Raw genomic sequence first — 111,062 nt, forward strand, 5'->3', positions numbered from 1 at the left:
GCAGCTAGATAATTAAACATGTAATTAAAGTAAAGGACTTATATCACTCTTAAACGTTTCCACAACTGGAGATTGAAGAGCTACACCAATAAACATATATTTTATTGACCCAGGTCTGCTTTCAGGATAAAGGAACAGGTTTATTTATGTAGTAATGGAGAACAGCTAAATATTCATGTGGTATGTTCATAGCACGTTGAGTATGTACATATCCTCATTAAAATCAGATCTTAGTTCTAGGTTGGGAAAATGAACAGTTCCATTTTTCAAAATATTTTGAGCATATTGTTGTTAACAGGCTACAAGCAGTTTGCTGTGATACCTTATTTAGGGGTTCAAGGTGAAAATTCATGGATGTCAACTCCTTTATTATGAGACACGCGACGTTTCGGAATATATTCTTACCCCTTCATCGGGAGATCAAGAAGTATGTTCTTGCTTCTTCATCATAGATATAGAAGATGTCATCCATTCATTTCACCGCCCCGGGATGATCCGGGCAAGAATTAGTCTTCAGCAACCTGTGCTTGTGTCGTAAGAGGCGACTTATGGGATCAGGTGGTTAGGCTCGCTAACTTGGTTGACACATGCCATCGTATCCCATTTGCTTAGATCGATGCTCATGCTGTTGATCACTGGATTGTCTGGTCCAGACTCGATTAGTTACAGACTGCCGCCATATTGCTGGAATATTGCGGACTGCGACGTTAAACAACATATAACAACCAAAGCAAACATTTTCACCTTTTATGTGTATCACTTCTAAATACTGTTCAGAGACTTTGTTTCGGAGTTGTAGGAAAGAGGGTGTTGTCATTTAGTTTTTACGAGTAATTTAGTTAGTGAGTTAATGTACGACAAAGGGGTTTTATTGCCATTTGTTTCGGTATCTCAAAAAAGATGATATAAAACATGTTGTGCTCACCACATTAAAAACTGATATCTGCACGACGATTGTGTGAACTCGCCCTTTCTATAAAGCCTACATATTATTTACTTTTTGGAATTATTTACACAAATCGACTTTACAAAACGTGAAAGTACTGCAACACGATAATTTACTTATTGGATGAAATGTTTTCAACAACAAAAAAACGATTGCCAAACAGAAGTTTATAAATGCACCCTTGTGTGAGAAAGTGCATTCTCAAAATTATACGTTTTTCTTCTGTTGATAAACGGAATAAATTCCCCTATTTGTTTGTAACATCAGTAACATATATTTTGATTTTTTTGTTTGAAACTTTCACCCCTTCAATATTAGAAATAAAGATTCTGTGGCCTTTTGATTAGCGTCTTTCAGCTGGTGACGTTTATGAAGTCGCTTCAATGATCTGATACTAACAATACATCGTAGGACACCATTCTTCTGTAAAGAAGTATGGCAACAGCAGGTGCTTGTCAGTATCACATGACCGTCTTCACATGACTTTACAAAGTGTTTACTCGCTACATAATGGGATGATCTGGATTAGAAAGCAGTGAAGATTACCGACAAGCGTTGCATCAAGTTTGAACGTAAGTGATCTGATAGATGTCATAACTCCAAACATGGCTCAGTTTGTTGACAAGCGATAACAATTTGAATAAGACCAGTCATGACAGAAAGTTGCTTGTTAAAACCGGCATGATCATGATGAATTACTAATCAGAAGGGTAAGGAAATCTTAAGTACTCATAGCTGTGAGCAGGATTTCAGATTGGTTAATTTTCTGGGACACTGACTGATTGCCATCTGAAATATCCCGTTGATTATGTTTTTCAATTATCATGAATTATGGTACATATGCACACTAACCCGTTATCGCTATGTAGGTAAAACATAGACCATAGATCTAAACACATATACAGTGGAAGCCCTCTAAACCGGCATTCGGGAAGGGGGGGGACCGGCAAAAATACCGGTATAGAGGGCCGTACCGGTTAAGAGAACGTTTCCCTTTTCATCCTGAGAATGATCTTCCGTGTGCCGCTTTGAACTGTTTGATGTATCCTATACCGAGATCCGATCGGTCGTTTTGTCCCTTCCGAAGCCCGAAGAGGAAGTACCACATATCGCAAGCTCGATACACCGCGAATCCGAGGTGGTATAGACAAGCCCCAGACGGCGATTAACTCCCTACATATCCGAAGACTTAGGAGGCCCTGCTGCAGAAGTGTAAGCCCCATGTTGCTTTCCTCCGAACCGAGAGAAACAAATCCTGGAGCAATCGGGACACACCTTCTAATGAACGCTACCAGATCCCCAAACAGTTTCTCCAACTCTATTTGCTGTGCTTTTTCACCCAGTAGAAGCCGGCAAAATAGTCGATTTCGCCTACATCTACCCACCCCACCAATTTCACCCTCGGCGGCAACTCCTCGAATCATTCTCGATGATGACTGCGATCCGGTCCCAAGGAAAGGCACAACCAATGCACCGACTGTCTCGCGCCACTCTATCGAACTGCCTGCTCTCTTTGGACCCGACAACTCTACGCGCAAGTCGCGGCGCCATCGCGACCGCGTCGACAGCAAGAAATGTGTTCTCTGGGAAAAGAAAGCGATAGACTACACACCCCAGGAGCGACTCCCACCTCGAGGTTCCCGAAGAGATCGTGGTCGACAGCTGTTTCAAGAAATATAGAGAACCTGTACGACAACGCCTGTGCTTTCTGGAGCATACGGTATGCACTCCTCGCCAGCAAATTGGTGGACCGTTGTCCGTGCAAGGAGAAAGAGTCTTGTATCTTCCGGCAGCTATCGGGGAAGCAGAGGTACCACAGGGACGGGCACAATATTTGGCATACCCCATTGCCCAACTATGGCGGACCCAAGGATATGGAAGTAGCACCCTCCATGCAGCGAACACGAAAAGCCGCGAACGAAGCGTCCCAGAAGGAGTCTACATGTGCAAAAGTTTGCTGTAGCGAGATACAAAGGGAAGAACCGGCTGTTGTTGCTACTCGATCCCCGACTGGGGAAACGATTCCAGTCCACGGCTACAAGATACTGAAACGATTCGGGCCGCCGGTGGAATAGAACGCCACGGTTGGTGCGGGAACCGCTTCTGTGCACGCCGCAAAATATGCTACCGCCTATATCGGAAAAAGAAAGACGATAGAGAAGTAGAATTGCTGCTTCCTGACCTTGGGCGAGAATAGGTTCTATGGGTCCTGCACCACAGGGCTAGGGAGAGTAGACCCTCCAACAGCTCGCCTAGTATTTTTGCAGATGCAGTCGCGGGCTGGGGGTTGCAAAGGCGAATGGAGTCGCATTAACTTGTTCAGGCCCGTTTTCAGATTCCAACTGCTTTTGTGGAAATCGTGGTGCGGAAAGTATACCCTACTACATTACTTTTTTCCCCCAAAACGCTGCATACCACTCTCTACTCCATATGGAAGGGATCCCCACGTTTGGTCTTGGGTGTTTCTACCTTCTCTGCCGGTGTGTGGAGGGGGTGCACGAAGGAGGAAACTGGTTTGCTGTGCTTCCAGGTCTTGTACACAACCTTCCAGAGAAAACAGCGGCTAGCTTAAAAGGTAGGTCCACCTTTGGGCTGTTTCTAGCATCTGCCGCACCTTCTGGATATCCAGACGGGTCTCTTCTTGTTCCTCCTCGACGTTTTTCTATTTCATCTTCCTCGCCGTCCTTGTCCAGCATCGACAAGATGTCGACCAACAAATTCGTGGTTTGCTCCACACGAGCCGGGCAACGCATTTGTGGTTTGCTCCACACGGTTTCTACATCGCTGCTGTTTGCTCCACATCGAGCCTCTAGCCTCCCCAAGCGGTCGTGAGAAGTCCTGGACGGTGGGCTTAGTCGGCTCTGCAGCAGGCAATATGCTGCTGGTAGACGGCTCGCTGGGGCAAGATGGCGCAGGCAATAAGCTGCTGGTAGACGCTGCGCTTAGCGCAGCAGGCAATGCGCCTGTGCTGGGGCCAACGCTTCCTCTCCAGTGGTGTCGCTAGACGGTTCCGCGGCTGTGCTAGCGGGCAATACCATCGCGGTTGGTCGGAGGCTCTACAGCAGGCTCTCGCCATATGTCGTAGAGTCTTGTGGACCCAATACCGGCGCTTTTGACCTCGCTATGCTGGGAGCACCCTCGGCGGGAGCGTATTTCTTGGATCTTTTCCGAAGACAAATCTCTTCTTGGTGGCATGGTTGGTTTTTCCTGGGAATATATACCCATACTTCCTACTTGTCTATATGGGAATCCCAATCCTTCCCAGGAATCCCAATCCACCCCAGGAACTCCCAACCTCCCCAGGAAACCTGATCCTAGCAATGCTTAGCAAATGCTTAGCAAATACTTAGCAATGCTTAGCAATGCTTAGCAAATACTTAGCAATGCTTAGAAATGCTTAGCAAATGCTTGGCAAAACAAGCAAACCTCTAGGTTCTGTCTAGTGTGCCCAGTTTGTCTTAGTGTGCCCTAGTTTGCCTAGTCTGCACCTAGTGTGCCCTAGTTTCCCATATAGACAATTTTTTTTTTTTTGCTAATGTAGATATATAGCACAAACCAAATGCCTCCCAAAAGACAACTATCGCAAGACCAGGTGGAGGAGATTCGCAAGATGCGTGAAAAGTCCCAGCACAAGAAACTAGACAACGATTCGCATCGGGTTCCAATCGACCACGCGAAAATATAGAATACTGCCACGGAACCGTCTAGCGACACCACTGGAGAGGAAGCGTTGGCCCCCAGCACAGACGATTGCCTGCTGCCGCTTAGCGCTAACGCCTACCAGCAGCTTATTGCCCGCGGCCATCTTGCCCCCCAGCGAAGCCGCCTACCAGCAGCATATTGCCTGCTGCAGAGCCGACCGCTACCACCGTCCCAGGACTTCTACGACTTTGCTTGGGAGGCTAGAGGCTCGTGTGGAGCAAACAGCAGCCGATGTCGGCTCGTGGTGGAGCAAAACCACAAATGCGCGGCGGCTCGTGGAGCAAACCACTTAATTTGTTGGTCGACATCTTGTCGATGCTGGACAAGGACGACCATGAGGAAGAGGAAATAGAAAACGCCGAGGAGGAACAAGAAGAGACCCGGGCCTGGATATCCAGAAGGTGCGGCAGATGCTAGAAACAGCCCAAAGGTGGACTCTACCTTTAAGCTAGCCGCTGTTTTTCTCTGAAGGTTGTGTACAAGACCTGGAAGCACAGCAAACCAGTTTCCTCCTTCGCGGCACCCCTCCACACACCGCAGAGAAGGTAGAAACACCCAAGACCAAACGCGGGGGATCCCTTCCATATGGAGTAGAGAGTGGTATGCAGCGTTTTGGGGAAAAAATATTGTAGTAATAGGGTATACTTTCCGCATCACGATTTCCACGAAAAAGCAGTTGGAATAATGCAAAACGGGCCTAGACAAGTGTAATGCGACTCCATTCGCCTTTGCAACCCCCAGCCCGCGACTGCATCTGCAAAAAATACTAGGCGAAGCTGTTGGAGGGTCTACTCTCCTAGCCCTGTGGTGCAGGACCCATAGAACCTATTCTCACCTAAGGTCAGGAAGCAGCAATTCTACTTCTATCGTCTTTCTTTTCCGATAGGCGAGTAGCATATTTTGCCGAAGCTGCACAGAAACGGTTCCCCGCACCAACCGTAGGCGTGCTATTCCACCGGGCGCCCGAATCGCTTTCGATCTTGTAGCCAGACTGGAATCGTTCCCCAGTCGGGGATCGAGTAGCAACAACAGCCGGTTCTTCCCTTTGTATCTCGCTACAGCAAACTTTTGCACATGTAGACTCCTTCTGGGACGCTTCGGCTTTCGGGTGTTCGCTGCATGGAGGGGGTGCTACTTCCATATCCTTGGGTCCGCCATAGTTGGGCAATGGGGTATGCCAACATTGCCCCGCCCCTGTGGTACCTCTGCTTCCCCGATAGCTGCCGGAAGATACAAGACTCTTTCTCCTTGCACGGACAACGGTCCACCAATTTGCTGGCGCAGGAGTGCATACCGTGATGCTCCAGAAAGCACAGGCGCTTGTCGCACAGGTTCTCTATATTTGCTTGAAACAGCTGTCGACCACGCATCTCTTCGAACCCTCGAGTGGGAGTCGCCCTGGGGTGTGTAGTCTATCGCTTTCTCCCAGAGAACACATTTCTTGCTGTCGACGCAGTGGTCGATGGCGCCGCGACTTGCACGCTGAGTTGTCGGGTCCAAAGAGAGCAGGCAGTTCCGATAGAGTGGCGGTGACAGTCGGTGCATTGGTTGTGCCTTTCCTTGGGACCCGGATCGCAGTCATCGCCGAATGATTCGAGTTTGTTCACCGAGGGTCGAAATTGGTGGGTGGGTAGATGTAGACGAATCGACTATTTTGCCGGCTTCTACTAGTGGGCTTAAAGCACAGCAAATAGAGTTGGAGAAACTGTTTGGGGATCTGGTAGCTGCCAGAGAAGGTGTGTCCCGATTGCTCCAGGATTTGTTTCTCTCGGTCGGAAAGCAACATGGGGCTTACACTTCTGCAGCAGGGCCCTCAAGTCTTCGGATATGTCGGAGTTGTCGCTGTCTGGGGCTTGTCTATACCACCGGATTCGCGCGTATCGAGCTTGCGATATGTGGTACTTCCTCTTCGCCTCCTCGAAGGGACAAACGACCGATCGGGATCTCGGTATAGGCTTCACAGAGCTTGGTTCCTGGCATATTTCTATATCCATGCACCCACATAGCTCTAACTGGGAGTGCACTGCACTGGAAGCAGCCGAAAGTGGTCTTGTCGAAGGGATTGGGCAAACACTCATTTTCACCTAGGCTGGTAGTAGAATTAGCCCATATGGAAGCTTCTGAGCAAGGTGTACCTATACAGGTTTTTCTTATCATTCCCCTACTACTATCGTGTCTTCCATCGTGCCAGACAACCATCTGTTGCCTCAAACTCGTTGACATTTAATTCTGGAGCAAACTGAATAGCTTTCTCTTTCAAAATAGGGCCAGAAATGGGCATGCTTTTACTGAGGGCAGTCAAAAACCAATCATGCGTCAGTGTTAATTTTGTGAAATTTATTGTTTTCATTCCGGAATAGACTGACGCCAGATTAGAGGGCGTGTAAGTGATCATAAATTATCTAACTTATGCCTAATGTCCTGGTGACATTTTCCTCCAGCAAAATCAGTGTTAGAGCTAAATGAAGCCACAATTATCCAGATCCAAATATTTCACTTGGGATAAAATCACTTTACATTGTTTTGAGTCAGGTTTGAGTTGATGCTATTAACTTGTGTCCCATCCCCAAGCAAAAAGCCATCTCATATACAAACTGATAAAGCCTGAGAGCTTTGTGATATCTTCCCAAACTTAAGTCAGTCATTATATAAAACTTACAGTTACACACCAACTGAAATGTACGTCTAGTACACACAGATGTATGGAGTGGATGCAGAAAATACATGTAGATATTATGTCTCAAGGGATGCACAATATTATTCTTTGCACAAAATTCTTGCCAAGAAATATTACACACTCCAGTAAGTAAAATTCATCAAATCTTACTTTACAGTTCCATACACTGTTTCATTACTTAACACGACCCTCACATTTCCTGTAAGCATGGTAGACCGCCTCAGTGGTGTAGTGGTTAGAGCGTCCGCCCGACGTTAAACCCATTTTCACCTCACCTCACTAGTAAACATGGTAAAGATTCTTGAATTGAGTAATTATGGGTCCTGAGGTTTCTAGGTCAAGCTAAAACCCTGCATCAGAATAAAAAAAATCATGATAAATGACATATAATGATATGAATTTTCTGTTATTAGGAAACCATGAACGCCATCATTTCATTGTGCCATTTCTGTGAACTTCATGGACCCAGAATCTTGTTCTGCACTCAACCCTTTCGGCCTCAAGAACCTCGAAATGAGCTGGATGCCGAGGACTCTGAATCATCATATCCTCGCAGAGTTAAGTCCCCTTCTCTGAGTGCTGACTCACACAACGTGACTCCCTCGCTGCCCAGCATGAAGAATGACATGTGTGAGGTAAGATTTGTGCAAGGATGATCACCTGACTTAAACATACAGATTTTGTTTTCAGTTTCATTCAAACCAAATCTTTTACTCTGATACTGTACCACTGTGCGTGAAGATCTTTGACACCTCCACAGAAGGTCGCCTCTGATGAACTCTACATAAACTTTTACAGCCCAGTGTAAATTTATTATGAATCTCTTGAGGAAGGTTGATGTAAGCTTTCTAAAGCTTTCTAAAATCTTTTACAGAAAAACTTTCAGAGAACACAAATGTTCATTCAGTATTACTCCCTCTTCAAAACAGATGCCAGGATGTATGAAATATGCTGTATGATGGGGCAGCTTCTTTTATTTTCTTTCCAAATGCCTGTTTAAGTTTTGGTCTTAAGTAACACATGCTTGTCATAAGAGTCGACTAACAAGATCGGGTGGTCAAGCTCTCTGACTTGATTAACACATGTCATCGTATCCCAAATGCGTAGAACGATGCTCATGGTGTTGATCACTGGATTGTCTGGTCCAGACTCAATTATTTACAGACCGCCTGCCATATACCGGTAGCTGGAATATTGCTGAGTGCAGTTTGCACAACAAACCAACTAACCAACCCTTTTCAATTTATACATCTGTGCATAAAATAAGTACCACCATGTATTTTTACCAATTAATTTTGTCTGAAATGAAATTCTAAACTCTTTCTCCAAAAATAACCTTTATAATTTGATGGAGCAGGCATTTAACATTTCAAAAACGAAAACATCATTGAAATTAACACGTAATTTAATTAGGATAAATGCCTATATTTAAAACAGGTGTTTTTCTGTCCTAAAACAAGTTACCTTATTTTGAAAAGTGAAATTGAAATTGTTGTGTGGCCTATAAATTCGTTATTTATTGAGAATGGATGAAAGTTTGTAAACTAAGATTTCGGAAAAGTCAAACTAAAAGAAAGAAAAATTTAAAATGCAGGAAAAGTTTCTTTACAAACAAAACAAACAGATTTTAGCTGTAATTATCATTATCTGGCAAGGAGAAGTGTTTATTCATTACAATAAACTCAAAATCATAAAAAATTTGTTCCAAAATCTTATTAATGTGGCCTTTTTCAGTTTTTGTCAATTAGCAATCTGAATTGTTGGAAAAAGGTCTGAATCTTTTATATTCGGGTTCTTCCTGATTATGCATAATTAAAGCTTACTTGATGTGTAAATGTCATCTTGGTACATTACAGAATTGTTATTTTTAGTCAAAACTTAATTTAATTGTTTAGTCTGAGCAGGAGAGGAATGGTTATTTTGGGTAAAAATTCAGTCCCATCACATTTTCATCAACATATTCTTTCATAAAGAATAAAAAAGGTTATGGTATTTGTAAAACTTTCAGTGCATAAAGCTTCTTTAATTACAGATTGATTAAATTGATGGCTATACCCTAACTTTTCTGTAGCATCACATCTTATTTTCAAAATAGGGTGATGCTTCATTAATGCACGGGTGTATTCCAGGGTATATGACATATGCTGTACAATGGGGCAGTTTCTTTTATTTTCATTCCAAATGACCATTTAAGTTTTTGAGATCTGTTGAATTCATTTCTTGCACGATATATCTGGGTATAAGTTTTGTTGTAACAGAAACAATGTTTGCTCAGGAAATAGGCCTGACTAAAATCTAATTTATTGTGCCTTTACTTGATTATCCTTAAAGTGTTTATTACGTTAAATATGTCAAGTTTACAGACTTATTTCCACTGATGCATTAATTACTGACTGTAGCTCCACAACAGCCCATGGGTCATCATAAAATGTGAAATCAAGCTCCAGGCACTGATATCTTGATTTTGTGAGTGAGTGAATTTAGTTTTACGCGGCACTCAGCAATATTCCTGCTATATGGCGGCGGTCTGTAAATAATCGAGTCTGGACCAGACAATCCAGTGATCAACAACATGAGCATCGATCTGCGCAATTGGGAACCGATGACATGTGTCAACCAAGTCAGCGAGCCTGACCACCCGATCCCGTTAGTCGCCTCTTCTTACGACAAGCATGGGTTACTCAAGGCCAATATTCTAACCTGGACCTTCACGGGTTCTTGAATTTGTATATTTGAACACAGTATTCCAAGCATGTGGAGTGTTCACATCTGAAAATAACATTTTAGAAACTTTCTTTGGTGGCAGCAAACAGACCCAACAGATAGCACAAAGACAACATGTTGTGATGTTAACATTAATTTGCATATTTTATCTGATTCTTTGACTTGTTGTAGGGCTGCTACTCAGTTCAACCTGGGTATGTGAGCAATGACGAGGAAGCCCATGTGAGCTACGTCAGCACGCAACATCCTTACCACCCACAGGTGTTCAGCCGCATCCGACAAGCTTGTATCAGGAGTCTCAGCTGTGAGGTACAGAAATATTAGTAACCATGGTAACTTAAGTATCACATGTTGTAGAAATAGATTGTTGTTAGAAGGTATTGACTGTGTATTGAATTGAATGAATGTACACTAACTTGGATTCTATTGCAATTTGGCATACAAGATATTTTCAGAAGAACAGGGTTTTTTTGCTGTTAAAAGTGCTCTTCAAGTATTGGAAAGAGTTTGCGCCAAAATCTTCTTGATTTGTCTGATAATGATGTTTTATCTGTCAGGATTCTAAATTGCTCATGAGGTTCAAAGTTTGGAGGTGAGGTGAAATTGGGTTTTACGTCGTGCTTGAGAATATTTTGCTCATATGACGACATGCATGCGTGTGTATGTGTATATGCGGCTGCTTGTACTAGCCCAGACTGAAGCTGGTTTTATAGTGCTAGCCCACTGAGATACCATGCCGCAGTGAAGCATGAATACCCCACTCAGACACATTATACAGACTCCGAGCCAACCAGTCCTTGTTGTACCCATTAATGCTGAGCGTCAGGCAGGGACCAACAAGTACCATATTTTAACGTCTTTGGGTATGACGCGGTCGGGGATCGAACCTGCGACCTTCCGCTCTCCAGGCGGACGCTCTAACCACTACACCACGGAGGCGGTCTCAAAGATTTGAATGTCTATGACCTTTGTCACTTCAAGCTCTCCTTAACATTAACACGGGTCAGAATCAGGGCGGTGGGGTAGCCCGGTGGTTAAAGCTTTCACTCATCACGCCGAAGACCTGGGTTCGATTCCCCACATGGGTCCCCTGCCCTGATATTGCTGGAATATTTGTAAAAGCTGTGTTAAACTGTACTCACTCACTCACTCCAGATCAGAATCCTGGGTGAACCTAAATACATTTTCTGTTTTGTGCTAAAAACAAATTGTACTGTGCGGCGGAAAGATTTTACTTTGTGTATTTAGAACATGTTATTTCAGATCTTCCAGTCTTTCAGCGTAACTAGGGGCGATGGGGTAGCCTAGTGGTTAAAGCGTTGGCTCGTCACGTCGAAGACCCGGGTTCGAATCCCCTCATTGGTACAATGTGTGAAGCCCATTTCTGGTGTGCCCTGCCGTGTTGTTGCTGGAATATTGCTAAAAGCGGCGTAAAAGCAAACTCAGTCAGTCAACTTATGACTGATTCTTAACTCAATCTTAATTATTACAGGTGTGTCCTGGAAGAGAAGGACCCATATTCTTTGGCGATGAACAGTATGGCTATGTTTTGAGCTACACATTCTACGTGGAGGACTCCCAGGCTCGGGGGCTTCAGCGTTCATACAGCATCGTCATTGTTATGATGGACAAGATCTATTTGTTGAATTCGTGGCCTTTCCTAGTGCCTCATTTAAAAACACTGAAAGAAAACCTTCAAGCCAGAGCACACAAAGTGTACACGGAGGAGCAAACAAAATGTCCGCAGACGACGCGGACTGAACCCGTCCATCAACCCCGCAAACTTTATCCAACAAAGGGGTGGTAACAAGCCTGCCCGGTCGTTGGTTGAACTTACAGGTCACAAGAACGTGTTTAAAGTGTTGCATTTCTCATTTATATGGATCCTGAAAGCGTGTGGGAATCGGATGACAGAGACTTTGCTGGAGGGACCCCCCCACGGAGGATTCCATCATCGACATGGAGAAACAGGAGGGTGAGACATTGTGAGAGGGTCTTGGACCCATGAATGTCTTGGTTAGAAATGGTCTTCAGCAACCCATAGCCGCCATATAGCTGGAATATTGCTGAGTGTGGCGTAAAACTCAATTCACTCACTCAGCAACCCATGCCTGTCAGAAGTGGCAACTAACAGGATCGGGGGGTCAGGCTCGCTGACTTGGTTTATGCATGTCATTGTATGAGAAATTGTATAGATCGATGCTCATGATGTCAATCACAGGTTTGTCTGGTCCAGACTCGATTATTTACAGACCGCTATCATATAGCTGGAATATTGCTGTGTGTGGCATTAGACAACAAAATAAACAAATCTTGGGATCAAATTGAATAGATATCGGTGAGGTTAGTTGTCACATGAGCCATATTCTTGTTTGAAATTTTGGAAAAATGGGTGATTGGTCTGCTTCTGTAATTGCTTGTAAACCTTAGACACTCAGGTGGCCCATAATTCACTATGCAGAGTTATTCCCCTTAGACATGTCGTGATAGTGGAGGCCTGATCCCAAGCTCACCTTGATTATGATCACTGGTTTGTCATACCTGTGTTTCACTGTAGTGGTAAATATTAATGCTGTTACCATTCACTTGTGCATTTGCTGAATAGAGCCATATACCTTCATGGATTCAATTTATTAGCGATCACTGGAATCAAACATTCTTGAATTTTTTAAAAAGGAGTGTTTTTTCTTGAATTTGGGTGTAAATTTTTAAAATGGAATATATTCAATCCAGGCAGGATAATAGTTAACACTCTTATATATTTATTTTACACTGGGATCACTGGTTATTGTCGTGATGAATTAGTATTATTCAGCATGGTCAAAACATGTCAAGGAATCTATTTTGTTAGTGTTTCACTGAATTTTATGACTTGTTATTGTATTCATTACCAAATATTTGGATTTGTTGGATCCCTTGTAGATAGTTATGTAAGGTTTTAGGGTGACCTTGCTCCTCAAAAGGCCTATATGCGCCCAAGGAGCCCTTGTAAATATTTGTTAGAGTTGTGTCCCTTTGCAGTGTCAAAACAATTTCTTTTATAGTACATCTCAGTCAGCTTATGATAATCCTCATAACAGTAATTCTCATATATTAAAAGTGGAAGTGGGATAGCCTAGTCATGCAGAAGTCCCGGGATCAATTCCCCACATGGGTACAATGTGTGAAGCCCATTTCTGGTGTCCCCTGCCATGATGTTGCTGGAATATTGGTAAAAGTGGCATAAAACTTAACTCATGTATTCACTCTCATATATTACTTGCAAGAATTACTGTGATAATTAAATCTGTACATACAATGGGTCGGGATAGGGTTGTATGTCTGAGAAACTTCTCACATAGGATATCAGGACAGCCAATACTGTTTTCCAGAGACGGAGGAAGGTTTTATCAAGCTGTATTCACGGAAGATCAGCGATAATCAGGCTGAGCAGGTGGCGTCGGAGGACGAAGGCTGCATCGACAGCGATACAGAGCAGGAGTACATGAGCAAGGCACCGTTCATTAAAGACTTGAGACTGTTCCGCAAGGTGAGGAGATCAGTGCTTTGATCATTTAAACATCAGACACAAACCCTATATATGATCCGTGAAGATCCAGGTTAGAATTGGCCTTCAGCAACCCATGCTTGTCGTATCGGGTGCTTAGGCTCGTTAGCTTGGTATCCCATTTGCTCATGCTGTTGATCACTGGATTGTCTGATCCAGACTCAATTATTTACAGACTGCTGCCATATAGCTGGAATATTTTTGAGTGCTGTGTAAACAACAAACCAATGCAAAGGGTAATTTTGCTTGTTGGGACAATGAAATTATATCGAGATATCCGAAATATCGAGACATCCGTATCAAGTTAAAAGAGCTTTAATAATGATAAATTATGAAGGATTTTCCTGGGACCGAGATGTTATATCGAGACAACCGAAATATCGAGTTCTCAGTTCGACACAATGGTGCCCGACTGTATATGGTGACAATCAGCATCATAGTACTATATAAAGGACCTTACTGGTAGTGACCATATCTCATATATATGCTACATTTACATTGCAAATCCCTATAGTAACACCTGACATGAGAAGCCTGTGGCCTGATATTTGTTACTTCTTGACCATGTCTTTACACACAGATATTGCAAACATTCTTCCTAAAAACCATTCAGGAATCAGCATCTGTACATATTCATCTTTGGTTTGGTTTTCTAGAATATCCAAATGCTCTAATATGCTTAAATTTTTCTGTTGGTCAAAAAGTTTCTTATATTTCTTTCTTTTCATTTTTGAGTAATTTTTTTAACTTCTAGGCGCTTGGAAACAGCAAGTTCCACACCCTGGCCCACCATGTGCTTATCGGAAACCAGGTGATTATCAGTGGGGCCGAGAAGTCACAGGTCAAGGCCATTCTGGCTGCTCTGAAGGTAGGTTACCATAGTGATGAAAACTAATCATTTACAAATACTCACATCTCATTAAAATCAGATCTTTTATTCAAAAAATATCCCCAAAATATTGTGTTGCACAACTTCTTTTGTTCAGTATATATCAAATAAATAAACAAGCACTCACTGACTCACTCTCTCACTCACTCCAGATGCTGCTGCCAAAGGGCTGTTGTCGGGCCATCACATACAGCAACACATACGAGGAGTCTTGGCGCTGCAACTTCCTCGGCCTGGCACTCAATGTCCCTCTCCCAAACCACACCATGTCCACGGAAATGTTCATCCTTGTGGAGGTCCTGAAAGGAGAGGGAGAAGAAGCTCCCGGCAGCTCACTGGAGTCAGACAAGTCACTCACAGACAACTGTTTCAGCAGTTTTAATTACCGCCTCAGCAGCCCTGTCCAGCTCCCCGAGAAAGGTGAGTTTGGCACACATTTTAGTTTGTGTTTATCGCATAGTATATTGCTCTCACCTACCTTTCTTCTTCACAATCGTTTGTGCACATTTTAGGAAGATTAAAATCCTAAAACAGTTTTACTTTCAAGGAGCCCAGGTGGCCCAATATCAATAATGCTGCAATTCACTCTGCAGAGTTGCATCCCTTGGGAATGCCTATGATTTTGGGTTCAAATCCTGGTTCCCCCGATTATGTTTCTAGGTTTGTCAGTACCATGCCAGTGTTTGTTGGTTTCACCAAGGAGTATATGTCTATAACACATTGTGCTTTCCTCCCAAAGCAAGCTTAAACTCAATGACATAGCTGGAATACTGTTGAAAGTGGTGTTGTCACTCACTTACTTTACAGGCATTCTCAAGTGAATAAGGGAAAGATCATATGGTAGTTAGACCATAGTCGGGCATTATTGTATGATTTTATTGGATGGCAATGATGATCTGGATGATTCACTGACACAGGCTATGGCAAAGAATCAAAATGTTCATATTTCTGACGTATATAATTAAAGTTGTGTCACTTCATAGTATCCTGTTGTGTACAGTGTTATGAAACATCCATGGCACATCATTGCTTGTCAAAAGAGGTGACAAAGATGAATCTGAACATGATTAGTGACTTGTTTGATGGCATATTGTCATATTCCAATCAATGTTGTTGGTTGCTCATAATATCAGTCACTGGTTTGTCTTGCAAACACTCAGTTATATACAGACTGGCATCACGTGGCTGAAATATTGCTGACTGTGCACAATACAAGAAAGAACCAGCCCTGAGTACATCAGTAACCTTGTCCTCCTGTGCCTGCAGCCCCCACTGTGCTGCAGAAGATGGAGATGGCCCTGAGGAACGAGAACCTGAGTGAGGAGGTGGTGGAGCAGTGCTTCATCTGCATCAAGGAGGAGTGGATGAAGTCAGTACACAGTCTATAGATGGGCATAGAGTCTATACTTAACCATAGAGTTCTTATATATCGGTAGCCATAGAGTCCTTATATAGCCATAGAGTATATAATTAGCCATAGAGTCCTTATATAACCATAGAGTATATAATTAGCCATAGAGTCCTTATATAACCATAGAGTATATAATTAGCCATAGAGTCCTTATATAACCATAGAGTATATAATTAGCCATAGAGTCCTTATATAACCATAGAGTATATAATTAGCCATAGAGTCCTTATATAGCCATAGAGTATATAATTAGCCATAGAGTCCTTATATAGCCATAGAGTCCATACATAGCCATAGAGTGCTTATGTAGCCATAAAGTCCATACATAGCCATAGAGTCCACACATAGCCATAGAGTGCTTATGTAGCCATAGAGTCCATACATAGCCAGAGAGTGCTTATGTAGCCATAGAGTCCACACACAGCCATAGAGTGCTTATGTAGCCATAGAGTCCTGGCCATACATAGCCATAGAGTGCTTATGTAGCCATAGAGTCCATACATAGCCAGAGAGTGCTTATGTAGCCATAGAGTCCATACATAGCCATAGAGTGCTTATGTAGCCATAGAGTCCATACATAGCCATAGAGTGCTTGTGTAGCCATAGAGTCCATACATAGCCATAGAGTGCTTATGTAGCCATAGAGTCCATACATAGCCATAGAGTGCTTGTGTAGCCATAGAGTCCATACATAGCCATAGAGTGCTTATGTAGCCATCCTGTCCATACATAGCCATAGAGTGCTTATGTAGCCATAGAGTCCACATAGCCATTCCATGCCATAGAGTGTTATCTAGCCATAGACTCCATACATAGCCATAGAGAGTGCTTATGTAGCCATAGAGTCCATACATAGCCATAGAGTGCACATAGCCATAGAGTCCACACATAGCCATAGAGATCTTAGAGTCCATAGAGTCATACATAGCCATAGAGTCCACATAGCCATAGAGTGCTTATGTAGCCATAGAGTCCACACATAGCCATAGAGTGCTTATGTAGCCATAGAGTCCACACATAGCCATAGAGTGCTTATGTAGCCATAGACACATAGCCATAGAGTCCACACATAGCCATAGAGTCCACACATAGCCATAGAGTCCACACATAGCCATAGAGTCCACACATAGCCATAGAGTCCACACATAGCCATAGAGTCCACATGTAGCCATAGAGTCCACACATAGCCATAGTCCATACATAACCATAGAGTCCACACACATAGCCATAGCCAGTCCTTACATAGCCATAGAGTCCATACATAGCCATAGAGTGCACACATAGCCATAGAGTCCATACATAGCCATAGAGTCCACACATAGCCATAGAGTCCACACATAGCCATAGAGTCCACACACATAGAGTCCATACATAGCCATAGTCCACACATAGCCATAGAGTCCACACATAGCCATAGAGTCCATACATAGCCATAGAGTCCACACATAGCCATAGAGTCCACACATAGCCATAGAGTCCACACATAGCCATAGAGTCCACACATAGCCATAGAGTCCACACATAGCCATAGAGTCCACACATAGCCATAGAGTCCACACATAGCCATAGAGTCCACACATAGCCATAGAGTCCACACATAGCCATAGAGTGCTTATGAGTCCACATATGGGAGTCCACACATAGCCATAGAGTCCACACATAGCCATAGAGTCCACACATAGCCATAGAGTCCATACATAGCCATAGAGTCCACTTAACATAGCCATAGAGTCCACACATAGCCATAGAGTCCACACATAGCCATAACCATAGTCCACACATAGCCATAGAGTCCATATGTCATAGCCATAGAGTCCATACATAGCCATAGAGTGCTTGTGTAGCCATCCTGTCCACACATAGCCATAGAGTCCATACATAGCCATAGAGTCCACACATAGCCATAGAGTCCACACATAGCCATAGAGTCCACACATAGCCATAGAGTCCACACATAGCCATAGAGTCCACACATAGCCATAGAGTCCACACATAACCATAGAGTCCATACATAACCATATAGAGTCCACATATATGCCATAGCCATGCTAGCCATAGAGTCCACACATAGCCATAGAGTCCTTATGTAGCCATAGAGTCCACACATAACATATAGCCATAGAGTCCACACATAGCCATAGAGTCCACACATAGCCATAGAGTCCACATGTAGCCATAGAGTCCATACATAGTCCATACATAGCCATGAAGTCTACACATAGAGTCCTTATCCACACATAGCCATAGAGTCCACACATCCATACATAGCCATAGAGTGCTTATGTAGCCATAGAGTCCACACATAGCCATAGAGTCCACACATAGCCATAGAGTCCACACATAGCCATAGTCCACACATAGCCACCATAGAGTCCATAGAGTCCACACATAGCCATAGAGTCCACACATAGAGTCCATACATAGCCATAGAGTGCCACACATGTAGCCATAGAGTCCACACATAGCCATAGAGTCCACACATAACCATAGAGTCCATAATGGAGTCCACAGAGTCCACACATAGCCATAGAGTCCAGTCCACACATAACCATAGAGTCCACACATAGCCATAGAGTCCACATATAGTCCACCATAGAGTCCACACATAGAGTCCATAGAGTCCACACATAGCCATAGAGTCCACACATAACCATATAGAGTCCACACATGTAGCCATAGAGTCCACACATAGCCATAGAGTCCACACCATAGAGTCCACACATAGCCATAGAGTCCATACATAGCCATAGTCCACACATAGCCATAGAGTACACATAGCCATAGAGTCCACACATAGAGTCCACACATAGCCATAGAGTCCACACATAACCATAGAGTCCACACATAGCCATAGAGTCCACACATAGCCATAGAGTCCACACATAGCCATAGAGTCCACACATAACCATAGAGTCCACACATAGCCATAGAGTCCACACATAGCCATAGAGTCCACACATAGCCATAGAGTCCACACATAGCCATAGAGTCCACACATAGCCATAGAGTCCACACATAGCCATAGAGTCCACACATAGCCATAGAGTCCACACATAGCCATAGAGTCCACACATAGCCATAGAGTCCACACATAGCCATAGAGTCCACACATAGCCATAGAGTCCACACATAGCCATAGAGTCCACACATAGCCATAGAGTCCACATAGCCATAGAGTCCACACATAGTCAGTCCACACATAGTCCACCATAGCCATAGAGTCCACACATAACCATAGAGTCCATAGCCATAGAGTCCACATAGCCATAGAGTCCACACATAGCCATAGAGTCCACACATAGCCATAGAGTCCACACATAGCCATAGAGTCCACACATAGCCATAGAGTCCACACATAGCCATAGAGTCCACACATAGCCATAGAGTCCACACATAGCCATAGAGTCCACACATAGCCATAGAGTCCATAGCACATAGCCATAGAGAGTCCACACATAGCCATAGTCCACACATAGCCATAGAGTCCACACATAGCCATAGAGTCCACACATAGCCATAGAGTCCACACATAGCCATAGTCCACACATAACCATAGAGTCCACACATAGCCATAGAGTCCACACATAACCATAGAGTCCACACATAGCCATAGAGTCCACACATATAGCCATAGAGTGCTTATGTAGCCATAGAGTCAATATGTAACCATAGAATCCACACATATTGTCCATAGTTAGCCATATAAATATCAGTAGAGTTTATAGATAGCCATACAGTCCATACTTAGCTGTATAATCTATACAAAGCCAGAAATATATGCATAGCCATGTGTCACACTTGTGTGTAGAGCCATACATGTTGCATGTGTTAATGGCAAGGGGACACAAGCATTCCTACATGTAATTTTCCAGTTTTCCATATGATCATTTCATTCTTATCTCCCCTTTCAGCAAGGTCAAGGTGCTGTTCAAGTTCACTAAAGCAGGAGGCAGTCGGTCGAAGGAAGACACCGAGAAATTGTTTAAAGTGGTTAACGCACAGGAGGAAGACAAGCAACTGCTCAAGTTCTGGATGACAGGCCTCAGTGTACAGTATCGGACCCACATTCTAGCATCTTCCAAGAATCAACACTGAAAGTGGTACACAGTTGTTCCTACCAAAGAGGCCTCAGTGTACAGTATCGGACCCACATTCTAGCATCCTCCAAGAATCAACACTGAAAGTGGTACACAATCGTTCCTACCAAAGAGGCCTCAGTGTACAGTATCGGACCCACATTCTAGCATCCTCCAAGAGTCAACACTGAAAGTGGTACACAGTCGTTCCTACCAAAGAGGCCTCAGTGTACAGTATTTGACCCACATTCTAGCATCCTCCAAGAGTCAACACTGAAAGTGGTACACAGTCGTTCCTACCAAAGAGGCCTCAGTGTACAGTATTTGACCCACATTCTAGCATCCTCAAGAGTCAACACTGAAAGTGGTACACAGTCGTTCCTACCAAAGATGCCTCAGTGTCCAGTATCGGATCCACATTCTAGCATCCTCCAAGAGTCAACACTGAAAGTGGTACACAGTCGTTCCTACCAAAGAGGCCTCAGTGTACAGTATCGGACCCACATTCTAGCATCCTCCAAGAGTCAACACTGAAAGTGGTACACAGTCATTCCTACCAAAGAGGCCTCAGTGTACAGTATCGGACCCACATTCTAGCATCCTCCAAGAGTCAACACTGAAAGTGGTACACAGTCGTTCCTACCAAAGAGGCCTCAGTGTACAGTATTTGACCCACATTCTAGCATCCTCCAAGAGTCAACACTGAAAGTGGTACACAGTCGTTCCTACCAAAGAGGCCTCAGTGTACAGTATTTGACCCACATTCTAGCATCCTCCAAGAGTCAACACTGAAAGTGGTACACAGTCGTTCCTACCAAAGAGGCCTCAGTGTACAGTATCGGACCCACATTCTAGCATCCTCCAAGAGTCAACACTGAAAGTGGTACACAGTCGTTCCTACCAAAGAGGCCTCAGTGTACAGTATCGGACCCACATTCTAGCATCCTCCAAGAGTCAACACTGAAAGTGGTACACAGTCATTCCTACCAAAGAGGCCTCAGTGTACAGACCAGACAGACTGGCTTCCTCCAAGAGTCAACACTGAAATGTCATAAAATATTGTCTCTACCACTGAGACATCAATGTGAACCACGAGAACCTCACATTTACATCCTTCAAGAGAATAAACTGATGTGTGATGCAACTTTGTTTTTACCATCGAATCCTAAGTGGTAAAATATTAGACTCACCTACTGATATCCTCAAAGAGTCGACACTACTTTGTGATTAAGTAACGTCTGAACCCATTGAGACAGAGTACCTTTCCAAGAACCTCACACTGACGTCCTCCAAGAGTAAACCCTGAAACCAGTTGATACGAATATATCCACCTTGGATGCACGCTTTATTGTGCAGGATCAGAGAATACATCGACATCTGACTGAAGGAGTATTGTTGGGTGAACCTGTAGTTAATGATTTTACCTGTCACACTTGTTACGGTTAAAAATTTGCTGTGACTAAAAGTTCCAGTGCAGGAAGAATGTATATTGTTTGAATCCTATGTGCTATGCTCACTGCCATATGACTGGAATGGTACTTGAAACAGCATCCACTCACTTTGAAAAGCATAAACTCCCGCAAACCAAGGTCATTACTGAAATGCACGCAAAGTATTTTCAATCTTGCTGAATCGGAGATTTAGGTCACGACTGGCCTGTACATTAAAATTCCCAGTTCATCTTCCAAATCATGCTCAATTCAAGCTTGCATAATAGGATAATCACACCGGAATTTACATAACCGCTGCATTTAACCCGGTGTACAGATCTGTACTATATCCTGTCACTGTACAGTCAACAGCGGATTGACAGTCTCGTGTCAGATCTCAGTCACCTCATTCAAGAGGACACAGATGGAAAGGGGTCACAGGCTGCCCAGTTACCTAAGTCACTACAGATCTATGCAGAGTTGTGTCCCTTAGACATGACAGGAAACTGTGATCAAGGTTTGAATCCCAGGTCTAGCCTGATTATGTTTTGGCAGCACAATACCTGGGCTCCTGGGTTCAAGAGAACTATATCCAGTTTGGTACCCACCTTGCCTTTGTTTTGTTTGGTCGAGATCTGTATTCTGGTTGTTGTTATAATCGTCTTTCCTATAAATGTACCTGTGATTTTGTTGGATATGTTGTAAATATTGTTTGCTATATAGAATAATAAAATGTTACAAGATATGTTGTAGTTCGTCATTGCCACAGGATTTGTGAAGATCCGGGGTAGAATAGGTCTTCAGCAACCCATGCTTGCCACAAAAGGCGACTATGCTTGTGGTAAGAGGCGACCAAGGTGATCGGGTGGTCAGGCTCGCTGACTTGGTTGACACATGTCATCGGTTCCCAATTACGCAGATCGATGCTCATGCTGTTGATCACTGGATTGTCTGGTCCAGACTTGATTATTTACAGACTGCCGCCATATAGCTGGAAGAGTGCCGCGTAAAACAAAACTCACTCACTCACTCTTTGCCAGACCGCCTCCGTGGTGTACTGGTTAGAGCGTCGGACCGGAGAGCGGAAGGTCGCGGATTCGATCCCGACCGCGTCATACCAAAAGGCGTTCAAATATGGTACTTGTTGGTCCCTGCCTGGCGCTCGGCATTAATGGGTACAACAAGGACTGGTCGGCTAGGAGTCAGTATAATGTGTCTGAGTGGGGTATTGATGCTTCACTGCGGCATGGTATCTCAGTGGGCTAGCACTATAAAACCAGCTTAACGGTAAGTCTGTGCTAGTACAAGCAGCTGCACATACACATACTCACGCATGCATGTCGTCATATGAGCGAAATATTCTCAAGCACGACGTTAAACCCAATTTCACCTCACCTCACTCTTTGCCACAGACATGTATGCGTGATCACTGTGTCCATATACTGACACACATTCACTAAAGGGGACCAAAGCCTTCAACAAACTCGCCTTCAAAACATTAGGAGAAATCCAGTAGGAGGTAACCACAGGCAGTATCAACGTGATGATGAAGCCTGAATTTAGTCATTTGATTTTGGTGAAAGAAATTGTCTTAGAAAATATCCCCTTTTGGGTGGGGAGGGAAATACTCTCTCGGGTTTTGCAAAAAAAAAAAAAGGTTGACAGATTGCTCACTGGATGACACTGAATATTGGTGAATCCATTGTGGGTTGATCTGTGATACACACCAAGAAACGTTCTAATCTGAGTTTGTAGCTGTGTAAGATGGCTATTATTTACTCACCTAAAGTCAATTGAGCTTATATTGTGTTAGTGCTAACCCAAGGTTGTCTGTTGTTTAACGCCTCACTCAGTAATATTCCAGCTATATGAGAGCGGCCTGTAAATAATCGAGTCTGAGACGGACAATCCAGTGATTAACATCATGAGCATATATCAAGGCAAATGGGATACGATGATATGTATCAACTAAGTCAGCAAGCCTGACACGTCGCAGCAAACACGGGTTGCTGAAGAACAGTGTAACAGTGATATTCGCAGGTTACAACGCCCGAAGATACATAAGCTGAAACTTGGGAGTCTCTTAAAACAATCACAGAATTATAAAACACCCATGGTACCATATATGGTGAGCGGAATAATGCATGTTCCAGTTTGATGAAACTTGCTGACTGCGGCATTTACAACATACACTGACTTGCACTTGATGGTCTGCATCGCTGAAACCTGTCCTGTTCTCACAATGTTCCACGTGTGATCAATATGCTGCGTAAGGTGTGTGAAACATAACAGACTGCTAGGAGGTTCATTAGATAGTATAAAACGACCAATACTTAGACACACGTCTATTAAATAAACACCCATTTTCTGGACCGGTAAGTGATGATTTTCGCCAAATACCAACGACTTTTTCACCACCACCCTAACCATTGGACTTCAATATTTATGTGCAACTTTTGTACCGCTTTCAGCAATATTCCAGCAATATCACGACAGACACCAGAAATGGGCTTCACACATTGTACCCATGTAGGGCATCAAACCCGGATCTTCAGCGAGACGAGCGGACGATTTAACCATTAGGCAATCCCATCGCCCCTGCGCCATACCAAACGTGCCTCGGTATAGCTACAGTACTAAAATAACAGCCCACGAAAGGAATGTCGACCATTGTCCTTATGGTAAAGTTGATGGAACGCATGGTCGTTTAATATGGCTGGAATATTGCTGAGTGCGGCGTAAAACTAAACTCACTCACTCATGGTCGTTTAATGTGAATAGTGAGTGAGTTTAATGTTACGCCGCTTTTAGCAATATCCCAGCAATGTGACGGCAGGGGACACCAGAAATAGCTTCACATTTTACCCATGTGGAGAACTGAACCCGGGTCTTCGGTTTGACGAGCGAACGCTTTAACCACTAGGCTACCCCACCCCATCAATTGAATAGAACTCTTGCAATCACTCAAAGTCGAAACTTGTAAATAAATAACAAAGCCATTGTTTTTAACTACAGCAGATGTTATTTCCATCATACAAAGAGTCGAATTATATTAAGATTTGTTTCCCCTGAACAATTTGGTAAAACGACGAAAGAATGATTTTGACTCTTGCACATTTTGTTTCTGATTACATTTTTCGACCATACCGACAGTACAGAATGAGATTACTTTGAGAGAGTTCACGATGTCTTGTTGACTTATTGTCTTGTTTAGGAGACACAGTGTGGTCAAAGCACGAGCTCTGTGTAGCCCCTGACATCTGAACAAGTCCAACGCCCTCTCCAGCTCCAGAATGTACACACAGTCTTTCAGTTCTCAACATGTCCACCTCCTTCAACAAGCGGTCCACCTGCTCCCCGAGGGACACTTTCTCATCCGACAGTTGTCTGATTTGTGTCTTGAAATGTTGGTTCTCCATTTTCAGACATCTTGAACGGAATCGAGCATCTCGTAGGTCAGCCCGGAGAGTGTCCACCTCGGCCAGGACAGCCGTCAGCTGCGCGTGGAGCTCGTGCTCTTTGACATGTTGTTGGTCCTCTTGACAACAGTCCCATTGGAATGGAGGCTGGGGCCGAATAGGTCTTGGTTTTATCGTGACGTGTTTGGGAACCATATCGTGGAACTCTGAAAACATAATTCGAATTAAGTACATAATCAATCCAAACGTAAGTCGTAAAAATTGGGACAAACACATCTACTGTGACTAAAAAAACCAAAATGAACAACAAAAAATCGAAAAGAAATATAACAGTTGATACAGAAACCATTTTGGAAATGAAGTTGCTGGGATAGGAAATTAAACATGTTCACGAAACACACACCTTTCAGTTCCTTGTGTTCGAAACACTCCGCCACCTTGAAATGAAACCCCTCACACTCGGACATGGGCAGACGTCCGGCGACTGGTTTTGGTTTTATTGTGACGTGTTTGGGAACCGCATCATGAATCTCTGAAATAACAGAATTTGGTAAAGATTAAATAAATGACAAATGGAAAGCAAATATCGCATATTCATCATTCCTATGAGTGAGTGAGTTTAGTTTTATGCCACCTTTAGCAATATTCCAGCAATCTTCCCTATGATATGCAGGAAGTAGTAGAAATAGATTGTCAGACCCTTTTCAGCTGAAACAAACGAAGTTATAGGGATGAACTTTGTTATATATATAAGTATATTATTACATATACAGAACGCTTACCTGTCGGTTCTGTAAGTGCAAAACACTCCGCCACCTCGGGATCAAACCCCTCACACTCGGACACGGTCAGACGTTTGGTGACTGGCATAATCTTGAGATAATCTCGATAAATGAAGAGCGTACTGCAGAGCTGCTGTAGCTGGCTGAGACAATGTCAGATAATGGCGTGACGTCACAATATCAACTAATGATGTCATAGCGATCTCCAGTCGGTAGTTTCCGTTTGGATTATCCATCTTCGACATATTTCGCCCTGATCGTGTTCCGATTGTGACATGTCAGCTTTAACATACAATGCTCACTAGATGCTCCTTTATCTTCCGCAAGATGATGATACTTTTTTCTGAACCATCATTATATCATGAACAAATAACAAAAATTAAATGAATGAATAGGAGAAATTTCCATGTGGTTTTTTTCGAATGACTTTGTTTTCTGGAAGGGATTATTTGAACTGTGTGCAATGTGATATTGTCATCAGTGAATTGGCATTTCCCATTTCTGTTCCGATTGCGACATATAAGCCTTAACATATATAAAATGATCATAAAATGATTTTTGTTCTGTGGTATAATGTTGTTACTTCTCCTAAAATATCATATTTTAGCACATACCTATTGATTATTCATGACATTACCCTAAAACCTGTAAAAGGAACTTAATGCAATGTAAACTGTAATTTTGATATCTCTCCAGAATTACAGTGATTTACAAATTTGAACTTTATAAGCTTTTTCAACCAACAACTTGAAAAGTATTTTGTTCAACCATACCTTGAACACATTTGAATGGATTGTTTTCAATTTTGGGGATCACCCTCCATATCTATAGGAGAGATGCATTGTATTTTGTAATTTTAATTTATATAATGTTTAAGTTGCATCTCTTGAACTCAAAGTCAAAGTTGTTGATATTAACAATTATCTAATGGATTATTTTCAGATTTGAGTAATGGATTCTTTGTTTATAGGAAAGGTGCTGTACAACGTTTGATACAGATCTACTATGTGACCATTTTTTATTTATTGTTGTACAGCTGAAGTTGGGAGTCGGGGGTAATAGTGAGCGGTGCTCGCGTTTCTCTGGCCTGTTTGAATTGTGAGCTATGTGATCGGTGGTTTGTCCTTTTCTCAATTGTTCTTTTATCTCTAAATATATGCTTGCTCAGAAATGCCTGATTGGAATGTTTATAAAATTAATAGGTAAAAAGCCCCTTCTGTGTTACAGGTAAAGTGAATGAGTGAGCTGGGTGAAGGCCGCCCTGAATAATGTTTCAGTTAAGTTGCGAGTGCCAAACGTTTGATAAAAGTTATGCAATATGAAAGTTCAGTATCTCTTCTAGCTTCTGGCTTCCATAGACGACATTGATGCATGGAAACATGCATAGCCTTCCTAATCAGTCGTCCATGTCTTGAAAGGTGAAATTTGTATGGAAATTTGTTTCTTTAACATTCTAACCGTCTTTCTTAATAAATTATATTTTACGACAATAATATATGGAAGTTAATGTTAATTATGAGGAATGTCCTCTAAAGCCATAAGGGGGCGGTGGGGTAGCCTAATGGTTAAAGCGTTGGCTCGTCACGCCGAAGACCCGGGTTCGAATCCCCACATGGGTACAATGTGTGAAGCCCATTTCTGGTGTCCCCAGCCGTGATGTTGCTGGAATATTGCTAAAAGCGGCGTAAAACTAAACTCAGTCAGTCAGTCTAAAGCCATAAGAAGAGATAGGGCGGCTTTATGTAATGGGTCAGTCTATTTATGATTGATACACACTAAAGGCGCCTTCCGGGGAAGAAAATAACTTTTGTCAAATTTCGATTGATTGATTGGTTTGTTGTTTAACGCCACACTCAGCAATGTTCCAGGTATATAGTGGCGGTCTTTTTCTCAGTTCTTCTTTATCTGTAAATGCCAGATTCAAATGTTGAGAAAATTAATAGGTAGAAAACACCCTTCTGTGTCACAGGTGAAGTGTGAGTTGGGTGACGGCCGCCCTGAATAATGTTTCAGTTAAGTAGCAGGATGTCGGAGAAACGTTTGATAAAGGTTATGTAATATGAAAGTTAAGAAGCTCTTCTAACTTCTAACTTTCATACATGCGTGCTCCATACACGTACACAGAATACCCTGGTAATTTTGGTCAGAAAATGTTGGAGTCAAGCCTGTAGGAAGGACTTTTTACATGCAAACCTTAGGCGATGAATATTTTACAACCCCTTGACGGCAATCACAGTACGATAAAGTTACAATATTTCGGCTTTATCATGGTGTACCAGCTGAAGATAAAAGATGAACGAGAATCATTACGCAGTGGAAATTTTAGTGGTGTGGAGCTCCGTTATGGTGTTGCAAACACGAATTGGAAGGCATGATAAAGATTCCTCAGATATATACTCTTCAAATAAAGAAATACAAAGTCAAATTGATAATGGAGTTTCTTGATAATTTCGTCTCCTCCGGCGTCTTCATGAGTCAACTCTCCTGGAAAGAAGATCGTAAAAGACTCTGTCATGGAATACGAGAAGTCCTCATGGAACCAACGAATGACATCAGATCCAGATCTCAGACACTTCAGGACATTACACCCCTCCATAGAGCCACACCCAGCTTGGCTACTTGCCAAAAGATACCCCTTCTTGAAACAACAATGCCTCTTCATAGTGCAGATGTGTGTTCTCTGGCGTCCTTGCCGTGTGTATGGACCTTGTGATAAATGTAGTGTGAACTGTGCAGACCTCCTGATCCATGTCCTAACATCGCGTGAAGCTTGTGCTGGCTGCAGAGACCAACTCTGGTGTGACATTATCAACGAGTGCCCAGTGGAGTTGAGCGTGGAACTACACAACAGGACTGATATGGACCTGGTGTGCAGCCTGCTGCCCTGCCGTCCCCCAGTTAAATTGGTTTATTCAATAAAGGGGCCACAGGCCCATTATACAGTTACATGAGTCATATCATGAAAGTGGAAAATCTGGAGCGCCATAGCACTGTACAAGATACATCAATAAACATACACTTAATGGGTTGTACAAGTTTTGTTAAGGTAATTGTTACGTTGTTTGAATGCAAGGAACAAAACTTCGCTAAACGATTTAAAATACCTGAATCGTGTGATGTGCAAAGTAATACCAGTTTGTCATAAGAAGGATGAGTACAATAGAACTCAGGCAAAATTGTATGTCTGAGATTATAGTAAAAAGGACATTCCAAACATATGTGATATTCTGTCTCAATTACAGGTATAACACAAAATGGACATAATCTAGAATTTCTTGCCAGACCAGATTTTCTTCCAGACTCTATCATTTACTGATGGCCTGAACAGCGAAATATACTAAGAGCCTTACGATAAGCTGGTACGTCCAGACAAGTTAAGTACACCTCTCTCTCAGAGTACTGCTTTCTGGCGAGGAGGCTGAGCTGTACACACTGACTGTTGTTAAAGGACTCTATGCGACCTATACTGCATGAATATTCTACGCGTCTCTATTGATAACTTAAACTTATCTTAAAGGTCACATGCAACGTAAAACACAACTTTGCAGATTCTGATACCTTTCGGTATGGACTTACCGAAACAAAGCGTCAAAAATGCAAATTCAACTTATAAAGTTGAAAAATAACGCGATGAAAAATAACGCGCGTAATCAGAGTTCAAACGTTTCACTAAGTTTCCCCAGACTTTTCTGGGGAATATGGGTTTCAACAGCTGGGCTGCGCTGATAGCACGTGCGCAGTGAAATAGGTTCGCGCAACTTGGAAGCGGGCTGTCTGGTGAATACTCGGTGAAGGCTTTGGTGTGAGCTATTTTCCTAATGTTTTGTTGATATCTCACAGGCGCGAGCTTTTTATATGTTATGACAGTAAATGAACTGTTTATATAATTTCATTTGTCTATTTCACCACACGTTCTTCTTACCGAGTCACTTTCTCAGTTCGATGCTTAAAAGCAATGTCATTATTTAGCGTTGACACAATTTCTAACTGTGATATAGATATGTCGCTGTCACAGACAAAATTCAATGTCTTGTTTTATTGACAGTGGGGGGTCTGCCTGCCTGTCTGCTAATGACAATATTCAATACACAACTGCGATCACTGACCACATGCAATTTGAACTTAACACCAATCAGGCTATACACCATAAACAAAACACATTGATTTATGGCCCGAGTTCGGTCTCTGTCACATTATGTAATTACACAGACAGGCAGGTGTGATACTTGAACACATGACATGTTATGATGTCTGTTGATTGCAAAATGTTATACACAAAAAATGAGCATGTATATACAAAACCCAATATCTCTATATATACGCACACAATGAGCCGGCGGCATCTGCTAATGAACCAGCCGTTACACTTGAGTGCACACCCACCCGCTCTGACTGGGTTCGGTATCCCGGCTGCTTCGTTTCGAGGGAGGTAAACCCAAGTACAAAATATTGCACTTTTGATTTGCGATTATACGCTTATAATTTTGTTTATTTGTTTTTTCATAATCAGCAATGCATATTATATGTCATGAAGAAGTGATAATTGTGTGTTAATTATGTATGATTTTTTGGTTGCATGTGACCTTTAACTTATCGCATTCCCTTGTACTCTCCATTGGAGGAATAAAAGTGTATATATGTCTGAAATTATTGAAACTTTGTACACTTAAAGACTGACTGACTGAGTTTAGTTTTACGCCGCTTTTAGCAATATTCCAGCAATATCACGGCGGGGGACACCAGAAATGGGCTTAACACATTGTGCCCATGTGGGGAATCGAACCCGGGCCTTTGGCGTGACGAGCCAACGCTTTAACCACTAGGCTACCCCACCGCCCCGTACACTTAAAGAAGCCAGTCGAAAGTCACCAACAGTGGAGTCCATGGTCACTAGGTCAGGTTTAACGTCACTCTTCCGTCAATAACGGTATGCCCTCCGTGTGCATCAATATCCGCTTGGCACCTCATGCCCATGGAAGCGATGCGATTACGAATCACATCCTGGGGAATGGTTGTCCACTCAGCTTGCAAAGCTGCTGAGGTAAAGTCTGTGGTTGAGGTTGTCGCCGTCGCAAACGTCGGTCCAACCCGTCCCAACGATGTTTGATGGGGTTCAAATCTGGTTCAAAGAACAGAACGTTGATGTACTGGTTTGCCAAGAAGGCAATGGTAAATCGAGCTGTGTAAGGACGGGCATTGTCATGCTGAAAAACGTTGACATTGACCATGATAGGTTGGCCGTGGGGCCTTAGGATCTCGTCAATTGTGCCGTAAGATTGCCTCGAATTTGCACAAGATCTGTCCTGGCGTTGTAGGAGATTTCTACCTACATCATTACACTACCACCACCAAATCTGTCAACTTCTTGCACACAGTTTGCATAAAACGGGATTCATCACTGAACCAAACTTGCCTCCATCGTCCACGAGGCCAAACCCTATGTGCCCGAGTCCACTGCAGTCGTGTTCGACGATGTTGCTAAGTGAGAATGACGCCTCTGATCGCACGTGTAGGTCGGATTCCTGCATCTCGAAGACGAATGCACACGGTCTGGTCCGAAATCCTACGCAGTATTGTTGATGCGGTGGATGTTGCAGGGGCGTAACCGGATGTTACCATCCTCGGCAGACTGGTTCGACCGAGATTCGCCTGTTCTTCTAAGCGACCAATGAAGTTGTTGCGTTGCACTTCACTCAATCGCGGCATCACTGTACGGCGTGTTGACGGCTCAATACTAAGATATGGAAATCGAGAACCTGTCGCTTTTATAGGGATTTTGTTCCTGTAGCACGTGAAAAACATGCAGATCTCTCACACAGTCCCATTACGCGTGGATGCGTTTGGGCGAACAGTTGAATTTGTTCTTCTGTCTTCCAGGTTGACATGATTTATTGCAATTTCTTGTTGGTGATCAATGCCTCAACTCCTGTGACACCACAGCCTATGGGCTTGTAATATTATATTTCTGTTTCAAACAATTTTTTTTATCCATTTTGCGTTTCTTTTTCGAAGAGTATATATGTGTCATTTCCTATTCCCTCTGTTCCTGTGTAGGCCAAGGTGTTCTTTTTACGTGCCTGTGCATCTTGTGCATCTTGCTACCGTATGTCTTAGGTTACGTTCCCCTTTACGCCAACGCATGGTATCACTACTCTGGTCGCAAACAAACAAATGTATTAGATAACTGAAACAAACTGAACTGCAATATTACGAACCACCATTTCTCCATGACATTTTCATGCAAGCTGACAATTTCGAACGTAAGCGTGCATTAAAGTTTCCGAAGAGGCGTTATTGCGCTGTACATTCGTTCCATGTACACAAACCAGCATTATAATGGAGTAACTATAACAATCAAACAGTAATTTTGAAAAATATTTGAAATTTCATATAGCGATATTACATATGCGTTTCTTTTTCTTTTTTTTTGAGTGTACATGATATCCGATTTCCGTGTGTTATTGAATATGTAGCCTGAATTTCAGTCGAAACGGATGAAATTACTTGCACTGTGTAGCATTATGAACCAGTGAAGCATAGGAACATATTGTGAGCCAATTGAAAATATTATTATTTTTTTTAAAATTATTTAATTTCAATGGTTTTATTGTCAGAAAGTCCCTGTTACAAGATCGAGGATCACCTCCAGGGAAAGGGTGGCCCTCATTTGTACAGTATAAAAGCTTACTAGTAGAAATTCTGACATTGTCTAAAACAAAAAGAAACTCATTAACTCTCACATTCATGCTAATACTGTTGTGAGTTTAAAATAAACAGCCAGCTTTTACTATGTGTCTGCTTTTCACTTATGGGACGGTGGTGTAGCCTAGTGGTTAAAGCGTTCGCTCATCACGCCGAAGACCCGGGTTCGATTCCCCATATGGGTACAGTGTGTGAAACTCATTTCTGGTGTCCCCCGCAGTGATATTGCTGGAATATTGCTAAAATCGGCATAAAACCAAACTCACTCACTCACTTTTCACTTATACTTAGGCAAGACTAACTGAAAGGTGGATGATAGAACGCCCACTTTGTGTAATATTTATTGAGTTTATGTCTGCTTGAGAAACTAATTTTCTCAATAGAATACCTTTGTTCACACCATCAATGTGTTTTACCCCCTTGGGATACTCTTAAATGCTATTTCCTGTATTTTGTGACTCTTCGTGTTGGATTGCTTTTGTAACAAATTCTGTTTATTTATTAATTATATATTTTAGTGATGTATAAATATACATATATATGTTTCACCAACACATTTTCGACTTTCATTCAAGAATCATCTATCGCTTGTTTTCAAGGTAAACCATACATAACATCTTCGACATTCTACAGCTTGAATTAGTTTCTGCATAGGTGGTAACCTTGAGGATTGCTTATTCTTTAGATTCTGTTTGTAAGATGTCCTACTGTATATGTGAGCAACTAATTTACTTCTCTAAAGGTAGTTTCGCCCCTAGAACCTCACATATATACTACTACCTGACTAACATCAATTGGTCCAAATGCGTCAGAACTTCATGACAAATATCAGACAATCAGTTCATTAATAGATCTATGAAAAAGCTAAACTGTTGCTTTGCTATTTATTTGATACAGTCGATACAGATAGGCGAACTAGCTATTCCCCAAACCTATTTTCCACATGTTGAAGATTTTCCCTATGGTGTCTGACGTGTTCCCTATTCTTATGACTATCGGATGTTCCTGGGTATGTTCAGGTGAATAGTTGACGTGCCTGTGCATGTGTTACTGCCATTGGGAGGCATGATACGTTCTCCTATTCTTAAACACCTGGTATCACCTCTGTTTATTAATGATTTACAATCACATACTTATGAAACAGTTGCAACCGTTCAACTGACGTTAGGCAGAAACTGGTTAAAGCTTTCAATCTTAATGCGTCCAAGAGTTCGATTCCCAATATTGAATGAATCACTGCCACCATACTTGAACAATACTGCTAAAATTGGAGTAATATACTGAGGGAAATAAATAATGAAACACCACTTCATGTCAGTGTTCCTTTATTTATTCTCAGACTCTCCCCACGGCGCTATTCAAAACTGGTGATGAAAACTGGAAAAGGAACGCTTGAATTTTCCTGTGTTTCTTTATTTGTTTCTCTCTGTATGTCGAAGCAACACAGGAAAGAATGCCTGAGTGAAGTGTGGTGATGTTAGTTTCCTATATGTTCATGTTGATCTATATCTTCTTGCTGTGTGCCCAGGGAGAGATTCGGGGTTAGAAAAAGACCCCATAAAACATATGCTTGACATTTGAGACCACCAAACAACTATGGTTGTTAGGCTCGGTGACTTGGTTAAGTGGGTGTCATCTAATATCAAACAGAGTACAGACATGGATTATTGCTTACAATATCAATCACTGGATTTACAGTCAGTGAGTTAAGTTTTACGCCGCTTTTAGCAATATTCCAGTAATGGGCTTCACACATTGTACCCATGTGGGGAATCGAACCCGGGCCATCGGCGTGACGAACGAACGCTTTAACCACTAGGCTACCCCACCGCTTCCACTGGATTTACAAGCCGTAGCAGGAACATGTCTGAGCGTGGTGTTAAACAGCAACCATACAACTTATCTTGTAGCTGTTAGACGCAGACATGTGTATACAAACAACTGAACCATTGCTTATGAATTGTACCAGTTGTTATTTTCATCAATGAAAAAGGATTGAATTACATTAGGATTTGTTTCTTCTGAACAGTTTGGTAAAACGATGAAAGATTGATTTTGGCTTTTGTACATTTCGTTTCTGATTACAATTTTCGATCACACTGGCTGTACTGAATGACATATGCTTCTTTGATGTGAGATTATTTTGAGAGAGTTCATGATGTCTTGTTGACTTATTGTCTTGTTTAGGAGACACAATGTGGTCAATGCACGAGGTCTGTGTAGCCCCTGACATCTGAACAAGTCCAACACCTTCTCCAGCTCCAGAATGTACACCCAGTCTTTCAGCTCTCAACATGTCCACCTCCTTCAACAAGCGGTCCACCTGCTCCCCGAGGGACACTTTCTCATCCGAGAGTTGTCTGGCTTGTGTCTTGAAATGTTGATTCTTCATTTTCAGACATTTGGAGCGGTGTCGAGCATCTCGTAGGTCAGCCCGGAGAGTGTCCACCTCGGCCAGGACAGCCGTCAGCTGCACGTGGAGTTCGTGCTCTTTGACATTTTGTTTATCCTCTTGACAACAGTCCCATTGGAATGGAGGCTGGGGTCGAATAGGTCTTGGTTTTATCGCGACGTGTTTGGGAACCATATCGTGGAACTCTGGAAACGCAATAATCCAATTTAGTATGTGATCAATCAAATCATAAGCCTACAAAAGCACATATATACATCTTCTTTGTTGAATCAGAGACCATGTAATCTATTATATGGTCTCTGGTTGAAATCAGGAAAAAGGTAGAAAGGCCCTGGTTCCATTCCCCATATGGGTACATTGTATGAAACTCATTTCTGGTGTCCCCCGCAGTGATATTGCTGGAATGTTGCTAAAATCGGCATAAAACCAAACTCACTCACTCACATTTCACTTATACTTACTAAGACTAACTGAAAGGTGGATGATAGAACGCCCACTATGTGTAAAATTTATTGAGTTTATATCTGCTTGAGAAACTAATTTTCTCAATAGAATACCTTTGTTCACACACTTTCTTAAAACCATCAATGTGTTTTACCCCCTTGAGATACCCTTAAATGCTATTTCCTGTATTTTGGGACTCTTCAAGTTGGATTGCTTTTGTAACAAATTCTGTTTATATATTTATTATATATTTTAGTGATGTATAAATATACATATATATGTTTCACCAACACATTTTCGACTTTCATTCAAGAATCATCTACCGCTTGTTTTCAAGGTAAACCATACATAACATCTTCGACATTCTACAGCTTGAATTAGTTTCTGCATAGGTGGTAACCTTGAGGTTTGCTTATTCTTTCGATTCTGTGTAAGATGTCCTACTTTATATGTGAGCAACTGATTTACTTCTCTAAAGGTGAGGTGAGGTGAAATTGGGTTTAACGTCGTGCTTGAAAATATTTCGCTCATATGACGACGTGCATGCGTGTGTATGTGTAAGTGCGGCTGCTTGTACTAGCCCAGACTTAAGCTGGTTTTATAGTGCTAGCCCACTGAGATACCATGCCACAGTGAAGCATGAATTCAGACACATTATACTGACTCCGAGCCAACCAGTCCTTGTCGTACCCTCTCCGGGCGGAAGCTCTAACCACTAAACCACGGAGGCGGTCTCCCTAAAGGTAGTTTCGCCGCTAGAACATCACATTTATACTACTACCTGACTAACATCAATTGGTCCAAATGCGTCAGAACTTCATGACAGATATCACACAATCAGTTCATTAATAGATCTATGAAAAAGCTAAACTGTTGCTTTGCTATTCATTTGATACAGTCGATACAGATAGGCGAACTAGCTATTCCCAAACCTATTTTCCACATGTTGAAGATTTTCCCTATGGTGTCTGACGTGTTCCCTATTCTTATGAGTATCAGATGTTCCTGGGTATGTTCAGGTGAATAGTTGACGTGCCTGTGCATGTGTTACTGCCATTGGGAGGCATGATACGTTCTCCTATTCTTAAACACCTGGTATCACCTCTGTTTATTAATGATTTACAATCACATACTTATGAAACAGTTGCAACCGTTCAACTGACGTTAGGCAGAAACTGGTTAAAGCTTTCAATCTTAATGCGTCCTCGATTCCCAATATTGAATGAATCACTGCCACCATACTTGAACAATACTGCTAAAATTGGAGTAATATACTGAGGGAAATAAATAATGAAACACCACCTCATGTCAGTGTTCCTTTATTTATTCTCAGACTCCCCCCATAGCGCTATTCAAAACTGGTGATGAAAACTGGAAAAGGAACGCTTGAATTTTCCTGTGTTTCTTTATTTGTTTCTCTCTGTATATCGAAGGAACCCAGGAAAGAATGCCTGAGTGAAGTGTGATGATGTTAGTTTCCTATATGTTCATGTTGATCTATATCTTCTTGCTGTGTGCCCAGGGAGAGATTCGGGGTTAGAAAAAGACCCCATAAAACATATGCTTGACATTTGAGACCACCAAACAACTATGGTTGTTAGGCTCGGTGACTTGGTTAAGTGGGTGTCATCTAATATCAAACAGAGTACAGACATGGATTATTGCTTACAGTATCAATCACTGGATTTACAGTGAGTGAGTTAAGTTTTACGCCGCTTTTAGCAATATTCCAGTAATGGGCTTCACACATTGTACCCATGTGGGGAATCGAACCCGGGCCATCGGCGTGACGAACGAACGCTTTAACCACTAGGCTACCCCACCGCTTCCACTGGATTTACAAGCCGTAGCAGGAACATGTCTGAGCGTGGTGTTAAACAGCAACCATACAACTTATCTTGTAGCTGTTAGACGCAGACATGTGTATACAAACAACTGAACCATTGCTTATGAATTGTACCAGTTGTTATTTTCATCAATGAAAAAGGATTGAATTACATTAGGATTTGTTTCTTCTGAACAGTTTGGTAAAACGATGAAAGATTGATTTTGGCTTTTGTACATTTCGTTTCTGATTACAATTTTCGATCACACTGGCTGTACTGAATGACATATGCTTCTTTGATGAGAGATTATTTTGAGAGAGTTCATGATGTCTTGTTGACGTATTGTCTTGTTTAGGAGACACAATGTGGTCAAAGCACGAGGTCTGTGTAGCCCCTGACCTCTGAACAAGTCCAACACCTTCTCCAGCTCCAGAAAGTACACCCAGTCTTTCAGCTCTCAACATGTCCACCTCCTTCAACAAGCGGTCCACCTGCTCCCCGAGGGAGACTTTCTCATCCGACAGTTGTCTGACTTGTGTCTTGAAATGTTGATTCTTCATTTTCAGACATTTGGAGCGGTGTCGAGCATCTCGTAGGTCAGCCCGGAGAGTGTCCACCTCGGCCAGGACAGCCGTCAGCTGCACGTGGAGCTCGTGCTCTTTGACATTTTGTTTATCCTCTTGACAACAGTCCCATTGGAATGGAGGCTGGGGTCGAATAGGTCTTGGTTTTATCGCGACGTGTTTGGGAACCATATCGTGGAACTCTGGAAACGCAATAATCCAATTTAGTATGTGATCAATCAAATCATAAGCCTACAAAAGCACATATACATCTTCTTTGTTGAATCAGAGACCATGTAATCTATTATATGGTCTCTGGTTGAATAAGGAAAAAAGGTAGAAACATAACAGTTGATACAGAAAGTTATTTTTCAAATGAATCATAGGCCTAAAAAGCACATGTACAACCGTGTGTTGAATAAAGGAAAATAATAGAAACCATTGTTTTCAAATAAAGTTGGAAGGATACGAAAATTAAAGGTATTTATGACACACACACACCTTTAAGTTCTCTGTGTGCGAACCACTGTGCCACCTCGGAATCAAACCCCTCACACTCGGACATGGTCAGACGTCTGGCGACTGGTTTTGGTTTTATTGTGACGTGTTTGGGAACCGCATCATGAATCTCTGAAATAACAATAACAGAATTTGGTACAAAATCAAACCAGTATGACAAGTGGAAAGCAAATATATCAAGCCTATGAGATGCAGAAATATAGTGTCTGGGTCTTAGACCCGTTTCAGTGAGTGAGTGAGTGTGTTTAGTTTTACTCCGCACTCAGCAATATTCCAGTTATATGGCGGCGGTCTGTAAATAATCGAGTCTGGACCAGACAATCCGGTGATCAACAGCTTGCGCATCGACCTATGCAATTGAGATACGATGACATGTGTCAACTAATTCAGCGAGCCTGACCACCCAATCCCGTTAGTTGCCTCTTACGACAAGCATGAGTTACTGAAGGTCAATTCTAACCCGGATCGTCACGGATATTCAGCTGTAGGTATGAAGTCTATTATTATATATAAGAGCACGCTTACCTGTCGGTTCTGTACGTGCAAAACACTCGGCCACCTCGGGATCAAATCCCTCACACTCAGACATGGTCAGACGTTTGGTGACTGGCATAATCTTTGGATTATCTCGATAAATGAAGAGCGTACTGCAGTGCTGTTGTAGCTGGCTGAGACAATGTCAGACAATGGCGTGACGTCACAATATCACCGAATGACGTCATAGCGATCTCCAGTCGGTAGTTTCCGTTTGGATTATCCGTTTTCGGCATATTTCGCCTCGATCGTGTTCCGATTGCGACATGTCAGCCTTAACATACAATGCTCACTAGATGCTCCTTTATCTTTGGTATGATGTCGATACTTTTTTCTGAACCATCATTATATCATGAACAAATATGTCATCCTTACAAATATTAATTGAATGAATAGGAGATATTTTCATGTGTTTTTCCCGAATGAAATTGTTTTCCGGTAAGGGATTATTCGAATTGTCATTGGTGAATTGACATTTCACATTTCTGTTCCGATTGCGACATATAACCCTTATAACATACATACATTGATCATTAAATGCTTTGTGCTCTGTGGTATAATATCGATATTTCTCACCTAAACATCATTATATAATAATTACATATCTATTGATTATTCATAACATTACCACAAAAAATTTAAAAGGAACTTAATGCAATGCAAATTGTGATTTTGACTTTTTCCCTCTCCAGAATTACAGCGATTTACAAAGTTGAACTGAAAAGGCTTTTCAAACAACAACTTGAAAAGTATTTTGTTCAACCAATACTTTGAACACATTTGAATTGATTGTTTTCAAATTTGGGGATCACCCTCCATATCTATAGGAGAGATGCAGTGCAAAGTTGTATTTTGCCATTTTAATTTTTCGACTTTTAAAATTGCATTTCTTGAACTCTGGAAAAAGTCAAAGTTGTTGATAATAACAATTATTTACTAAGTTGATTATTTTCAGATTTGGGTAATGGATTCTTTGTTAATAGGAAAGGTGCAGTACAACATTTGATACAGACCTACTATTTCACAAAGCTAAATGAAAATACACAACGGCGTAACTCCACGTGATGATATCCTACCCCTCATGTCAAATTTCGGGCTATGATTTGGGCGTTGGTAGATAGGTTTCAAGGTATCGTTTGTCCAAATTTTGACAGAACTTTCATCAGAAAAGAAAACATTATCCCAATCTTGATTTTCGTGAGCCCTACACCAGTTTAAACGTCTTTTTTGTGCACCGTTCATCAGTGGTGAGGGAATTCCGCGCTTTTTCACCCAGTTAAGTCTTTGTAATTCTTGTCGAAGGGTTTCATGACATACCTGAGGACTTCCTCTATTAATCATCTCATTTCTGATATTCTCAACGCTTTTCAATTTTCCCATACTCTCAATCTGACCAAGTCGCCGTCGATCCGTAGTTTTGAACTTCCTTGGCCTCCCTGCCCCTGTCTTGTACTCAATCCCAACCCCTGACTGAATATTCTTCAACGTTTTTGTATACTATAGACAGAGGAATGTCATGTCTACCAGCTAACTCTTTTGCATTTGCCACACCCTTTTAAAATCATCTGGAACCAGCTTACTTTTCTCTTTTGCTGTCAAATCTGCCATGTCAACAAAGGAAGCCGCCTGTTTCATCAGGGGAGATAACTCTTGATGAAGTGAGGTTCATTCTCAAGCCTACAAGTGTTGCCTCCCATATTGAGTACCTTACTACATAATGTAACACCTATTTTAAAATTCTATTATCAGAAAGATGGAAACAAAGATTTTCTCAATAATATCTAGGAAAACTGTGCATATGATATAGCTGCAATCAGACTTTCAGCAGCAACTCTTTATGATTATGGAAATGTGTCTCGTCTTTCTGTTTATGGTGAATAATCAGTTCAGATGATTCCAAGGCATGTACCAAGGGTGTGTCCCACCGTTCACACAGAACGTTACACACCTATAGTCTGTTTGCAGTGAAAACGTATCGATGAATTTCACTTTAAACAAAAAAGTAAATGAAATAAAGTGAAATTAAGATTGCGAATCCTCATAATTTTACCTTGCCAATTGAACATTTAAATCTCAAAATTTTATTCAAATTAGGATAAAAGTTGTTTGTTTGTATTACAAGGGGGTAAGCGCAGTAGTTGGAACAGTGAAACAAATGTACGTGCGGTACGTGAAGAGCGCTAACTTATAACAAACCTTGTCGTTTTCGGTGTTTCATTTGATGTGCATACCCCCTTGTAAGACAAACCAATAATAGCCATGAGAAACTATGATCGTTTGTTAAACAACTTTTATCCTAAGTCGAATACAATTCTGAGATTTAAATGTTCAATTGGCAAGGTAAAATCATGAGGATTCACAGTCTTAATTTCACTTTATTTGTTTTACGTTTTGGTTTAAACTGACATTCATCGGTACGTTTTCACTGCAAACAGACTTTAGTCTTGTTTAAAAAACCAAACTCAATGTAAGCTATGTTGTATCCTTGCTATTTCTTTTAATAGTCGATTGATTGTTTGAGTAGTCCATTGGTTTAAAGCTTTCGCTCTAAGGGACCGTTCATAATTTATGGCTCGGGGGGTGATGATGATTTTAAGGGGTATCGCCCATTTTGTTCTGGCGAGCTAGGGGGTCATCAATTTTGTACACACACATACTAGGGGTCATCAATTTTGTACATAAAATGTTTAATATGGGTAGGGAAGGGGGATCACTGATTTTGTACATGACATGCAGGGGGGTCACTTATTTTGTACATACATTCTAGGGGGGTCATTCACATTGTACATGCTTCTCCATAAAAATCATCATCACACCCCCTAGCCATAAATTATGAACGGTCCCTAAATGCGTCCAAGCCGAGTTCGATTCAGATGTAGTCTGTATTTTATTTTCGCTGCCACCATGCTCGAACAACAAATTAGAGTAATCTCACAATAACCCAGGAATGGATGTTCAAGTGAAGTGTGATGCTGCTAATTTCCTATATCTTCTTGCTGTGTGCCCAGGGAGAGATTCGGGGTTAGAAAAAACGACCCCATAAAACATATGCTTGACATTTGAGACCACCAAACAACTATGGTTGTTAGGCTAGGTGACTTGGTAAGTGGGTGGCATCTAATATCAAACAGAGTACAGACATGGATTATTGCTTACAGTATCAATCACTGGATTTACAGTGAGTGAGTTAAGTTTTCGCCGCTTTTAGCAATATTCCAGTAATGGGCTTCACACATTGTACCCATGTGGGGATCGAACCCGGGCCATCGGCGTGACGAACGAACGCTTTAACCACTAGGCTACCCCACCGCTTCCACTGGATTTACAAGCCGTAGCAGGAACATGTCTGAGCGTGGTGTTAAACAGCAACCATACAACTTATCTTGTAGCTGTTAGACGCAGACATGTGTATACAAACAACTGAAACATTGCTTATGAATTGTACCAGTTGTTATTTTCATCAATGAAAAAGGATTGAATTACATTAGGATTTGTTTCTTCTGAACAGTTTGGTAAAACGATGAAAGATTGATTTTGGCTTTTGTACATTTCGTTTCTGATTACAATTTTCGATCACACTGGCTGTACTGAATGACATATGCTTCTTTGATGTGAGATTATTTTGAGAGAATTCATGATGTCTTGTTGACGTATTGTCTTGTTTAGGATACACAATGTGGTCAGAGCATGAGGTTTGTGTAGCCCCTGACCTCTGAACAAGTCCAACACCTTCTCCAGCTCCAGAAAGTGCAAACAATCTTTCAGTTCTCAACATGTCCACCTCCTTCAACAAGCGGTCCACCTGCTCCCTGAGGGAGACTTTCTCATCCGACAGTTGTCTGACTTGTGTCTTGAAATGTTGATTCTTCATTTTCAGACATTTGGAGCGGAGTCGAGCATCTCGTAGGTCAGCCCGGAGAGTGTCCACCTCGGCCAGGACAGCCGTCAGCTGCACGTGGAGCTCGTGCTCTTTGACTTGTTGTTTGTCCTCTTGACAACAGTCCCATTGGAATGGAGGCTGTGGCCGAATAGGTCTTGGTTTTATCGTGACGTGTTTGGGAACCATGTCGTGGAACTCTGGAAACACAATAATCCAATTTAGTATGTGATCAATCAAATCATAAGCCTACAAAAGCACATATACATCTTCTGTGTTGAATCAGAGACCATATAATCTATTATATGGTCTCTGGTTGAATAAGGAAAAAAGGTAGAAACATAACAGTTGATACAGAAAGTTATTTTTCAAATGAATCGTAGGCCTAAAAAGCACATGTACAACCGTGTGTTGAATAAAGGAAAATAATAGAAACCATTGTTTTCAAATAAAGTTGGAAGGATACGAAAGTTAAAGGTATTTATGACACACACACACCTTTCAGTTCTCTGTGTGCGAACCACTGTGCCACCTCGGAATCAAACCCCTCACACTCGGACATGGTCAGACGTCTGGCGACTGGTTTTGGTTTTATTGTGACGTGTTTGGGAACTGCATCATGAATCTCTGAAATAACAATAACAGAATTTGGTAAAAAATTCAAACCAGTATGACAAGTGGAAAGCAAATACATCAAGCCTATGAAATACAGAAATATAGTGTCTGGATCTTAGACCCTTTTCAGTGAGTGAGTGTGTTTAGTTTTCGCCGCACTCGGCAATATTCCAGTTATATGTCGGCGAGACCCTTTTCAGCTTTTGGGATGATTCTATTATTGTATATACTGACTCACCTGTCGGTTCTGTACGTGCAAAACACTCCGCCACCTCGGGATCAAATCCCTCACACTCAGACATGGTCAGGCGTCTGGTGACTGGCATAATCTTTAGATAATCTCGATAAATGAAGAGCGTACTGCAGTGCTGCTGTAGCTGGCTGAGATAATGTTAGACAAAGGCGTGACGTCACAATATCAACTAATGATGTCATAGCGATCTCCAGTCGGTAGTTTCCGTTTGGATTATCCATCTTCGACATATTTCGCCTCGATCGTGTTCCGATTGCGACATGTCAGCTTTAACATACAATGTTCACTAGATGCTCCTTTATCTTTCGCAAGATGATGATACTTTTTTCTGAACCATCATTATATCATGAACAAATAACAAAAATTAAATGAATGAATTGGAGAAATTTCCATGTGGTTTTTTTCGAATGACTGTTTTCTGGAAGGGATTATTTGAACTGTGTGCAATGTGATATTGTCATCAGTGAATTGGCATTTCCCATTTCTGTTCCGATTGCGACATATAAGCCTTAACATATATAAAATGATCATTAAATGATTTTTGTTCTGTGGTATAATGTCGATATTTCTCCTAAACTATATCATATTTTAGCACATACCTATTGATTATTCATAACATTACCCTAAAACCTGTAAAAGGAACTTAATGCAATGTAAACTGTAATTTTGATATCTCTCAGAATTACAGCGATTTACAAATTTGAACTTTATAAGCTTTTTCAACCAACAACTTGAAAGTATTTTGTTCAACCATACCTTGAACACATTTGAATGGATTGTTTTCAATTTTGGGGATCACCCTCCATATCTATAGGAGATGCAGTGCATTGTATTTTGTAATTTTAATTTATATAATGTTTAAAATGCATCTCTTGAACTCAAAGTCAAAGTTGTTGATATTAACAATTATTTACTAATGGATTATTTTCAGATTTGAGTAATGGATTCTTTGTTTATAGGAAAGGTGCTGTACAACGTTTGATACAGATCTACTATTTGACCATTTTTTATTTATTGTTGTACAGCTGAAGTTGGGAGTCGGGGGTAATAGTGAGCGGTGCTCGCGTTTTTCTGGCCTGTTTGAATTGTGAGCTATGTGATCGGTGGTTTGTCCTTTTCTCAATTGTTCTTTTATCTCTAAATATATGCTTGCTCAGAAATGCCTGATTGGAATGTTAATAAAATTAATAGGTAAAAAGCCCCTTCTGTGTTACAGGTAAAGTGAGTGAGTGAGCTGGGTGAAGGCCGCCCTGAATAATGTTTCAGTTAAGTTGCGAGTGCCAAACGTTTGATAAAAGTTATGCAATATGAAAGTTCAGTATCTCTTCTAACTTCTGACTTCCATACACGACATTGATGTATGGCAAACATGCATAGCCTTCCTAATCAGTCGTCCATGTCTTGAAAGGTGAAATTTGTATGGAAATTTGTTTCTTTAACATTCTAACCGTCTTTCTTAATAAACTATATTTTACGACAATAATATATGGAAGTTAATGTTAATTATGAGGAATGTCCTCCAAAGCCATAAGGGGGCGGTGGGGTAGCCTAAATGGTTAAAGCGTTGGCTCGTCACGCCGAAGACTCGGGTTCGAATCCCCACATGGGTACAATGTGTGAAGCCCATTTCTGGTGTGATGTTGCTGGAATATTGCTAAAAGCGGCGTAAAACCAAACTCAGTCAGTCAGTCTAAAGCCATAAGAAGAGATAGGGCGGCTTTATGTAATGGGTCAGTCCATTTGTGATTGATACACACTAAAGGCGCCTTCCGGGGAAGAAAATAACTTTTGTCAAATTTCGATTGATTGATTGGTTTGTTGTTTAACGCCACACTCAGCAATGTTCCAGGTATATGTTGGCGGTCTTTTTCTCAGTTCTTCTTTATCTGTAAATGCCAGATTCAAATGTTGAGAAAATTAATAGGTAGAAAACACCCTTCTGTGTCACAGGTGAAGTGGGTGAAGTGGGTGAAGGCCGCCCTGAATAATGTTTCAGTTAAGTAGCAGGATATCGGAGAAACGTTTGATAAAGGTTATGTAATATGAAAGTTCAGAAGCTCTTCTAACTTCTAACTTCCATACATGCGTGCTCCATACACGTACACAGAATACTCTGGTAATTTTGGTCAGAAAATGTTGGTGTCAAGCCTGTAGGAAGGACTTTTTACATGCAAACCTTGGGCGATGAATATGCTACAACCCCTTGACGACAATCACAGTACGATAAAGTTACATTATTTCGGCTTTATCATGGTGTACCAGCTGAAGATGAAAGATGAACGAGAATCATTACGCAGTGGAAATTTTAGTGGTGTGGAGCTCCGTTATGGTGTTGCAAACACGAATTGGAAGGCATGATAAAGATTCCTCAGATATATACTCTTCAAATAAAGAAATACAAAGTCAAATTGATAATGGAGTTTCTTGATAATTTCGTCTCCTCCGGCGTCTTCATGAGTCAACTCTCCTGGAAAGAAGATCGTAAAAGACTCTGTCATGGAATACGAGAAGTCCTCATGGAACCAACGAATGACATCAGATCCAGATCTCAGACACTTCAGGACATTACACCCCTCCATAGAGCCACACCCAGCTTGGCTACTTGCCAAAAGATACCCCTTCTTGAAACAACAATGCCTCTTCATAGTGCAGATGTGTGTTCTCTGGCGTCCTTGCCGTGTGTATGGACCTTGTGATAAATGTAGTGTGAACTGTGCAGACCTCCTGATCCATGTCCTAACATCGTGTGAAGCTTGTGCTGGCTGCAGAGACCAACTCTGGTGTGACATTATCAACGTGGGCCCGCCGGAGCCGAGCGACAAGACTGATATGGACCTGGTGTGCAGCTTGCTGTCCTGCCGTCCCCCAGTACTGCTCTCTGACGAGGAGACTCAGCTGTACACACTGACTGTTGTTAACGGACTCTACGCGACCTGTAATGCATGAATATTCTACGCGTCTCTATTGTTAACTTAAACTTATCTTAACTTATCTCGCATTCCCTTGTACTCTCCATTGGAGGAATAAAAGTGTATATATGTCTGAAATTATTGAAACTTTGTACACTTAAAGAAGCCAATCGAAATCGATCTCGTCAATTGTGCCGTAAGATTGCCTCGAATTTGCACAAGATCTGTCCTGGCGTTGTAGGAGATATCTACCTACATCATTACACTACCACAACCAAATCTGTCAACTTCTTGCACACAGTTTGCTGCAAAACGTTCACCTCCCCGACGGTAAACACGAGCCCTTCCAACCTGCTTACGAAGCATAAAACGGGATTCATCACTGAACCAAACTTGCCTCCATCGTTCACGAGGCCAAACCCTATGTGCCCGAGTCCACTGCAGTCGTGTTCGACGATGTTGCTAAGTGAGAATGACGCCTCTGATCGCACGTGTAGGTCGGATTCCTGCATCTCGAAGACGAATGCACACGGTCTGGTCCGAAATCCTACGCAGTATTGTTGATGCGGTGGATGTTGCAGTGGCGTAACCGGATGTTACCATCCTCGGCAGACTGGTTCAACCGAGATTCGCCTGTTCTTCTAAGCGACCAATGAAGTTGTTGCGTTGCACTTCACTCAATCGCGGCATCACTGTACGGCGTGTTGACGGCTCAATACTGAGATATGGAAATCGAGAACCTGTCGCTTTTATAGGGATTTTGTTCATGTAGCACGTGAAAAACATGCAGATCTCTCACACAGTCTCATTACGCGTGGATGCGTTTGGGCGAACAGTTGAATTTGTTCTTCTGTCTTCCAGGTTGGCATGATTTATTGCAATTTCTTGTTGGTGATCAATGCCTCAACTCCCGTGACACCACAGTCTATGGGCTTGTAATATTATACCACATATTTCTGTTTCAAACATCTTTTTCTTCCATTTTGCGTTTCTTTTTCGAAGAGTATATATGTGCCATTTCCTATTCCATCTGTTCCTGTGTAGGCCAAGGTGTTCTTTTTACGTGCCTGTGCATCTATTTGTGACGATGGCTACCGTATGTCTTGGGTTACGTTCCCCTTTACGCCAACGCATGGTATCACTACTCTGGTCGCAAACAAACAAATGTATTAGATAACTGAAACATTGTCATTGTTCCTAAATAATATCAATATAGGTAATTATGGCAATTACAGGGAATTATGGCAATATTACGAACCACCATTTCTCCATGGCATTTTCATGCAAGCTGACAATTTCGAACGTAAGCGTGCATTAACGTTTCCGAAGAGGCGTTATTGCGCTGTACATTCGTTCCATGTACACAAACCAGCATTATAATGGAGTAACTATAACAATCAAACGCTAATTTTAAAAATTTCATATAACGATATTACCTATGCGTTTCTTTTTTCTTTTCTTTTTTTTTTGAGTGTACATGATATTCGATTTCCGTGTGTTATTGAATATGTAGCCTGAATTTCAGTCGAAACGGATGACATTAATTGCACTGTGTAGCATTATGAACCATTGAAGCATAGGAACATATTGTGAGCCAATTGAAATTATTATTATTTTTTTTTTAATTTCAATGTTTTTATTGTCAGAAAGTCCCTGTTACAAGATCGAGGATCACCTCCAGGGAAAGGGTGACTCTCATTTGTACAGTATAACTGACTGACTGAGTTTAGTTTTACGCCGCTTTTAGCAATATTCCAGCAATATCACGGCGGGGGACACCAGAAATGGGCTTAACACATTATGCCCATGTGGGGAATCGAACCCGGGTCTTCGGCGTGACGAGCCAACGCTTTAACCACTAGGCTACCCCACCGCCCCCTGTACAGTATAAAAGCTTACTAGTAGAAATTCTGACATTGTCTAAAACAATAAGAAACTCATTAACTCTCACATTCATGCTAATACTGTTGTGAGCTTAAAATAAACAGACAGCTTTTACTATGTGTCTGCTTTTCACTTATGGGACGGTGGTGTAGCCTAGTGGTTAAAGCGTTCGCTCGTCACGCCGAAGGCCCGGGTTCCATTCCCCATATGGGTACATTGTATGAAACTCATTTCTGGTGTCCCCCCGCAGTGATATTGCTGGAATGTTGCTAAAATCGGCATAAAACCAAACTCACTCACTCACATTTCACTTATACTTACTAAGACTAACTGAAAGGTGGATGATAGAACGCCCACTATGTGTAAAATTTATTGAGTTTATGTCTGCTTGAGAAACTAATTTTCTCAATAGAATACCTTTGTTCACACACTTTCTTAAAACCATCAATGTGTTTTACCCTCCCCATTGAGATACCCTTAAATGCTATTTCCTGTATTTTGGGACTCTTCAAGTTGGATTGCTTTTGTAACAAATTCTCTGTTTATATATTTATTATATATTTTAGTGATGTATAAATATACATATATATGTTTCACCAACACATTTTCGACTTTCATTCAAGAATCATCTATCGCTTGTTTTCAAGGTAAACCATACATAACATCTTCGACATTCTACAGCTTGAATTAGTTTCTGCATAGGTGGTAACCTTGAGGTTTGCTTATTCTTTCGATTCTGTGTGTAAGATGTCCTACTTTATATGTGAGCAACTGATTTTACTTCTCTAAAGGTGAGGTGAGGTGAAGTTGGGTTTAACGTCGTGCTTGCGAAAATATTTCGCTCATATGACGACGTGCATGCGTGTGTATGTGTAAGTGCGGCTGCTTGTACTAGCCCAGACTTAAGCTGGTTTTATAGTGCTAGCCCACTGAGATACCATGCCACAGTGAAGCATGAATTCAGACACATTATACTGACTCCGAGCCAACCAGTCCTTGTCGTACCCTCTCCGGGCGGAAGCTCTAACCACTACACCACGGAGGCGGTCTCCCTAAAGGTAGTTTCGCCGCTAGAACATCACATTTATACTACTACCTGACTAACATCAATTGGTCCAAATGCGTCAGAACTTCATGACAGATATCACACAATCAGTTCATTAATAGATCTATGAAAAAGCTAAACTGTTGCTTTTCTATTCATTTGATACAGTCGATACAGATAGGCGAACTAGCTATTCCCCAAACCTATTTTCCACATGTTGAAGATTTTCCCTATGGTGTCTGACGTGTTCCCTATTCTTATGAGTATCAGATGTTCCTGGGTATGTTCAGGTGAATAGTTGACGTGCCTGTGCATGTGTTACTGCCATTGGGAGGCATGATACGTTCTCCTATTCTTAAACACCTGGTATCACCTCTGTTTATTAATGATTTACAAACACATACTTATGAAACAGTTGCAACCGTTCAACTGACGTTAGGCAGAAACTGGTTAAAGCTTTCAATCTTAATGCGTCCTCGATTCCCAATATTGAATGACTCACTGCCACCATACTTGAACAATACTGCTAAAATTGGAGTAATATACTGAGGGAAATAAATAATGAAACACCACCTCATGTCAGTGTTCCTTTATTTATTCGCAGACTCCCCCCATAGCGCTATTCAAAACTGGTGATGAAAACTGGAAAAGGAACGCTTGAATTTTCCTGTGTTTCTCTATTTGTTTCTCTCTGTATATCGAAGGAACCCAGGAAAGAATGCCTGAGTGAAGTGTGATGATGTTAGTTTCCTATATGTTCATGATGATCTATATCTTCTTGCTGTGTGCCCAGGGAGAGATTCGGGGTTAGAAAAAGACCCCATAAAACATATGCTTGACATTTGACACCACCAAACAACTATGGTTGTTAGGCTCGGTGACTTGGTTACGTGGGTGTCATCTAATATCAGAGTACAGACATGGATTATTGCTTACAGTATCAATCACTGGATTTACAGTGAGTGAGTTAAGTTTTACGCCGCTTTTAGCAATATTCCAGTAATGGGCTTCACACATTGTACCCATGTGGGGAATCGAACCCGGGCCATCGGCGTGACGAACGAACGCTTTAACCACTAGGCTACCCCACCGCTTCCACTGGATTTACAAGCCGTAGCAGGAACATGTCTGAGCGTGGTGTTAAACAGCCACCATACAACTTATCTTGTAGCTGTTAGACGCAGACATGTGTATACAAACAACTGAACCATTGCTTATGAATTGTACCAGTTGTTATTTTCATCAATGAAAAAAGGATTGAATTACATTAGGAGTTGTTTCTTCTGAACAGTTTGGTAAAACGATGAAAGATTGATTTTGGCTTTTGTACATTTCGTTTCTGATTACAATTTTCGATCACACTGGCTGTACTGAATGACATATGCTTCTTTGATGAGAGATTATTTTGAGAGAGTTCATGATGTTTTGTTGACGTATTGTCTTGTTTAGGAGACACAATGTGGTCAATGCACGAGGTCTGTGTAGCCCCTGACCTCTGAACAAGTCCAACACCTTCTCCAGCTCCAGAATGTACACCCAGTCTTTCAGCTCTCAACATATCCACCTCCTTCAACAAGCGGTCCACCTGCTCCCCGAGGGAGACTTTCTCATCCGAGAGTTGTCTGGCTTGTGCCTTGAAATGGTTATTCTTCATTTTCAGACATTTGGAGCGGTGTCGAGCATCTCGTAGGTCAGCCCGGAGAGTGTCCACCTCGGCCAGGACAGCCGTCAGCTACACGTGGAGCTCGTGCTCTTTGACATTTTGTTTATCCTCTTGACAACAGTCCCATTGGAATGGAGGCTGGGGTCGAATAGGTCTTGGTTTTATCGCGACGTGTTTGGGAACCATATCGTGGAACTCTGGAAACGCAATAATCCAATTTAGTATGTGATCAATCAAATCATAAGCCTACAAAAGCACATATACATCTTCTTTGTTGAATCAGAGACCATGTAATCTATTATATGGTCTCTGGTTGAATAAGGAAAAAAAGGTAGAAAGGCCCGGGTTCCATTCCCCATATGGGTACATTGTATGAAACTCATTTCTGGTGTCCCCAGCAGTGATATTGCTGGAATGTTGCTAAAATCGGCATAAAACCAAACTCACTCACTCACATTTCACTTATACTTACTAAGACTAACTGAAAGGTGGATGATAGAACGCCCACTATGTGTAAAATTTATTGAGTTTATGTCTGCTTGAGAAACTAATTTTCTCAATAGAATACCTTTGTTCACACACTTTCTTAAAACCATCAATGTGTTTTACCCCCCTTGAGATACCCTTAAATGCTATTTCCTGTATTTTGGGACTCTTCAAGTTGGATTGCTTTTGTAACAAATTCTGTTTATATATTTATTATATATTTTAGTGATGTATAAATATACATATATATGTTTCACCAACACATTTTCGACTTTCATTCAAGAATCATCTACCGCTTGTTTTCAAGGTAAACCATACATAACATCTTCGACATTCTACAGCTTGAATTAGTTTCTGCATAGGTGGTAACCTTGAGGTTTGCTTATTCTTTCGATTCTGTGTGTAAGATGTCCTACTTTATATGTGAGCAACTGATTTACTTCTCTAAAGGTGAGGTGAGGTGAAATTGGGTTTAACGTCGTGCTTGAAAATATTTCGCTCATATGACGACGTGCATGCGTGTGTATGTGTAAGTGCGGCTGCTTGTACTAGCCCAGACTTAAGCTGGTTTTATAGTGCTAGCCCACTGAGATACCATGCCACAGTGAAGCATGAATTCAGACACATTATACTGACTCCGAGCCAACCAGTCCTTGTCGTACCCTCTCCGGGCGGAAGCTCTAACCACTACACCACGGAGGCGGTCTCCCCTAAAGGTAGTTTCGCCGCTAGAACATCACATTTATACTACTACCTGACTAACATCAATTGGTCCAAATGCGTCAGAACTTCATGACAGATATCACACAATCAGTTCATTAATAGATCTATGAAAAAGCTAAACTGTTGCTTTTCTATTCATTTGATACAGTCGATACAGATAGGCGAACTAGCTATTCCCCAAACCTATTTTCCACATGTTGAAGATTTTCCCTATGGTGTCTGACGTGTTCCTATTCTTATGAGTATCAGATGTTCCTGGGTATGTTCAGGTGAATAGTTGACGTGCCTGTGCATGTGTTACTGCCATTGGGAGGCATGATACGTTCTCCTATTCTTAAACACCTGGTATCACCTCTGTTTATTAATGATTTACAAACACATACTTATGAAACAGTTGCAACCGTTCAACTGACGTTAGGCAGAAACTGGTTAATGCTTTCAATCTTAATGCGTCCTCGATTCCCAATATTGAATGACTCACTGCCACCATACTTGAACAATACTGCTAAAATTGGAGTAATATACTGAGGGAAATAAATAATGAAACACCACCTCATGTCAGTGTTCCTTTATTTATTCGCAGACTCCCCCCATAGCGCTATTCAAAACTGGTGATGAAAACTGGAAAAGGAACGCTTGAATTTTCCTGTGTTTCTCTGTTTGTTTCTCTCTGTATATCGAAGGAACCCAGGAAAGAATGCCTGAGTGAAGTGTGATGATGTTAGTTTCCTATATGTTCATGATGATCTATATCTTCTTGCTGTGTGCCCAGGGAGAGATTCGGGGTTAGAAAAAGACCCCATAAAACATATGCTTGACATTTGACACCACCAAACAACTATGGTTGTTAGGCTCGGTGACTTGGTTACGTGGGTGTCATCTAATATCAGAGTACAGACATGGATTATTGCTTACAGTATCAATCACTGGATTTACAGTGAGTGAGTTAAGTTTTACGCCGCTTTTAGCAATATTCCAGTAATGGGCTTCACACATTGTACCCATGTGGGGAATCGAACCCGGGCCATCGGCGTGACGAACGAACGCTTTAACCACTAGGCTACCCCACCGCTTCCACTGGATTTACAAGCCGTAGCAGGAACATGTCTGAGCGTGGTGTTAAACAGCCACCATACAACTTATCTTGTAGCTGTTAGACGCAGACATGTGTATACAAACAACTGAACCATTGCTTATGAATTGTACCAGTTGTTATTTTCATCAATGAAAAAGGATTGAATTACATTAGGAGTTGTTTCTTCTGAACAGTTTGGTAAAACGATGAAAGATTGATTTTGGCTTTTGTACATTTCGTTTCTGATTACAATTTTCGATCACACTGGCTGTACTGAATGACATATGCTTCTTTGATGAGAGATTATTTTGAGAGAGTTCATGATGTTTTGTTGACGTATTGTCTTGTTTAGGAGACACAATGTGGTCAATGCACGAGGTCTGTGTAGCCCCTGACCTCTGAACAAGTCCAACACCTTCTCCAGCTCCAGAATGTACACCCAGTCTTTCAGCTCTCAACATATCCACCTCCTTCAACAAGCGGTCCACCTGCTCCCCGAGGGAGACTTTCTCATCCGAGAGTTGTCTGGCTTGTGCCTTGAAATGGTTATTCTTCATTTTCAGACATTTGGAGCGGTGTCGAGCATCTCGTAGGTCAGCCCGGAGAGTGTCCACCTCGGCCAGGACAGCCGTCAGCTACACGTGGAGCTCGTGCTCTTTGACATTTTGTTTATCCTCTTGACAACAGTCCCATTGGAATGGAGGCTGGGGTCGAATAGGTCTTGGTTTTATCGCGACGTGTTTGGGAACCATATCGTGGAACTCTGGAAACGCAATAATCCAATTTAGTATGTGATCAATCAAATCATAAGCCTACAAAAGCACATATACATCTTCTTTGTTGAATCAGAGACCATGTAATCTATTATATGGTCTCTGGTTGAATAAGGAAAAAAGGTAGAAAGGCCCGGGTTCCATTCCCCATATGGGTACATTGTATGAAACTCATTTCTGGTGTCCCCAGCAGTGATATTGCTGGAATGTTGCTAAAATCGGCATAAAACCAAACTCACTCACTCACATTTCACTTATACTTACTAAGACTAACTGAAAGGTGGATGATAGAACGCCCACTATGTGTAAAATTTATTGAGTTTATGTCTGCTTGAGAAACTAATTTTCTCAATAGAATACCTTTGTTCACACACTTTCTTAAAACCATCAATGTGTTTTACCCCCTTGAGATACCCTTAAATGCTATTTCCTGTATTTTGGGACTCTTCAAGTTGGATTGCTTTTGTAACAAATTCTGTTTATATATTTATTATATATTTTAGTGATGTATAAATATACATATATATGTTTCACCAACACATTTTCGACTTTCATTCAAGAATCATCTACCGCTTGTTTTCAAGGTAAACCATACATAACATCTTCGACATTCTACAGCTTGAATTAGTTTCTGCATAGGTGGTAACCTTGAGGTTTGCTTATTCTTTCGATTCTGTGTGTAAGATGTCCTACTTTATATGTGAGCAACTGATTTACTTCTCTAAAGGTGAGGTGAGGTGAAATTGGGTTTAACGTCGTGCTTGAAAATATTTCGCTCATATGACGACGTGCATGCGTGTGTATGTGTAAGTGCGGCTGCTTGTACTAGCCCAGACTTAAGCTGGTTTTATAGTGCTAGCCCACTGAGATACCATGCCACAGTGAAGCATGAATTCAGACACATTATACTGACTCCGAGCCAACCAGTCCTTGTCGTACCCTCTCCGGGCGGAAGCTCTAACCACTACACCACGGAGGCGGTCTCCCTAAAGGTAGTTTCGCCGCTAGAACATCACATTTATACTACTACCTGACTAACATCAATTGGTCCAAATGCGTCAGAACTTCATGACAGATATCACACAATCAGTTCATTAATAGATCTATGAAAAAGCTAAGCTGTTGCTTTTTTTGCTATTCATTTGATACAGTCGATACAGATAGGCGAACTAGCTATTCCCCAAACCTATTTTCCACATGTTGAAGATTTTCCCTATGGTGTCTGACGTGTTCCCTATTCTTATGAGTATCAGATGTTCCTGGGTATGTTCAGGTGAATAGTTGACGTGCCTGTGCATGTGTTACTGCCATTGGGAGGCATGATACGTTCTCCTATTCTTAAACACCTGGTATCACCTCTGTTTATTAATGATTTACAAACACATACTTATGAAACAGTTGCAACCGTTCAACTGACGTTAGGCAGAAACTGGTTAATGCTTTCAATCTTAATGCGTCCTCGATTCCCAATATTGAATGACTCACTGCCACCATACTTGAACAATACTGCTAAAATTGGAGTAATATACTGAGGGAAATAAATAATGAAACACCACCTCATGTCAGTGTTCCTTTATTTATTCGCAGACTCCCCCCATAGCGCTATTCAAAACTGGTGATGAAAACTGGAAAAGGAACGCTTGAATTTTCCTGTGTTTCTCTGTTTGTTTCTCTCTGTATATCGAAGGAACCCAGGAAAGAATGCCTGAGAGTGAAGTGTGATGATGTTAGTTTCCTATATGTTCATGATGATCTATATCTTCTTGCTGTGTGCCCAGGAGAGATTCGGGGTTAGAAAGACCCCATAAAACATATGCTTGACATTTGACACCACCAAACAACTATGGTTGTTAGGCTCATTGACTTGGTAAGTGGGTGTCATCTAATATCAGAGTACAGACATGGATTATTGCTTACAGTATCAATCACTGGATTTACAGTGAGTGAGTTAAGTTTTACGCCGCTTTAGCAATATTCCAGTAATGGAGCTTCACACATTGTACCCATGTGGGGAATCGAACCCGGGCCATCGGCGTGACGAACGAACGCTTTAACCACTAGGCTACCCCACCCACTTCCACTGGATTTACAAGCCGTAGCAGGAACATGTCTGAGCGTGGTGTTAAAAACAGCAACCATACAACTTATCTTGTAGCTGCTTGACCTGCAGACATGTGTATACAAACAACTGAACCATTGCTTATGAATTGTACCAGTTGTTATTTTCATCAATGAAAAAGGATTGAATTACATTAGGATTTGTTTCTTCTGAACAGTTTAAGTAAAACGATGAAAAGATTGATTTTGGCTTTTGTACATTTCGTTTCTGGATTACAATTTTCGATCACACTGGCTGTACTGAATGACATTTGCTTCTTTGATGAGAATTATTTTGAGAGTTCATGATGTTTTGTTGACGTATTGTCTTGTTTAGGAGACAATACTGTGGTCAATGCACGAGGTCTGTAGCCCCTGACCCTCTGAACAAGTCCAACACCTTCTCCAGCTCCAGAATGTACACCCAGTCTTTCAGCTCAAACATATCCACCTCCTTCAACAAGCGGTCCACCCACCTGCTCCCCTCGAGGGAGACTTTCTCACCCGAGAGTTGTCTGACTTGTGTCTTGAAATGGTTTATTCTTCATTTTCAGACATTTGGAGCGGTGTCGAGCATCTCGTAGGTCAGCCCGAGAGTGTCCACCTCGGCCAGGACAGCCGTCAGCTGCACGTGGAGCTCGTGCTCTTTGACATTTTGTTTATCCTCTTGACAACAGTCCCACTGGAATGGAGGCTGGGGTCGAATAGGTCTTGGTTTTATCGCGACGTGTTTGGGGAACCATATCGTGGAACTCTGGAAACGCAATAATCCAATTTAGTATGTGATCAATCAAATCATAAGCCTACAAAAGCACATATACATCTTCTTTGTTGAATCAGAGACCATGTAATCTATTATATGGTCTCTGGTTGAATAAGGAAAAAGGTAGAAACATAACAGTTGATACAGAAAGTTATTTTCAAAAGCACATGTACAACCGTGTGTTGAATAAAGGAAAATAATAGAAACCATTGTTTTCAAATAAAGTTGGAAGGATACGAAAATTAAAGGTATTTATGACACACACACCTTTAAGTTCTCTGTGTGCGAACCACTGTGCCACCTCGGAATCAAACCCCTCACACTCGGACATGGTCAGACGTCTGGCGACTGGTTTTGGTTTTATTGTGACGTGTTTGGGAACCGCATCATGAATCTCTGAAATAACAATAACAGAATTTGGTACAAAATCAAACCAGTATGACAAATGGAAAGCAAATACATCAAGCCTATGAGATGCAGAAATATAGTGTCTGGGTCTTAGACCCTTTTCAGTGAGTGAGTGTGTTTTGTTTTACGCCGGACTCAGCAATAGTCCAGCTATATGGCGGCGGTCTGTAAATAATCGAGTTTGGACCAGACAATCAGGTGATCAACAGCATGCGCATCGACCTATGCAATTGAGATACGATGACATGTGTAACTAATTCAGCGAGCCTGACCACCCAATCCCGTTAGTTGCCTCTTACGACAAGCATGAGTTACTGAAGGTCAATTCTAACCAGGATCGTCACGGATATTCAGCTGTAGGTATGAAGTCTATTATTATATATAAGAGCACGCTTACCTGTCGGTTCTGTACGTGCAAAACACTCGGCCACCTCGGGATCAAACCCCTCACACTCGGACATGGTCAGACGTCTGGTGACTGGCATAATCTTTGGATTATCTCGATAAATGAAGAGCGTACTGTAGTGCTGCTGTAGCTGGCTGAGACAATGTCAGACAATGGCGTGACGTCACAATATCACCGAATGACGTCATAGCGATCTCCAGTCGGTAGTTTCTGTTTGATTATCCATTTCGGCATATTTCGCCTCGATCGTGTTCCGATTGCGACATGTCAACCTTTTAACATACAATGCTCACTAGATGCTCCTTTTAGCTTTGGTATGATGTCGATACTTTTTTCTGAACCATCATTATATCATGAACAAATATGTCATCCTTACAAATATTAATTGAATGAATAGGAGATATTTTCATGTGTTTTTCCCGAATGAAATTGTTTTCCGGTAAGGGATTATTCGAATTGTTTGCAATGTGATATTGTCATCGGTGAATTGACATTTCACATTTTTTTCCGATTGCGACATATAACCCTTATAACATACATACATTGATAATTAAATGCTTTGCGCTCTGTGGTATAATATCGATATTTCTCACCTAAACTATCATTATATTATAATTACATATCTATTGATTATTCATAACATTACCACAAAACATTTAAAAGGAACTTAATGCAATGCAAATTGTGATTTTGACTTTTTCCCTCTCCAGAATTACAGCGATTTACAAAGTTGAACTGAAAAGGCTTTTTCAACCAACAACTTGAAAAGTATTTTGTTCAACCAATACTTTGAACACATTTGAATAGATTGTTTTCAAATTTGGGGATCACCCTCCATATCTATAGGAGAGATGCAGTGCAAAGTTGTATTTTGCCATTTTAATTTTTCGACTTTTAAAATTGCATTTCTTGAACTCTGGAAAAAGTCAAAGTTGTTGATAATAACAATTATTTACTAAGTTGATTATTTTCAGATTTGGGTAATGGATTCTTTGTTAATAGGAAAGGTGCAGTACAACATTTTTTTTTATACAGACCTACTATTTCACAAAGCTAAATGAAAATACACAACGGCGTAACTCCACGTGATGATATCCTACCCCTCATGTCAAATTTCGGGCTATGTTTTGGGCGTTGGTAGATAAGTTTCAAGGTATCGTTTCTCCACATTTTCACATTTCGAAAAAAGCCAGACAGAACTTTCATCAGAAAAGCAAACATTATCCCAATCTTGATTTTCGTGAGCCCTACACCAGTTTAAACGTCTTTTTTGTGCACCGTTCATCAGTGGTGAGGGGATTCCTCGCTTTTTCACCCAGTTAAGTCTTTGTAATTTTTGTCGAAGGGTTTCATGACATACCTGAGGACTTCCTCTATTAATCATCTCATTTCTGATATTCTCAACGCTTTTCAATTTCCCTACTCTCAATCTGACCAAGTCGCCGTTGATCCGTAGTTCTGAACTTCCTTGCCCTCCCTGCCCCTGTCTTGTACTCAATCCCAACCCCTGACTGAATATTCTTCAACGTTTTTGTATACTGTAGACAGAGGAATGTCATGTCTACTAGCTAACTCTTTTGCATTAGTCACACCCTTTCAAAATCATCTGTAACCAGCTTTCTTTTCTCTTTTTCTGTCAAATCTGCCATGTCAACAAAGGAAGCCGCCTGTTACACCAAGGGAGATAACTCTTGATGTAGTAAGGTTCATTCTTAATGTTGATTCTTCATTTTCAGACATTTGGAGCGGTGTCGAGCATCTCGTAGGTCAGCCCGGAGAGTGTCCACCTCGGCCAGGACAGCCGTCAGCTGCACGTGGAGGTCGTGCTCTTTGACATGTTGTTGGTCCTCTTGACAACAGTCCCATTGGAATGGAGGCTGGGGCCGAATAGGTCTTGGTTTTATCGTGACGTGTTTGGGAGCCATGTCGTGGAACTCTGGAAACGCAATAATCCAATTTAGTATATGATCAATCAAATCATAAGCCTACAAAAGCACATATACATCTTCTGTGTTGAATCAGAGACCATATAATCTATTATATGGTCTCTGGTTGAAGATAAGAAAAAGGTAGAAACATAACAGTTGATACAGAAGAATGAATTTATTTTCTGGAAGGGATTATTTGAACTGTGTGCAATGTGATATTGTCATCAGTGAATTGGCATTTCACATTTCTGTTCCGATTGCGAGATATAAGCCTGAACATATGTTAAATGATCATTAGATGATTTTTGTTAAGTGGTATAATGTCGATATTTCTCCTAAACATCATTATATTATTAGCACATATCTATTGATCATTCATAAGATTACCCCAAAACCTGTAAAAGAAACTTAATGCAATGGAAATTATGATTTTGATATTTCTGTCTCCAGAATTACAGCAATTTACAAATTTGAACTTAAAAGGTTTTCAACCAACAACTTGAAAAGTATTTTGTTCAACACATTTGAATGGATTGTTTTCAAATTTGGGGATCACCCTCCATATCTATAGGAGAGATGCAGTGAAAAGTTTTATTTTGCCATTTTAATTTTTCAATGTTTTAAAATGCATCCCTTGAACTCTAAAACAGTCAAAGTTGCTGACAATAACAATTATTTACTAAGTTGATTATTTTCAGATTTGGGTAATGACCATTTTGTTTATAGGAAAGGTGCAGTACAACGATTGATACAGATCTACTATGTGGCAAGACTAATAATTTTAATTGTTGTACAGATGAAGTTGGGAGTCACGGTCAGGGTTATTAGTGAGCCGTGCTCACGTTTTTCTGGCCTATTTGACCTGTGAACTGTCATCGATGCTGTTTGTCCATTTCTCAATTGTTCTTTTATCTGTAAATATATGCTTGCTTGATTGGAATGTTGAAAACATTAGTAGGTAGAAAAGCCCCTTCTGTGTGACAGGTATGTGAGTGAGTGAGTACAGTGAAGGCCACCCTGAATAATGTTTCAGTAAAGTAGCAGCATGTTAGAGAAACGTTTGATAAAGGCTATGTAATATGAAAGTTCAGAATCTTTTCTAACTTCTGACTTCAATTCACGACACTGATATATGTCAACGTGAACACTCTTCCGATTCAATCTTTCATGTCTTGAAATGGGAACAAATTGTATCGAAATGTTTTTCTTTAACTTTCTAAACGTCTTTTAATATTTTACGACATAATAATATATGACAGTTAATGTTACCTATGAGAAATGTCCTCAAAAGCAATGAGTGAGTAAGTGAATTCTAACTTCCATGCATGCGTCCTCAATATATACACGTACTCTGGTAATTTTGGTCAGAATATGTAGGAAGCTGTATGAAGGACTTTTACATGAAAACCTTTTTATCTGCTCTGTAAGCTGGAATTCTGTTCTCGTCTGTGGATATGACTCTTTATAAATAGAAACATGCCCATGGCTCATGAGAAGTCTCTGCTAAAACAGAGTCTATTGCACAAGTCAATATTAGAAGTGTGTTTGGGGGAATCAATAACAAATTTATAACAATGTTATGCACACGGCTAAAGATATTTTTATTAATAGTTTTTGGCAGAGCAGGGTTGCCGTAAAGAATGGTATCAATGTCTATGTGAACTTTTGATAGTTCAAACTCTTGCTTCAGATCAACACGGCAGCTGACTCATTTTGCACATTTCAAAAGGAAATGGTGAGCATCTACCACAGGAGCACCACAGTTGCAAACTCTACTCTCTGATAAATTAGCACGAAAAAGATCTGCATGTAATGAACTACAGGAATGTGTTAACTTCGTGTAAAGTATATGTCTTTCTTTCACCAAATAGAAAATATTTTGGAACTTGGTCATTTGTTTTCAGGTAACTTTGATTTAAACGATGATAATGAATTTGTACATTCTGTTGTAGAGGAGAGAGCATTCCGTAGACTTGCAGAATCATAAATAAATGACTTTTGTAAGAAATGAGGTGCGAAATTTAGGAACAGCCAACTCTGATTTGTTACGCAAGTTGTATCCGGAAATGGTTTCAGTAAAAGGTGGAAGTAAATCTATCAGGTAATCAGGATCTTGCATATTAACAATTTTGTAGAATGTACAAAGTTTACCAACCAACCAATTTCACTGTAATAAACTATATCTAGAAGCGAATTTAGGCAATCCGGTTACAATTCTTGCTGCTTCAAGTTGTAACATTTCAAGTTTATCACAAATAAAGCTAGGGCAATTATCCCAAACCTCAGAGGCATATTCTAAAATAGGCCTTATATACATTTCATACATACTAGAAAGGATATATCTAGGTAATACGTACTTTAGCGTTTGTAATGAGGAAACATATTTTAGGCCATTTCTATTTCAGCAGATACATGATGAGACCATTTTAAATTGAAAAGCTGTCCCAGTGAGATGGGCTGACTGACTGACTGACTGACTGAGTTTGGTTTTACGCCGCTTTTAGCAATATTCCAGCAACATCACGGTGGGGGACACCAGAAATGGGCTTCACACATTGTACCCATGTGGGGATTCAAACCCGGGTCTTCGGCGTGACGAACCAACGCTTTAACCAATAGGCTACCCTGTATGTTTTGGATTATCCAATTTTCAATTTCCTTCCAGATGGTTTGGGTTACAACACATTCCCAATATACATGACATAAAGTTTCACTATCAACATTACAAAAGCTGCATTGGTCAACAAGTTTCATTTTCATAAGTTCTCTTTTTGTATAAATAATTCTGTGCAAAAAAATTAATTTAAAGTCTAAAATCTTTACATCTTTCAAATTCTTTCTGCAAATAGTTAAAAAAATACGCCAATCAAAATCAATATCATAAAATAAGTTTTCCCATTTTAGGCAAATATGAGGTTTAATATTGTCAGATAAGAGTTTATCATAAAATAATCTTGAACAGGGAAATCTAGACTTGCTTTATTTAGGGCGTTAGAAAAGCCTTGGCGGAAGAGAAAATAATGCGGTTCAGGGACCGTGAGACAGACTGCTTGTCCACCTGTGGCCCTCGTCATTTGTATAAAGTAAATTGTCATATTATTTACAAACTTGGGATGACTCGTGTCTTGTGTATGGTGCAGAGAAACCGACAACCAACGACCAGAGTAGTGATACCAGGTGTTGGCCAAATGTGGAAATTTTCCTGCCCCTCCGGTGGCGCTCGTCACAAACACATGCACAGGCAAGTCAATGGTTCACCTGAACATACACGGGAACACGTGGTACACGTCAAAATAGGGAATGGGTCAAGGATAAGAGGGAAAATAGTACCCATGGAACCTAAAACACGAAATTTGGTTATTAGATCTTCGCCGAAGGATGCAAAGAAAGAGGCCAACAAATGATTCACTGACAAAAATGTCTGATTTATGTCAATAAAGCTTGGTTACATTTGAAACCGTTCTAATTGATCAAACAGTAGTATATCTAACAGGCTACTTTGAGTGACAATTCTTCAAATCAGCTGAAATAATTAATTTAAAAACTCAGTCAAACATCGGCCTCCAGCTATTTCGGTCGACATGTCTACCGATCTCTAGGAGTGTGACAAATACATTTCCAGTGGATCATAATATGATCCAACGCTTCAGTGGATCATAATGCTATACAATACAATTAAGGGCATACTTTCAAAGAGAAATTTCAAGGCATTAATATTCAAAAACACTTGCAATTCGACTGACTGACTGAGTTTGGTTTTACGCCGCTTTTAGCAATATTCCAGCAACATCACGGCGGGGGACACCAGAAACGGGCTTCACACATTGTACCCATGTGGGGATTCGAACCCGGGTCTTCGGCGTGACGAGCCAACGTTTTAACCATTAGGCTACCCCACCGCCCCAGTCGCAATTCGAATACTGTATAGTAAGTAATATGATATCCTATAGTCCTTCAAGACTACACATCCATTAGGAACAAAGAATACATGAAAAAAAACGCCAATTCAATACAACAGAATTTGGATTAAGATTGTTAATGAATTGATATTAGCCCATGATATGATGATGGTTTTGAAGAAAATATCGAAATTATGCCAAAGAACAACGAGCATCTAATGATATGTAGCAATCGGAACGTACTCAAACCGGAATATACCGACATCTTTCGAAGGTGTTTCAGCCGGACGAAGGACAGCGAAATCTACAGCGACTAGTCATTGCTATGACGTCATTCGGTGATACTGTGACATTGTCAGGCCATTGTCTGACATTGTCTCAGCCAGCTACAGCAGTTCTGCAGTACGCTCTTCATTTATCGAGATTATCTCAAGATTATGCCAGTCACCAGACGTCTGACCATGTCCGAGTGTGAGGGGTTTGATCCCGAGGTGGCGGAGTGTTTTGCACGTACAGAACCGACAGGTGAGCGTCGTTATGAGTCAACTCTGAATATTCACTTTTGCCATCCGGAAGACGTTTCAATGTCCCTTGTCATAGGTCAAACAGAACAAGGACATATTAATCCCTTGTAGCATTACAATTCTAAACAAAACCTTTGAAATATAATATTTGAATTTTTATAAATATATACTTTCATGGATGCTGATATGTCTGTAAATTTGTTGAGTTAGTGTATGTGGTTTATAGGAATACAGAAAAGTGTACATATATGACTTGTTTAAGGAAATATACTGACGTACAAAATAAAGTACACATTTGGATTTGGAGGGATTATTTTTAAAAACAAACAAAGAAATAATTTTGACAAATCTTTGATTGCGCCTTACAACTCCGGAATTGGGTATGCTGTCTGTGGTGTTTAGCCAACACGAGCACAATGTTTGTGACACGTATGTCACAAAAACGTTGGGTTTTTACATATATGGTAAACATCGGGTGGGTATTTTCTTTTGTGCTTCAGTTTATGTGTTGGTGTGTATTATGCGTGTGAATGGGTGTATTAATTTTATGTTTGTTCACATTTAATCATCTGTTATCGAAATTGGCATACATATTTTATTGTATCATGCCGTGCTCTGTTTGATGTAAACATAACTTTTTTATATCCCATCAAGAATGGCATAACTCATCAAGTTCTAAAACCTATTCATGTTCTCTTTTCAAGTATAATCTTTCTGTGGAACCATAGCTTAGTGTTATTAACGTTAGTAAATTTCGCATTGTTCTTACACAGTTTCGTTGTGGTTCCCATCACTTTAATATTGAGACGGGTAGATACACAAATAAGCCTAGATATCACTGGTTATGTGTGATAATGGATATATTCAAAACGGTTACCATTTCTTTTAAGTGTGTACTGCATACAGTTCTTTGGGCACTTAATTTATTCCTGCCACGTTTTAAACATACCCTTCTTTGTCAAATTTCAGCAACCAATGCTTGCCACAAAAGGCGACTATGCTTGTCGTAAGAGGCGACAAACGGGATCGGGTGGGCAGGCTCGCTGACTTGGTTGACACATGTCATCGGTTCCCAACTGCGCAGATCGATGCTCATGCTCTTGATCACTGGATTGTCTGGTCCAGACTCGATTATTTACAGACCTCGGCCATATAGCTGGAATATTGCTGAGTGCGGCGTAAAGCTAAACTCACTCACTCACTCTTTGTCAAATTTCAATATATTGATGACCTCAAACAATACGTTTGTCATCAGAAATGTAGCAGTGTTTATTTATTATGCTGCAAAGCAATGCCAATCAAATATGGCTGCAAATATGTAATATTTGTATTATAGGCCGATGGCTTACATACACTCTTTGAATAAAGAAATTTCTTGGTTCCTTTTTGGGTAATAAAGTGTTATCTTGTCCTATAAATGATAATAGAGTTCAATCCTCCAATTTCAATTAGAAGACAATTCAGAATCAACCACTTTTATCCTACCATTTCTTTAATTATACAGTGTAGAAGTATATGCCGTATTTTGGTTTCACTTTCCAACTGGATTGATTTTGTACTAAATCCAGATATTGTTATTTCAGGGTTTCATGATGCGGTTCCCAAACACGTCACAATAAAACCAAAACCAGTCGCCAGACGTCTGACCATGTCCGAGTGTGAGGGGTTTGATTCCGAGGTGGCACAGTGGTTTGCACACAGAGAACTGAAAGGTGTGTGTGTCATAAATACATTCAACTTTCGTATTTCGTGTGTGTTTGTTTTGAATCCGTTCAATTCTCATATTCTTGCAAGTTCATTCGAGAAAATAATAGTTTCTGCATCAACCGTTACTCATTGAATGCATATAGGCTCATAGGCGGATCCAGAGAGAGAGAGGGGGGGGGGGGGGTTGTTGTTGTTGCAGGGGTGCGCATCCCCCCTTTTGTCCTGAAAGTTTATTAAATGACCATTGAAACTCGGGTGAAAATGAAGTGTGCACCCCTCCTTTTCTCAATAGTGTGCACCCCCTTTTCTCAAAAAGCTGTATCCGCCCCTGAGGCTGATGTCTCAGACTTGCCATAGAATCCATCATATGTTTTGGACATCATACGTTTTTTGGACGCCGGTGTTGCTCGTGATATAATGAAGAATGTTGCATCGCAAGACATGACAAATACTTGAATGAAGGCTTGTTGGTGTGTTTTTTGAAGATCAAGGAATCTTTTAGTCAGTGAGATATTTTACAGTTGTTCACTTGACAGGAGAAACTATTTGTGGTTGTCTTCATCTCGCTCACTATCTTTTACATACGTAAATCCTACAATATCAGGATATACACTCAGTTCGATCATTATTCAGAGTTCCACGATACGGTTCCCAAACACGTCACGATAAAACCAAGACCTATTCGTCCCCAGCCTCCATTCCAATGGGACTGTTGTCAAGAGGACCAACAACAAGTCAAGGAGCACGAGCTCCGTGTGCAGCTGACGGCTGTCCTGGCCGAGGTGGACACTCTCCGGGCTGACCTACGAGATGCTCGACTCCGTTCAAGATGTCTGAAAATGGAGAACCAACATTTCAAGACACAAATCAGACAACTGTTCGATGAGAAAGTGTCCCTCAGGGAGCAGGTGGACCGCTTGTTGAAGGAGGTGGACATGTTGAGAGCTGAACGACTGTGTGCACTTTCTGGAGCTGGAGAGGGTGTTGGACTTGTTCAGAGGTCAGGGGTTTCACAGACCTCGTGCTTTGACCACATTGTGTCTCCTAAACAAGACAATACGTCAACAAGACATCGTGAACTCCTTCAAAGCGATCTCTCATTCTGTACAGCCAGTGTGATCGAAAATTTTAATCAGAAACAAAATGTACAAAAGTCAAAATCATTCTTTCGTCGTTTTACCAAATTGTTTAGAAGAAACAAATCCTAATGTAAATTCAATCCTGTTTTAATCAAAATAACAAATGTTTAAACTGAAATAATGTCTTCGTTATATTTTACACATGAATTGTAACGATAAATATGTAGATATATCTACCGTATGAGTGAGCAAGTGAGTTTTGTTTTACGCCGTAATACTCCAGCAATATCACGGCGGGGGACACCAGAAATGGACTTCACAATGTACCCATGTAAGTGAGTGCGTGAGTTTAGTTTTTCACCGCGCTCAGCAATATTCCAGCTATATGGCGGCGGTCTGTAAATAACCGAGCTTGGACCAGATAATCCAGTGATCAACAGCATGAGGATGTGTCGTGAACCGAGTCAGTGAGCCTGACCACCGGATCCGCCTCTTACGACAAGTATCTTTTACTGAAGATCATTTCTAGCCCGGATCTTCACGGGTTTGTATCCATGTGGGGAATCGAACCCGGGTTTTCAGCGTGACGAGCTAGGCACCCCACCGCCCCATCTACCATATGAATCTACAGTCAGTGGATCACTGTAGAGTCTTGGGGGGGGGGCGGCGGTGGTGTAGCCTAGTGGTTAAAGCGTTGGCTTGTCACGCCGAAGACCCGGGTTCGATTCCCCACATGAGTACATTGTGTGTCTTGTATATTGCTGGACCATTGCTAAAAACGGTGAAAAACATACTTACTCACTTACTCACTCTTGGGTAAGAAAGTGATTTGAACCTCTTTTTTCAGTACATGCATTATGTTTAGGGAGATATCGGGTATGACCCGGAAGGTCTCGGGTTCGATCCCCGGCCGCGTCTTACCAAAAGACGTTAAAATATGGTACTTGTTGGTCCCTGTCTAGCGCTCGGCATTAATGGGTACATTAAGGACTGGTCGGCTCGGAGTCAGTATAATGTGTCTGAGTCGGGTATTCATGCTTCACTGCGGCATGGTATCACAGTGGGCTAGCACTATAAAACCAGCTTCAGTCTGGGCTAGTACAAACAGCCGCACATACACATACACACAGGCATGCACGTCGTCATATGAGCGAAATATTCTCAAGCACGACGATAAACCCAATTTCACCACCACCACCAGATATCAGGTATTATTAACACATCCAGTCAAACCTGCGTGGAAGTGTTCTGAACAGTCTCTTTATCCGTGAATTCAGCGGCACACTAGTTAGTGACAGCACATGGCAACTACATTATTACATCCATTATGATGACGATGAAAAGAACAGAAATTCGAACTATTTTGATTACAGACTTACACACTTCAGAAATAATTACACAAATCACAAAAAGACACAGGTGCATCGTAATGACGTAAACGTGGGTTTTAATCATTATGATATTCCCATAGCTCTGTCGGTCTCTGTCCGTCTCAGTGTCTATACTGACTTGGATACCCGCTCCTGGAGGACGCGCAACCGCTGAGTGCATGGTACCATCCAAAAGAAACTGTTGACGTAACTCTTCGTGAAGGTGGGTGGATGGCTTGATTGAGATAGAGAATAGTTTTAACCCCATCAGTAATATTTCAGCCTTTACATGGGGGAGTGTGGATTGGGTTGGCGGGGGATATATGGGTAACGTGAATGGGTTTCACACATTGGTGGTGCAACTGGAAAACGGTTCAAACGACGTCAAACCCGGTTCACTCACTCACTCTTACAACTGGATTAGTTTACGAAGCGTTAGCTGACTTGTTTTTGTTTTTCGTTTGTTTGTTGTTATACGCCGCTCTCAGCAATATTACAGCTGTATGGCGGTATGTAAATAATCTAGTCTGGACCAAACAATCCAGTGATCAACAGCATGAGCATCGATCTACGCAATTACCATAGAATAACACATGTCAACCAAGTCAGCGAGCCTGACCAGCCAGTCCCGTTATTCGCCTCTTACCACAAGCATGGTTACTGCAGACCAATCCTAACCTGTGAGCCGACTTTTCATTAAGTGAGGTGAGTTGATATTGGGTTTAACGTCGTGCTTGAGAATATTTCGCTCATATGACGACGTGCATGCGTGTGTATGTGTAAGTGCGCCTGCTTGTACTAACCCAGACTGAAGCTGGTTTTATAGAACCATGCCGCAGTGAAGCATGAATACCCCACTCAGACACATTATACTGACTCCGAGCCGACAAGTCCTTGTTGTATCCATTGATGCAGAGCGCCAGGCAGGGACCAACAAGTACCATATTTTAACGTCTTTTGGTATGACGCGGCCGGGTATCGAACCCGCGACCTTCCGCTCTCGGGGCGGACGCTCTAACCACTACACCCCGGAGGCGGTCTTTCATTCAATACAGACTGGCTCTTCCACTTCAGTCGACTGCATGGGAATTAGTTGACTCATCACACCGAGAGTTGACACTCACTGAAGAGTCACGCACCCTGACTCTATTATTCTGGAATCTGACTTTCAGCGAACTCCAAGTTTAAAGAGTAAAGTTTAACACGCGCACGAGACCTGTGATAAAATGAAGTTCAACCGGAGATAATAATTTGTGTTTATTTGCCAGACACTATTTTTTATTCCACGTATTGCAATGTTATGGCCAAAGAGCAGTGAAACTAACATTCTACATGGGAATAGATCATGTAGATGGACTTGCATATATTACATCAGCTAAGCGATTTCAAGTTTTAGTCCGAATGACATGTAGAGTTTGTTACCTGAAGTGTTCACCATCAAGCATATTCTGCTTCACTGTGCGGACTTTGCAACTGCAAGGGATTCACATTATGATGCGAGAAATCTGAAAGATCTATTTTCCCGTGAGCAGGCATCTCATTTAGGGGTGGGCGATAATACCGGTTAACCGGTATATTGCAATTCGAACATCACAATACGATATATACATGTATTGCGGTACACTTTTCGCGAACCGTTTCTCCCGTTACGATCGGTAATTTTCGTCATGTAGTCAAAACTACTAATACCATTTATATTTCCTTGACATTATTATACATTAATAGTTTTGATGATGTTTAATTGGTCATATAATTGCATTTGCGTGACTTTTAAACCATTTAAATAAAAAAGTAGATTGGTGCCGGCATCGTTGTCAGGATAAACAAACCAAAATGGCGGATGCCGCTGCAGAGTGACTGACGCTTTTACTCGAGTTCCAAACTTTAGAGCGAAGTCTTTAATTTGGAAACATTTTCAATTGATCTCTTGTACAATCACATCTGAGTCCTGCCAGTGGTCAGTGGCCAGTGGCATCGTTTCAAAAGAAAGGAAACAGTAATTTCATTACCTTAACCCATGTGTTACACTTTCACAATATATTGCAATACTTATCGCAATACGCCAACTGTTTCACAATATATTGCAATACTTATCGCAATACGCCAACTGTTGGCAATGCCTATTGTTAACGAACTGAGGGAAGTTGAACTGTTTCATAAATTGTAACTATGTCATGTGAATGGCGAATTGCCTGCTTTTGAATTTGGTGCTACGACATTTTCTGTTTTTAAATAATAATGTAATGAATATATATGTTTTCAAAATAAAACTCATTTGGACTTTGTACTTAAACTTTTTCTGAATGCAGACTTGATCTCGTCACTATAGGGCTGGAATAATGCCGATGTGACGTGCAGCCCCACACAACAACTCATCCTATCGGTACGAGAAGGATCACATGTATGTGTAATGGTGGCATGTGGCCTTGTGCATAGAGCCAGGCACAAATCAACAAAAGTTGGATGTCACCCAGTGTCATAACCGGATCATAACCAAAATGGGGAAAAAGTAATGGAAACCCTTTTATATACAATTGATATTAAATACACTTATGATGTCTGCCATTCGGTATCTCTCCCTCTTCAAAAAAACGAGATGTTCATGTAATCGGTCATTTTCACATATTGGCTAAGTGTGCAATGATTAATACCTCCCCCTCCCATTCTCTCTCTGTATCTCTCCCTCTCTGTACACACACACGCGCGCGCGCGCACACACACACACACACACACACGCACATACACGCGCGCGCACACACACACACACACATATAAACGCACAAAATGTCTAAAATAGTACAGGTGTACTGTCATAAAAAGATAGATAAATATAAACAGAATATTTATCGCATATTTAACATAGTTGCTTAAATTAGAACATCTCTCGTCACCCATGCTTGAGAAACTTGGATGTGAAAAATCAAAATATCCACTTGGGAGGGGATTAAAAAAATACAATTTTCATGTAACCGGTCATTTTAACATAATGCCTTCATATGCGATGATTAATGTCGGTGCAAAAGCAGTGGAAATACTTTAATGGTAGCAAACGTACTTGGACTTTATTGATTTGAGCACACAAAAAGAAAAAGTGGAAGAGCATTTGTTCGCCATTTTAGCGAAGGAATGCCCAAAAGAGAACTATTAATTAATACAACGAAACAAAGTATGTTATTAACAGGTCTCCAGTGAAATTTGCAGGTGCCCCGCCCACCTTTCCACATGGCCGGAAGTTTTTCATTTCACGCGCATGCGCAAACAACGAGGCTGGTCGACATAACAGGAAACAGTGAGTTGCATTGCCACTGTCAGCAGTGATGTGAATATTTCCGACTTCATAGTAAGTTGCACTGTTGATTTTTATGCATTGGGTAGTATATCTGTCTTTGTGTAGATAATATCAGCACCGTGTGTCGTTTCTTGTTACTTTTTTGAGTCGATTAAAAACCAGAGTTATCGCTATTAGCTGAACATTTCAGAGTTCAGATTTGACAGAGTTTAACAATATGAGAGTGAGTCCGAGTGACAGCATCGGAATGGACTATTTCTATGAGCCGGATCCAGATGTTAGCTGTAGCGTATACATCGATTAGCAGGACAATGAATAAACAAGTTTGAATTAAAACCGATATTCAATCTTCACTTATTTGACGTTATACTGGCAGTGAAATTCGATTCGAAATGAAACTGGGTTTATGATTAAACTGTGTGATTACCACTGAACTTTCGTCGTGTTAAATAAATAAGATATGTTTCTCTAATTTCTGTACAGGACTTACGTTAGAGTATAATTATGAAATTCCTCATGTTTATATTGATAACATAAATAGTATACATTTCCTAAAAGATTAAGGGATTTTGATATATCTTACGTTTTTTGATAAATCATCAAGGCTACTGTTATCAAATTCCTCTTCTCACAAAAATCTCTATCTCTCCACTGAAGATCGGAAAGTTATGGAAAAGATGATACCATAAAAATTTTGCATGATTCACTCATTTTGAGCTGTCAAGACACAAATGTCTTTTCTACATGCCCAATGCCATATGTTTGTCTGTGATGTCAGTGGGGTTTTTTTTTGGATGAAAACCAATAAAAAACCCAACAGCAATCACACGTCTGTAAATGGTAACGTTATCAGAGAATTTGGAGAAACTTACTTGTCAGATACCTTACTTGTTGGATGTCCTTAAATGCTTATAGAATTTAAGTTGTGTTATCTGCATGCTTATGACTGAAGTCATTTTGAAATCTCATAAACCCAGCTCAATACCTTGCTTCGATGAAATGGAGCATAATATGCTATTGTAAACTCTTCAGATTTACACTTGCCTCCTTGGGGTTAAAAGCAATTTTTAACATGATAAAAAAACAAACATGAACCAGTCTTAAATTGTGTAAAGCCTTTGTTTAAGTGCTGTCAAACTGCAATGAAGTATGGATCACCTTGACAACCATGGCATTTTATGATGATGAATTGCTATATATTTTTATCCTGTTGATTGTCAGAATATTTCAATCCCTCTACATTACTCAACCTGTCGGCTGGTTATTACAAAGTGTGCTTTTGATTCATATTAGTGTGATATTTTAGGATCGGGTGGTCAGGGTTGTTGATTTGGTTGACACATGTCATGGTATCCCAATTGCGTAGATTGATGCTCATGCTGTTGATCACTGGGTTGTCCAGTCCAGACTTGATTATTTACAGAACGTCCCCATAAAGCTGGAATATTGCTGAATGTGGCATAAAACTAAACTCAATCACTCACTCCCTGGATAAATAACAATTAAAAACACTGCATATTAAGATATTAATGAATATTCAATTCCAGTGGTCACGAATATCAAATTGAATTCATGATGGGATACAATATGAGTCACCTTATATGTGAATGGATTGTAACAGTCCTAATGCTAGGTGAAGTAGTTAAGCAAGCTAAAAAGCATGTCTGTTCTGTAGTATCAGGGGTGGTGGGGTAGCCCAGTGGTTAAAGTGTTCACTCGTCATGCCGAAGATCTGGGTTCAATTCTCCACATGGGTACATTGTGTGAAGCCCATTTCTGGTGTCTCCCGGCTTGATATTGGAATATTGCTAAAAGCTATGTAAATCCAATTAACTCACTCACTGTTGTAGCAATGGGTACAATTTGTGAAGCCCATGTTTAGTCAGTCAGTCACTGTTGTAGCAAGTGTAAAATAGACATACATCAGATTGCCACATCTACAGGTGAGGTGAGGTGAAATTGGGTTTAACGTCGTGCTTGAGAATATTTTGCTCATATGACGACGTGCATGCGTGTGTATGTGTATGTTCGGCTGCTTGTACTAGCCCAGACTGAAGCTGGTTTTATAGTGCTAGCCCACTGAGATACCATGCCGCAGTGAAGCATGAATACCCCACTCAGACACATTATACTGACTCCGAGCCGACAAGTCCTTGTTGTACCCATTAATGCCGAACGCCAGACAGGGACCAACAAGTACCATATTTTAACGTCTTTTGGTATGACGCGGTCAGGGATCGAACCCGCGACCTTCTGCTCTCCGGGCGGACGCTCTAACCACTACACCATGGAGGCGGTCCCACTGCTACAGAGACCAATTGATGTGAGGGGCTTTTTATTGTAAAACTAAAAGTGTTAGGTTCAGAACAAAACTAACAAAAAATGAGACATTGTCCAAGCTGTTGCCCCTGGACAAATTGAGACAGTGCATATTGCAGTAGCAAATAATGGAATGGAAGTTAAATCATGCAGACTGAAATTATTTCTGTTGAGTTGCTAATTTTTTTATTAATATTGGGCATATTGATCAGCTGCAAATGACTACCTAATTTGCATGAGAAGAATCGTGTCACAATCACCAATATCAATTTGAAACAGATGGTTTGATTTGCAGAAAGATACACATGCAGTATAAATGGTTGTTTGTCAGTTTTTATCTATCAGAGTTGAGGTGTGCAGCATAGGTGAGTAAAATCTCCCAGATTGTAATAGAAAACTTTATGTGAAAAAATGATCCTCTTTTCATGCTTATACTTATAACTTAAGCTGTGGGTTTGTAGACACAGATATAATTATATTGCAGTGATAACCAAAGACTTAGTTCTTTGTTGCATACAGCAATATTCCAGGTAAAGGGCAGTGTTCTGTAGTGAGGTGAAATTGGGTTTAACATCGTGCTTGAGAATATTTCGCTCATATGACGACGTGCATGCGTGTGTATGTGTATGTGCATCTGCTTGTACTAGCCCAGACTGAAGCTGGTTTTATAGTGTTAGCCCACTGAGATACCATGCTGCAGTGAAGCATGAATACCCGACTCAGACACATTATACTGACTCCGAGCCGACCAGTCCTTGTTGTACCCATTAATGCCGAGCGCCAGACAGGGACCAACAAGTACTATATTTTAACGTCTTTTGGTATAACGCGGTTGGGGATCGAACCCGCGACCTTCCGCTCTCCGGGCGGACGCTCTAACAACTAAACCATGGAGGCGGTCTCTGTAAAGAACAACTATGAGTGGGTGGGTGGGGTTTTTATGCCGCTTTTTAGCAATATTCCAGCAATATCATGGCAGGGGAACACAAGAAATGGGCATCACACATTGTACCCATGTGGGGAATCAGACCCAGGATTTTGGCATGATAAACAAACGCTTTAACCACCAGGCTACCCATCGACCTCCAAAGGATAAAAGAAGAGGATAATTGTTTTGCATTATTGCATAGAAATGATTGTTAACAGAGATGGAATTCAGTAAGAATTAAAACTATAAAATATCCGAATATTACATATGTTTAAACAAACTAAATAATTATCCCAGTTTTACAACTCTTGTTTAATTGCTTGTTCTAAAGATGGATTCAATTGTTCGAAAAATGCGCATGTTGATTACAAAACGGTAAAAGTAGGATGCCATATGTCATGAATATGATGGCTGTGAAACTTGTGTGTAATATTTCGTAGATGTAAAATGAGTAGACTACTTCATGTGTAAATTCTCTCCAACTACGGTAAACTACATTTATAGCAAGCATTCTTATGATCAACTGACAATTATAACAAAAAAAATTCCCTAGGCTCCGTGCTGCATATTTTAGTTGAAATGTGTAGAGTGAACTATAGTTATGAAAAACTAAAATTTGAGTCTGTTACTCAGTGTTACAACTATATTTTACTATGATGTCCGCTTCCATGTGTAATTTGTTTTGTAAAATGTAATAGTATTCTTATTATGGAAGTTAACACTCAGCAGGGCTCGATTTAGTGCTTTGTTAATTGCACTGGTGCAACCCAATATTACAAAGTGCAACCTAGTTATTAGTCTAACTTGAACCAGGTGCAAGTCAATTTTTGAGTGGGTAAACTTCTGAATAAAACATGTAAATAATTCAATAGCATATTTCTTTCATTACATATTGCAATAAAAGCAGTGCAACTGGAATTTGGCTTGTGCAACTAGGTTTTATCTTAGGTTGCACCTGGTGCAAGTAGCTTAACATCTCTTAAATCGAGCCCTGCTCAGTACCAGTTGCACATATAGATATGACAGAAGAAAGGTAAACTAAATCATGACATTTAAAATATTTCATACTCCATTCCTCAGCAAGTTTAAGAAGTACTCCGCATGAAAAACAGGACATATGATAGTGGATCATTTTTGTTAATATGAAATTACCAGCTAATGGAAGACATTGAAACATTGGTTTGGAAATTGTCAGACAAGTTGGAATTGGAGACAACTAATGGACAAGTTTTCTACTTGTGACTTCTGATCAAATGCATTAGTGATTTAGTAAAATGAAATGAGTGGCAGAAGGCTGATTGTTCCCAACTACAACTTCTTCTATTATGGATTCTTTGTATTTTGACCACATACTGTTTCTACATAAAAGTGGGGTAGCCTGCTGGTTGAAGCACTGGCTTGTGATGCTGAAGACCTGGGTTTCAATCCCCACATGGGTACAATGAGTGAAGCCCCTTTCTGGTGTACCCCGTCGTGAGTTTGCTGGAATATTGCTTAGTTAAAGCAAGGTGAAACCTAATCACACTATCTGCATATAAGAAAATGAGCAGGAGTCAAAAGTCATGCTTATGGTGAAATATTTGATTTTAAAAAAAATTCTTCTTAAATATCTCCAATATTGTAGCCGTGCATATTCATCACTTCATGGAGTGTTCTTGAAAGTCATCAGCCTCAGGAACACAACCACAACTTATAGCTTTTGAAACCTTCTAAGATTTATCCACTTTTCTTTGATTTGGATACAATGTTTATTAATGCAAACTTGTTCTCGTCACTATATGGCTGGAATAATGCCGATGTGACGAAAAACCCAACTCAACTCAACTCATCTCTTTGATTTTGAATTGGAAGAACAAGGTTGTCAAGCAATGTCCTTTGTAGATTATTGTAATCATGTATCATAATGATAATAAGCAAACAATGCCAACAAGTTTATAGTGAGTATTCTCATAACTTGATTGTTAGCATATAGTGTGTGCTCGGAAGATAAGTGCTGTATTCATGTTAAGTGCAAATGTCTCCTATTTGCTGATCATTATCTGTTGATCCTCATATTCATGATACTCACTGTCACTTGTCTACAGAATATTTGCTTACTCGTGTGCCACATCAGTGGAGGTGCTTGTTGAGGTTACGTGTAGCATGACTGATTTCGTTCAGATAGCATTGCTGGCATGAAACAGTAGATACTGCAACTCACTAGACCAAACAGATTGTTGTTTGCCCAGTCGTGAGAGCTGATCCACCACTAAATCCTACTTACATTTATTTTGGGCCTATTCATTTGAAAAAAAATTAAAGCCAATAAGATTAAAGCCCAATATACTGCTCTTATTTGTCAGTAACCATGGTAATGTTATTTTGGTTTTGTTTCATTGAAAAGAGATTCCAGACCCCTTAATTGTTCTTCTATTTGTCAGTAACAATGGTAACATCTTTTTCTTAATCAGCTTCATTGAAAAAAAGATTCAAGCCCTCTATCAATATTATACCTTTATTTGTCTGTAACCATGGTAACCTCAAACTAAGAACTAAACTGTACCAACTATGCAACAGAAACTCTTAAGAACAATTGAGCAATTCGAACACTCATCCCCGATTTCAATCTTTGTTTGGTCGAAAACATTGAGGCTACAAATTAAGTAGGCTATACATTTGTTTGAAAAGAACAATCCTGTCAATCACAGACTGATTGGAGATTGTCTGTGGTCCTATCCCCATTGGCATGCAGGAATACAAATTTAGATGTTTGTTTTTTTGTGCTACAAAAAGACTTTTGTGTGTGCCTTTTGGAATTGAAGAGTGTCAGTACAAAGAATACAAGCTATATTAAAACTTGGGAATGTCATTTTGCCATGGCCTAGACAGATACAAAACAATAATTGTGGGGGGAATGGTGGGGCCTAGACAGATACAAAACAATAATTGTGGGGTGGTGGGGGTAGCCTTGTGGTTAAAGCATCTCGTCACACCAAAGATCCGGGTTCGATTCCCTACATGGGTACAAATACTACAATGTGTAATGCCCCTTTTCTGATGTCCCCAGCCATTATATTGCTGGAATATTGCTAAAAGCGGCATAAAACTAAACTCACTCACTAACTAAGCAATTGTAAATTAGACCATACCTCTTCCTTTTCATGTAGATTGATAACACCTAATATTTTCTTCATGAACAAGTCAACGTCTGACATGTGTTCTGTTGTTCAAAAGAACATTGATCTCTTGCTAGATATACTGAACAATGGCATACGGAAGAAGTGTATCATTGATTGGACATATTTGTAAATATATCAACACAAACATACCATGATGTATCCATTACTAATGAAATAGTTATTCTGTATGTGCATAATGTCCTGTTTAACCATGCAATTATGGACAGTTGCTCAGCCATTTCATGACATACTAGTATGTCATAAAGACCCTGAAATAAATATATCCAATTACAAGGGATTAATGATACATAGGTACATGGGTGCATGATGAGTTTCCATAGTTACCGTTTTAAAATAAATGACTTGCTACTTTTTTAATGACCTCCAGCATTTTTGTTAGTTAGATATTGGAAAATGTGTTGTAATTAGAGTTTTGTGTTCATTACTAAAAATAAGTAGTAAAATGACTGGCCTTGAACATGTTTTGTTGGCTTTCCTTTTGAGCCTGTGTGAAGCCCATTTCTTGTGTCCCCAGTCGTGATATTGCTGGAATATTGCTAAAAGCAGTGTAAAACCATACTCACTCACTCCTTTTGACTGAGGCTGCCCTGAAATAGTTATAGTAAAGTATGTATCGTATTGTCATAATATTATAACCTTGCTGTATCGTTTTGTCCCTATCCAATGCACTCCATTAAAACTCAGGATTGCTGAAAATGAAGAATGTCTCTGGAATTTTTTTATTGCATTATAGTGAAGTTATTTAAGAGCTGTTTTCTTTGTAAAATATGTTCATTTCAGAAGCTTGATGTTGGTCTACATACTTACCTGTTTGTAAGCTGATATACGCTTTCAGGAAGAAACAGTTCCTGCTCTATGTCTACAGACTATATGGAATATGCAATACATGTTTGGGATTGGAATATGTGTAGTCTGTCATACAGACCCTGAAACAAATATATCCAAGAAAGCCCATGCAAGTCTAGAATCTGTTGCAAGTCTAGATAACCACAGTTTGAAAATGAAGAAAGTCTCTGGGCTCCTTTTCCATATATTGTATGATGATTATTTATGAACCATTTTTTTCTGTAAAATATGTTCATTTCAGAGAGTTAATGTTAGTTTAGAATATGTGGAATAGAATAGAATGAAAAACTGCAGCAACTAGAACTTTAGCAGTCAGAAATGTCACTGGCCTTTCAAAGTTCACAGGATCTGTGTTTTGCATAAAGCGACTTGATGGGCGGGTACTGGCAGAATCTTTTAAGTGGAAAATTCCAGAATACTGGTTGCACATACTGGATCCCCTGAGTCATACTTTGTAATGGTTGATCTTGACAAGATATTGATGTTACGGAAATGTTCAGCAAGATACACACAGGGCGATCCCTTGTTGATGCTTAATGATAACCAAATATCTCTATGCATTAAACATCCTTGATATGAATTATGGTATATTTGTGTTTGATTTCATCTCATGGTGTATGTGAGTGAATATGTCACTTTGGAATGATGTGTTGTGATTATCGTACACATGTTGAATTGCATAAATTGCATTGTATATTTGTGATTAGCATCTGTCCTTACCTTCCATCTCCTTAAACCCTTGAAGATCTGGTTAGAATTGGTCTCCAGTAACCCATGCTTGTCGTAAGAGGCGACTAACGGGATCGGTGGTCAGGCTCGCTGACTTGGTTGACACAATCATGTGATCATATCCCCATTGCGAATATCGATGCGCATGCACTGCAGTTGATCACTGGGTTGTCTGGTCCAGACTTGATTATTTACATACGACTGCCATATAGCTGGAATATTGTTGAGTGTGGCGTAAAACAACAAACCAAACCATATCCTTCATGCTAGTTTTAAGTTTACATCTGTGATGCTTATAATCTAGATATTTTATTGCCCTTCGTCGACAGATATTTGTATTGTCTAAGTTTATTTTTAATATACAACTCCCATAGTCACTATATGGCTGAGATACTGCCAATGTGACTATAAATTTAACTCACTCACTCAATCCAACTCCTTCTCTTTCTTCTCTTTTAGAAATCTCATGTATATTTCTACAAGCTCACTGAAACACTTGTGATGATGATTTGTTTTGTGAATATTTATCAAAATATACTGCAAATCTGTTTTAAAATTAATTGAAATTGATTTCAAATTGCTTTTTAGCAGATTTACACTGAGTATAATCACTACTTTTTGTTTATAAATCCATAATAAGAAGAAATATTGAAATCTGTTCAAAATGAGTGTTGATTTCACACGAGGCAAAATAACAGATTTTGAATGTAAGTAACACAACACGGCATTTTTACCCAAATGGAGCTCTTGTGCAGTCAAGTGAGTATTATGTACAGGTAAATACGGTATGTGTTTAGTCGTTCAATTTAAACTGTCCTTAAAACGATGACAGCAGGGCAAACTGTGCAATTATCAACATGTACTGAAGGTAATGTTTAAACATGTTTAATGTCAAAGTGCTAGAGTACACAGTGCAGTGTCTGAACCCCGTCCACACAGTGTGTGACATAAGGAAGTGGGGAGTGAATGGCTCACTGGCTACTGTGATGCTGAAGCGATGAAGCTGTACTTATCTCCATCCAACTGACAGGATGTTGCTACTCCACACAGATCGTTTATACATAACACAATGTCGGAACACTCTGAGGGTGGAGTTCCAGTTAGTTACATAAGTACTCATTACCAATGAAACCATGAGCCGTGAGTAGAAACTTCTTTGAGGGGCGTTTAGAAGTTGGTGTGAGGTACAACTGGGAGAGTTCTATGGGTATACAACTTTATCATTATTATGAGCGATGTTTCAGTGTAAGTACTAACACCGTTACCGAGCATGTGATGTACAATACAGAAGGAAAGGGTACATATACATGAGTCAAGTTTGAACAGTAAGTTGATTGATGTTTACACAATTATAGTGAGTGAGTGAGTTTAGTTTTACGTCGCTTTTAGCAATATTCCAGCTATATCACGGAGGGGGACACCAGAAATGGGCTTCACATACATGTGGGGAATCGAACCCGGGTCTTCGGCGTGACGAACGAACGCTTTAACCACTACGCTACCCCACCACCCCTACACAATTATAAGGTTGATGTACAAATTTGGAAGATGTTTACACAAAAAGACAATTCCACAAACAGAATTAACTAGGGAGAGATTAATGAGAGGAATCCAGTGATATGATAGACACGGAAAATAAAGTAGAAGTACTAAATTTTCTTTGTATGATTGAAGATATACTGTCTTTAAATATTAGATTTGAATTGGATGTAGATTTTGTGATAACCATGATTATCTGATGTTGATTTTTACATTACGTCAATGCTGATTAGTACTTGGTTAATTATTTATATTTAGATATTTCTTGTATTTTCAGGACTTGAGTTGCATCCTAATATTATCTTTGTTTGTTGTTTATATTCTTCATCTCCCCACAAGGGTACAATGTGTGAAGCCCATTTCTGGTGTCCCCCGCCGTGATGTTGCTGGAATATTGCTAAAAGTTGCGTAAAACCAAACTCAGTCAGTCAGTCAGTTATATTCTTCATCATGTCGATGAATCTAGATTTTGAAAATAGGTAAGATGCTTAGCAAATGAAAATGGTAGAAGTATTTCAGCAACAGAAATGAATGTTTGTGTATTCGAATCCTGGATGTGACTCAACCCAAAAGGACTAGAATCGATACTTTACTGAGAAAGTGTAATTCCAAAATCAACATAAGTTATGTTTTGGTTCTCTAGTTCTTATAATGATAACACATATAATAGTAATACCCTTAAAATGGCATATTTCTACTAGCAATGATATTATCTGAACTATTGAGCGGTTTAGCTAAAACTAGGACTAGTGAAATGTCCATTGCTTTTGTTAGGCATTGCCTATGTTCCAATCTGAGACAGATTTGACCATCAGTGTAACATGGTGTAATAGTCAACATGTTGAGTACCTTTGTTTGAAGTAAGAGGCCCCTGGGGTCCTTTATGGACCTTTGGACCCCATAAAGCTTTTACTGTTTACATTATGGTAATGACTAGACCTCTTGACTTATGTGTCTGTGAATATTCAACATGACTGACATCATCATCATCATCATCATCATCATCATCAATACCACCACCAAATTACAAGAATGGGACATTTTCTAACAATGTCTAACAAAATGAATTGGTCTGAAACCCTGCATTACTACTTAAAATAGTTCTTTAGTTTTTATATAATTCGGATGTGTTTGTAATCAGATATTGTTGTTGCGGTGTGCACTGAGTATAGCCGAAAGCTGATCGATTATCATTTTGATTTTTTCTGTTTCAGATTCTCTTGCAACAAACTTTGTTGTCTGAGGATAACAGCCATGGCCAGCGTCTCCATATTCCTGTTGAGCAGACGGCCATGATGTTTGTGTCATGGTTCAGTCTGACTGAGAAGCTGGATGCCTCTCTGGTGCGGATGAGAACTAATTCAGTGTCCCGCAGACCTAGACTATTAAACTGGAGATCTGCCATTAAAAAATGTCGACGACAGAAATTGGTTAAACAATGAAAGTACTGCTGGACGTTAAGTCGTCCTTTTTAGATGGAACCTGACCTGTGTACCTACAGTTTTAGTTTTTATGCCTGTTTTGTCTTGTGTTTGTTGAATTTTGTTCTACGATGTGGTTTTCTCGTGAGATTCGTTGGTGTAGAACATACGTGAAGCAATGTTTATGCTTAAAGAGGTTCAGTCTCATGAAAGGGTTGGCTTTTGTCATATCCCTCAGTGTTCTCTCCAGTGTGTTCTTCGCCTACCATCTCATGAACTTCGGCATCGTGAAGCGGCATGCGGACCCACCCAAACCCATGCTGATGTGCCGACCGGACAGTGGTCTACCAAAGAACCAGCCCCATGTGCCAAAAGACCATAGCTCTGAGGCTAGTCTCAGACTTGGAAATCGAGTTCTTCTCATGGTCGAGACTCAGTACTCAAAGCAAGGGATTATCATAGCCCGACTGCTTGAAGGCTTGAGAATTGAATACAAAATCGAACCAACTGGTAAAAATCTTCCAACGTTGACACATGCAGACAAGGGGAAATTTGCTGTTGTGATATTTGAAAATTATGAAGCGTATGTAAATATGGACAACTGGAACAGACAGTTGTTGGATAAGTACTGTAGGGACTATAATGTAGGGATGATAGGTTTTTTTCCCTTCCAAGGAGGAAGCGATCATCGAGGAGGTGATGGGCTTCCCGCTCAGTGTCCAATACAATCTGGTGCTTCAAGACTATAAGCTCAACCATTACTCTGATATATGGAGGATCACCAAACCAGGGGATGTGTTTGAAGGACGTCTTCAGACAGATTACTGGACTGTGTTCCATACCAATCACTCAACATATGAACCTCTCTCTTTTGCGCATGTGTCGTCAGACGAGGGTGAATTTTCAAGGACAGCCAAGTCTGTAGTGCCTGTTGTGTACGATGCGGGATTGAATGACGGCATTCGGAGGATTCTTTATGGATACGGGTTGGGCTTCTGGCTTCATCATTTGATGATGATTGACAGTTTGTCTTTCATCTCCCATGGGAAACTCAGTGTTGGAATGGACAGGTTTCTTCAGATTGACATTGATGACATCTTCGTGGGAAAGGAAGGCATCCGGATGAAGGTTGAAGATGTCGTTGTAAGTTAATCATTGATTTCCTTTTGCTGCTCCCTGTCATGCTAGCCGAAATCAATCTGGACAACTGATCTTCGGGAGCCCATGTTTGTCGGAGGTGACTAATGGCACCATGTGGTCAGGCTCTGTGAAGTGGTTGATGCTTGACATATTACCCCATAGATTGATGCTCATAATGCCAATCACGGGATTGTCTTGTCCAGACTCCATTATCTTTAGACTACGGGCATATAGCTGAAATATTGCTGAGTGCAGCATTAACAAACCAACCAACCAACAAACAACAAATCCTATAGCATGCATGCGTGGTCCAGTCGTATAAATCACTTCAGTTATAGGTATCTTATGATCATTACTGTCATACAATGTGATATTAGCCCTTAGCATGCTAAGGCAAACACAAAATTTACTTTAAGACAACTTCATCTTTTTTGTTTGGATCTTTTTCAGAATATATAATTTTAATGTAGATGGTCTAAAATAATTATCTTCAACTTTTAAACTTGTACAGTTACTACTGAATGAAATGCAAAGAAGTTATAGCAAATGTCTGAAGTGGGAAACTGAAAAATACATGCCTTTTTTCATATTGTCTGGAACTGTCAGACAATTTTTGGTATGCATATTTTACACAGTGGTCATGGTTATGTTTTATGTCCGGTTTAATTCTTAAATCCAAAATTCATAAAACCTGTCACAGATGAAAAGAACACACTGACATAGTGTGTACATGTGGAATGCTGCCTGGCCAGTGTCTTGCATGAGACCACATGGGTACAATGTGTGAAGCCTATTTCTGGTTTCCCCCACTGTATTGCTGGAATATTGCATAAAGCAGCGTAAAACTAAACTCACTCACTCTTGCATGTGACAGCTGACACACAGCCTGCAAAATAGTTTTGTTTGTATACATTTTTTAAATTTCATTTATTAGTTTCATATGATCATGATAAAAGTAAAAATATTTCATAATACTTCTCTCGAAGCTTGTACATGCTGTTACTTGGTAACTGTTGTATTTTGTGTTTGAGATCTTGAAGCAGTAATGTTGTAATTGGAGCGTTTAATTGAATTCTGTGGTTATTTGCTAAAACGCTTTTAATCAGATGTAATTGGGGTTACCATGGAAATGTTATGAAACAACCCAGACTGAACAGATTGTCTCACATCATTAAGCATGTTAAGTGCAGTTTGTTTCATATAGGACCTGAAGTAGAAAAGCTTGCAGCTGTGTTTTATATTTAATTAAGCTGCCATAATTTGTTAATTAATCATTTATACAGTTTTATGTGTTCTACATCATCACAATGACTGTTGTTATGATATGATAACAGGCACTTGTCGAGACCCAGAATCGACTGGCGAAAGAGATTGATGGCTTCCATTTCAACCTTGGCTTCTCAGGGAGGTACTACATGCATGGAACGGCCGAAGAGGATTTAGGGGATAAAAAACTGATTGGTAAGTAAGAAAGGGTTGTTCTATTGTTGTATGCCTGTTTAGGGGTTCTGGGTTGGAATCGGTCCGCAGGAAGACTGGCTGGCCTGGGTAGTCTGGCACTATGATTTACTTGTGTGTCATCGTACCTGGTAATGTTATTTGATGCTCATGATGTCAATCACTGGATTATCAGGTCCAGACTTCATCATTTGTTTTGTTAGTTGTTTGATGCAATATTCAGGTGTGTGACAGCGGTCTGTAATTTATCATGTCTGGACCAGACAATCTAGTGATTGACGTCATGAGCATCAGTTCATGAAGATAGGGTACAATGACATGCTATCAAGAAAGTCAGTGAATCTTGCCATCCGATCTTTTCAGACACCTTAATACAAGCATTGGTTGCTAGGAAACTACATTATTACCCAGAATCCCATGGGGCTTGGTTATTTACAGAATGTCATCATCATAGGTGGATAACGGGAATATTAACATGCAGCAATAAACCAACAAACAAATCCAATTAAAAACTGACAGTTAAGAAGCAGGACTTTTCACAGCAGTAACTGTAAAATGGCTGCTGTGGTATTGACTTGATGAGGCAATATTTTCTCATTTGCTGTGAATTTCTGAAAGATTGATGGTGACAGGGGCATATTGGGCTCAAGTGTGCTGCTTTGTTTCTCGGAACATGATGAATGAACTCTGTGTGAAGATAATGGAGAACAAAGTTTATCATGTTTAGGCAGGAAATTGAAATATGTGTGTTTCCTGGTCCCGGAGTGACCTGTGTAAGGAACATATGTAAGGGAGCGTATTATTTGTTTAAAGAATTGGATGTCGTGGTTATTACCGGAAATTCCAGTATTTAGGCCCATGCAAAATTTAGCCCATGGGCTAAAATACAAGATTTTTTCCAGTATTTAAGCCAATTTGTTTAAAGAATTGGATGTCGTGGTTATTACCGGAAATTCCAGTATTTAGGCCCATGCAAAATTTAGCCCATGGGCTAAAATACGAGATTTTTTCCAGTATTTAACCCATTGGCTTAAATATGGTTTAATTCTTGGGTGTTTAGAGTGACGTTCCTTTCTAAACGCGGAGACTTTGACTCTGAATAGTGTCACTGACATAGATATCAGTCAGTCACCCCTGTCATATTAGTTTGAAGTTAAAAATGTTTATGAATTCAGACTTGATCTCGTCACCATATGGCTGGAATAATGCCGATGTGACGTAAAGCCCAGCTAAACTCAACTCAAACTATTAATTTGAAGTTCATGTTTTGTATTGAATACACTGTACTTCATCATTCCGTTCACAGTTGTGGGCTTAGGTATGGTTAAAATATTTCATCACTAGAACTGTGATTTTCACGGTATTTTGGGAATTCACGGTATATATAAGTTTGATGTACAGTAGAAAAGGATGATGTTGTGACATGGTGAAATGTTCCAGTTCAAATATTTTGATGATTTTAACCATAATGGTATCAGGTTAGAGTAGAATTAGTCCCTGAATATATATATTTTTGATAGTAACAAAGAGACCCATTTACATTGAAAAGCAGCCTCAGTGAGTTGGGAGATTTAGAACCTGGGGAAATCTAAACTTGCTTCATTTAGGGCTTTAGCATTGCAGGGGAGGGATAGGCTGTAGGAAAAATAATGTGGTGTGAGAGGGTGAATGTGGGAGTGAGGGAGTGAGTTTAGTTTTATGCCACACTCAGCAATATTCCAGCTATATGGCGGCAGTCTGTAAATAATCGAGTCTGGACCAGACAATCCAGTGATCAACAGCATAAGCATCAATCTACACAATTGGGAAAACCGATGACATGTGTCAACCAAGCCAGCAAGCCTGACCGCCCGATCCGGTTAGTCGCCTCTTACTCAGGGACTGAGAGATGACTATATCTGGTATATTGTAAGGTATATGGTACATTGTGTTGATGCGAGGTATAACGTTTATATATGGTATATACTTGGTTAAACAGCATTTGAATAAATAAGGTGTGAGTATAGTTGATAGAATGTTAAACAGTTGTAAAGGCTACAAGTGTCAGTTTTGCCATGAAATAAAATAACTTATGAAAATATGTAAGATAAGAAGTATAGATGTTGTGTTATGTATCTGACACAAAGTACTGTTGTACAAATTGTGGCACATGCTGCAATGGATGTATTGTTGACTGAGGTGGTGTTTCATTTCTGCTACAGTTCAATGAAAAACAGACGTCTTGTGAGTGAGTGAATGAGTTTGGGTTTACACTGTTCTTAGCAATTTCAAGCCATATGAGGCTTCACACATTGTACCCATGTGAGAAATTGAACCCATGTCTATGGCATGACAAGCAAACACTTTTACCACTATGCTACCCCACCGCATAGACATCTTTTAACATGTTTAAGGAGACTGTGTTAAATGTTAGTTTCTGTAAAAGGTGCTCACATAATTCTGATCTGACCTTAAACATGGTGGACATAATGGTCATATTGAAAGGGTCATTGTGACATTTTGGACAGCTACTCAGCCATTTCTTCATGTGTGATTATGAAATTTGATATGCAGCGAGTATATGTTATACAGAAATCAAATGTTATCGTGTTTTGCATATTTCATATTTGATCAGGCTATGACCTTTCACCTTCATCACATGAAGTCATCAAGTGTTGCTGCATTTTTTATATCTTCTCTGAAACTACATGGGCGGTGGTGTAACCTATTGGTTGAAGCGTCCGCTTGTCACGCGGAAGACGAAGTTTGATTCCTCATATGGGTACAGTGTGTGAAGTCTGTTTCTGGTGCTGAAAATGGTGAAAAAAAACCCAACTCTCTCACTCACTCACTGAAACTACAGGCTTGTGGAGCTGAAGCTTTGTACTTTGAATGATCCCAGTTAGAGTAGTTACCCATGAAGATGCGGGTTAGAATTGGTCTTCAGTAACCCATGCTTGTCGTAAGATGCATGTCACATGTAACCCAGGACACATGTCATCGTATCCCATTTGCGTAGATTGATGCTCATGCTGTTGATCACTGGATTGTCTGGTCCAGACTCGATTATTTACAGACTGCTGCCATATATGGAATATTGCTGAGTGCAGCGTTAAACAACAAACCATCCACATAAGAGTAGCATCTCTAACAAATGCACACAGAGTTTAGATCAAATCGTAAACCAATAGTAATACATAAAAGGTTTATCAAGATTTTATTCCATTGATTATTGATAATCCCTTGCTGGTTTAATTTGATATTTTCCTTCCTTTTTCACATGAACATGAAGATGAGCACCGTTGCCAGTACGGATTCAAATTGTTTTGCAGCAATTCCAATTATGTGATAGTTATTGCAGCATTTAATGAAGCGTTTTATAGACTGAATGGGTTCAGCTGGTATAAGGGGTTAGGGGGGAAACGAAGGTTAGGCATTAAGCTCAGCTTTACAGCCCATCCCAGATGAAATCAGTGGTGTGTGAACTGATGCTAGCCTTTATGGTTCCTATAAGACAAGAAGATGGAAATGGATCTCAGGCATTGCTGCTTCACTTTAGACATTATGCGGGAGGCATTTTTATAGCTGGTAGAAAAATATTTTTGATATTTCCTATGTCTGAGCAGGTTCCATCAGAAATTTGCCTTGGCCTACATAACTAGAGGGCCAGACGGCCCCCAGTCACTAATTTCAAGGGTTCTTACAAGAAATATGTGGGTGGTGTATATCAATAAAATAGTAGTACAGTGGAAACCACCTAAGTAAAGACCGCTTAACTAAACAGACCTGACAAGTAAACACTTTTCTTTGGTCCCGGCAACTTTCTTCATTAACTCTTTCAACACCAGTCAACCAGAGGCATTTACTGCCATGACACCGGTTCCCAGAGACTCTGAGGTCATAGATGAAGCCTATGTTTATGAAGGAAATTATAAGCTTGCAAAACGTTATTGCTACTACATCCCATACACCATTTAAAAGATCTAATCCTAATGTTGATAAATATGAAGTTTATTTTTATAATATTATTCAAATAATACAACTACAACTTAAATAAAATTATTTTGAATGAAAATGCAAGCTTACATTTATAACGTCCAGATAAACCACGAAAGAAGCAAAAACTAAGGCGATTTTTTTCCATTTGTGACATGTCATAACATGCCCGCGGCTTTTCTTTTATATTTTCACTTTTACGTAATCAGAAAATTATTATAAAAAGATTTCTTAAATAATATGTATGGTCGCCTATTTCCCGACATCTGTGGCTTTCCGGCCGGTAACATGACATAACAACGGAAAATACCTCCGCTTTCAAGCTTCAGATGAATAACATGGGAGGCTTAATCGCTTTGATGCCGGGTATCGCTCGAAGCTCTGAACATCAACAACATCACTGAACCCTTGCCGAGAGTATTTTCACAGTTGTAAGAAGCGATTTTATTGGATAAAAATTGGTTTCTAATGACGCTTTTTCGCTACAGTCTGCTATAAGGGTCGTGATTGGTCAAAATCAGACACGTGACCTATGGCAGCCAATCATATTACGGCAATGGATACCGCCCTCGTAAACGAATTTTTTTAGATTTAGACAAAAGTTTTGGGTAAAATAATGCTATTCTGAACATATTAAGCAAGAAATCGCTACATATACGTGAAATTATGGGACTTATTGGACGTATCGTGCTAGGTTATGACCTGTGACAAAAATGCTTCATGCATATATTTTCGCGATTAAACATCGCGTCCGAAAGTGAAGATTGAGGCGGCGAGAGCGAGATGTCACTTGTCAGTGATTTGACTTGCATTACATGATCACACAAAAAGATGGAAAAAGTAATTTTATATGCACGCTTTGACAACTTTTATGAATGCTGTTGTTGATTTTATTCATTAGTTTATTCTATTTATTTAATCATTTCCTCGAAACATCGTTACTTTGCTCTTTGACAATGTTATTGTGGACCCGCTCCCGAAGCATGTGTCCGAGAATCGTTGTTTTCAATTACATTGCGAAAAATAGTTTATAATTTTAATTCTGCCGATAATATATGATCAATTGAAATTTAATAAGTGTTTCCAGACATTGTGAAATGTGATGGATTTAATATATGAATCATAAGTCAGGTAAGTTCCTAAAATTATGTCTCATTTTGACGTGACTACTGCCTGGCCGCTTAAGCGGCCTCCGGTGTCTGGGGACTCATAACGTTGTGGCCGCTTAAGCGGCCTGCGGTGTTGAAAGGGTTAATTATCACTATTAGAGTCCGGTTAACTAAACTCGGATAAGTAAACAATACCGCTTAACTAAACGTCTTCTCACGGTCCCTGGAAGTAAATTCCTTAACAAAAGAGACTGGATAACTAAATTAGCGATCACCACATAATCCGACATGAGGGGCAGTAGTGTCAGTCTCCAGTCAAACAAACATCCTACTTACAGCTCGCTGGCGTCAAGCAGTTGACAATACACTGACAACTGGAGGCCAGCCCTGATAATTTGTTCATTGTTACATTTGCATACATATACATGCATATGGTTGTCATTTGCAGGTTTTTATCAGTTTGGATAAGTAAAATACCTGATAAGTAAACAATTTTGGCGAGGCCCATGAGATTTTACTTATCAGGTTTTCACTGTATAATGTACTGAACCTTAAAATTTAATAAGTATTGCAATTATAGGAATCTTGTTTCTTGTCAAAACTTGAGTACAAAGAATATTTTTGTGCATCCTTCAGGACGCAGTGTATATTTTCTTGGATCCATTGTGTTTGTTTGTGCTTATTGGATACACGTTTCTGTGTTGCGTTAGCCCCAGTTCTGGTATCCACAAAGGCCCGTGAGAGTAAACTTAAGAGCTGAGTTTATCTGTGCCAAAATGTGTGTTGGTGCTCTCATCACATTCGGATCAGTGGGATAGCCTGGTGGTTAAAGTGTTTGCTCATCTCACCAAAGACCTGGGTTCGATTCCCCACATGGGTACAATGTGTGCAACCCATTTCTGGTGGAATATTGTTAAAAGTGGTGTAAAACCATTCCTACTCATCATGCTTTATTCTTTTGAAGATGAAAAAGCCATCCCTGCGATGTGCCTGCGAAACATTACATTTTGATGTAGCCTACTGGCAGTGACGTACAGGATCCTATGTATCATGTCCTAGCTACTGTTTACAATCACCCTCCTTCAAACAATGTGGAACTTCATTTTCCCTTCTTTTTCGGTTTTAATCAACTTTTGATCATGTTAAGCTGCTTTGGGGTTAAACAAATATTGTCTTAAGACTCAATTTCCAGACTTTAATGAATGACATAGATTTGGGTTACTTGACTGTAAACTACATGGAAGCAAGCCATGATTTGTGGTGTTATCAGAATGGCAGGGTAACCATGGTAACCATTACTCCATATTAAACCTGTTACCATCATTTTGAAGGCTGGAATTCTGTTTTTCAAGGAAATTCGGTTCTGCATACAGGGCATATGGCAGCATTTTAAGGAGAAACTAGCCTACTTGGCTTGCTTGGAAAGTCTGACGTATCGCAGCACTTCCTGTGCACACCTGAAGTATAATTGATGAAGATCATGTACCCAGATGCTAGCCTGGTCTGTGTTTACTTCATCTCTGCAGGCCGTTGTACATGTTGTTTATAAATCTGTGAGAAGCAATTACAACCTTGGGATGTATATAATCATATCTAAACATAATCGGCTGCTGAATTCTGATTTAAAATAGGTAGAAGTCTGCCTACTCTGGCCAATTATGTAAGAGGTGACTTTATTTATTGTCCTGTCTGGAATGGTGATTTGATGGATTGGATGTCATCATATACTGATGGTGTGAGAGGGTGCTCATGACATCAACCACTGGTTTGTGTGCTTCAGCCGTAATCATTTACATCTTTGAGTGGCATTTTGGCCTGGCAATAGTACACGATCTGTATCAAAACACCATACTCACAAAATCAAGATGTTTTCCATAAAGTTTGTCCATATTAATCATTATTAATGGTATATATGTATTAATTAATGTGTAGGTATCCGTGAAGCTTTATGCTTACTACATGTGTAGGATTTTATTTGGTTGCAAATATATTCTGATAATGTGAATTGTAACCAATGCAACGTAATGATACTTCAGTGGAAACAAATAAACAAATTCCACACGTTCAAGCATGGTGAGGCTAATGATAAAGTCTTTGATCTTGGCACTAACTGCATCAGTAAACACTGTGAATCAAGTAGATAACCAAATGTTTTACTAACTTAAGGTTTATAAGAGAAGCTTCATGAATAAAGTGTTCTTGAAAGGCATTTAGAAGTTGGATGACACGTTTTTATGGATAACAACTTCTTTTTATTCTTCATACGACGTTTCTGAGCTAGTTCTTGGTCATTTATCAGGTGAATGAAGAAAAAATGTTATCCATGAAACGTATCATGTATTCATTTCATGAATAAGGCTTAACAAATGTTTTACTTACCAGTAAGTACCAGTCTTTCATTACTTGATATTTGACTTTGAGTCACTGTTCTTTCCTTGTAGAAAGTGCAGGAAAGTAGCTGAAAATTTGCGAGGTACTTTGCTAAACCATAAACATACTTACTTGAGAATGTTGATGCTCACTGAGTTCTGTGATGTTTTGACGCCTGCTGTATATGTTGTTGTTGCTGCTGCTGCAGAGTATCGAGACAAGTTCTGGTGGTTCGGACACATGTGGAGGCATGAACAGGCTCACAAATTTGACCAGGACTTCCTGGAGCGCTCCATGTTGATGAACTTCCAGTTTGCAAAGGTGAGTGACCTCAAACCTTACACACCTTGTCTTGCACCTGTACACACCTTGTGGGTCGCTTTACTTCAGCACACAAGGGGTGGCGGTTAAAGCTTTTGCTCATCATACCGAAGACCCCTGTTCGATTCCCCACATGGGTACAAACTACAATGTGTGGAGCTCATTTCTGGTGTCTCCCCCTGAGATATTGCTGGAATTTTGCTGGAATATTGCTGAAAGCATCATAAAACTAAAGTCACTAACTCACAACTTCTGCACACACCTTGTGAGATACTTTACACCTATACACTCCACACACATCCACTATTTATGTGTCACTTTACTCCCATAGAGGCCTTGTGAGATACTTTACACTCATACACTCCACACACATCCACTATTTATGTGTCACTTTACTCCCATAGAGGCCTTGTGAGATACTTTACACTCATTTATTTACACCTTTACATACAGTCTCCACACACATCCACTATTTATGTGTCACTTTATCTCCCATAGAGGCCTCAGATACTCTTTTACTCCACTATTTATGTGTCACTTTTACTCCCATAGAGGCCTTGTGAGATACTTTACACTCATACACTCCACACACATCCACTATTTATGTGTCACTTTACTCCCATAGAGGCCTTGTGAGATACTTTACACTCATACACTCCACACACATCCACTATTTATGTGTCACTTTACTCCCATAGAGGCCTTGTGAGATACTTTACACTCATACACTCCACACACATCCATTATTTATGTGTCACTTTACTCCCATAGAGGCCTTGTGAGATACTTTACACCCATACACTCCACACACATCCACTATTTATGTGTCACTTTACTCCCATAGAGGCCTTGTGGGACACTTTACACTCATACACTCCACACACATCCACTATTTATGTGTCACTTTACTCCCATAGAGGCCTTGTGAGATACTTTACACCCATACATATTTGTTAGTCTTATCGTCATCCACACACACCATGTTTGTCACCTTACCGTCGTGGAGACCTTGGGACGGTGGGGTAGGCTTGTGGTTAAAGTGTTCACTTGTCACACCGAAGACCCGGGTTCTATTTCCCACATGGGTACAATGTGTGAAGCCCATTTCTGGTGTCCCCCACCGTGATGTTGCTGGAATATTGCTCAAAGTGGTGTAAAACTGAACTAGCTCAATCACTCACAGAGACCTCCATTTAGTAGATTGAGAGTATTTGGGACTGCATTGTTTCTAAGAATTGTATTGCCCCCGACATAAAAACTACTTGGTGCACTGTGTGTTCAGATCAAGGGGGCGGTGGGGTAGCCTAGTAGTTAAAGTGTTGGTTCGTCATGCTGAAGACCCAGTTTCGATTCCCTGCATGGGTACAATGTATAAATCCAATTTCTTGTGTCCACTGTGATAATGCTGGAATATTCCTATAAGCGGTGTAAAATGAAACTAACTCACTATGTTACCACGAAATGTAACTCACCACAGATGATTGTAGCCATGACATAGACCTGATGACTAATTGAACTGCCTGCAGGAGAATGACATCAAGGTCAAGTTCCAGTACGCTGTGGCCCCGCACCACTCAGGGGTGTACCCGGTCCATGATGCCTTGTACCACGCCTGGCACAACGTGTGGGACATCAAGGTCACCAGCACTGAGGAGTACCCCCGCCTCTACCCCTACTGGCGTCGGAGGGGGTTCATACACAAGGGAATCATGGTGAGTGGAGACCTTAGTATTATCAGGATTCTCATGTCCTGAGTATAGATTTTACAGGAGCAGGTATTCAGTGTACTATGCTTTTTAATAAAAATGAAGAATTCCTGTAATCGAAAAAGGTGCACATAAATCATGAAGTCCAAAGGTTAGGAGGAAATGCTCTTCAGGGAAAAATTTCTTCTCTTCTCTTCTCTCTCTCTCTCTCTCTCTCTCTCTCTCTGGATCTCTCTCTCTCTCTCTGGATCTGCCCCTGAGCATGTGTTCGCTGAAGACCAATTCTGACCTGGATCTACATTAGTCTAAATTATAAAAGAAAAGGTTTTTGACTCCAGTGTGAATATACAGATGTATGAAAGTAGTAAGCGTAGCCTCCCTGATAATTCTGTCTTGTTTCGGAGGTGCTTCCACGTCAGACCTGTGGCTTGTTCACGCACACTGTCTACATGGGTGACTACAATGGGGGAAAGGACGAGCTGGACAAAAACATTCAAGGGGGAGAACTCTTTCAGACATTCCTATACAGTCCGGTAAGTTGCTGTTACTGTAGTGATGGCTATGATTGAAATACAAAGTTTGAATAAGAATTTTTGTCAGTTGCAATAATACTGCCTGCTGTCACTGTCTCACTGACTGATCTCTGACTTTGTATGACATGATATGAATGTATAGATTCCAGGAATGTGTAATGCTTAGATATTGTTCGTGGTCCACTGTGTGGAAATGCTGTCATAACAGCATGTTAACCATTTCAGCATGTCCACTATGCAGATAGCATGAAATTGTTGCCTTGTATGGGATGGAAGATGCTCATTCATGCTCTGTTATACACGCCCACTTTGTGTCCTGAAAATATCAACAAGGGATTTGATTATGTGTTAAAAGTGCCCTATTTTTAAAGTGGCTTTCTTTGTGTGAACGCAGGTGAGCATCTTCATGACCCACCTGTCCAACTATGGTAATGATCGCCTGGCGCGCTGTACACGTTCGAGAGTGTGGTCAGGTTCATCAAGTGCTGGACCAACCTCCGTCTGAGAAGCCTGCCTCCTCTACAGCTGGGACTCAAGTACTTCGAGATGTACCCAGAGGAACGGGACCCTATCTGGCAGGTAATGTCGGGATTGACAGTTAATGATTGCAGTTTGGTTGGTGACACAAAGATCTGTGTTGGGACTGTGTTGAAGGACTAAGGTCTGTGTTGGGACTGTGTGGAACAGACCAAGGTCTGTGTTGGGACTGTGTTGAAGGACTATCGTCTTGGGGAGGCTTGAGATCTGGGGGGAAGATTCTATTACAAGGTAGGGCTTCAGATCCTTGGTTGGACTCAGATCTGAGATTGGATTTGGATCCATATAATGCCTTGGATCCATGGTTATAATTGGATCCATAGAATGACTTGGATCCATGGTTGGACTTGGGTCCATAGAATGATGCGGATCCATGGTTGGATTTGGATTCATAGAATGAGGAGGATCTATAGTTGGACTTGGGTCCATAGAATGACAAGGATCCATAGTTGGACTTGGGTCCATAGAATGACTTCTGTCCATAGATTGACTCGGGTCCATAGAATGACTCGAATCCATGGTTGGGTTTGGATCCATATAAAGACTCGGATCCATTGTTGGAATTGGATCCATAGAATGACTCAGATCCGTGGTTGGATTTGGATCCATAGAATGACTTGGATCCATAGTTGGACTTGGGTCCATATAATGACTTGGATCCATAGCTGGACTTGGGTCCATAGAATGACTTGGATCCAGAGTTGGACTTATGTCCATAGAATGACTCGGATCCATGGTTGGACTTGGGTCCATAGAATGGCTAGGATCCATGGTTGGGTTTGTATCCATGGAATGACTCGGACCCATGGTTGGAGTTGGATTCGGGTCCATAGAATGACTTGGATCCATGGTTGGAATTGGATCCATAGAATGACTTGGATCCATGTTTGGACTTGGGTCCATAGAATGACTTGGATCCATAGTTGGACTGGGATCCATAGAATTACTTGGAGCCATGGTTGGAATTGGATCCATAGAATGACTTGGATCCATGGTTGGACTTTGTCCATAGAATGACGAGGATCCATAGTTGAACTTGGATCCATAAAATGACTTCAATCAATAATTTGACTGGGGTCCATAGAATTACTTGGAACCATGGTTGGTATTGGATCCATAGAACGACTTGTATCCATGGTTAGAATCACTCGGATCCATGGTTGGGTTTAGGTCCATAGAATCACTCGGATCCATGGTTGGAATCGGGTCCATAGAATGTCTTGGATCCAGGTTTGAATTGGGTCCATAGAATGACTCGGATCCAGGTTGGACTTGGGTCCATAAAATGACTTGGATCCATGGTTGGATTTGGATCCATAGTTGGACTTGGGTCCATAGAATGACTCAGATCCATGGTTGGAATTGGATCCATAGAATGACTTGGATCCAAAGTTGGACTTGGGTCCATAGAATTACTTTGGTCCATTGTTGGAATTGGATCCGAAGAATGACTTGGATCCATGGTTAGAATGACTCGGATCCATGGTTAGAATGACTCGGATCCATGGTTGGACTTGGATCCATAAAATGACTCAGATCCATGGTTAGACTTGGGTCCTTACAACAACTCTGATCCAAAGTTGGACTTAGGTCCATAGAATGACTCAGATGCATGGTTGGCCCTAGATCCATAGAATGACTCAGATCCATATATGGATTTTTGGGTCCATGGAAGGACTCGGATCCATAGTAGGACTCAGATAGATTTTGATTTTCATATATATGTTCTATTTGCTTTCAGCATGAGTTGTGATAAGTTTTGATTAACAGGTCATAAATTCAGCGAATAAATTGTCTACTTACAATGTCAAAAGACCTTTCAGTTTTTCACACTCTCTTTTTCCTGCAGAACCCATGTGATTACAAACGTCATTTGATGATTTGGTCGGCCAACAAGACCTGTTCAAGACTGCCAAAGTTTCTGGTTATTGGGCCCCAGAAAACAGGTTAGTTACGAGATAATGCGTTGATTTTACAAGACATATTCATCAATGTTGCTAGAAATATAATGTTTGTGAATAATTCATTATGAGAATATCAATGTAAATGTTTTAACTATGATATAGAAAATGTTTGGTATTTAGTTACTTAAGAATAATCTCTTTTAAAAAGATTAACATTGTTCATGTTGGAGTATATATTGAGTGATAAACAGCAGGGTCAGTATCTGAAAACATGAAGTCAATATTTTACTCCAGTCGTTCCTTGTGAGATGACAAATTTATATTTTTTAACTGGTGACTGCTCACAAACAGGTGCTCATTATATTGATCTCTGTTTTTCTGGTTCGGAGAGATGTTTTTACAGCATGTTGCCATGAAGTTGGAATTTTAGAGAGAGTGGTGGTAAACCAAAAATGTAATGAAAATAACAAACAATCTTTCTCCACTTCCAGGAACAACTGCTCTGTACACGTTTCTGCAGATGCATCCGTCAATCTTCAGCAACTTCAACAGCCCAGAGACGTACGAGGAAATCCAGTTCTTCAATGGCAATAACTACTACAAGGGAATCGATTGGTCAGTTTCTTAATGATGTGTATTGGTCAGTTTCTAAGTGATGTGTATTGGTCAGTTTCTTAATGATGTGTATTGGTCAGTTTCTTAGTGATGTGTATTGGTCAGTTTCTGAATGATGTGTTGGTCAGTTTCTTAATGATGTGTATTGGTCAGTTTCTTAATGATGTGTATTGGTCAGTTTCTTAATGATGTGTATTGGTCAGTTTCTTAATGATGTGTATTGATCAGTTTCTTAGTGATGTGTATTGGTCAGAATCTTAGCGATGTGTATTGGTCAGTTTCTTAGTGATGTGTATTGGTCAGTTTCTTAGTGATGTGTATTGGTGATGTGAGTTTATGGCCTCTTACTGTTTGTAATTTTCATTATACTTAATTGTTTTTATTGTCACAGTTTTAAGCTGGATGTATATATTAGCTGTGAAGTAATCAGTGTTTTGCTTCTTTCCATACAGGTACATGGAGTTCTTCCCAGTCCCTGTTAATTCTACCTCAGTGTTTCTGTTTGAGAAGAGTGCGACATACTTTGACAACGACCAGGTTCCGATGCGGGCTCATGCTTTGTTACCTAGAGCCAAAATTATATGTATACTCCTCAGTCCCTCCAAACGGGCCTACTCATGGTACCAGGTAAGCTATCAGTAGATTGTCAGTATTTGAGGTTTTTGACAGGGGATTTCTAAGCAAAGTTAAGCAACCTTTGAACATCGGAGAAAATGGTCAAACCATTTCAAGCAGAACCTACTCTTTACATAATTTGACTTGTCTGCCAGTTACATCTTGGTCTGTCAAAGCAAAAACTACTTTTGCTGTGAGTGTTGTGACAAGTTCTATCCATACTACTCACACTTTGCTAAGGATCACAAAAATTCACAACCTTACTTACTTAGATTCATAATTTGAAATTGTATCCATTTAAAACTGGATAAGTTATAATATGGTAACCCCTCTTTAGGCAAACAGACACTTTAATCTAACCTTATGCACCTGATACATGAGGAACCATAAAAATGGTTTTCAGCCATTTTGCAAATCATGGAACGAGTCAGTGACAAGTACACAACACCTGTCAATAGCAGGTATGGGTTCCACAAGATGAAATGACATACTGAAACCCAAGGATCCATGCTTACAATAAGCTTAGATATTTAAACCAAATTTGACTCCACATCATAGTTTTCTGTTGAATCCATGATTCGATCCTTAGCAAAGTGTGAATAGTATATAAGTCAGATGATCTACTTGGGTGTATTTTGATATAAAAATTGCCATTTTGACCCCGAATATTCCTGAATGCCTAAGTATAGCATCTCTGATATATGAACAATAAGCCCCATCCATTTCCATGTATGAAGCACATTGATATATTTTATATATTACATACCCTTATAATACCCTTATATATTATAACCCTAATACCCTTTTATATTATAAGAGCGGTGGGGTAGCCTAGTGGTTAAAGTGTCTGCTCGTCACGTTGAAGACCCAGGTTCGAATCCCCACATGGGTACAATGTGTGAAGCCCATTCCTGGTGTCCCCTGCCGTGATATTGCTGGAATATTGCTAAAAGTGGGGCAACACCATACTCAATCACTAACTTATATATCATAAAACCCTATATACCCTTTTAATACCCTTAGGACACAGCTGAAACCAGCTTCAGTCTGGGCTAGTACAAGCAGCCGCACCTACACATACACACGCATGCACGTCGTCATATGAGCGAAATATTCTCCAACGGGCGTTAAACCCAATTTCACCTCACCTTATTACACAGCTCTCAATATCTTGTCTGTAGCACATGCGAGCACATGAAGATCCAACAGCACTCAACTACTCGTTCCATGAGATAATCACAGCAACAGAAATGGCGCCGCGGCGAGTCCGAGAACTCCGCAGCCGCTGTCTGAACCCTGGGACCTATGCACAGCACCTGATGCGATGGATGGACTACTTTTCACCAAGACAGGTAGCAGAGTTTATGATGACCAAGTCACCTTTGCATAAGCTTCTGTTAGAACACTGTCCACTAACATATGTAGACAGTAGTTGTTATAGATAATGGTGATCTGTACCATACCATCCTTTACTATCCATTGCATCTATTTTTACATTCTGTTTTGATAAATATCCTAGATCTATTTGTCATATCTTCGATTTAGGGCAACCTAAAAAATTCAGTGTCTCTCATCTTCTGCAAACACCTATCTGTGTCAGGATCTGAGGACATTGAAGGTTTCTTTGTGTGAACTTTATAAAATAGACAGACCATTTTCAAAAGCTTCAAAACTCTCCTTACATGTGTGTAAAACATGCAGACAGGCATATCTGATCTCTGTATCCTGGTAACAGATATAATCTGGGAGTTCCATATCCAGAAATACTAGGGGTGGTAGGGTAGCCAAGTGGGTAAAGTGTTAGCTTGTCACGCTGAAGACCCAGGTTCGAGTTCCCACATGTGTGAAGTCCATTTGTAGTGTATCCAACCGTAATATTGCTGAAATATTGCTAAAAGTGGTGTACAACCCAACTCACTCCCAGAAATAGTACCCTTTCTGTATGGAGGATACAGCAATCGGCATATCTATCCATCCATGATTTCAATCTCCTGAACTCTAAAATGTTTTCTTATTGAGAATTGCTGTAAAGATAAGTTTAGTGTTGAACTGGTGCCTTTTAATGATTTTGGATTTTTCTGAAGATTGAACGACATTTATGTTCACTGAACTGACGGTATCCAGTGAGCTAAATGTGTGGTATGTGTGGTCCTACTCCAGTTTTGGAGTCACAGGAAGGAGGCAATGCCTGTCTTATGTACTCTGTATATGTTGCTATGGATAATTTAAACATGGAGAATGGCGATATGCACTGGATGATCAAGGATGTCCGTGAACCTTTTTTGACTCTCATGATTTCGATAGCAACAAAAAAAGATATATTTTTCATTTGAAGTTCATACCGTCAAAGGGCGGTGGGGTAACCTAGTGGTTAAAGCGTTTGCTCGTCATGCCGAAGACCGGGTTAGATTCCCCACATGGGTACAATGTGTGAAGCCCATTTCTGGTGTCTGCCACCATGATATTGCTGGAATATTGCTAAAAGCGACATAGACTAGTTGTGAGTATAGATGGAACATTTGTTTTTCCAGGAACCTGCAGGAAATCAAAGTGTAAGACATACTTGGGACAATCTATTTACTTTGTTCTCACATGATGTGAACATATGGTGTAGTCGTCTGGCTTAACGAAGGTTCTTGCTGTTTTATTGTGGCAAGATCCTGCTGGTGGTGGTGTGTCTGTGTTAAATGTTTGTAACATGTAGGTAATGTCCACTCATTGCTTGCTGGGATGATTCTATACTCCTCTCTGACCAACTGAGGGATTTCAGTACCACTCAGGACACAGGTGGCCATGTTTTCTGAAACATCACTGTTTGCTGTGCAGAGATGCATCACTAAGGATGATGGGAACATTTGGTGTAATCTTCTGGCTTTACAATGGCTTTTGCTGTTTCTGTGTGGGATAATCCTATTAGTTCTCTGTGTAAAATGTATATAACATGCTCTCAACTTCATCTAGCAGTGACCCGTGAAGGTCCGGGTTAGAATTGATCTTCAGTAACCCATGCTTGTCGTAAGAGGTGACTAGCGGATCGGGTGGTCAGCCTCGCTGACTGGGTTGCCACAGGTCATAGTATCCCAATTGCATAGATCAATGTTCATGCTGTTGATCCTTGGATTGTCTGGTCCAGACTCGATTATTTACAGACCACCGCCATATAGCTTGAATATTGCTGAGTGCGGCGTAAAACTAAACTCACTCTCACTCACTCATCTAGCAGTTGGCATATTTCTCTGCAGGATTTGCTATACAGGTCCAGTTCTTTCTTTGACTAGCCACAGATCATTCCTGCTTCAAACCATCATAAAGTCAATGGCCAAAATTGTGAGAAATAGAGCAGATGTCAACAAAGCATCTGGATGTCATACCTGATGACGTCATAAATCTGAGAACATATGGTGTAGTTTTCTAGCTTTACAATGGTTCTTGCTATTTCAGTATGGGGTAAACCCATTTCGGTGTTGGTGTTCTCTGTGTAAAATGTATAGAACATGCTCACAGCTTGATCTTCCAGTTGGCTTACTTCTCTGCAGGATTTGCTATGTGGGCCATGATAAGTTCTTTCTTTTTCTAGCCACACATCATTCCTGCTTCAAGCCATCATAAAGTCAATGGCCAAAATTGTGAGAAATAGAGCAGACGTCAACAAAGCATCTGGACGTCATACCTGATGACGTCATAAATCTGAGAACATATAGTGTAGTTTTCTAGCTTTACAATGGTTCTTGCTATTTCAGTGTGGGATGATCCTATTAGGTGTTGGTGTTCTCTGTGTAAAATGTATTTAACATGCTCTCAGCTTCACTTAGCTGTGAGCATATTTCTCTGAAGGATTTGCTATGCAGGTCCATTTAAAAATCATAACATTTTGCAGGTGGAAAGTTTGACACGCTTGGCCTGATACAATAGTCTCTTGTCAGTCTTGCATCATCTCCAGTACCCTTAACCCATGGCAGTGATATTGCTGGAATTTTGCAAAAAGCAACATAGAACTAAACTCACTCACTCACTCTAAAAACATCTTCATGTTGAGACTTGCTGTAAAGATCAGTTTAGTGTTAGACTGGTGCTTTTTAATGATTTGGGATTTTTCTAAAGAGTGAACGACATTTATTTTCACTGAATGAAATTATCCAGTTTCTGTACGCCAGATGTGTGATATGTGTGGCCCTACTCCAGCATTGGAGTCACATAAAGGAGGCAATGCCTGACTAATGTACTCTGTATATATTGTTATGGATAATTTAAACATGGAGAATGGCGATATGTACTGGATGATCAAGGATGTCTGTGAACCTTGTTTGACTCATGATTTTGATAGCTACAGAAGAAGATCTATTTTTCATTCGAAGTTCATACCATCAAGAGTTGGTTGGGTAACCTAGTGGTTAAAGCGTTTGCTCGTCATGCCGAAGACCCGGGTTCGATTCCCCATATGGGTACAATGTGTGAAGCTCATTTCTGGTGTCCGCTGCCTTGCGATTGCCGGAATTATGCTACAAGCAGCGTATAGCTGAACCCTCTTACTCATACCATCAAGGATCACCAAGTTTCTAGTTGTGAGTATATATGAAACATATTTTATTCCAGGAACCTGCAGGAAATCAAAGTGTAAGACATACTTGGGACAATCTATTTACTTTGTTCTCACATGATGTGAACATATGGTGTAGTCGTCTGGCTTAACGAAGGTTCTTGCTGTTTTATTGTGGCAAGATCCTGCTGGTGGTGGTGTGTCTGTGTTAAATGTTTGTAACATGTAGGTAATGTCCACTCATTGCTTGCTGGGATGATTCTATGCTCCTCTCTGACCAACTGAGGGATTTCAGTACCACTCAGGACACAGGTGGCCATGTTTTCTAAACATCACTGTTTGCTGTGCAGAGATGCATCACTAAGGATGATGGGAACATTTGGTGTAATCTTCTGGCTTTACAATGGCTTTGCTGTTTCAGTGTGGGATAATCCTTCAAGGTGTTGGTGTTCTCTGAAGATCGTATATAACATGCTCCCGGCTTCATCTAGGTCAGTTTAGAATTGATCTTCAGTAACCCATGCTTGTCGTAACAGAGGTGACTAACGGATCAGGCCTCAGCTGACTGACTGGTTGCCACATGTCATCATATTCCAATTGCGTAGATCGATACTCATGCTGTTTATCACTGGATTGTCTGGTCCAGACTTGATTATTTACAGACCACCGCCATATAGCTGGAATATTGCTGAGTGCGGTGCTAAATTAAACTCACTTACATACTCATCTAGCAGTTTGCATATTTCTCTGTAGGATTTGCTTTACAGGTCCATGATAAGTTCTTCTTTGTCTGACGACAAATCATTCCTGCTCTGAGCCACCATAAAGTCAGTGGCCAAAAATGTGAGAAATGTTGCAGATGCCAACAAAGCATCTGGATGTCATACCTGATGATGTCACAAATCTGAGTCTTGTGGCTTTACAATGGTTCTTGCCTGTTTCTATGTGTGATGATCCTATTAGCTTTTGGTGTTCTCTCTGTAAAATGTCTAAAACATGCTCTCAGCTTTATCTAGCAGTTTGCATATTTCTCTGCAGGATTTGCTCTGCAGGTTCACGATAAGTTCTTTCTTTGTCTGACGACAGATCATTCCTGCTCCAAGCAACCATAAAGTCAGTGGCCAACATTGTGAGAAATGGAGCAGACGACAACTGAGCATCAGGATGTCATGACGTCATATTTCTGTGGGAAAACTTTCAAAATCATGACATTTTGCAGATGGAAAGCTTGACATGCTCGACCAGATGCAGTAGTCTCTTGTCAGACTTGCAGCATCTCCAGTATCCCTAACCAATGGCACAGTACTGTTTGATGACTGACATAACAGAACTTGTGGTTGGCATGATTGTAAGCCATTCTCTTCCCACAGAACCTCTGTTCTAATACGACCCTTTCATGGTGCGAGTGTTCAGGTTTCGTGATTGGTTGCAATCAGATTTAGTTGTGCAATCAGCGACGTTGTTTCAAAAGTGATCCTTCGCAAGGCCTCGGTAATATCCTTATGCTTCGGGAAAACTAGAACCTCTTCCCCTGCGCGATGCGCAAACGTTTCTTCTAGACAGAACTCAGTCATGTAATGCCAGATCTCGAGGACAACGGACAAGCTTGCCATTAAATGTCTTGTGTGTCACATCAACACAAAACCCCGGCAGAGAAGTGGGATATTTGTGGCCCCATTTTACTTGCATTAGTCAAGTTGGATCTAAGTCGATGTATCACGTGTTCTGATTGGATAAAAAGAAGGGAGATAATTTGTGTTGTGATTTTTTGCCGCTAGGGGATTTTACGGGAAATATGGCTGTATTAGAACAGAGGTTCGTAGGAAGATATGACAAGTAACCTCTGTGGGAAGAGAATGGATTGTAAGGAAGTAGCGGTCTTCAGTTGGTGGAAGGGAATTAGTTTTGTTTTCAAACAGGTTTACTAAATTACAGCTGTGTTAGAGCTGTGGAATGATGAAGCAGCTGCAACATGCATTCAAAAATGTTTGTGTATCTCTATGAAAACTGATGTGGTATGTATTGAGTGACCTCACTTAAATAAAATAGTAATTTTGAATGTAGATGTAATCTTATTTGATTGGTTGATGGTTTCCAACACGAGTTATTGGTAAGATAGTGTTTTTAACTTTTGAAGTGAATCTATGAGCCATATAGAGATAACTATTGTTTCAATACAGGATGTTAGTAAACATTCTCAGGCTACTGTGTTTGTGAGTTACAGAGAAAATATGTCGTCTGAAAATTCTTACCGTCAAGGATCCCAAAGTTGTTGTTTTTTGTGAGTTTAGTTGAAACTTTTGTTTTTCCAGGTTCCTATAGAATGGAATGAATATGTAAGACACATTTGGGACAATCTTTTTACATTGTTCTCAGATGATGAGAACATTAGGTGTAGTCTTTTTGCTTTACAATTTTTCTGTTTCAATGTGGGATGATCTGACCAGGTTTAGACTTGTGTAACATGTAAATGTCAACACATTGCATGCTGGGACAGTTCTGTACTACACTCAGGATTCAGGTGGCTATGTTTTCTAAGGCATTGCTGTTTGCTGTGCTGAGATGCATCGCTCAGGAATGCCAAAACCTGTGATTATTGGTTCAAATCTCAGTTTACTCTGATTATGTTATATTGTTTGTCTTTATTTATTTATTTATTTTGGTTTACTGAAAGTGAAGGGCTTCTGAAACCTATGGCATTGAGGGCTTTTCTGCAATCGCAAGCTGACATCCATTGAAATTGATGTTGTTCCATAGTGGCCTTAATGTGTGGCATTAGACTCACTCACTCTCTTACTCATTCATTCATTTTGGTCACTTTTTCCGCTGATGTTGCTGGAATATTGCTTCCAAGTAAAAACCAAAACTCATACTAAAAGTAAATCATTCATTTTGTCAGGATGCATAAATAGGTGTAGGATGCATGGATTTTGATATAGTGAGTGAGTGACTCTTATGCTTATGACAAATAGGACTAATGCAGATATATACTGGACAAAATAAGTTAGGGATATTGGTATTTTTATGATTGATATTTTATCAGAGTGTCAGTGAATAAATAGATCATTATTCATGATTTCAAAATTTACATATATCCCTAAGTATTTTTGTCCAGTATAATTTGAACGTATAAAAGATAACCAGAGTATGACTGTTGGTTTGTGACCAACGTACCAATGCTCATTGGTTTCAATTAAATGAAAATTAAACTGTCATAATTTCATCTGCATTTAGCTGATATGCTTTGAAGTCACTGAAATATTGCTGCAACTCATTCATGAATATTCAGATTCTGCAGCAGCTTGGAAGTTGAGAAAGGGAGAATACTCCTTTCATTATTTGTTGATATGCATTTGAAACATACTGAATTACAGTGGAAGCTGTCAAAACTGGCAGCTGTCCAATCCGACTAGTTGGCTGGCTGTGTATTGTCACCAATTAATCCTACATTGAAACGACCTGGTTGCTGACAAAGATAATTTAATCTTAGTTCAGTGTGGGTATACTTGAACATGTTATTAGTGAGTTGAGTCAATGTGTGCAGTAATTGAGAGAATCACGTTATACAACAATGTATATGAGAGTGACAAAACTGGTTCAGTTCTAGTTAGCAGTCGTAGACTAAACTAGTCGTGTCAACTCTACAATCTGGCACGATGACTAAACTGGATTATTTCTTCAGTCTTGACGTGTGCCAGTTTAGGCAGCTTCCACCGTATAAAACTCAGGTGATGTCTTGTGATATGTCGTGTATCATCCCTGAATTGTACTATCTGATGATCATGAACAGATGTGATTATCATTATTCTCATGTACATAATTATCATTACATCACAGATTTCATTATCATTTTTATCACTTATGTGAATATTGAGTATGCATGTGGTTAGTTTGTGTTCCAGAGCAGTGGGGTAGCCCAATGGTTAAAGCGTTTGCTCATTAAGCCGAAGATCAGGGTTCAATTCCCCACATGGGTACAATATGTGAAGCCCATTTTTGGTGTCCCCTGCTGGGATATTATGGGGATTTGCTAATACTGCACTCACTGGCTATTTTATGTTCCAGCTTTTCATCATTGACGGTGAGCAGCTGCGCAATGACCCCATCCATGTCATGCATCACATTCAGCGCTTCCTGCATATAGACACGTACTTTGACTACAGTCAACACCTCAGGTAATGTACAGACATATTTATCACATTCCTAGATACTGGACCGCCTCCGTGATGTAGTAGTTAGAGCGTCCGCCCGGAGAGCGGAAATTCGCGGGTTCGATCCCCGACCGCGTCATACCAAAAGACGTTAAAATATGGTACTTGTTGGTCCCTGCCTGGCACTCGGCATTAATGGGTACAACAAGGACTAGTCGGCTCGGAGTCAGTATAATGTGTCTGAGTGGGGTATTCATGCTTCACTGCGGCATGGTATCTCAGTGGGCTAGCACTATAAAACCAGCTTAAGTCTGGGCTAGTACAAGCAGCCGCACATACACATACACATGCATGCACGTCGTCATATGAGCGAAATATTCTCAATCACGACGTTAAACCCAAATTCACCTCACCTCACCTCACCTCACCTCACCTCACCTCACCTCACCTCACCTCGATACTGAGTGCATCAAATCTCCATTCTAGTACAGTAAATACCCATGACGTCAGCATAGTCAACATTTGATATAGTATTATTGACCAAGTCATGGAGCCTTACCATCTAATCCATTTAACCCCTGAAGATCTGGGTTAGAATTGGTCTTCAGCAACCCATGCTTGTCATAATAGGCAACTATCGGGATCAGGTGGTCAGGCACGCTGACTAGGTTGACACATGTCATCGTATCCCAATTACGTAGAATGATGCTCATGAGGTTGATCACTGGATTGTCTGGTCCAGACACAATTATTTACAGACCGCTGCCATATAGCTGGAATATTGCTGAGTTAAATTAATTGCAGCGTTAAACAATCCAACCAACCTAATCTCATTTATGATAAGCATGGGATGCTGGTCCTAAATTTGAATCTACCATTTCACTGGTATAAGAGAAGAAACTCTTTGAGTTCTTTGAGCGATCTCCTTTGTGGTGGAGAATTCAGTGCACTATAAATAACCATAGTTTTACTATTATTATTATTATAACAGGTTGTACTGATCACTTGGTATTCGACAGCTTGGTGTTGTGCAGAGTAGATCTATATGTATCTACATCTTAAATTTTCCCTCTTGATTCTTGCAGGTATGATCCACGGAAAGGCTTCTTTTGTCAAGTCCTCAATGAGGAAAAGAATAGGTGTTTAGGAAAAGGGAAAGGTCGGAACTATCCTCCAATGGAAGACAAGTCGGAGAGGATTCTAAAGAGATATTATCGCAAGCATAATATAGCTCTGTCTAAACTGCTGCATAAACTGAACATGGTCATTCCTGATTGGCTGGAAGAGGATCTGCGATATCCCTGAGACGTGGTCTTGGGGAAACATTGTAGCAAACTGATGGGGATGCTGGGATGAACACATGCATGACGATTGGACAGGTTGTCATGGCAACCAGATCAGAACATCTTGACTAAACTGTAGTCTGTGAAGCTCATCACGAAAGACAAAACAGGGTCTCATGTTGTGAAATATGGGTTGGATGGATGTGACAGAAACACATCTGCTAAGATTTGAAATTTCAGTGACTTTATTATGTAGATAAAAATGAACATAGACCAAGAATTAGTCTAAAGAAAATAGAGTCAGTTTTTTGAACAGGCTTGTAAAGACAATGTTGTTGGATGAAGGAAATTGTTTTTGGCATCACTACAAAACACCACGCCTCACATCAATTAGGTGTCATCAAGTAGTCACAGAGGAAAAAACTGCTATGTGTTTCCTACTTTCTTTTCATGATGAAATATGAACAGTTTGTAGTCCTACCACTCATGTTTCTTGTGCTATTGGGGCGGTGGGGTAGCCTAATGGTTAAAGCGTTGGCTCGTCACGCCGAAGACCCGGGTTCGAATCCCCACATGGGTACAATGTGTGAAGCCCATTTCTGGTGTCCCCTGCCGTGATGTTGCTGGAATATTGCTAAAAGCGGCGTAAAACCACACTCAGTCAGTCAGTCTTGTGCTATTATTGTACACAGATGCTTTTAACAGTTTTAGGTGATAGGTTATATCTGTCAATGAAACCAATCTATAAAAGGGGTAAATTGGATTACTTCCTAATAATTTGTTGTAGCATTATGTTTTGACTTGACTGAGGTAAGGATATAAGCATACATGCTATTATGCAGTCAACTACTCATCATGGACAGATATAATAAAGTATTTTTGAAGGAAGGGGATAGTTAATAACTGAGATATTTAGTTTTCTGCATGAGAATTTACGTGGGATTAAAATATGGCCTTAAAGTTGTTTAATAGTTTTGACAGTGTTTTGGTCTTCGTGATAGCAGTGGGATGCTTGGTGTGTATTGGCAAGTCAGTAGTCTATGTATGTATTACCTGACTCCACAAGCAATGTCTGGTTGAGTTATGTGGTGCTTAGAGGAACTGCAGGTTACTGAATCAACCACTGGCAACTGATGGAATTCTCAGAGATGTTCCATCATTAGGCTTCTTGTACAGTCAACTGATAGCTGCCGAAAAGAGCAAGGATGAAAGACATAGCTGGTTCAGCCAAGGGTGACTGTTCCATGTCTGAGAGATGGTCAATGGCTGCAGCATGTGATCTAAGAGTTGGATCCTGCCGACTAGGAGATCGATTCCAGAGACACCTGACTTTGTGTCAAGAGTGATTGTAGTGCTACACTATTGACCAACACTGGAGTGCCTCCATGATCAAAGGCCAGATGAGGAAAAGCAGACGTCTGCAAAATAGAACCAACATGTACATCTTCTATATGGAAGACTCACCAAGGATGCTCCAACAAGTGTACTGATTGTAGTGCTACACTATTGACCAACACTTGTGTGCCCCTGATCAACAGAGACTAGATGAGGAAAAGCAGACGTCTGAAAAACAGAACCAACTTGCACATCTTCTGTGTGGAGGACTGACCAAACGGATAGTCCAACCAGTGTACTGATTGTCTGCTACAGAGTGTAGTGTTAGATGTTGACGATCACAACATAAAGATGCAGTTTTACAGCATTGAGAGAACCAAAGTTCTACCTTGACTTCTGTGAAGTTTCAGTGTAGAGTGTAGTCATATTTTGTATATAATTTCGCCAAAGACTAGGTTAATCATGTGTAGGTAATTCTATCAACTCCGTGATATGATTCTACCTCTGAGAGATGGATGATAAGGGGTTGTTGTGGAGGTGACTGCAGAAATGTACCCTGGGTGCTGTCTATACAGAAATGTATCCTGGGTGCTGTCTATACAGAAATGTAACCTGGATACTGTCTATCCAGAAATGTATGCCTATACAGAAATGTACCCTGTACAGAAATGTAACCTGGGTATGCTATACAGAAATGTAACCTGGATACTGTCTATCCAGAAATGGATCCCTGTACTGTCTGTATGCAGAAAAGCACCGCAGATATTGTTCGTATATAAAAAACTATTGTCCATATAAGAAGCTGTGTCCATATAAAAGCACTATTCATGTACAGAAATCTTTCACAGGTATCTGTCATGTACAGAAATCTATCACAGGTTACAATGTGTGAATCCTATTTCTGTTGTCCCCTGCCATGATATTGCTGGAATATTACTAAAAGCGGCATAAAACTAAAACTCACTCACCCAATCAAAACCTAACCCACAAAAATTCCCAGATTCCCATAGTCAGTTCACGTATACTCCTGTTTTGGAGCCGCCATATAGCTGGAATATTGCTGAGTGCAGCGTAAAACTCAACTCACTCACTCACTCCTTTTTTGGAAATGTTGATTTTAAGGAAATTTTACAAA

At 40.5% G+C, this 111,062-nt stretch overlaps 6 protein-coding genes and 1 long non-coding RNA gene across 8 annotated transcripts; 3 read left to right on the forward strand and 4 right to left on the reverse strand.

Moving 5' to 3' along the window:
- The first annotated feature begins 1,383 nt into the window (after window positions 1-1,383).
- Window positions 1,384-20,015, forward strand: LOC124284135 (folliculin-like). The gene is given in 11 exon segments (XM_046720194.1): window positions 1,384-1,518; window positions 7,739-7,960; window positions 10,221-10,358; window positions 11,542-11,804; window positions 11,806-11,980; window positions 11,982-12,024; window positions 13,421-13,578; window positions 14,351-14,464; window positions 14,638-14,905; window positions 15,752-15,854; window positions 19,808-20,015. Coding segments are annotated over 10 exon segments (1,662 nt in total). The 5' UTR covers window positions 1,384-1,518; window positions 7,739-7,744; the 3' UTR covers window positions 19,992-20,015.
- Window positions 20,016-24,435: 4,420 nt separating this feature from the next.
- On the reverse strand, window positions 24,436-25,751 carry LOC124284119. Its single transcript, XM_046720179.1, has 3 exons — window positions 25,638-25,751; window positions 25,225-25,258; window positions 24,436-25,027 (listed from the first exon to the last, which is right to left on the reverse strand). Exons 1-3 carry the CDS (start codon window positions 25,689-25,691, stop codon window positions 24,531-24,533), a joined length of 585 nt encoding a protein of 194 aa, XP_046576135.1. The 5' UTR covers window positions 25,692-25,751; the 3' UTR covers window positions 24,436-24,530.
- An 11,410-nt stretch (window positions 25,752-37,161) lies between these two features.
- LOC124284101 lies at window positions 37,162-38,962 on the reverse strand. Its single transcript, XM_046720159.1, has 3 exons — window positions 38,596-38,962; window positions 38,053-38,181; window positions 37,162-37,754 (listed from the first exon to the last, which is right to left on the reverse strand). The coding sequence occupies exons 1-3, from the start codon at window positions 38,681-38,683 to the stop codon at window positions 37,162-37,164; spliced, it is 810 nt and encodes a 269-aa protein (XP_046576115.1). The 5' UTR covers window positions 38,684-38,962.
- A 3,126-nt stretch (window positions 38,963-42,088) lies between these two features.
- On the reverse strand, window positions 42,089-57,722 carry LOC124284102. The gene is made up of 3 exons (XM_046720160.1): window positions 57,573-57,722; window positions 57,035-57,163; window positions 42,089-42,681 (listed from the first exon to the last, which is right to left on the reverse strand). The coding sequence occupies exons 1-3, from the start codon at window positions 57,658-57,660 to the stop codon at window positions 42,089-42,091; spliced, it is 810 nt and encodes a 269-aa protein (XP_046576116.1). The 5' UTR covers window positions 57,661-57,722.
- Window positions 57,723-63,785: 6,063 nt separating this feature from the next.
- Window positions 63,786-66,892, forward strand: LOC124284122. Of its 2 annotated transcripts, XM_046720180.1 has the most exons (3): window positions 63,786-63,933; window positions 65,516-65,644; window positions 66,273-66,892. In XM_046720180.1, exons 1-3 carry the CDS (start codon window positions 63,846-63,848, stop codon window positions 66,845-66,847), a joined length of 792 nt encoding a protein of 263 aa, XP_046576136.1. In that variant the 5' UTR covers window positions 63,786-63,845; the 3' UTR covers window positions 66,848-66,892. The 2 variants fall into 2 exon arrangements, with proteins under 2 accessions (XP_046576136.1, XP_046576137.1); XM_046720181.1 differs by lacking the exon at window positions 65,516-65,644.
- A 1,310-nt stretch (window positions 66,893-68,202) lies between these two features.
- On the forward strand, window positions 68,203-108,883 carry LOC124284136 (bifunctional heparan sulfate N-deacetylase/N-sulfotransferase 3-like). Its single transcript, XM_046720195.1, is given in 18 exon segments — window positions 68,203-68,311; window positions 82,132-82,997; window positions 82,999-83,481; window positions 84,813-84,939; window positions 92,599-92,711; window positions 94,238-94,423; window positions 94,822-94,950; window positions 95,345-95,392; window positions 95,395-95,529; window positions 97,337-97,433; window positions 97,883-98,006; window positions 98,459-98,633; window positions 99,803-99,973; window positions 101,153-101,173; window positions 103,215-103,235; window positions 105,471-105,494; window positions 107,224-107,333; window positions 108,395-108,883. Coding segments are annotated over 17 exon segments (2,712 nt in total). The 5' UTR covers window positions 68,203-68,311; window positions 82,132-82,469; the 3' UTR covers window positions 108,615-108,883.
- On the reverse strand, window positions 100,543-110,699 carry LOC124284137. The gene is made up of 5 exons (XR_006900474.1): window positions 110,629-110,699; window positions 110,470-110,539; window positions 110,219-110,225; window positions 106,618-106,624; window positions 100,543-100,555 (listed from the first exon to the last, which is right to left on the reverse strand). It is a non-coding gene; the product is annotated as an uncharacterized LOC124284137 (long non-coding RNA).
- Between the last annotated feature and the right edge of the window lie 363 nt (window positions 110,700-111,062).

The sequence above is a fragment of the Haliotis rubra genome, unplaced genomic scaffold (assembly GCF_003918875.1).
Source record: "Haliotis rubra isolate DU_JTF1 unplaced genomic scaffold, ASM391887v1 Scf33, whole genome shotgun sequence".
NCBI classification, from domain to species: Eukaryota; Metazoa; Mollusca; class Gastropoda; order Lepetellida; family Haliotidae; genus Haliotis; species Haliotis rubra.

Excerpts from the sequence above, each read along its gene's own strand:
- LOC124284119 (XM_046720179.1), bottom strand. The coding sequence starts at position 25,691 with ATGCCAGTCACCAAACGTCTGACCGTGTCCGAGTGTGAGGGGTTTGAT. Across the intron at positions 25,259-25,637 it reads GTGAGGGGTTTGATCCCGAG|GTGGCGGAGTGTTTCGAACA; the intron begins GTGGCGGAGTGT and ends TTTCATTTCAAG. Across the intron at positions 25,028-25,224 it reads CGAACACAAGGAACTGAAAG|AGTTCCACGATATGGTTCCC; the intron begins GTGTGTGTTTCG and ends TTATGTTTTCAG.
- LOC124284101 (XM_046720159.1), bottom strand. The coding sequence starts at position 38,683 with ATGCCAGTCACCAAACGTCTGACCATGTCTGAGTGTGAGGGATTTGAT. Across the intron at positions 38,182-38,595 it reads TGCACGTACAGAACCGACAG|AGATTCATGATGCGGTTCCC; the intron begins GTAAGCGTGCTC and ends TTGTTATTTCAG. Across the intron at positions 37,755-38,052 it reads CGCACACAGAGAACTTAAAG|AGTTCCACGATATGGTTCCC; the intron begins GTGTGTGTGTGT and ends TTGCGTTTCCAG.
- LOC124284102 (XM_046720160.1), bottom strand. The coding sequence starts at position 57,660 with ATGCCAGTCACCAGACGTCTGACCATGTCCGAGTGTGAGGGGTTTGAT. Across the intron at positions 57,164-57,572 it reads TGCACGTACAGAACCGACAG|AGATTCATGATGCGGTTCCC; the intron begins GTAAGCGTGCTC and ends TTGTTATTTCAG. Across the intron at positions 42,682-57,034 it reads CGCACACAGAGAACTTAAAG|AGTTCCACGACATGGTTCCC; the intron begins GTGTGTGTGTCA and ends TTGTGTTTCCAG.
- LOC124284122 (XM_046720180.1), top strand. The coding sequence starts at position 63,846 with ATGCCAGTCACCAGACGTCTGACCATGTCCGAGTGTGAGGGGTTTGAT. Across the intron at positions 63,934-65,515 it reads TGCACGTACAGAACCGACAG|GGTTTCATGATGCGGTTCCC; the intron begins GTGAGCGTCGTT and ends TTGTTATTTCAG. Across the intron at positions 65,645-66,272 it reads TGCACACAGAGAACTGAAAG|AGTTCCACGATACGGTTCCC; the intron begins GTGTGTGTGTCA and ends ATCATTATTCAG.